This window comes from Odocoileus virginianus, chromosome 23 (assembly GCF_023699985.2).
Source record: "Odocoileus virginianus isolate 20LAN1187 ecotype Illinois chromosome 23, Ovbor_1.2, whole genome shotgun sequence".
NCBI classification, from domain to species: Eukaryota; Metazoa; Chordata; class Mammalia; order Artiodactyla; family Cervidae; genus Odocoileus; species Odocoileus virginianus.
In genome coordinates, this window is record NC_069696.1 from 47,439,721 (window position 1) to 47,583,899 (window position 144,179).

General features: G+C 41.2%; 1 protein-coding gene and 1 long non-coding RNA gene across 11 annotated transcripts; one reads left to right on the forward strand and one right to left on the reverse strand.

The window, feature by feature from the left end:
- Positions 1 to 23,082: 23,082 nt before the first annotated feature.
- On the forward strand, positions 23,083 to 101,515 carry IGF1 (insulin like growth factor 1). 9 transcript variants are annotated; one of them, XM_070454040.1, is made up of 5 exons: positions 23,088 to 23,250; positions 23,721 to 23,802; positions 28,277 to 28,436; positions 78,836 to 79,017; positions 80,473 to 81,056. In XM_070454040.1, exons 2-5 carry the CDS (start codon positions 23,740 to 23,742, stop codon positions 80,632 to 80,634), a joined length of 567 nt encoding a protein of 188 aa, XP_070310141.1. In that variant the 5' UTR covers positions 23,088 to 23,250; positions 23,721 to 23,739; the 3' UTR covers positions 80,635 to 81,056. The 9 variants fall into 9 exon arrangements, with proteins under 9 accessions (XP_070310144.1, XP_070310141.1, XP_020736531.1 ...); XM_070454043.1 differs by lacking the exon at positions 23,721 to 23,802 and having other exon boundaries at positions 23,083 to 23,250; XM_020880872.2 differs by lacking the exon at positions 23,088 to 23,250 and having other exon boundaries at positions 23,444 to 23,802; positions 28,280 to 28,436.
- Positions 91,390 to 111,494, reverse strand: LOC110129486 (uncharacterized). Of its 2 annotated transcripts, none has more exons than XR_002311511.2 (3): positions 111,128 to 111,494; positions 104,040 to 104,231; positions 91,390 to 92,190 (listed from the first exon to the last, which is right to left on the reverse strand). It is a non-coding gene; the product is annotated as an uncharacterized lncRNA (long non-coding RNA). The 2 variants fall into 2 exon arrangements; XR_002311510.2 differs by having other exon boundaries at positions 104,040 to 104,135; positions 111,128 to 111,333.
- Positions 111,495 to 144,179: the final 32,685 nt, after the last annotated feature.

Sequence of the window (144,179 nt, forward strand, 5' to 3'; positions counted from 1 at the left end):
GAAAGGGTAGGTGATGGTGGTGTAAAATTCACAGGGGCTGGACCATGGAAGACTGAGCATCCTGGTTAGTAGAATGTGCTTTACTTTATAGGAGTCATGAAAAGGTTTCAAGAAATGAAATGTGGGTTATATCCACATTCTAAAAAGATCACTATGACCACATCTTGGTAGATGATTTTAAAAGTAGCAAGACTGGAGACAGGGAGAGCATTTAGGATTTGTTGTTGCTATGATCTTGATGAGAAATTATGATCTTTTCTATTATTATTCAATGGCTCCAACTAAGAGAAATGGGAATTTTGTACCTCTTCCCCAACTCCCTGCCAAAGACTAAACCATTTCATCTGGGCAGTCTATTCTGAATGTGGCTGCCTGTCACTGATTAAATTGAGCAATTAGCTGATTAATCCTCTTTTCCACTGAGAGGCTGAGAAAACAGAAGAAACATCAGTGGTTCAGCAGTTTCATGAGGGCAAATTAGTTCCTCTATCCCCCCTCCCACCCCAGTTCCTCTATCCCTCCAACACACCACAGAAAAAGCACCAGTTTCTCAAAATGAAGACCTACGTTAATTAGATATTTCTGTGACATGGCACAGCCCAGCCAAATATTGAGACATTCGAGTGCCATTAAGGACTGACTTCCCTGCCCGAGAGTATCATGACCACTCAGAAGATTTTCCCAAAGATGATAACATTTCTGCTGGCAGTGTATTATCAAGAATATCTAGTCTGGTTTGTCCCAGAACTTATTTGTTGTTTGTGTTTGTCTTAAAAACATTCATCAACCACCATTTCTTTGGTTCCCAGGAATGCTGAGACCTGTGAAAAATGCAACAGAAAAATAACACCTGGCTAAGTCACTTTTATGACTGTCTTGAAGTGGAATCATACCAACATGAGGACATCTAAGAGCCCCACGAAATTACTGGAATCCTTTGAGATTCAATTCCCTTGAGATTAGAAGGTGGGAATGGAGGTAAGTGAAGAGGTTTCTATTTTCTTAACTACTATCTACACACACATACACACACAACTACAAGTTGCTTGAAAATTTAATTTCTTAAAATATGTTATAGATGAACATATTTAAAAATTAGACAGTGAGTGCATGGTACGTGCTAAGTCGCTTCAGTCATGTTTGACACTTTGCAACCCTATGGACTGTAGCCTTCCAGGCTCCTCTGTTCATGGCATTCTTCATGGAAGAATACTGGAGTGGATTGCCATGCCCTCCTCAAAGGGATCTTCCCAACCTAAGGATCAAACCCGAGTCTTTTATGTCTCCTGTATTTGCAGGTAGGTTCTTTACCACTAGTGCCACTTGGGAAGCCCAGACAATACAAAAGATTATAGTAAAAAGAAAAAAAATATATATATATACACACTTCCCTTTCACCTTGTCTGCCTTTTCTTTCATCCCAAATTTCCATGCCAGAGGACTCACTGTTCCAATTTCTTCTTCACCCTCACAGTGGTACTTTCTGCACACATAAGTATATATGTATTTCTTAGACCCACATCTCAAATCACTTGCCCTCAAATCTTTGTCTCAGGGTTGACATCTGAGGAAACTCCACTAAAAGGTACCCTTTATAAAGGTTGTGATAGTTTTCACTTCCACCAACAGTTTTGTTTCCCATCCTCACCTCAATTCCACCCCCACTCCAACTCACCACTACTTTTGTTGCTTATTTAATCATTGTTCATTCATTTAGTAGACATTTGTTGAGCATTTTCTGTGCCAGGCCCACCCATGGATACAATACAGAGCCCTGGAGCTCAGACATACCATCTCCATCACCTGTACCCCTCCTCTTTTAAAGTGACATTTAAACATCTTTTTTAAAAGGTAAGTCCAATATTCTTCCCCAACTGGATCAAAAGCATTGAATATGCATAATCTTGACTAAAACAATGCACAAAGTGAAGGCTTCCAACAATCTGTAAAGGGCAACAGCAGAGTGATGATCACATCCTTTCCAGGTTTGCTAGGGGATGGAGTTGAAGAGAATAGGAGATGTTAGACCCTTGAATTAGGTCAAGGGGACCTAGGACAGAAGATATTTTTCAGAGATTTCACATGTTGATCTAGACAAAGGTCTGGTCCAGGACAAAAAGAAGCTGTGTGCTGAGCAATTTTGTCATAAGGCTACAAATGTTCTGCCTTTGTGATTTATGGACATGTTTTTGTTTTTCAGACTGCCTGTTTTCATAGTAAAGAGCTTTATTCCCGGAGCACAAATTAATGGAGGTATTATTGTTTTTAAAAGAACAAGAAGGAAAGTCACCCCTATCCTGGATGAATGCCACTGTCTGCCTCGTCTGCTCCTAAACCAGGGCTGCCAAGCTCTGCTGGGAAGTCCCTCTATTCTATAATCATGGACTCCAACCACAGCTGGGCCCCTGATGCTCTGAATAAAACTTCTACTTGTCCACAGTCAACTTTTTCTCACTTTTCTCAACAGTTCTTTTAAATCTTCTCCTTCCTCTTTAAACCTCCCGTTCTACTTTTCTCCTTGCTCTAAGCACATTAACCTCTTTTCTATTTTAGAAGGAAAATGAGGCAATCCAAAGAGGAGATCTTACATCCACAAACCTCTCCACATCTGCTTCCATCCCCTTGCCTCAGTTACCAGCCTCTCCACCTGAGGACCCCAGCTGTTTCCTCTGGTTCTCTCCAATTCATTACTCTAGGGTTCACTCCTTGTATCTTCAGCTTGTCCAGGCTTTATTACAACCCTTTGTCCTCAGCAAATAAACACGCCTAAATCTCTCCTATCTTTAAATAAAGAGGCTTCCCCAGTCTCTCTCTCTAGCTGCTCCCTTCTCTCATTGCTTTAATAATGTAATGCCTTGAAAAAACCCATCTACTTCACTGCCTCCACGCCTTGCAATCCTAATTCCCCGCACCTTCTAGTGCCTGCCACAACACAGTCACAGACAGTGCTCTCCCTTCCTCTTATCAAATCTTGCCTGATTCAAAATCTCTATAGCAGTGTTATTCAAAGGTGGTCTCTAGACCAGCAAAAAAAAATTACCTGGGAACTTGTTAAAGACTTGAACTCTTGGGCCCCACCCAGACTTTACTGAATTAGAAACTCATGGGTGGTGTTCAGCAACCTGCGTTTGAGCAAGCCCTCTATGTGACTCTTGTGTATATGCTGAGCTTGAGCTCAATACTGCTAACCTCTTGTCTTCCTTAAAATTCTTTATTTGGTTTCTCTGAGCTTAATACTGCTCTGACATTTCTTTTTAGCCTCCTTCTTCTGTTCATCCATAAATAAGGTGTTTCCAGTGCTCTGTTCTCACACTATCTATTCTGTCCAGGTGATGTCATCTGTTTACAACACTTCAGTTACAACCTGTATTCACCAGGACTCTTGGTTATAAGTGGCAGAAAATGCAATTCAACTTAAGCAAATCTGAACAAAATTAAACAAAATATAGAATGTCTAGTCTCAGTGTAATGTGCTTGTCTTGATCCAGGATCTTAAGTAATGTCATCAGGATTTGGTCTCATTCTTTTTGTCTCTTAGCACTGCTTCCTTCTGAGTTGACTTTGTAGTCCAGGTTCTCCTGTGAAGCCCCTTGAAGCTCCAAAAGCAAATGCTTACAGTTCTGGGGCCATGGGGGTTTATGTGTCCATCCTAAAGTAATCGTTGTCACCAATGAAGTAGAATAAGACAATTTTTCTTAAGCTTTAGTTACATCACCACCCCTGAAGGTAGAAGTCAGGTCAACCTTGACCAAATTGGCACTGATTTATTTAACATACATGAAGCACCTACTACTTGCCAAGTGCTGCTCTTGGTTCTGGGAATGCAACAGTAAACAACAAAGTCCATAGGCTCATGGAGTTTATTTCCCATTGGAAGACATAAGCAATAAACAAATAAAACAAACAGAGATAAGTGTGGGAAGATAAAAGACATGGAGAATGATGAGGCTCCTGGGGTGGGAAAGGGGTAAATTTTCAGAGAAAAATCAGAATGCTGTTAACAGGTGGATTAATGAATTCTAGGTGGGCAAAAACAATAGATACAACACCTAGGTCTACATCTTTAATAATTATATCCAGTTGCCTATTAACTCTGTCACTTAATTGGGAAATTGAAATGTTCCAAACTGGAAGTAGCATATTCTCTAACTTTCTACTTAGTTTTATTTGAATTATTTTCTTTCTAAATAAATAATTTTTTAACTAATAGAGGTTAATATCATCTCCCCACCCCTCACATTGAAGACAGTAAATAATAAAGTGTAGTAGGGTAAAAGTGACAAAAATAGGAGTAGAGAGAAGCTACAAAGACCATTTTGGAGAAGTCTGAAGTAGGACGCTTATAGAAAGATGGTTAGGGAAGAAAGAAGTGAATGGCCATCTTAAGAAGTTCCCTTCAATCCCCCAGTGAAGCACTCTGAATAAAGTTCTTAAATTTAAAATGACTCCATTTGTGCATTGTTTCTAGTTTCTACCCAATGACTCATGATGTGAACAAAGTTGATTACCTAATTGCCCAAGTTCAGTTTCACTCACCAAATCATGCCAGTTCTACCTCCTAAATATTTCTGGAGAGTATGCTCTGACTCTCATCCCTGTGACCAACTCTTTAGCCCACAGTCCATCATCTCTTCTGAATCTCTCACCCAAATTCTACCCAGTTTTTTGCTTGAGGTCTTGTCCCTTCCCCCAATATTCTCCACATCATTTCTGGAAATGTCATGGATTTCCAGGAAGTTCAGTTCTGAAGGTTGATTTGATGTTTGAGGTCAAAAAATCTAAGTGAGGCTATTCACCTGATTATGTGTTTTCTTTGGCCACATTCAGCTGCCCAGGTGCAGGTATGGTGCAGGTGACAGAGGTTTGGAGTTAGTAGTTTGCCAGACAAGTACAATGGGAGGGGAGATGGACAAGGTATATGAACACAAGAGAATGGAGTCAAGTGATGTGTCATGGAATTTAAGTTGCGTAAAGAGGGAAGCAAGGGCACAAGGAGACAACTGAAAGGAAAACATGGTAGAATGAAAGGACTAGATATACTAAAGGGAGAAACGATGATTAGAGTAAGAGTACTAAAATAAGTGAGCTGGAAAGACAGAAGATGTCTCGTAGGGAGTGAGGTACTTGGAATGAAGATTTTGGAGACAAATCTTTTTTTCTTCCCTGAGACCATGTTTATCTAGTGTATTCCAAAAACCAGTGTAAAATTGAAGTGAACTTTGGTTTAAGGTAGAAGCAAGCACACTTCAGCATTGAGACTTTTCATGAGATAATATTTGGTAACCTAAGTAAGAGGCAAAACCACAACTGACTGCCAAACCAGGACTTGAACTCTGGGCCCTCAGATTGAAAGTCTGACATACTATGGACTGAGTTATCCAGGCTAGAAGAAATTCAGTTAACAATGACTAAGGTATGAACATGGAGGAACAGATGATTGGATGCAAGGAAGTCAAGGACTTCAGAGGCCAAGTTGTCAAATAGTCTGTGCATATGAATGCTGAAGTCCTCAAGAATGACGTCAGAACAATGGTGGAAAGGAACTCAACAATATAGAGAATAAATCTTCAGCAAATGAAAGGGAATGATCAGGAAGACAATGGATAACAGCAACAAGATGGGAGAGAAGGTGGCATAATCTGATAGCTTGTGGTCCAGAGGAACTGGAAGTGGACTAGCTTAGGGAAAAGAGCAAAAATGAAGTAGCTGTGTTGTGCTGTGCTAAGTCACTTCAGTCATGCCTGACTCTTTGAGATCCTATGGACTGTAGCCCTCCCAACTCCTCTGTCCCTGGGATTCTCCAGGTAATAATACTGGAGGGAGTTGCCATGCCCTCCTCCAGGGGATCTTCCCAACCCTGGGACTGAACCTGAGTCTCATGTCTCCTGCATGGGCAGGCAGGTTCTTCACCACTAGCGCCACCTGGGAAGCCCAAGGAACACGCAATCCATCATGTCTTGTCCCTGTTGTTCACGAAATACATGAAAAAAGAAAATGGTCCCAAGAGAAGACTAGGGAAAAAAACCACTGTCCTGGAGAGGCAGGTTGGAGTCTGTTAGAACAAAAAGGGGAAGCAGAAGATGATGAAGAAATAGGGGATTTTACTGATGACATGTCATGAGTTCCACAGGAAACAGCAGAAGAGACACAGAAGAGTAAGTCACATTAAGAGATGTATAGAGAAGTACAGAGACTCCCCATGGTGACACAAGACCTGGGATCAAAAGCATAAGGAAGTCAGTCCATGTGGTCTTTTAGAAGAAAGTTAGTAGCCTTCTTTCTGAAACCGGTCTCTGAAGCAGGTTTCAGTGATGACTTGGGAAGTGTTGAAAAGCAACACTTGTTCTTGCCAAAAAGTATGAGGACCTCCATTAGCCTTATTTGGAACACCAAAGCAATTCCTATTAAGCTCTGGGTAAATGGTAATCTTTCCAGCGTTGTTTGTGTTTTCAAGGGAAGTTGTTTTCCTCTAGCAGATGGAAAAAAGAGGTTTTGAGCCTCTGCACCTTGACTCCTCTGACCAACCTTTATGCATGCTCCCCACTTGACCTCAGCTAATTGTCTAGAGAGGTAATATGGCAGAACAAAGATTATAGCTGAAACTCTCCCATCATTAAATCACTAGAATCAGATAAATACTCATTTGATGTCATGTCTCTCTAAATCACAGCTGGTAGATATGACAGAAAGATCAATGTAATTACTTGTAGTTTGAATACAATTTCAGAATCAGAAATTCTTCTGGGCAGCTATTTAGGTTGAGTTTTTAGATTTGGTTTCCACTATGGCTTGATGGAAGAGCTGGTAAATTTCATAGTAGGTGATACTTCCTAAGAACTTTACATTATTCATGTTAGCTGGATTATTCCTCAAGTCTTAAATAAATTTGGGACTACCCAAAGCAGTTTGAAACAGGTCACCTTGACCTTGACCCAACTTTTCTTCCAAGGAGAGGTCATTAGACAAACTCTGTATGCAGATAGCACAAAATATTTTCCAAGTTGGAGAATTTTACAAGCCAATTGTTAATACTAAATATGTACAAACATCCTCCCACTGATAACATCTAGTCTATTGGCACTTTTTGTGTGCTCAATCTGGGCAGTAAGTATTCATATCCCAATTTTATAAGTAAATAGTATGCCAGAGAATGAATAATTTGCCTAAGGTCACACACACAATCAGTGATGCTTCTAGGATTCCCATCCCAGTCTGTCTCATCCTGGGATTGTTGAAAGGGAAGCTCAGGGAGAATGAATAACTTGCCAAGGCCATAGAATCATTCAGTGATATTCCTATGATTTAAACCCATGTCTTGTCTCAACTTTGGTAACACTTACTTTGGGGGATGTTTATTTACTCTTTCTCACATGATGCTTCTACTCCCCATCTAGACCATCTTTAAGCTTGGCCTATCCATCCAAAAATATGTTTCTAAACTTCCTTTCTTTTAGTGTTGCCTTTCTTTTCTGAGGCACACAAATCCAGAAGAAATGCTTTTTCCAGGCAGGTGCCCATCAATATGTGCAAGAAGCCGTTCTGTTCACCCTTTGACTTGTCTACAAAGAGCCATACTAGTGACCATGTTGTCGTTCAGTCATTCAGTCATGTCTGACTCTGTGACCCCATGGACTGCAGCACGCCAGGCTTCTGTGTTCATCTCCAACTTCTGGAGCTTGCTCAAACTCATGTCCATTGAGTCGGTGATGCCGTCCAACCATCTTGTCCTCTGTCATCCCCTTCTCCTCCTGCCTTCAATCTTTAGAAAAGACTGATGCCAGCACAAGGGTCTTTTCTAACGACTCAGCTCTTCACATCAGGTGGCCAACATATTTGAGCTTCAGCATCAGTTCTTCCAATGAATATTCAGGGTTGATCTCCTTTAGGATGGACTAGTTTGATCTTCTTGCAGTCCAGGGGATTCCCAACAGTCTTCTCCAACATCACAGTTGAAAAGCGTCAATTCTTCAGTGGTCAGCCTTCTTTATTGTTCAACTCTCACACCCATACATGACTACTGGTTTTCTAGTAGTCAGAGAATTGGACATACTAGTGAACATATGTAGCAAAAATACACATTTTTTTCATTCTTGTTCTCTTGCCCAGTTGGGATCACTGTACCTCATCATTCTGTACACTATCCCTCCTTAGATCTTCCTTCCATTTCAATCAGATATTAAATGAATAAGCAGTTGGACCTGAGATGGTCTCTAAGGTCCCTCCCAATTCTAAATTTCCATGAGTCTATCAATACTGTACTCCTGATTCTTGTCTTGAAACATGGAACATAAAGCTCTAATGTTCTTGTTGCTCCTCTCCTATCCCTCCCAGCAAAAATATGCAAAGTGATTATTTTAAATGTTGGATTTTCATTTCCGTAGTTTCTTCTATTATGTCAAGTAACAAGGTTTGATCTTGAAGGGAGAAGACGGTCATGGTTTTCTGTCGCTGGCCCTTCAAGTTCCAAGTACTCCAGTAAGATGAAAAGATGACATTCACTGCCTTTGTCTTTGAGGCTGATGATAGATATATATATTTATCAAATAGTTCATGTTCATTTAGATGTTTACAGATCAACTGTTTTAAAAATCGTCTTGACAGTTTACCAATTAACCTTTGTCTACTGTAGCCTCTGACTTTCCATGAGTTTTCTCGAATAGCTATCTACCTACATCTACCATAATTTTGGTTCAGTTCTACAGCATAAATTATTCCCTACCAAAAGACTAAAATTATTGTTATAAATTAGTTTTATAAGCACAGTACCTAATTCACCAATAATTTGTGTTCTCAATGTTCATCCACTCCAAGAAATCTGAGCTGAATGAAGAAATTGAAGCTTAGGGACACTAATCTATTTGCTAGACTATTGGCTATGATGTCTCATTGTGGTACACAAGTCATTGATTTTATCTCAATTTTCCTTTTACTGTACCTAATTTTAAGAGCTGTCTTCTTTTTCCCTAACGTTTTATTTCTATCCAGTTGGAACCAGACCTTTAAGAATCCTTAGTGCTAATAAACTGTGATTTCCCCTGCTCTCCATGACAATAATTTTTAAAAATTAAGTGGGAAAAAGTTCAATAAAATAATGCTTGTGGTAAAAAGAAGGAGAGAAATGAGGTGGCAACTGGATGGGGAAGTAGAATCAAGATGGGAGAAGGGCCAGAATATTTATGTGCTGATGAGAAGGATGCAGGAGAGAGAGAGCAGAAATACAGGAGGGGGCAGGGATTTCTAGAGTGAGGTCCTTGCATAGGCAAAAGGGGATGCAAGTGGTGGTTGGCCTCAACTAAAAGCATGGAACTTTATGTCTACTAACAGGCAAGAGAAGAGTATATGACCAAAAAAAAAAAAAAAAGAATAGGTATTACGGGATAGGCTTGCCAAAAGTCTCTTATAATTGCTCCTATGTCTTTGATGAAACATGAAGTAAGGTCTTCAACTAAGAGTGAGGAGGTTGTAGAGAATTAGGGTAAGGAGAGAAGATCTGAAACAGTGATCCACAAAAGGAGGTGAGAGAACAGACAGAGAAATGGAGTAAGCTCACCAGGGAAGGTCAAGGGTCCATTTTCTGCTCTCTGCACACCACAGGAGCACACATGTAGCAATAACCACATAATTTAGAAACTGATCATGTGTTTACCACTTCACGGCTATATCATGTTTGATTTGTGTGTGTGTCTGTGTGTGTGTTTACTGTCTCTAAAGTAAGATAGCAAGCTCCTCAAAGTCATGGATCATATCATGTGTTTGTGTCTTTATAGTGACTCCCAAGGGAGCTGGCACATAGCAGAGGTTTCGTGAATACTCACCACATTCAATTAGAACCACATCTGCTACCTACATAGGATCAGAAACTGACATGATGTGGTAAAACTTACAATTCTGATGCCAACACAGGAAGGGAATGTGTTTTAGGACGCTTGCTTTTGAGCTCCTTGAATTTTATAACATAAGAAATTTTGACTTGGGGTGATCATTAACTAGGAGGGCGTCAACTGGGACACAAATATCCACACTGGAGAGCCGTCTGCTCCATGTGGACTTCAGACCACAGAGGCCGCTTTGGAAGCCTTACTTGTGTTTATTATAATGTTGCCAGGCAAGCATATGAAACCTTATCTGGCTCAAGGCAAATATAGTAAAATCTTTATCTGTAGCATTTAGATGAGTTAGCTGAGGTTTATTCTTAATCCATTTGCTTGCTCATTTTTCAAGAACATTTGGATATTTGTTTCCTACCTCTGTGCTTTCAATTTACAGAAACTACAGTTTCAAATGAGCAGAACATTTGATTCAGCTTATAACACTAAGCTTATCCTGCCAGCTAAGAGATTTGAAGCAACTTGAGATGTTAGTTTTTATCATTGCTGCTTTAAACCATGATTGTTGTAACAGGTAATTTTTGCATACTCGTTTTTTTTTTTAAAGAACAGCCTCTAGATTCTTATATTTCTAGTCTTATTTCAACATTAAATTAACTACCATCTCTCAAGTCACCCTGCATTAAAAAAAATTATTTGGGGCTCATGTTCTTTAGTTAAAGCCCACAATTAGCGCCCACAATACACACACTCTTCGTGTTTCTAAAAGGCCTTTTTTCCAAAGTGGGTCAAGGTCACAATCCATTAATCCAGGTGCTGGGTAGAAGAATACATGTAGAAAAATATAGATTGTATTTCTAGTTCTTAGCCTGTTGCATATTATGCTCAGTAACCATTTCATGAATGAAGGAGTAAATATATGAATAAAAATCTTCATATGACATAAGTGCATATAAGAGAAAAAAAAACATATGGGACAAGAAGATATGGAAGTTGATGGGATGAATCATTACCTCTAGCTGGTGCAGGAGTGGAGATGCGGAGAGATGGCAGAAAGATTGAGAAAGATGAACGTGCTGAAATTTTCAACTTAAAGAGCTGGCATTGAGGTGAGGGTGAAGATACTTCATCAGGAACTAAAGGGTCAAATGGGGCAAAGCATGTGTAGTAAGTAGGTCCCAATTTGGCCAGAGGGGCAGACAAAGTTATGTGATGAGGTACATTTGTTCACGAAGATCAGTTCAAGCTGGATTGTAAAGGGCTTGGGAATTGTACTGACTCCATAATAACTTCAACCAAAAACTTAGCATGAGTCAATACACTACCCTCCAGGATAAAGCACACTGTGAGGCTGATAGCTCTGGTCTGAAAGTCTGAACGCTTTTTAAGAGGACTCAGTAGAGGTTGCTTAGAACTAATTCCTGGAGTCCACAGAGAGGGTGGGATGTTTCAAGAGAACAGCATTGAAACATGTATATTATCTAGGGTGAAACAGATCACCAGCCCAGGTTGGGTACATGAGACAAGTGCTCGGGCCTGGTGCACTGGGAAGACCCAGAGGGATCGGGTGGAGAGGGAGGTGGGAGGGGGGACCGGGATGGAGAATACATGTAAATCCATGGCTAATTCATTTCAATGTATGACAAAAACTACTGTAATGATGTAAAGTAATTAGCCTCCAACTAATAAAAATAAATGGAAAAAAAAAAAAAAACTAATTCCTTCTGGAGGAGATTTTGAAATGTAAGCAACTCAACAAATAAAAGCATCTTTTTCGGACCATGCAGGACATTGAACGGTCTGATTCTACAAAGGTCAGTTACTCAGTGACCCATTACGCTGATCTACATCTGCATTCACTCTCCGTACCCCTGGACCTTCCCAGCGAAGGCTGTTTGACAGTAGAAATGAGCATAGCCCTGTGAGGCTAAACGAGAAAAGACAGACCTCAGATGGAAAGGTCCTATAGAATTGCCCTGGCTTACTCTTTTTCGTTTTCTCTTTCTTCCCACTCTTTTTCACATGTTTGTTTGCACACATCCATCTACCCAACTGGAACTTGGGATTTAGCCTTATAATTCCAAATGTATCAGATTTCCAGTATGTCTCTGTCTCAATTACTAAAATCAGACTTCCTGAGCAAGGAGAAAGCCTCCACTTTGCTCCTAGCGAATGATTAGGACATAATGAACATCTGGAATTTATACTTGGATTCTTTACATGATTACTGATAGACCCAATCCTGTAGCATTCTTTCAGGACTATAAAAATGTGTTAACACAGTTACATCACACACTTCAGCTGGTTTGTATAAGGCAAGATTTTGCCACATGATATGTATTTAAGAAAGTAAATAATAGACCCATTTAAGGTCATGCGTTAGCTCAGGGCACCCATATTAGCCCAGCCCTGCATTTCCTGCCCATTTTCTGGACTTAACCAAATTGCTTGACACTGAGCTGTGTAAACTTCCTCCCCAGGCAGCTCTTTAGTAGTTCTAAGAGAACGATGCTTCCTCTAGTTGAGCGTGACCCCAGCTTTAGCATGGCTAGTTGGACTGCCCCAACTCATGAATTGTATCTTTCAGTCATGTGTTTCAGAAATGGTTTCCCTTCGCAAAGAAAATTCCCTCTTATGTAGGATCACCCAGCCCTGGGTTTGGCCTGTTTGGGACATGGTTGCTGCTAAAATTTTTCAAAGGACTCAATGAAGATCCTGTGGAATTGTTATTTATAAAGCATAAAAATGCAGATTTATCAGCACTGGTGCTAATTGCTGATGATTGCTATTGTCTGGTTATTCCTGACTGCATTTAGTGTCTGTTCTTGGTTCTTCTCTCCCACTGAACAGATTCCTTTCATTCCGCCAGGAGTTTGGGGATTTATGTTTTGTCTGTTTTGTGTCTGGGTCTTGAAAGTCACTTGGGTTTGGATCGCAAGAGTCCCCTGCCCCAACGAGGCTGTCCATAGGGGCAATACCTGGCAAACCTTTGTTTCATCTGCAAAATCCATAAAAGATAGTAAGTCAGAGAAGTCCAGATAGTGGAAGACTTGACCTCTCTAGCCCTTTGGGAACAACAGATATCCTCACTTAACAGTCCCAGTCTGTCTCCAAACTTTGCAGATGCTACAGTTGCCTCTGGATTATCTCTTGCTCTCCAAAGCAGTGGAGTGAGTTTAGCAAACTTGGCACCTTGCAGAGAAGCTAGCCAGTCCAGAATGTGGGATTGCTACCTTGATGGGAACCCAAGCTGAAAAGGAGCCTGCCAGTTGAGTTGGCAGTGCTCTAGCCCCAGCAAGGTCCAAATCTGAAGTCACCATTTTCCTTGCAAAGAATCTTGGATGTAAACCCAGAGAGCAGTTGATTAAAAGGAATTAGTTCAGCAAGCATCCAATAGCCAGGGAAAGAAGAGAGCAGTAAAACAAAACAAACGCAAAGGATGACTGAGAGCAAAAGGCTAAAATACTAGTCAGTGAGAATATAACCTGGTCAAAGCATCCTATCTTGAATTTGGAGCAGAGTCAGTAAGATTTTAGGAACCATCCCCAGTCTATCATGAGTTCCATTTGGGAATTGCCAGAGAGGCAAAGCAATAGCTTTTGAGGATCCCTGAGCTGTACCAGCTCTAAGGCAAATTGAGAGTGGATTAGCTATGTCATCTCTCCCACAACAACCTGTGGAGTCTTCCCTAACCTGAGGAAGTATGGACACCAAAGACTGAGCTTGCCCTAGCCTCTAGGGTTCTAAGAAGTAGAGCATATATTGTCACAGAGTGGGAAAGGTCAAAGTCTTTATGTCTCATCAGAACAAAGTTTATCTAAATCAGAGTGGGGTTCAGTTTGACTGATGTTTGAAAAGGGTGAATTGATTTTACTGCCGTTGCCCACATCGCAAACTCTAGGAACACTACACCCCAGAAAATCTGTCCTTTGTTCTTACTGTGATTGAAGAGGATAAGTGGCTTTCAGCTTATGAAACAGGCTCTGCCTGCTTCTGGCTTAGACTCTTGTATATCTTGTTTCTGGAGAGTAACTGTCTCTTTCTGAGCTTTGGTTGCTTACTTTGCCTTATTAAAAGCAGCAAGGTACAGAGAAAAGTCTGCAGGGGCTTGATTTCCTCTCTATGTATTCTGAGGCAGTAGTTAAGGCTAGAAGCGGTAGGAATGAGGACCAGTAGGTATAGTCTCTCATTGATAGTTTCCCTAAGATGCTTCTAACATAGCTGTGATCCTAAAATGCTCTAAACATGGCTGTAACCAGACTCCATTCTACGTGCTCATCTCTGAAATTTTCAGGTTGCCTGTTTTGAAAAGCTCATGTTTAGAATTAATCACCCTCTTAGTGAACACCGGTGAAAGTCCAACATCGTACTGTGGGGAATGTTGGAGGGAGTACAACAAAATATTGAAAGAGATTACCCATCTACCATGCAGTGCTGTGTGTTAGACCAAACTGAATTTGAATCCTGGCTTTGTAATTTACTAACCATCAGACATCAGGTAAATCATTTAACTTTTCCCAACTCAATTTTCTCTTCATTCACCCAACAAATATTTTTGAGAATCTGACATGCTTCCAAAACAGCAGCAGGCACTTTAAAACAAAAGTGGAAATTGAGGTATGTGAGAATTAAGTGAGATCATTAAATAATATAAAATAAAGAATTGAATATAATATATACTCAATAATTTGTTGCTGTTGTTCAGTTTCTCTGAGGGGTCTGACTTTTGGGACCCCATAGACTATGGAACCCCAGGCTTCCCTGTCCTTCACCATGTCCCAGAGTTTGTTCAAGCTCATGTCCATTAAGTCAGTGATGCCATCCAACCATCTCATCCTCTGTTGCCCCCTTCTCTTCCCACCCTCAATCTTTCCCAGGATCAGGGTCTTTTCAAATGAGTCGGCTTTTCGCATCAGGCGGCCAAAGTATTGGAGCTTCAGCATCAGTCCTTCCAATGAATATTCAGGACTGATTTCCTTTAGGATTGATTGGTTTGATCTTACTGTCCAAGGGACTCTCAAGTCTTCTCAAGGACCACAATTTGAAAGCAATTCTTCAGCACTCAGCCTTCTTTATGGTCCAACTTTTACATCCATACATGACCACTGGAAAAATCATAGCTTTAGCTAGATAGATCTTTGTCAGCAAAGTGATGTCTTTTCTTTTTAATATGCTGTCTAGGTTTGTCATAGCTTTTCTTCCAAGTAGCAAGTGTCTTTTAATTTCATGGCTGCAGTCAACGTCCGCAGTAATTCTGGAGCCCAAGAGAATACAGCCTGTCACTCTTTCCACTTATCATTATTAATTAACAAATATTTAGTAAGAACCAGTTAAAGACAAAACACTAGGCAGGGGCAAGGGATGTATAGCTGAAGAATAACAGGGTTGTGAAGAAGCCATGATGGGTATCAGCAAGAGCAGACTGCTGAGTGTTTTGAGTGGCAGGAGGGGACTTAGATGTGACCAAGGGACTCTCAGGAAGTGTAACATGAATGTGGTGTTTGAAGAAGATGATTCTAGCTAACTGAATTGGCTAGATTTCGTCAGTGACTCAGATGGTAAAGAATCTGCCTACATTTCAGGAGACCAGGGTTCAGTTCCTGGGTTGGGAAGATTCCCTGGAGAAGGGAATGGCAACCCACTCCAGTATTCTTGCCTGGAGAATCCCATGGACAGAGGAGTCTGTCCACGGGGTGGCAAAGAGCAGGACACGACTGAGAGACTATCACTTTCACCTTTTTTCTCTCGATGAGGGAAGGCTGGTTAGAAGCCCATGCACTAATCCAGGGATTCATCAATCCAATCTAGAACAACACTGGGCAAATTGAGAGGGAGAGCTGAACTTCAAAGACAAAGACATGACGAAGGAAAGAAGGGGAAATGAGGGTGAGGTTTGATGAGCAAGCGCATATGGATGTCACATAAACAAGCCAAGTCAGAGACATTAAGTGTAGAGGTTTAAGCTTTGAAGAATAAAGAGGTAAACTAAGTCACTAAACATACATCCACATAAACATACATGTATAAGCTACATTTTCAGTTAATATTAAGGACAGATAGCACTAATCAATGAAGTTTTTAACAACTTTTGACTATAAAAGTAATATCTGCTAAATAGAAATAATAACTAGAAAACACAGAAAAGTATGAAATAAAAAGTTAAAATCACTTGTCATCCTGCTAATCAAAGGGTCATGGTACACCCCATTAGACCAGGCACAGAGTGGGTCTCTCAGGAACAAAGCATATGGGAAAGAAACCTCTCCTTCCATTTGCCAGAAAACAGGACATCACCCTACCCCAAACACCACCTTATGCCTGAAACTTCTTTCCGTTGATCAAAACTGCAACTTTTCAAGTAAGGGAATGAACACACTTCTTATTGTCTAGAGAAGTCAAGCACAGAAGCTCACATGTGTGACTATGTGCATGTGTTTGAGTGGTCTGAGTGTGGGTGTGCTCAAGTGTCTGTGCACACTCGTTCCCTTAGCGGTAGGAAAAAACAAAACTCATCACCAATGAACAGAATCCTCATAAAATATTAATGATACAGTCAAGGCAAGTTTGCTGTGACTTCTTTTTGGCAACAACCAAGGAACAGTAAGCTCAAGATCTGAAATTTAATGTATGGGAGGAAAACTGAGGATTGGGAGATGTAATTAATTGAGTTTGCTTTCTGCACCTATCCTTATTGCTCAGTTTTTGTGAGGGAGGACCAGTGAGTGTACTGTGATGGTTATGTGATGGTTAACTATATGGGTCTATTTGGCCAGGCCACAGTACCCAGATGTGTGAGAAAACATTCTAGATGTTTCTGTGAAAGTGTTTTTTTAGATAAGATTAACATTTAAATCAGTAGACTTTGAGTAAAGCAAATTATCTTCCATAAAGAAGTTGGGCCTCATCAAGTTAGTCACTTTATTAATAGAAAAATACCAATCACCCTGAAAGAAGAGGGAATTCTGCCAGCAGACCACCTTAGGACTCAAACTGTCATTCTTTCCTGAGTCTCAAGTTTTCTGGCCTATCCTGAAGAGTTTGGACTTGCTAAACCTCTTCAATCACATGAGCCAGTTCCTTAAAATATATTGATCAAGAGAGGGATTAATAAATACACATATTATATATAAAACCGATAATCAACAAGGACCTACTCTATAGCACAGGAAACCCTATTCAGTATTCCATAACAACCTAAATGGGAAAATAATCTGAAAGAGAACGGACATATGTGTAACTGAGTCACTTTGCTGTACATGGGACCTAACACAACTTTGTAAATCAAATACGTGTTGTGCCGCGCCAAGTTGCTTCACTTGTGTCTCTTTGAGACCCTACGGACTGCAGCCTGCACCGGGCTCTTCTGTCCATGGGATTCTCCAGGTAAGAATACTGGAGTGGGTTGCCATACCCTTCTCCAGGGGATCTTCCCAACCCAGGGATCAAAACTGCATCTCTTATGTCTCTTGCATGGGCAGGCGGGTTCTTTACCATTAGCATCAATAAAAATTAAATTTAAAAAAAGAGAGAGGAGACAGATAGATAGAAATGTAGATAGATCCTATTTATTCTGTTGTTCTGGAGAACTCTGACTAATGTAACTGGATTTAAAGATGTATTCTGAGCTCTGGAAGAAGCTGAGGGCTTTACCAAGGTGTTATAAAGAGGAGCAAAGTGTGCGCTTCTACGGCACTGAACCCTCAATTGGGCAGAGGATGAGGTACAGTCTCCAAGGATATATGTTCCCCAAACGGGTCATTTCCAAGGGTTCCCCTGGATTCTCTGTCTCCTCCTCAATTGATTACTCACACTTCTGTTTACTGAGGGACACTCATAGGAAGCAATCTGAAACATTTCTCAGCAGCCACCTTCAAGTAAAGAATTGAGGCTAGAGGCGGTGTGGCCTGCTCTCAAAGGGGATTATAAAACTGCCTTAATTGACCCAGAGAAAGAGTGGGATGCTCTAATGAACCAGCTTTTCCAGGAAGTTCAGAGTTCACCAGAAATAAGATCTTTTTGCCTCAACCTTTATTGTGGAGAATCTTTATCAAGTGTAATCATTTCATTTTTTCCATTAAAATCTGCTTATCAAAGATAAACACCGCAGTTAAATCATTCAAAATGGAATCTCTGGCAAGACTACTGGGTGATCAATCTCCACCTTCGTTCCCCTTACCCAGCACTACTCAGATTGACCTGGGTTATAATGTAACCCGGGTCTGCTGGTGCCTATTTACTTTGAGGCACTGTGCCATTCCCAGAATTAATCACAGATCCAGTTACATACGAATCTTTGTTTACAAGGGAATCATGAGGGAATTAGACTGTTTTCTAGTCTTGCAGGTCTGTGAAGGCTACTGATGGGGAAAGGAGAGACCATAAAGGCCTCCACAATGCAGGAGTCTGACAGCATGCCCTCAGCCTTAGCTTCCACATCACAACACCAGGAGGGTTTCCCTCATGGTCCAGTGGCTAAGATTTTGCATTCCCAGTGCAGGGGGCCCAGGTTCAATCCCTGGTCAGGGAGCTAGAGCCCACTTACTGCAACTAAGAGTTTCATGCTGCAACCAAGACCCAGTGCAGTCAAATAGATAAATAAATATTTACAACAACACTGAGAATCTCCTCATTTCCATATAATGTGTTTCCTCTGCCTGAAAGAGACTTCACTGTGTTTATTACCTTGGACATGAACTCATACCTCAGGAAACATAATTAACACATTTATAGGGTGGCATGTTTTGTATACAGGGTCTTTGTTCCCTGCTTTTTTCATTGTGGCTATGTTTCTTTTTTTTTTTCCCTAACACACAGCATGTTACACAACAATGATGCCCAAACATCAGAATTCAAACACCAAGTAATACCACTTTTTGTCATAACTCTCTGCCATTTGTAACATAATTTACTTACTTTAAAAATATCTTTTCTTAGATTGATTTTTTAAGACTTAGAAACATATATTTTAAAACTAAGCTTTAAAATACCTACTTCAAAAACAGCATCACTAGTCCTAAATAGAAAGTATTATTAAAAAGGAATAACATAAACAAAACAGTATTATTAAATTCTGGATAAACCCACTGCATGCAAAGATTGGTGATTTAAGATTCATTTTTTTTTGGTTTTGTCTGTTTGTTCTTGTTTTGTCAAAAAAAAAAAAAAAAAGCGATTAGCAACTGTCAGGCACTGAACACAGATATGTACCAAACAGACTTTTCCCTCAGTAAATGCAGGCTAGAAAGAGAATTAAAAATGGAACCACTTCCACCCTTACATGATTCTTTAATGCCATGTCTTTGACCGTCAGTGTTAAACCTACATTTTGAACACTGCTGTGGAAGAAACAGTGGAGAACAGACCAAGGGGCTGGATTTGAGCTCAGCGTGCAATCTAAATTTGTTACATTAAAACAAGTCACTTTTCTATTCACCACTCCCCCACCCCTCATTCTTCTTATTTATAAAATGGAGAAATTGGTTATTTCGCTCTCAGAGAGTTTATTGCCTTTTTATGTGAAATAGTTTACCTTTATCATCATTATTTTCCAGACTTGGATTCAACCAACAAATCTTACTTGGAGCCCAAGAGGAAGGGCTGGGAGTAGCCAAGGAGAGCATCTGTGCTCTCATAAAGTTTATCATCTTTTCTTCTCCTCTTAGTACCCTTATCTTTTAAAAAACTAGAGTGAATTAAATACCTAGCTTATTTGTTTCAAAAGATTAGTGCAATTTAAAGTATATTTGAACCCAGAAGGTTTCCAAAACGCCCCACGCCTACCAAACTCCGCGCATCAACGGTTAAGATTGCGGTGGCAGTTTCCCCACAGCCCACTAGAGGGCGCGCACATTTTTCGATTCCAAAAGAAAGCGTTCTTTGGGCACTTGCCCCAGAAATTTGGAGCTGGTGTCTCCTTTCCTTACTGTCTTTTCAACTTGGGGCAGTTGTGGTGAGCCCTTGGTTCTCTCCCTCCACCAAGCCATCCTCGCCCCATGCAGTGACTCCTGTCTGCCATTACGGAGAATTCTTTTGCTCCCCAAACCACAGAAGTTTTGATTCTGACTGTTCTCAGCATTTGCCCTTTTGACATTTTAGAAGAAATAAGATCCAAGTTTGATGTTGAAAAGAAAGCATTGATTTCTCTAGTGGGAGAATTTCTTCTCCCTATTACTGTTTTCCCTAGCTGTGGGGAAAAATCGCCTCTAAGGATTTAAAGCAGTTCCTTTGAGCTGAAGATCTTTCTGCCGGCTCACAGAGCTGCTTCTGAGCAGTTCTGGTGCTGACATTAGTCCCCTTGTTCGGCAGCATGTTGTATTTTTGAGACTCAGCCTTTTCCTCGGAGTTTTACATTCTGAATTGACAAGATCTTGATCTCAGAAACTGGACCACACACTCCCAGACCAACCCACCACACAAACCGTGAGCCAAGAGATAGGTCCAGTAGTTTACCCCAAGTCTTCTGCCTGCTGGATGGCCCCAGAACCTTACACCTCACCCATTATTTGGTTCCAAGGTCCTCTTACCTCCAGATACTCATCCTGAGCTTTTCTCAGGAGTCAGCACAGACATTCATGAAATAAGCTGTGAGTCTTCCCCATCACACGTGGATAGGAGATTACTTTTTGGATGGGAAGCTCTGCAGTTGACACGGGGAAGACTGGAAATGTGGCTCAAGCAAAAAGCGTGGAAGGTCCAGCACCTCCCATTTCTGTGAATCTCAGGCAGCCTGTGCTTTAAGGAGATGAACAACTTTTTTTTTTTTTTTAAAGAAAGGTGTCAGAAGTCTTCTGAGATTGCAGCTTTATGCAAATACACTACTCAAGAAGAAGGCTTTAGGGGAGAGTTATTTATATCCCACAGGCATTACACATGCAAAAGGTGAAGCTGTGAATCTCCGCATTTCCAGGAGTGGATGTTCTCATGATAAGCACATCCTTGCTATTTTGGTGGCACACCATTCCTATATCTAACTGTCAGGTTGTTCCAGGCAGGAGGCGACATAATCATTCAGTAATTTTAGAACGACCCTGTATGTTTCTCTCCAGTAGGGCTTCTTGACCTGAACTCTTCCTGAGGCTTAGATTTACTACCACTTTGGACTCTCTGGTAATAGGTGCCTTCATCGCTTTTTCTCCTAAACAGGTGCAGGACTCAGTCATTAAAGAGTCATCACATGGCACATTTATTGCCCTTTGGCTTTCAGGCTAACTCCTGGAATTAGCCAAGAAAATGGGCATTTCCTTAGGAATGATTGCTCACCCTACCCAGAAATCTAGACCATTCTCTGCACTGAAGTGTACAATAATCACTTCAGGAAATTGCTTTCCCTATTGGAAACTGAGAGCTCACATCGGAATGTTTCCACAGTACAGCTGATGATAATTACGACTCACTGAAATTTCAGTTTTCTTTTGATTGTGACATAAAAACTAGGACATAAATTAAAACCCAATTATTCTTTAAGGGTAATTGGGGTTATAAAACCAAGAGACTGTGAGTCAGTGTGTCGGTAGCGCAGGAGCCCTGTGTCAGATGGAATGGTCTCCCGAAGCAGCCTTTCCCTCGAAATGGCTGGGGATAAGGTGATCCATGCACACGGCGCTCCAGGATAGCACATCAGACCAGGGGAAGCCTTGGAGAGGGCAGTGAGCTCCCAGGACACCTTGGAATGATTCAAACAAGTGAAAACTAAAATGGGAATGCTGTGGCCTTCTACCAGTGAAGATGCCCAGTGGTGGAGCGAGGCACTCATCACCAAGACTCTTCAGGCATGGAAATCGGAGATCTTTCAACCTGTGAGACAATCTGCACCTTCAGTGTCCATGAGAGGTAGCTGGGCTTTTTTCACGAAAGGTGTGATGTGCTGGAGCTGAAGGAAAAAAACCAAAAACCGAAACCCCAGATTTTTAGTGAACAATTCCTAAAGTTAAATGCATGAAGCGGGGCTCATTAAAGGAGGTCTTGGATTCTTCTCAAGGTACAGGACTTGCCCCCACACCTGAAGATGTCCCCCAGCCTACCTCTCGATGATGCGTATCTCTAGACTCTTCAGGTCAAACTTCCCAACTTTGCACTTCAAAGCCTCTCATGACACACCCCTCCTCCCCCATCCTGGTTTCTCAGTAGTTTCACTTCCCTGTCTTTCCAGAGAAAGTGTGCACTTCTTACATTTTTAAAAGAGCACATCCCACCGCATGACCGCACTGTTCTCCTGTCTCTGCTGCTCCGTTGAAAGCCCCTGTGACGTGTGTAACTGGGCGCACAGTGGGCACACACTCACTGAACTCTGAATGTAGTGCACTACTGAAATGGCATCACTCCGCATGTCTAACTTGTCTTTCTCGAAGGTAAACACTGCCCCAAGTTTAATCACAGAGAAGGCTTGAGCAAACTCAACCCCCTTTCAAAACCAATCAGGTTTTCCTTTGAGGGCACCCACCTCTGCACACAACTTCCTAGCCATGGCCGTAAAGACCCAGAAAAGAGTTTCAAGCAGACCTCTGTTTCTAGTCGAAGCATCAAAATCACTGTGTCCCCTGAGAATAAAGAGGGAGAAATGCAAAGTCCAGGCTATTCTGACCATTCCAGGAAACCATGCCCTGATAGACCCCAGGGAAAGTGGGATGTCTAACCTGGGCTTTTGCAATCTTATTTCATAATCCACTTTCTTATCTCCTCCTTCACAAAACTGATGAGAAATTGGTACAAATGCTATCGACAAAAGATCACAACTTGATCCTCAATGGCAAAGGCAAGTATACATTATAAATAGCAAAACAGCTGGCTTGGACCATGTTGCTGGCCACTCATCCAGCTGAGAGATTTGAATGACATCATAACCCTTGAGAGGGTATTGCTAGCCAGCTGGTGTTATTTAGAATACACAAAAATGGGGGAAAGAAAATGCACTCACGTGCACACACACACAAATACACACACACACACACACACACACACACACAGGTTCAAGTTATGCAGAAAAATATGAACAATGGGAAAATCATTTGCCCCTCAGATGCCCTTCCCCTGGGGTGGGGTGGGGGTCGGGGTGGGGGCCAAGCAACAGAGGAGAGGAAGGAAGAAAAAGATTCGATTTTATTTTTTCAGTTGGCTTTACAGCTCAGCAAAATCTTTGCCCTGTCGTGGGCAAAAAGCATGAGACAGTGTCCTGAGGGGAGCCAATTACAAAGCTGCTGCCCCTTTCCAGGTTCTAGGAAATGAGATCATTCCCCTTACTTGGCAACTAGGACGAGGGGTCATCCCAGCGCTGTCTTCCACTCTAGTTTACCCCAGTCGTTTGAGAGTTAAAATCGTAGAGTATGCTTGAGATGGTCTTTTTTTCATTTCTTGTTTTTTAAATTTTGTGTTGGCTCTGGAATATAAAATTGCTCGCCCATCCTCCACGAATATTCCTTTCATACTGGTAAGGTGTATTAGCAGATGTGTGTGTCTTCGTGCCCGGGAGAAAGTTAATCAGAGGACAACATCAGTATTTTAATGTCTGCTCCTCTTGTCACTAACACACATTCTTTTAAGGGAAAAAAATGCTTCTGTGCTCTAGTTTTAAAATGCAAAGGTATGATGTTATTTGTCACCATGCCCAAAAAAGTCCTTACTCGATAACTTTGCCAGAAGAGGGAGAGAGAGAGAAGGCAAGCGTTCCCCCAGCTGTTTCCTGTCTACAGTGTCTGTGTTTTGTAGATAAATGTGAGGATTTTCTCTAAATCCCTCTTCTGTTTGCTAAATCTCACTGTCACTGCTAAATTCAGAGCAGATAGAGCCTGCGCAATGGAATAAAGTCCTCAAAATTGAAATGTGACATTGCTCTCAACATCTCCCATCTCCCTGGATTTCTTTTTGCCTCATTATTCCTGCTAACCAATTCATTTCCAGACTTTGCACTTCAGAAGCAATGGGAAAAATCAGCAGTCTTCCAACCCAATTATTTAAGTGCTGCTTTTGTGATTTCTTGAAGGTAAATATTTCTTACTCTTTGAAGTCATTGGGGAATTTTCTTTAAATTGTGTACTGTTTGCTTCTGCTTAGAAATGTTCTTCACTTTAGAATTTTCATTGTTTCGGCACTGGGAGTTATTTATAAATTGCTGAATATGCAATTCTGTGGGATCTGAAAAAATAGCTCCGGGAGATAAATGCCTTTGCACAGATATCTGTATGAGTAAAAACTATTGCAAGGTACTTATGCTAAATCCTCCACTTCTTCAGGGCTTGAGTGGTGTCATTATAGAAGATTCCTTTAAATCCTGTCTACGGTTAAGGGCTATAGGGCATGGATATGAACTTTTGGATTTTTTTTGCAGGTGCAGATGTTTTATTTTTAAGACCATGTTCATGTGTATGTAGGACTGTGTGTGTGTGGTGTGTGGTGTGTGTGTGTGTGTTTTTGTGTGTGTGTGTGTGTGTAACTTGCCAGGACTTTTGATTACAAGGCATGCCACATACAAAGAGTTACATTTTAAATGATATTAAAGCTTTTAAATACGATCTTTGGCGCTAAGGTCCCGGAACTCTCTGCACTTATGCCCAGAGAGTCAGAGTTAGAGTGAAGTTTCATTTGCTCTTCTGAAAAAGAACTCCTGAAGAACTCCTGCTGACCTTGCATATTCGGATAATTTAAACAAATGCACACTGTATATGGAAAGCGGAAACTTTCTAGCAACTGCTATTCCAAGTTTTTTCTTTTGAAGAGGACTCTCAGGGGCGAAGTTTGGACTTGGGGTTTTGTGTTATAAAACTCGGATTTTGTGTTTGGGATTGTAAAGTCTCTTTAGGTAAATTTGGCTAGCGTTGTCAATGCACTGACTTCTCCTTTCCAATAACTGGCCCTAGTTCAAGTTTCCATTCTCAGCAAAATTATATCTTTCAAGACTTGTATTTTTCCAATTTGCAAGCACTTTTAAGCTGCTGTCACTGGCTCCCCGATGCAACTGCCTGTGGGCTCAATGCATGCTACGTCCCTACCGCTTAGTCCAGCTGCTTTCAAGTACTCCACCACTAGGACTTTTCTTAGTCAAGTCCGTGGCTTAGGAGTTAAGAATACATCCTTGTCGGGCACCTGATCCTGCTGCCCTTGAGATGCCAAGATGCCCACTGGCTACCTTGCTTTTAAAAGAAATGAAGTCAGTATACACATATGCTATGTGGTCTGACAGCTGGGGATTTTGTCTCCCTGCTTAGATGATCCTAAAAGGGACTGTGTAGTGTTATCTCTGCATTAATTACAAGTTTGGAAAACTCCAAATGAACTTTGCTGTGTATGCTGAACTTTTCAGAAGTAGAGCTAGCTAGCCATAAGTTGTTGCTTTTTCCTGAACTTGGAGCAGGAAGTGGTTTCAGGGAGCTACGTGGTTCTTTCAAATGTAATTCAATGAGGAAAGGTGTCTGCCAGGCAGAGCTCACAAGCTGATTCTACTGTGAGTCTCAAGATATTTCCAAGTGTTTGAGTCAGAGGGAAGAGGGCACAGGGGAGGACTGGAACGTGGGTCCCTGTCCAGGCTGGCTACCACAGGCACACGATGGAGATCGGTGGCTTGACTGGGAGGAAGAGATTGACTCAAATCCCAGCCGTGCAATTTGTTTATTGTCTGAATGGACAAAAGGCAGTTCACCCAGGCTCATAGCATACCTGCCTGGGTGTCCAAATGTAACTAGATGCTTTCACAAACCCCACCCACAAAGCAGCACATGTTTTTAAGTCCTCAGTTTTCTATTCACATCAGTCTCATAATACCCACCCTGACCTGCTGTAAAAGATCTGGAACAAACAAAAATGGTTACACCTACAGTGAGTATTTTCTTATGACTATTGCCCTCAAATTTTGCTGGGCATTTTTATTATAACCCAGACATCTGGAACCAATTGATATTCCATTTATTTAAGATAGAAAGAAAGGTCTTTAAAATTTTAGATTTGTGAATGATTTTTGAGAAAGAGTGCTCTGGAAATTTTTTTTTCTCTTCTTTTTCTAGTTCTTTTTTCATTTCTTTCTTTCAGATCTCTCCTTTCTCGCTCTTCATTTCTTTTGTGTTTGGAAAAATAAAAGGCCAAGGAAATGATGAACATATGGGGCCACTCATTTCAAACTTTTAACTCCTAAGCAAGTTCTTTATTGTTTTCTTTTGGGGGAACATAATGTGATAAATTCTCTGGTTCTCTGTGGGTGTGATGGACTGTTTCCTGAACTAAGAGAAAATGCACTAGAGGTTCTATCTTGTCCTAGAACTATAAGTGCTGATATTTATCTGAGAACATAACTCAGCAAAAAGGGGGGGAAAGGAAGAAAGAAAAGGGGGAAATCTGTAAAAAATAAATCTTAAGTTCTTAAATGCCAGAGACTGATAGGTATTGCTGAGTTTAAATGTGTTATACAAAAGAAATAGCTATTAAAAGTATAATGTTGACATCTAATGAAGTTCTCAATTCCCTAAGGCTTTAAGTTGAGTTCCTTTTTCCCTGGATTTCACAACAACCGAAGAACCTGAAGGCATCTACAGTTGCAGGTGCTTTGCCTTAAGCTTCACCATTAACTCAACAGAGACGGGAGTGATGGAGAAATAGGACTGGCAAAATAACATACGTTCTAGAACTGGCTGGTTGCCAGAGTGCGGGGTATGTTCTGTAAGATCAATTATGAGTGTTCTCTTTTGAAAAGGGCAAGGAAGTCCAGTTGGCTTGGACTTGTTGAGATTTCCACTGGAAATACTGAAAGGGAAAACTCCCACCAATTATTTTATAACTAAGAAAGATGAGGATTGGATGACTTGTTTCTAGCAGTCCCTGTGGCTTTGGCTATGTGGGGGTGGACGGTTTCCATGAACAGGTCCTATGGAGAAAATGGAAGAAATTCTCCATCAAGCTTTCACCTCCTCTTCTAGTTTATGTCTATTATTTATGATGATTTGCAAATAGGGGACGCTTTTCATCTTCAACTGTTTTACAAGCATTAACTAAATATTTACGTTGTGTTAACGAGAATCAGGGGTTTAGGGTTTTTTTCCCCAATTGCTGAACTGAAAGTCTGGCCACAAAAATGGAAATCTTAATTACAGTGATGGAGCAAACTTTGCCACTGATGTAGAGAGCCATTAAGAGTCCAGGGAGGGCAAGGAAGGTGGTCGGAAAATAAATGACTGAGACTGTTTCTTTGAAAGTGGTGGAGTTGAATGGACCTGCCACCACTGGGAGGTTCAGAAAAGCTTCTTTTCATAATGATAGTTTCCAGTTTAACTCTATGACCTTTTGTTAGGGTCCCTGGTTTAACATCCTGTCACTGACTCTGCTGATGCTGCTGAAAGTAAATGCATCCAAGAGGGATAAAGCTACTCACCTTGGGAGGCTTCCTAGAAGAAACCACATCTTTGTGCCACAAGTAGCAATGTGGAAAAACTTAATGATCACCTTTGCATTGTTTCACTGCTGAGAGCAAGGATGGAGACTTGAGCCACAGGAATCCTGCCTTTGGCAGGGCTGACAGTTGGCTGTCACTGGCTAAGTCAAGCCAACCAGGGGTCTCTGCTATAAAAAGGATACAGTGACACTCAAGTCCCTCCAACAGATGAAGTCAGAATTCCTGAGACTTGAAAAAATAAAAAAGCCTTTTGCAGATTTCGAGCCCAGTTCCCTGTTTGTGGAAGGCACTGTCTACACGTGTGTTGATCCGATATTGAGCTTGACACAAGGGGCTTTAGAATGCAAAAGGAGTCAGGTTTACTTACCATAAACCAGTTTCATTCTGAAATTCTCAGATGTTTCCTGTTCCTGGTTTTTAACTTTTACTTGTAGTTGTTAACTGCTGATGTTCAGTAGGTAAGAAATCTCTCAGTCTCTCTTTCTCTCCTTCTGTTTCTGACTCTGCCTCTCCTAAGTGGAAAAAAAAAGCTATAATGATATATAGTATTTTCACAAGTTCTTTTTCAGCTGCAGTAAATTCTCTTTAATCAGTAGCTGGGGAATGACATTCTGGTTGATTTAATATTCTGGTCAGTAATGAATGCACATGCCATCTGTGAATGGCCAATTTGAGAGAATTTAAATTAATAAAACATATCTGGTCCCAAGTCTGGACTGAGCACAAATTAACCTTTGATGATTCCAAAGGTTTACCAGGATCTCTGAGTGGTATGCAATAAGAGCATCTTTCACCTTCACACATTAAATGTTTCAGGACATTTATCTCATTGAATTGTAACAGGAAGCCATAAAGGGTTCAAGAAGGACTTCCCCAAGGTTTCACAGTAGCAAGAGGATTAAAGTCAGATAGCATGATGCCAAGACCTGCTCAGAAATCACTCACACACCTTGTTGCACTCCTGAGGGGATAGTTTTGATTATTAACAGGAATGCAGAGCTGGGGTGAAGGCACTTTTGCCTTGCCCCCACTGCCCTGGCACGGATGCAGGAGGAAGATGACCCTCCTTCTGCTTTTTCAGCAGGTGAAGATGCCCGTCACATCCTCCTCGCATCTCTTCTACCTGGCCCTGTGCTTGCTCGCCTTCACCAGCTCTGCCACGGCGGGACCCGAGACCCTCTGCGGGGCTGAGTTGGTGGACGCTCTCCAGTTCGTGTGCGGAGACAGGGGCTTTTATTTCAGTAAGTAGCCTCCCCCTCGCTGCTCTGTGGGTTTACAACCGTGGGGAGTGTGCAAAGAACTGAATGACTGCCTGTGGCTGGCAGCCGTCCTTGGCCTCCAAGATTCCTCACCTTAATGCGAGCCTAGTGTTTCGGCGGGGCCGTGGCACATTCTGCAGAGTTTGGATGGAATTTTCCTCCGTAGCTGTTTGTCTTTTAACTACTTCCCGCTAGGCTTTCCCGCAACTATTCTGCTCTGCCCTCACTATTCCATTCTTTCCAGGGAAAAGACAGGACAAAATGGCCCTGGGGGACTGAAGTTTTGGTTTTCCAGATCTGTGGGTGCACGTAATGACATATGTGAACATGTAGGGATGTTTTAAGTGCTAGGTCACTTGGAGGAAACTAGGAAGGTGGACTTGGCAAAGAGGCACATCCCAGATGTCCCCATGTGATATAAAATCACCCCGAACAAGCAGAAGGTGAACATTGCCGAAAGGCACATTTGCAAAGACACAGGCTCTCGCTCAATGCAAACTGAAACGCTGAGTTCATTTGCCCTCGGGTCACACTGACCTTGAGTCTTCGCTGTTGCCTTCTTTGATGTCGCCCTTCTCTGGGGCTCTCCAGTGATGCCTCCATCTGGAAAAGGGTTTCTGACAAGTGTAAGGTCACTTATTCCAGAAGTAGGTCTCAGGTGATTAAAAAGTCAACAGTCAATAAAAAGTAGACAGCCAAGTCCATGCTTGCAGATAAATAATAAACACAAACGGGAGTCCCTGCTGCCTTGAGGGAATGGATCACTTAGAGAACACACCTCAGAAGCATCTGGCTCGTCTGTGTTACAGGACACTGAGTGATGGAAAGCCATATGCTCGTTCTGTTTAATTCTTTGCAAATTTAGAGAGTTTCAGGAAACTGACACGCAGGTCTTCAGGACCGTGAATCATTCTTAGAGGTTCATGTGGCTTAAGTGTAGACAGCTTACCTCAGTTACCCACTAGGCTTTGAATAGCTCCTGTGATGACTCACACACTTCCAGTCTCTCCTCTTCCCAGGAAGGTGTGTGTGAGAGAGAGAGAGAGAGACTGGGAGGGTGGCCTGTGAGCGTAGCAGTCTGGGATGGGTAGGGAGAATGGGAAGGAAGAGGCTGATAGGCATGTTGATGGTCTGTACTCATTGTAGATTTGGTGACAAATAGCTTTTCAACAACTAGTGACAGAGAGTGAGAAGTGCTTTCTACTCTTTGAATGGGCAAATTCCCACCCTCTGTTTCCAGCCAATGCTTTGAGTGAGTTCATTTATTTTTCTGGCAATAGAGCAATTCTGTCCCATTCTCTGTTTCTGTGCAGACGAATGAGTTCATTTGGTGAGTGCTTTTCGAATAGCAGACCTGTTTTACCTTCAGAGTATCTGGCAGAAGGCAAATGTGTCACATTGACATCACCCGGCGATGGCTTGTCACTACTCTTTACTTTGCTACTACTGAGCCACATTGTAAAAAATGGATAAGTGGGTCTCAGCTATTATGCCCAAGAGGATTTTTTTTTTTGCTTTGGTAATCCATTTGTGCCATTTCTTTTTATCCAGTTCACTAGGTGATGGCCGAGTCCCCAAGTGTCTTGGGTTATGTGCCAGGTTGAATTGCCACGTTTGATGTGACATGCTCCAGGATTTCCATGCACAGTGCATGAAAACTGGATCTTTCTATGACTGTGATGCTTACAATTAAATGACAAAAAATGAGAAAGAAAAAAAATAATTTGATCCCAAGTTACCCTTTGATACTTATATATGTTCACACAAAGAATTAAGGGTATTGGACAACTATGATGGAAACTGATTACAACTCACTGGAAGGCATTCTATTATTCAAATGATCAAATTTTACAAATGTGTTTTAATTCTCTCTTAATTTGAAAGGGGAAGGTTCTACATGGCAACTCTTAATGTATAGAATATAACTTTGGATAGAAAGTGGTTTTATAAATTGTGTTTTATTATTAAGAGTCTAGGTTTCATAAGTTCTGGTTTATAGAACTCTATGGCAATGTAAATTATTTGTCTGACATAAACTTTCATGCACAAAAGTATTCTTGTTAATTTTCTAGTCAACTGGACTAGGCTTTTTGCCCAAGAGAAGTTAACCCCTTTAAGTTGTTTAATTCAGAACATTGATGGAACCTCTGCTACGTGTAAGAAAGTATACAAGGCATTAGTGAGATACCTGGAAATGAATGAGAGATTAACTTTGCTTTCAAGGAACTCACAGTCTAGTTAGGTGGTTAAAAAAATAAAAAAAGTATTATCAAGTATCATAGAGGAAAATAATCATGGAGGAAAAATGCAATCCTTTATGCTTTTCCTAAATACTTTTCCCATTTTTAAAATCAGCTGACCAAGATCTACCCTCTCAGTGGGCTCCTTGATACCAAAGACCAGATTGTTTACCACTGAACCCCAGTATCTAGCTCAATGCCTGGCTGATATAGCTGTGGCTCAAGTTTGATTGTTGAACTGGCAGGACTGAATTGATTGAATCCCATTGAATGTAATGGCATGACTTGCTTGAGATCTTAGTCTTTAGAATCATCAAGAATTAGGTTTGTCAGGTACTTTGGACAATTCTTCTTGCCTCATATTTACCCAGCTATTTGATAAAACTTTATCTTTTTTCAACTGAATACAATGTATACCAACAATGACTTAGAGGCGGCATTTAGATCCTCCCTAAGCTACACTGATGGTCCGTCTCACATCTGAGCCAATTATTCTTAAAGGCAGTAACTGTTGTCAACAAATTTTATTGAGTTTCCTTTTTGTCCTTTGAGATTTACTGTGTGTGAAGAAGTCAGCTCTAAGCATTACAGCCTTTGAAATATTTTTTAGAGGAAAGTAGTCTTCCCTACCTCTATCCCCTGTCAATTGACTCTTATTATAGTTTTTACCCTTTCCAAAGTTTTATTGTGGCTGCGTTCTTCATTTTAAGCTGCTTCAAATCCATTTTGAATGTATTTTTTTTTTTTAATTTTTTTTAAATTTTTATTAGTTGGAGGCTAATTACTTTACATCATTACAGTAGTTTTTGTTATACATTGATATGAATTAGCCATGGATTTACATGTATTCCCCATCCCAGTCCCCCCTCCCACCTCCCTCTCCACCCAGTCCCTCTGGGTCTTCCCAGTGCACCAGGCCCGAGCACTTATCTCCTGTACCCAACCTGGGCTGGTGATCTGTTTCACCCTAGATAATATACATGTTTCAATGCTGTTTTTAACTGTGGAAGGGGGCTTCTGATCTTAGTTTGAAATGCAAACATCTAAAAAAATGTTACCTCCATATCTATCTTTTTTATTGGGCCAGAATATTTAACAAGAGGAAATTTTGACCCTATTAAGAGACAAAACTATCCTGAATAACTTTTATTTTTTTGGTAACACTTAATTTTGTATTGACCAACCCAATGTTCTAAACGAGCTCCTATTTCTCTACAAGCCTCAGTTCCACTAGAGCACAGAGCATGCCACCTTCTCGATTATCTGTTTTGTGACCATCTTCCCAGCATAAGTGCAAAAGTTCCTCTATAATTAACACAGCTTCACCAGACATTGCATGCAATGAAAGTTGCAAAGAAGAACTTAGTACTGATTCTTCCCTATGTATCATAGTAAGAGATCATGTCAACCAGTCTTGTACTTTCATAGTCTTGGGAGAAAAATGGTGGCCCAATGGAGTTGGCATATTGGGAAGGAGCTAGCTATTATCTTTCCAGATTGATGGAGGAGCCTCATAGAGAGCAGTTTGTCACAACCTTGCTGTGGCGTGGAACAGAACAAGAGGAAAAGAGCTTCAAGTGAAATAGGAGAAGTTCAGCTTGCCATAGATACTATTTTTGACAGTCATGGTGTTTAACCATTTTAACATGTGCTTTAGAGGCTTGTGGAATTTCTCTCCTTGAAGATACTTTTAAAATTGACAGACAACCAACCACCTTGAATGGTTTCAATTAAGAGCAACCAAAAGAAAGCGAGTTTCTGGGGTCCTTTTTAGTTTTAAGAGTCTATAAACAGTCCCTTAAATAAACTGTATATGCTTTATCTCTGCGGTCTGGGAAAAAGGAGAAGTAAATCAATTAGAAAGGAAAGTTGGATACCCTTTTGGTTAGTCCAGATTTATAGCTTTTATAAAATATACTTCCAATGCATACTTATTAAGAACAGGTCTGAATAAATGAATGGCATTCTTCATGTGTTAAAACATACTGTTTTATAAAGAGTTTAAGTAAAACTTTGCAATGAATTTCATTGTTATTGATTGCAACAACCTTCCTAGATTGAGGTTATTATTATTAACTCAAGCTTCTTTCATTTGAAATATAGTGCTCAGAAAACTGCCCCCAGACCTGTCATTCATTAGCTGTATGACTTTGGCAGGCATTTAAACTTCCTGGGCCAAAATGTCCTTGTCTATAAAACAAGGGGATTTTGTTCAAGTAAATGACCTCTTCTAACTTTTAACAGACTCATAGTCTAGGTTGTAATTAACAAGGATTTGGTACTATTCAAGAAAGGAGAATCTTGGATTTAAATAGTGACTCAAAAATGTTTTAGACTCCTTTATCTTCTTCACATAGTTTCTGTTCATCCCCAGATAGGGGACCCCACCTACTTAAAGCAAGAGAAGCCAGTGCCTTTGTTTTAGTTTGTTTTAAGCTGAGTTCCAACCCCTCGGGGATGGAATAAAAGCTCAGACATGACCAAATACATGCAAGTTATCTGGCCAAAGGAGCACACACCTCATGGAAACAGATGGTCATTGTTCTTTGCTAGGAAGGGCTCACTGACAGTTCTCATCTTTACGTTTTTCCAGTCTCCTGAAAGTGAGGCCAGTTAAGTAGGTCAGTTTTTAGCTGCTCTTTATAAATTAGAGGGCAGATTGAATCTGTAGTCTTCTAAACCTTGACTGAAAGCCTTTTCCCAGGCTACGGGGACTGCCTATCCAATTAAAGAAGAGAGTACAGCACTGGGGACATCCAAAGACACACTCAGCCACCATGAGCATTGCTTTGAGTGGGGCCGGATTTGAGCTACACCGTTTGCATTCCTTGGCTTGGCAACCCTTAGACCTCCAGCTATGCATTTGTGTGACAGCTGGTCAAAGTTAGAGGTACAGTCACTGGCTGTTACTTTCTCTTTGAAGCTAATTGGAACATGTGGGATTTGACCTTGGCCCTGGCCTCATTAGCACCACTAAGCTAACAGGCCACAGAGATTCTTAAAGAGCAACAGTGAGTTTTTATATTGACCTTCACTAGTGGCTACTACTCTTTAAATATGCCCAAGAGGACTAGTCTGGGCAACCAAGGGACTTCTAAGAAACTGATGATTTCTGTGCAAATTTAGAAAATATTGCAATATTGCAAATGCAATAATTTACGTTTTTCTGATATGGTCAAGTGCCTCAAGACCATCTTCTCCCTGATGAACAGTTACAAGAAGCAAGAGAGGGAAGGAGTGAAGGCCAAGTGTGGTCTCTACTGCCAAGAATCCAGGATGTGAATTCTAGCTCTGTAACTTACTTGGTGGGTGGCATCGAGCAAGTCACTTAACCTCTTTGTTCTTTAATTTCCTCATCCCCAAACAAGGACTACCTCACAGAACTGGTTAATCTATTAGAACATATTAAATTAGAATACTGCCTGGCACGGTAAGCATCATAAACACATTAGAATTATACTTATTTATTCTCTTCTGGGATCAGTCACAGAGTCTACTGCAATGGTCTGGGCAGCCCAATTCATTACACACTCATTTCCCTCAATGTGTGCTAAGTTGCTTCAGTCATGTCCAACTCTGTGCAATCCTGTAGACTGTAGCCTGCCAGACTCCTCTGTCCGTGGGATTCTCCAGACAAGAATACTAGAGTGCATTGTCATTTCCTCCTCCAGGGGATCTTCCCAACCCAGGGATCAAACCTGGGTCTCCTGCATTGCAGGCAGATTCTTCACCATCTGAGCCACCAGGGAAACCTATTTCTCTCTATAGGAGCAGCTGATAAAACCTGTTGCTAATAGGAACACTTACAGTAGTATCAGTAGCACAAAGGATGTCTTATGCTTGACTAGCATTTTCATTTTTTCAAAATCCAATTGTAGCAACTCTCTCTTTACCCCAGTATTAGAAGGTAAAAATCATTGCTTTACTGGACAAGTGAGAAATGTGAGACCCAGAGAGTTTGTGATTTACCTTACTGGATGGATCCAGAAACAAAGTCAAGGTCTCTTGTGTCCAAGAAGCACGTCCATCTGCCCATTCACATCACTAAAAGGTCCAAAGTGTTGCAATGTAGAGATATGTTTCCAAAAGGCCTTGGCATCTTCTGGGAGAGCAGGAACAGAAACCCCTGGGGGCACAGTTGATTCTGAACTTCTTTGAAAGGAGACTCAAGGGAGACATCCATGGAATGACCAACCCTACAGTTTAGGAAATATTCATAGAATTTCTTCAGGCTGCACCAGAAAAGCTTCTTTGATTAGAGGCTGCTGCCATTTGAGTCCCTTGCTTTCACAGACTGGACTCCACTCAGACAGCACACTGCAGCTCCCTGCTGAGTATAAGGAGATCGCTTATGATCCAGGGGACTCCTTCCTCTGGCCAACTTCAACTTTTTTTCCTTGGCCACCACACGTCCAGTGCTTCTTTCCTAGTAGCTATGAGTTCTGTTGTTTTTTCTCAAAGACCTGCTGAAGAAGAACTGTTTGTTGGACCAGACATCTCCCTCTCTCTCTGGGTTTTATAAGAGAGATGGTAAAGGAGGCCTGGCCATAAGGCAGCATATGGAAGTGGGCCAGGCAGGAAGTGTCTTCCCCAGCTTGACCATGAAAGGAGCTGCGGAAGGTTTGGCTGGGAGGCTCCCACCAGGGCAGGTGCCTCTCAACCAGCTGCTTGAAGACCATCAGTATTGGAAGGTCTCAGATGTTCATGGCTGGGAGACTATAGCTCCATTTTGGATCCAGAAGAGTGTTGGTGTTTTCCAAACCACTGGGTCTCTGTATACTTAGTCCAGACATCATGGGCCACACCAGTATTTCTCAAGGCCTCTGTAAAGAGCCAACCTCAAGCCTCTAGCTGACTTTCTTCTGATTTCAGAGCCTACACCAAAGAATCAGACACTGTTAACAGGCCGGCAATTTCTCCCAAGGAGATTGCTCATTGTTCTTCATGATGGGCTATGAAGCCTTTGCCCTTTTATACAGCCAGAGTCTTTGACAACCATGGTGGCAAAAAATCATTCCTGTACTGAGCTGCTGCCCTGGCAGAGTTCCATCCTACACCTCTCCATGGAACATCAGCAAGCTCTTACATCACGAAGAATTACTTTTGGTTGCCTGGAAAGTTCAAGTCCCCAGGCCTTATTAGCTGTTAGACTAAGGAGATGACAACAGAACATTTCACTTGTCTTTATCTATATGTGAGATCATGTTTAAAACATAGCAAAGAGCTGTTATTTGACGTGTGATTCTTTAAGTGCAGTAAGTTGTATGCCTATTTAATGCATTGTTTAGTCTCACATTGGCTAAAGCCCCTTAAAGAAGCACTTGGCAAGCTCTGGCTTTTCATTCTTGGCATAGCTGCCCCTCTTACTTTTTCACTGAACCTTAAATACCAAGAAAAACCCTTCACTTACTTTACATCTGGCATATTACTTTATGCAATTGCCCAGAACTTTTGCACATGGCCCTCTGCATTTGTCCGAAGGTAATTAATGGCTTTGCAATATTTGATCAGCAGCAGTGTGGACACAAAAAGAAGTTGTGCAATCAGCAGAGACCACACAGTCTTTTAAATGAAAACCTTTTTTGCATTAAATGCTCAGGCGTTGTGCAGGGATAAGGGTTTCCATGCCAAAACAGAGAGAGAGAGAGAATGGGCATGCTGAAGTCCCTGGGAAGATACCCAAGAACCTGATTCTTGATTAAGTATATATCTCTGTAATAAAACTACCTAATTGTTCACAGAAAGTAAAATTGAAGGTTGCTATAAGCTTGGAAGCCCTTGAAAAATAATCTAGTCAAACATGAGAAGTTAAACTCAGAGAGAAGGGACAAGTCTAAGGTCATGCCCCTGCTAATTAGTGCAGAAGTAAGAAGGAGGAGATACTCTTGATTCTGTTTCCTGATTTCATGCTGTGTTCCACCTTTATCTGTGATGGACCATGCTTATGTCTAAGTCACCTGGTAAATTTCAAATGACCAGGAGATGCCTTCAATCAGTCTCATCCAAATGAACATAGATCTTGGTGATGCTCTCATTCCAATAAATTTCCTGAGATTGAAGTTAGAAAGTTCAGAGAGTAAGAGACTGTTACTCCCTTGCTGTAGAAATTTGTACAAACCAAAGGTATTCCCTGCCTTTTTCCTATACCATGCACTCAGCCTTTCAATGTGCCTGGGGAATTCCAAATCCGCTTCAGGTCATGATTTAGAGTTTTATTATATATTATATTATTCTGACTCTTTGGTCACTCTCTCCAATGTCAACTTGGGTAGAACTGCTTTGGAATGACTTAGCAAAGCTGTGCTCCTGGAAAATCTGAAACAGCCTGACGAGTCATTGGATCAGCTTCTTTTCTGGAGATTTCTCTGACGGCCCTAAGCCAAAAGAAATTTGCACCTGATTTTTTTGCACATTTCCAAGCAAATACTCTATGAAATCTCTTCAGATTTTTCTTCTTTCACCTGTGGTCTTTCTGAGGTACTAGAAAGGCTGTTGGAAGGGTCTTTTAAGCTTTCAGCATGGGTTAGTCATAGAGTCAATTCTGTGAGTGTTTCTGAGAAGATGGTCCTACCGCTGTGCCATTTACCCTGATGAAATGGGTCTTTCATCAGAGGCAAGTGATGAAGAAAGTCTGTGCTGAGCCAACCTACATGCAACCAACTCCTGATAATCTATGAAACTGGGGAAAGGAGCACCAAGGGTGGGAATTCTGGATTCAGCTGACTTGGGGACACTATATCATTCCAGCCTCCTCACTCCTCCTCTCTTCCTGCCTCCAGCCACAGCCCTTTTGTAAGACCAAGTGGCATGTCTTAAAATTCTACTTTATCCTCCCGCTCCCTACTCACCTCCCCCAGCAATGCCATCGGCACCGGGATTTCTCAACCTCAGCACTGTTGACATTTTAGGCCAGATAGTTTTTTGCTGGTGGAGAGGGACTGTCCTGTGCATTGTAAAGTGTTTAGCACCGTATTTGATTGACTTCTACCTTCTAGATGCCAGAAGTCCCATCCTCCAAGTTGTGACAATCAAAACTGTGTCCAGGTGTTGCCAAAATCCCCTGGGGAGGGGGGTGGTGCAAAATTATGTTGAGGACTATTGGACTAGAGCTGGCTCTGGAAAAAAGCAACCGGAGAGATGGGAAAGCCGTGAGTGCAAGAGACACACAAGCTAATTATCAGTCACTGGCTAATGGGGTCTATGGTTCGTTGCCCAGAGTAAAGAAATGAGAATTACTGGAGTTTTGAAAGCTTCTTTCTGAGAATAAAGCTCTCTTCCTATAGGCTACCAAAAAAAAAAAAAGAAAGGTATTTACAAGCCCTCCTTTTCGTCTGATAGCTAGGGAACTCATTTATTTTAGTAACAGCAGTATGGGAAGGCAGAAATGAGCAACATTGTGTGCTTAGAAGTTTGAGTGTGACCCCTTGGAGTAAATGAAATAAAAAAGTGGTTTTTCTTTGACTTCAGTATTTGTAGCTGCTCCCTTCTTGGTCAAAGGCTTTCAGTTCAGAGTGAAAGGCTGGCTCATTTTTCCTGCTTGTGTCTTTCCTATCTGAGTGTCATTTAGTCATTTTATTATCTATAAAGAGCCCTACCAGAAAGCAGAAACAGATCAATAAAGTATTACTTTGGAAATCAGAGGTTTCACACTTGAGGCTCACCCAGCCCCCTTACCTAACAGCTGTATGCTCTTGGAGAAGCCACTTAATTTCCTTGGGTCTTATATTCCTTGCTTTTAAAATAAGAGTAAAAATACTATACCACAGAGTTCTTTTAGGGCTCAACTGCAGAGGGGCTTTGGAAACTGAAAGAGAATCCAAATATGTCACATTAGTGGACTGAATCGAACAGTGGTTTGACAGCCTTTAGTGGCTTTGAACCATTAGTTCAATGGTTCTGCAATAATTACAGTCTAGAAAAGTTAATTTGGTGGTGTATCTTCTCAACCTAATTAATTAAAAATAAAAGCATGCTGGTATCTTCTATTCACCTATCACTTTGAATTTAGACCACCCAAAAGTCTATTAATGGATCTTCAGAATACTTACTCAGTATTACTGTTTATATCCTTACTGGAGAAAGTATTAAAAAAGTATAAAAAAAGGTGGGGGGCTATCACCTTATCACACTCCAGATAGTGGTTAGGCAGTCACCGAGGTACCACACGTAAGCAAAAAGATCTCCATTCTCCCAAGTCAGCTACTAGTGATTTTTGCTTACCCTCAAAAAAGCAACGCTCAGCAGAGGGAATATACTCAGTAATCAGAAAAGTATCTTTGTGCTCAGTATCTTTGTCCACCTCAACTACTTCCTTATCACACTCTGACTTAGAAGAATTGAATTTTTTGTTTGAGCATGGCTTTGGTGAAATAAAAATTCTGAGTCTGATCACCATATGGACCTGTGAACATGTGATTCTCCTAGCCCAGAGGCTTCATATACAACCACTCCTCGAGACACAACATTTGATGTAGAAAACCACGGTCAAATACTGGTTACTGCTGCCATGAATTCTCAGATCTCTCTTTTGAGTGCTTTCAAAAAAAAAAAAACAACAGAGACTAAGTTTTAAAAGTTTTTTCTGTCTTCTGCAGCATGCAGGGCACTTAATTAAACTCCTGGACTTGATGTTTAAAAAGGCATTCCAAAAGCTATTCCCTTCTACCGGCCCCCGGGGCTTTATACCCCATGACTTTGCATTTGCTCCTGCCGCCATTGTGAATCTGAGGTTGAAGGTGGAGAAGGAAAAAGCTACCTGAGGTGTCACCCTGTGGGACTCCTTAACTGTGGTCCCAGTGAAAACTTCTAGAACAACAGTAAGCTAATTCTAGTCAACAGGGAATTTTCAAGAGCTATCATAGGATTCCGCACAAATAGATTTCACCTATGAGAATGGTTTTGAGAACAGAACCTCCATTCAATTCCTCTTTCTTACCTCAACTGAGGCAGCATACTAAAAGGAGAAGTGGCAGGCAGGAAAGATATGTAACAAATGATATATTCCTGGCAAATAAATCCCAAGGTAGGTATAACAACAAGAGCACCAGCCTTCAGAGAGCACAAGTGCTTTCTCCTTACCAAAGTATAACTGGAGAACTGGAGAGCTGGAAAGAACCATATAGAGCAATCCGGTTCAGTGTTCTCGCTTCCCGGATGAGGGAAACAAAAATCCAGAAAAAACATGATGTGCATGAGGTCACAAGGCATGCTGATGGGAAAGCCAGGACTGTAATTCAGTCACCTCACCCTTCTGTTTAGGGCTCTTTGCATAGCTGGATGTTTTAAACTTACCCTTGATAAACCCATGTGAAGGTAGCACTAGTAACCACAGTTCATAAACTCAAAGTGAACAGCTATGTCATATTCTTCTGGTGTCATGCATTGGAATAGTCTTTGAAAAGTTAAGCCCTTAACCACTCATAAGAACTTTTCCCCAATTTCTATCACCCATTTGGATAATATTATCAAGTCTTTTTATCCCAAATCTGATCAATCTGACTGTAGGACTATGGATCTTCATAGACTCTAGTAGTTTGATGGTTTGGAGGCTTATAACAAACAAAAAGGGAAAGAACTAATTTCCATTTTAGAGGCCATTTTAAAGTCACATTAGCAAGTTGATTGGTTGATGCATTTTGTATTGCTTGTTAACCCAGAAGCTACCCAAAACAAAAGGTATTCTTGATGCATTATTTCTGTCTTTAAACATTCCTGACTTGCTAGTCTTCCATGAAGGCCTTCCATGAAGAAGCTTAAATTTTCCTACGTATTTTGAGTTTTATGTTTCTTTCCATTAAAGTTTCCAGCCGTTCATAGACATATTTAGTTTGGCAGAAGGTAGTGGTGACTCATGGAATGAAGAAATTTGAAAGCAAAGCTACTGAAATGGATCTAATTTCTTTTTTGGGGTAATTTGGGAGCGAGCAATTGATAATTTGTCTAATTTTTCCTGGTTTCATCAGCTGCCATACTGCCAAATATTTGTTCCATATGGATGCTTTGTTATTCCTGAAACATGTAACAAATTTCAGCTGCAACTATATCTAATATGGTCAAAGGGTAAGACTATTGTTGGCTCATTTTCTCATTGTTTTTGGCTGGACACCCTCAATCAATGGCTATTGAGTGAAAAAGCAGGATCATATTGAAACCATTTTCAGCATGTTCCTTCCTATGGATCCAACCATTTCACTCTGAGTTTGTCAAGCACAGCAAATGTTCTCTATTAAAGGGATGGTTATGTTTTAGGCATAGATGCCACTGCCAGCTAATTTCATTCACCTTGTAATTCCACTCTTTCCATTTGGTATAGAAACGTTTTTGGCTCTCCAGTGTCCTTCTCTGATTCTTGCCTCTCACTATAGAACAGATATTTGGGGATAGATTTTGAGAAGATCTATGACCTACTCCCACTGTAGGCATTATTTCAGGGTTACTTTAAGAGAGACATCCTGAGGGCCCTGAAACATATGAATCATAAGACTTGTAAAAGTATTAGTGCCACAAATCTGGCTGACATTTCGTAGCTTACCAGTACTTTGCATGCAATTATGGAGATCTCCCTTACCAGAGAAATCAGACAAAGATTCAGTAACATTGCTCTCAACCACCATCAAATGTAGGCTAAAGATACATAAGGGCTTATTTCTGGCTGGTTCTGAAGTAGGCACTGGTCACTTAGTGTCTTAAAGTCATTCCATGGGTAATTGGTTTCAATCAATAAAAATGATTTCAATGCTCCCCTGAAAAAATAGCTAAAATAATGAACAAAACAGTCAAGACAAGAAATAATCTCTTATTAGTGATGGGAAAATTGGGTTTAATTAACAAATGTTACAGTGGCACATAGTAAAACTACAGGTTAGTGTAGATGGATCTAGAGCCGTGCTGCTCAGAGCCAACTGAGAGCTTGTTAGAAATTCAGAACCAGGGGCCCTATTCTCACCTAATTAAAAGAAAACCTGCATTTTAGCAGATACCCAGGAGATTTTATGCATATGAGGGTTTGAGGAGCCCTGGTCTACCGAATCACAGGAAATAGCAGATACCTGCTGACTGATATCTCTCTCTCTCTCACATCTAAGAGAGAGAACACAAAATATTCAGATCTGGACTTTCACTAAGGAGTTGAAAAATGGTGTTGGGGCCAAACTTGCTTGTGATGGTTAACAATGTATATGCTGATTCGACAGTATCAAGTCCTAATCCTCTGAAGTTGGTGGAGCCTTTCCTCAGAGGAAATATAGAACTGCTCCACGCATAACCCCATGGCCTGACCTTCTGTGAACTGGAAATTGGAACTCCTAATTGCTGTGGCTGCAGTTTCCAAACCCATCACTGGGGCCAGGAACTCAGATCCAGGCCTTAAGATCTTGCCAGTTTCTTTTTCAATAGTTACATTTTTAAGAACAGCCAAGCAAGAGTCCTTTAAAAAAATATTTCTAATTGCATTGAGGGGAGAAATGTGTTTTACTCATATCATATTCCTGCCTTTGTCATCCTCAGCCAGGTTCTAGTATTATTTCTTCTAACTCCAAGTTGATTAGTTCCATTAGGACTCCCATTGGGATGTAAGAGAAATAGTTTTAAACTAAGAAAAAATGGGTTTCTGTCACTTACTGAGAGGTGAGGGGTAAACTTTACATCTGCTTTTCAAAGGGACAGCTGGTTCCCCAGTTGATAGCCTGCACTAGACCCATTCTGGACTAGGCTGTTTCCCCAGGAGGAGCCCATAAGTGAAGGTCTGGTTATCTGAAAGACATGGCTTCCTCAGAAAGACATGATGCCTCAGCGGGGTAGGTAGAAGTGAGAGAAGGCCAGTTTGTAACTTCTCTTCCTTGAATGACACTAAAAGAAAGGGAGGATTTGCACTGAGGAGTCAGGGAATCTTGGATTTACTCAGAGCTCTTCCATGAAATAGCTTGATAAATTTGGTGATTAGTCCCATGGGTCTTCATGTTTCCACTGGAACAATGGTATTAGGATGAACCAAGACAGTCTGCTTCTGAAATGGGATTATTGGGGTCTCTTTTCACAATTTTCCAGGGGTGGGGGAGGGGAATAAGCCATGGATAGAATGCTCATATTTTTTCACAAACATTTTTCCTAAAATGTAAGTACCTGCCATGTCTTCACTGTATTCAATGCTAGGATAAGGTGGTATTGGACTTAGCTCACACATATATATTGAATTCATTTAGACTTAAACCCACAGCATTTTAACACAACAATATCCCTTACTCTTTGGCACTCTACCCATTGAAAGAATGCTGACAAGATAATTTCTAAGACCTTTCCAGAACTGACATTTATTGTTATTTCGTGGAAATCTGTAAAAATTTTTAAGGGATCTAACTGGATGTGGATCATGTATGCTGCTTTATTAGCATTCTTCTTTCATTGCTATTGTTCAGTACTTTAGTAAAATGTATCTATATAAAATTATGGCACTAACTAATCAATTTTATTATACCATTATTGGCTAGTCATGTGCGCTGTCCTAAGCAATACCCAAGGGATGATGTAGCCATGCCTTCAAAGAGGTTTCATAATAGCAAATAAGGACTCATTATATATATCAAGTAAAAAATATGTACTGGCCTCCATTTATAATCACATCCCTCAATGTGGTTCTCCAAAGACTTGCACGATAATAGTTTTGCTATCATATTCATGTGCTATCAAATTGGCATCACAATGGATTTTTTCTGGACTTGGACCTTTATGCATTTTCTCATTCTAATCTCTCATTATTATGGCATCATAACTGGGTCCCTGCAGAATTTCATTGAACTTATTATGAGATACTTAATATCATGTGAACTCCAGATTACATTGCACAGGAAATCAGCATTGTAAAAGGATCTTAAATAAAGTCCTAGTAAGCAATTTAAAAAATTATATCAATCAGACAACCCCAAGCTTGACTCAGACAGGAATAATTCTCCCCTATTTTATTCCAGTTCACATGACTCATTGAGTGCCTTCTAGTTAGCAAAACATGAAATGATGAAAGGAATGAGTAAGCATTGCTCCTACCCTCATAGAGTTAGTACTCTAGAACAGATGTCACCAAATGGTCCCAGACCCTACTCCCACCCAACCTGAACCTAGTCAACAAACACATTCTCTTTGATCTACTTGATAAGTTTTTCAAATTTTGAAATTCTGAAAATCAAGAGATTTTAAATAGAGACGAAGATTAACAGCTTCCCTTGAAAAACTGGGTGATCTGACTTTGCTGGCTGGCGTTCCTGAGCGGCAGCTATAGGCTAGAGCCTTCTAAGTGCAGTATGTGCCCCTCCAGCTGATCCCAGTACCTTAGGACAGGGATCCCCAGCCTCTGAGATCTAATGCCTGATGATACAGGGTGGAGCTGATATAATAATGATAGAAATAAAGTGCACAATAAAAGTGATACACTTGAATCATCTTGAAACCATCCCCACCCCCTGGTCCATGGAAAAATGGTCTTCCAGGAAACCAGTCTCTGGTGCCAAAAAGGTTGGGGACCACTGCCTTAGAGGCATGATTTATTCATCTGTGTGCCCTTATGGCCTCAGCATACATCAATCCATGACCCTCATGTTCCAGATATGCAAGACTTCTTTGGATACCATTCATATATCTTTTTTTTTTACTCAATTCAACACTCAATTCTTGCCTGTGTACTGTCACCCAGGCACTAGGATAGCCACTGCCAATGCATATGAATATGATACACATTTTCTTTTTAACAAAGTCTGCAGCTCTCCTCAAACATAGCAAGAGTACAGTTCAGGTAGCATTGAAAAGACAAGAAAATCCCGCTGGTGAAGAAAGAAACCTAAATCTGAAAAACTGGACATTCAATAATTTAGAGATCATCAAAGAGATACTTCTTCAAGAGCAAGTGGAGTTTTTGGCCAGTGACCTTGTAAAGCAGGAAAGGCCAGGTTCCCAGCCAGAGCGATGGACAAGTTGCACAATCACTCAGAGTGTTTAGGACAGTGGAGACCATCAAACCCAACTCTTCAGACAAAGAGAGTTGTAGCATTGTAGTTTGTTTTGCACCAAGATCCAGAACAGCTGTTACCAATTCGCTGGAAGATTACACATGTGTGCCTCCTTCCATTCCCATCACTGTTGAGGTCCCCCTCATCACTCACTGAAACTATTGCAACAACTTCCTCAGTGATGGCTCTGTGTCCAACAGTGCTTGACACCAGCCATCCCACCCATGAGATTAATCTTCCTAAAGCACAGTCCTAATCACTTTATCCCTCTTCTAAACAATTTCCAGTGACCATTCGTGGCTAAGTAAATTGAATCCAAACTCCCCAGCTTGATGGTAACGCATTTGATACAAGGCCTCTATCTAACTTCCCAAATGTATTTTTGTTTGTAGTGTTTTGTTTCTAATGTCTAACTAGTGTTTCCCTACAGCAGTGTTCACAAACTGGCAGTCTGTAAGTGATATCCAGTCTTCAAAAGTATTTTGTTTGGCAAATACGGTGTTTTCATGAAACTGAATTATCTGTCAATGTTTACTAGATGACTCTTTCCTCTAGATTGGCACATATTTTCTGCTTTACCAAAATCCTCACCATTCTCTATTACCTTATTCTGGTCCACTTCACTCCTTTATGTGACTTGATGGCTCTGATAGACATCTGAGTTTACATATGCCCCCTAGATATTCCAATATCCGACCTAGATGACTTACTACCACAAGTTTTATTTTCCTGAGTTTTCCTTCTGTTCCTCTCTTAAACGTCACCTTCTCTGTAAAATTTTCTACCAGATGTTAACTCTATTTCCTCTGAATAGCAATAATATTCCTCTAACAACACATAATCTATCCTATATTGTGTGTGTTTTTTTAAAATTGGGTATCCATGCTTTATGCCATCTAGTTAACTAAAAGCGCCTCAAAGGTGAAGGCTATTGAGTCCCAACTACTCCCTTGTACACAGACAGTACAGACTGTGTTTGCATGGAATTAATTAAGTTATCCATTTTCCTTTGGCCTTTCAAGCCTGTAGTAGTTGTGTGTATCCATAAGAAGGCAGTAACTCAGTTGAGAGGCAGGCATGGCTGCGTTGGAAGACTCCTGTGGACTTTTAGGCATTTTCAAGTAGGCAGTGAGAAACGCTGTATCTGAAGGACACTACTGAGGGAATGTAGGTAAACAGAACATGATCCTTTTTGTTGGAAGCTGCTATGATCTTCAAATTAAATCAAGGAACTTCAGCAAATCCTTTGTATGCTCATCCTGTGTCAGAATTACAGGAGTCCATCCATTCCTGGGGGCCCGGCTGAAAGAGTGAATTGAGCCAGCGCCAGGTAGAGCACAAATGCCCCAGAAAAAAAAAAAAAAACCACAGGAAATAGAAAGAGCTCTGCACACTACACACAGAAATGTCTATTTCTAAAGTTACTGCTTGCCCATAAAGGTGCTCTCAGTCCTTCTTGCCCCAGCAGAAGAGCTGTCAACAAGTTAGAAGATTATGACGTCAAAACTCAGCGACTTCAGACATGGATCCAACCATTTTGATCAAAATGATCAGTTGTAAACTGTGGACTCAAAAATAAGAAAGCCACTCTTCTAAAGTGTAATTTAATTCAGCAGTGTCTTATGGACAACTGTGTGCCCAGGATAGTGCTAGAAATCAAGAAAACTGAAACAGGGAAGCCAGTAGAGACAATTAACATTAATGGGCACCTATGAAATTCTCAAAGTATGACATCAAACTAGCCTTAAGGTTGTCTTCAACCTGCGTAAGAATGTAGCACTTACCCATGTGTAGGAGTCATCATCAAACTAATCTGACAGCAATAAAATAAATAATAAACACAAACATGGCATTTTCCCCCCTATTCCTCCAGAACATGGCCAATGTCAAATCATGTCTACAAATGAAGACCAACGATTTTCATTTTCCTCTCCCTATCTACTATCTCATGAGGTTTTCCACTGATGTTTAAAAGTAAGGTGGAATTTTTCACTTTTATGTACCTTCTTTCTGCCTGGGTTCTTGACTAGGTAGAGGTATGGTTAAGTTATATTGCCAGAGACAGGCCAGAAATAAGGGCAAACGAAGTGCTTTGACTTTGAGTTGATGGAAAGCTCATGAAAGAACCCTTCCTTTTGTGGGGTTGCTGAACCAGTCTTTCCAACTGATGTCCAGGGACAACTCAAGGACTGTTCCCTTACAAGGTCAATGCAAATTCTACCCGGAGTCAGGCGTTTCCCCCTCCCACCTGGTCCTCTGTACCCCTCAGTCCAGATAGGATCTGACACAAAGAACATGGGCATCACTGGTTCCTTTTCTTTCAGCACAAGAAATCCTCAAAACGGAGATTTTTCTGAATTAAACAGAAATCCAACTATGAATGCCTGGGTATACTTGAATAATATTTCTTCTGTTACTGAAAAGATATTAGATATCAGAAGAAGCTCTGAATTTGAGGTGAAGAGAACCTGCAGAGACTTGGCTTTGTTGATGATAACCCGGGTACATTTGGGCAGCTCTCTTGCTTGTAAAATGGGTACAGTCAGCCCTTCCCTGCCTCCCAAAAGGGTTTTTTGTGAGTATCAGTTTAGATAAAACCCATGGATTCATCACAAAATGCTCAGGGAATCAAGGCCGGCTACAAGCTTCCAGAGATAATTTGAAGAAGTGTTGCTTGAATGACTTTCCTGGTGGCCTGCAATGTGGAAAACCTAGGTTCGATCCCTGGGTCAGGAAGATCCCCTGGAGAAGGAATGGCAACCCACTCCAGTATTCTTGTCTGGAAAATTCCATGGACAGAGAAGCCTGGCAGGCTACAGTCCATAGGGTCGCAAAGAGCTGGACACAGCTGAGCGAAATACCTGCCTGATCTAGACTGGAGTACATGCTGAGGTTGCAAGTGAGTTAGCCAGGATGGCATTCAATTCCCGCATCCTCCTCGAGGGCTTCCTCTGCAGCCGTTCCTTTTTGGGGCATGTGTGCTTTCTGTGGACTGGAATTACAAGGGCAGAAGCAGGAATAGCTGTATTGTTGGTCAGTGCTTCTCATAATCCACCATCCCATGAGTAATGATAAGAGGTTAATTAAATATATCTCTCGGGCAACAGAAATGATCAAGGCTGTCCCTGGAACACAGTTGCTTCAGAAAGTAGGCTTTTGTTTCAGAGAAAATCTCCCACAGAGAAACATAGAACGCCAAAGAGAACTATAAATAGGACTATCATTTATGTCAATTATAAATAGATTTGCTCCCTTTTGATTAGAAGATTAATGCTAGCTGAAAGTCGGTAGTTGAACAGAAATGAGGGAAAAACTCCTGACAAAATATTATGACATGCTAACAGTTAGATTTGATACCTTTTCCTCCCTGTGGTATTTTCTCTGATTTTCCCTAAATGAAGACACTCTTCTCACTTGAGTTTAGAATTTAGTTGTTAGTCTTTGAAGTACATTTGTTCGTACTTTATCAGCTCCTCAGGATCTCTCCTTACCATCCCGATTAGAACACACGCGCACACACACACACACCTTTTTTAAAAAATGGAAAAATTGACTATCAAAGTTAGGAATTCAAAAAGGGCAAAACTCTCCCCTCAGACACCTCTCAAGAAGGTCACCACGATCTATTACCAAAGTTCTCCTTTTCACAAAGGAGACTCTTTACCAAGTTACTGCGTACATGTGGATCCTCAGCTATTAACGTATTAGTGAGCATAATGACTAAAGGGATGAAGTGAAAGATCATTCTGTGAAGGGTCCCAAACCACAGGTTGCAGTTACTGAGCACATGGTCAGATATGCGATCATTTTCTCTCGTTCTGGAGGGAAGATTATGCAGAGGGATCCCAGCTCTGCAGGCCTACTTAGCCAGCTCCTTGTCCTCTGCTTATGTCTATGACTCATCTCTTCCCAGGGCCAGGGAGAGGAATGGCAGCTTCCCATCCAAGCTGTCTGCGAGGTTCATCCTGGGACGAGGGTTTGTGGATGGAGCAGCAGGGTACCTCGGTTCTCTACCAGGCGCAATGGAATGCAATAGACTGCGTGTCTCCCGCCCGCTAGGGTGAGGCAGTGGAAAGAGTCTTACCTGAGTCCACCCACCTTGCCTCATGCAAGGTCGTAATGCCAGCTACTCCAGACTCAGCATTAACAAAGAGGCTGTAGGGAACTCTACTCAATGCTGTGTGGTGACTTAAATGGGGAGGAAATCCAAGAAACAGGGGATTATGAATAAGCCTGGCTGATTCACTTTGCTGTACGGTAAAAACTAGCACAACATTGTAAAGCAGTTATACCCTGATAAAAAGAGAGAAAGAGACAGGCTATAGGTAGAGATAACTGGCAGGAAGGGGCAGATGCAATAAGCAGGGACCAGTCTGGGAGATTCCTCCTCTACTTCAAATGCCCAATTCTGGTTTCATTGTGGGATATTTTAAAGAGAACTTAGCTTGTCAACTGGAAATTCTTTGCCTGACCCAAGATTCAGGGGGAGATTTCTGGAAAAACACTAATCAGGGATTTTGAAAGCCTGGCTTCCAACACATAAAGACATCTATTGAATATTTTTAAAGATATAAAATTCTTAGAACCGTTGGACAGGTTTCTGTGTGTGACCACTCTCTTCCAAGTGGCATTGCTCAACAGCCCAGATCCCATCAGAAGGCTGACATCATGCAGTTGTGCAACTCCCAGGCATCACAATGTCACTTTGCTCACGGCACTTGCTGTGCATTCACCACGGAGAAGCCAAGCGGCTTTAGGTTTTAAGTCAGAAGTTCTGAGTGGGATCATTCCCGTGAAACCTGAGCCCTCGGTTCTTCTAAAAAGTCAAAATACATTTGGATCTTGCAACTCAAGAGTGTCAGAGCCAATCATTTCTTCTTTCATCAAAACCCAGGAATCGCACGGTGGGTGGCTGGGGCCATGTCCTCCCGTCCTCTGGTTCCCTTCCCCCACCCCTTCAGGCCAGATTCTCCAGGCTGGAGAGAACGGGATAGAGAAGCAGCTCTCAGTCCTCAACCTCTGCTGAGCACTGCATTGCGCTGGGCTCTCTGACACAGTGGGCTGCGGAAACTTGAGACTGAACATCAATTTGTTCCCAGACTGCTAGGTAAACAGAAAATAGTAAGGGCTTCTTCCCACGTATCCTGGCATCCCCCATCGAATATTTGGGGTTCTGTCCAACAGCCCAACTCAGTGGCTAATGTTGACCTCTGACTTGGTTGACCCCTTGATGGGAAATGTTTTAACCAGTTGGGTGATTTCTCAGATTCAACTATGGAACAAACTTCAAAGTTGAGAAGGCAAGACTCTTTCCCATTCTAAAACAGACTGGCCTAGAATGTTCTCAGGAGCTTCATGAAGAGCTCTAAGTCTTGGCTTATTTACAGAGGTGGCAGTGGCCTTCAGACTGGGTTAGGTGAAACGTTGGCACGTGCAGCTGGCCAACTCAAATTGTTCTTCTCTGGGGCTGTCACCCTTCAGGGAGATCTAGGACCAGCAGAAGAACAAACGGGCCCTTCCCCGAGTACACGCACCCTCTAGGGAGACAGGGGGAAAACCTTGACATTCCCCAGACCTCGGGAATCACTCAAGAGGGTCAGTAGTAGCATTGGTTAATGGCAAGTTTCAGAAAGGGAGCTTCCAAAAATTGGCCACAGTGCCTGTTAAGTGTAATGAGTTTACTCCCTTTTGTCTGGAAATCATATCTGGTATTTCACGTAGACCTTGAATAGATAGGGTTTTGATAGCTGGGGAAACATTGGGTAGAGAAACCAAGTCAGTGGAAAAGCACATAAACAGAATGTCAAGGACTCTTGCAGGAGCAGACACTATCCAGGCAGTTGTTGGGGTCACATGCTAGCGGACAGTCGCTCAGGATAAGCCCCAGAAGATAGCTTAGAGCAAGGCTTGTGCTAAAGAACAGTAATAGCACTTTCTGAGCTCTTACTGTGTGCACCATCCTATTCTAAGCACTGATACGCATCAACTCTTATCATCCTCACAGAAACCTGTGAAGTGAATTCTCTCATTTTCCTCACTTTACAAGTGAGGCCACTGAGGCACCCAGAAGTACATAACGTACTTAAGGGCACATAGCTTTTTTTAAAGATTTTTTTTTTTAATGTGGACCATTTTTAAAGTCTTTATTGAATTTGTTACAATATTGCTTCTGTTTTATGCTTTGTTTTTTGGTTTTTTGTTTTTTGGGTTTTTTTTTTTTTTTTTGCTGCAAGGTATGTGAGATCCTAATCCCTTACCAGGGATCGAACCCCCAGCCCCTGAATTAGAAGGTGAAGTCTTAACCACTGGCCCACCAGGGAAGTTCCCACATAGCTTTTGCGTAAGACAAAACTGAAGTTTTCTCAGGCAGCTAATTCCAGCACCCATGGTCCATGGCTGCCTTTTCAGCTGCCTACCTACAGCATGCCTTTATTCTTTGCTTTTTTCCCTTCAATCCTTCTTCCCTAGCTGTGGAGATACTGGCTAACCTCTCAGGCCAAGTTCATATATTCCTTCCTTAGTGAGACCTCTTCTCACTTTGTCAGCAAGAATTTATCTTTCCCTATTCCTGGCTTCTCTCTTTTACCTACAGTGATTTTTTTCCAATCTTTTCTACATTAGAGTTCAGGATGTGCTCATTTGTGAACTTCTTCAGGCCAGATTTGACATCTTATTCCCCTTAGAATCCTCAGAACCTGAGACAGTGCTTTGCATGTGTCAAGTGCTCAATTCACATTGCCTGAATTGAACTGAGTATCAGAGTCCACTGGCCGAGGCCCCAAATGTCCCCTAATCCCACCACATCTCCTTAAGATCATCTTTCCAAATTCAAAACAATTTTTTAAAAAAATCCTAAGAAATCTTAGGCCTCACAGGGAACTCTCTCACGCCTGAAAACCTACAACTCATTAAAAAACCATTTGGAAAAGCATGATGTGGACTATCTCAGGCCACAGACCAAGAATACAATTCCAGGTTCAGTCCTGCTTGGCTGCAAAAGAAGGCTAATGGTAACAGAGCTTCTAAAGACAAAAACGCAGCCACCCATGGATGAAGTCTCACCAAGGGCTGTGGGGTTCCAGGGTTTCTGAGAAGGCTCCCTCTATTCTAATAAAGTTCTCAGCTTCTCAACCCCCCAATCCCAGCTCCCTGCAGGAGACTCAAAAACATCCAATTTAATTAAAACCTCTTTTTTTTCACATTGAAGTCACAAGTTTTCACAGGGTACAACGTGTTGCTAACCTAGCAATTTCCAGACTAGACTGTTCAGCAAGGCAGGTGCTGTTTTCTTTTTTAGGGCCCATGTCCTTAAATTGCTTTGCTGCTTAGATATACCTGAGGGCCAAACTGCTCTGGCAGATTCCAGCCCATGCTCTTCCTCCTTCACCCAACTCTTTTCTGGCCTACAGGATGTTGTTCTCCCATAGCAAATAGGAAGAGAAGGTCTTATCGTCTTTTAAAATTATACTTTTAATGTGTGTCCTTAATTACCTTGAAACGCAGATAGTCAATGACAACAGAGGCTGAAAGACAGGGAAGCCTGGCATGCTGCAGTCCATGGGGTCATAGAGTCGGACACGACCGAGTGACTGAACAACAAGCACAGCACTCTGCCTTCTGGAAGGATGTCAAACAAACGAGCATGTAGAATGGTCTACAATTCTCTATTTGGCAAGAGCATTATGCATATTGAGCATTATACTTCTGCAGAGTTGAGTGCTAAAATGAAATGTGCTCCGTGCAGAGGTATTTCCTGAGCAACTATTGCACTCCAGACTCTGTAGCAGGTTCTAGGAATATAGTATTGAACCAGACTGACAGGGCTTCTGCCTTAGGTGCTTAGAGTTTTGCCAGAAAGATACAGGATGCTAGTGCTAAGGAGGAATGAGGCTTGGTGAGATCCTTGTGCCCTGGATTTGTCTGGAGGAGACTCTACAGTACCAAGTTTTCTTTCCTTACCAACTGTAGGACTGTCTTTCTACTCAAGCTTCCATCTTCTCCTTTCCCCTCTTTCTTCTTATTTTCTTCTTCTTTCTCTTGACAGCATGCATTGCGACTGATACAGTTCCTGGTTTTAGATTTCTTCTGTGAAGAAAGTCTCACTGTTAGGTTCAGTTTGAGCTCTTAATCTTTCCTCTTAACCCAGCCAACCAAGGGAGGCAACTTGAAAAATTGTGTGACATGTTGGTTTCCATCTGGAGTCAGACTCATTGGTCCTCTCTGTTTTCCTACAAGTATTGAGAAATTCCAGGTACACTGAAGCCTCTTGTCCTGGGAAGTTATTAAGGAAAGGACACCATAAAATCTCCATTGAACTATAACTTGGTCTCTTGCTCTCAAACTTCTGGAAGCACTAGCTTCCTAGAAATTTATTACCAACTCTACAAACAAACAAAATAGAAAATGTTTTCTTTTTTAAAGGCAGTATTCCAGTTATTTGCTTGAGAAATATACAATTGATCATGTAGAAGGGAAAACAATGGTCTCTCTGGTCCTTGAAGCGAGCTCGAGTCTGTAAGTAGTTGGTTTTGATCAAACTTTGTTCATGAACCCAGTCCGCTATCTAGGAGCCAACTGGTCTCCCTAAAAGAGTTCTCAGAATATAGAAGCTAGACTATGTGTGGGGAACCACTGATCAAATTCCAGATATGAAACTGTGACTTGATATGGCATTAGGATGTATATTTTGACATTAGCTTATTTTCTTGCCAGTAACATTTCTCATTTTTGAAAATCCTTTTCTTCGCTCTCCTCTAGCACAAGTAATGAGCACTAGTAGACTAACTTTGTACCACAAGATGATAGGAAGCTTCTTTTAAGGCTAACCCTCTGCAATTTTGTATCCCTAGATCCCAAAGCCTGCAATAAATAGGAGTTTAGGAGAAGTGACCCAAGACCCTTCTTCTGAAAGTCTACCCAATTTATTATTACAGCCTTACTCAAATTGGAAATAATGAGTCAAAATTAGAGCCACAGATAGAATCACATAATACTGACCAGCAGCATGTAGATACTGAGAAAATGAAGTTTAAAATATCCATAGAATTTAAGGGATCAAAATGAGTTTAAGAGAGAGAAAATGTGTCCTTTATCTGTATTTGCCAACATATGGTAATAATCACAGTCTCCAAATTAGACGGTACATTCCCTTGACCTTCAAATGAGGGGTGAAAATAGATTGAGGAATCAAAAAAAAAAAAAAAAAAAAAGACAGTATTTTATCAGATCTAATTTAGTCCTAGAGCTATCAGGAGTCCATTTGTCTCCAAGTGGAGCATTGCCTGGTGGCTGTGTTTCCGCTCATGGTGAAAAGCTGCTGGGGCTATCAGAGCAAGAGAAACTTCACAAAGAAAGCCAGAAAGCGGGGCCAAAAGGCAAATAAGGTTCCTGTCACAACCAAAATGTTTCACTTAGCTCTTTGTGCTATTCCTTTACTGTTTGTAATGGAGCAATTTCTATGAGATTTGTGTAAAAATAAGGAGATTTTTAAGCTTTGAGCCATAAATGAGTGAAACGGGCAAGAAAAGCATGAAATTTAGTGAGGGAAAGAAACAGTGATAGGAGAATAATGTAACGGCCCTGGGAAAAAGTGCCTCCTCTTTAAAGAATCGACTGTAAAAACTCACACACACCTGTAACACAGAGATACTCTGGATGGATTCTCTTAGTTCTGAAGAATCCATCACTTTACCAAAATGCTTAAGTCTTCATCTCACAACCCCTGTTCAGTGCTGTTGAACATTGTCTTTGGGGCACCTCTATCTATTCTACTGGAAGAGATGAAAAAGAGAATTCATGAGGTAGCATCTCTTGGAGGTCTCTGTACTACCCATGTTCATATTTTCCTTCTGCCAAATACATATCATATGACAAAACCTAGAAACTCTAGGTAGTCCAGATGGTAAGAGTTTCTGTTAAGAATGGAGATAGAAGAACCACAGAATTATAGGGTTGGAAAAGACCTTTCAATTCCTAAAATCTCTCTTCTGAGAAAGCAATCCCATCGTCAGTGTACTGACAGAAAGCCTCTGCTGAAATCCCACAATGGTGCGGACGTCAGCGGTAGAACAACCCCACTGCCTCCCCTATTCTGCAAGCAGAAAACCAGAGCAATGGAGTACTAAAGGAATCCACGAGATAGTCGTCTCTCTCAGGAGTGGAGATTCAGCAGTGTTTTTTTCTCTGACCTTCATTGTATCTGTACCTGCTCTGTCACTTAACCTCATTCTGCTTTATATGAAAGGCTATCTCATCCCCCTGCAGAATCAGAAACTCTGTGAAGGCCAGGACTTTGCCTTACCCAGCCATTGTCATATACTCCACAACACTTAGGATGGTGCCTTAAATATGGTAGGTTATTAACAGTTTTGTTTGCTTTTTAAAGTGATTTGTATTTAAACTGGATTTTAACTTTGCAGAAGACTATTTAGATTAGAAATCATTTTGTCACCATAGATTTTAATTTCCTTAACATTTTCTAATATTTAATCCATCAAAAGTAGGCCTACCAAATAGTATTCAGTAAATACATTTGTTGCATGAATTTCTGAGTGAATACACCCATGAATAACTGCTTACAGAGGTTGCTCTCTTTTTTCCCTGTGAAACTGAGGCAGTGCTGGGAGAATGCTTTACTTGTATGACCATAACTCTCCTGTTTCAGTCTAGTATCGCTGATACAAAGGTGTCATCGTCACCACTTATCCAATTCTCGTATAGCCTGAACTTTTGCTCTGTGTAATCACAGAATTGGGTGAATTTCCTAAAAGAGACCAGCCCCTGAACTAAACTGTTAAGTAGACAAAATATAAATGAGGCCTCTTCCGTATTGTCAAGAGTGAGGAAGACCCTAACTCTACTCTGTCCCTTCCATCTTGGCCCCTCACACACACCACTACAGCAGCACCTCCCAAGGCCCACCACAAAATCATAAACGTCTTAAGCTTGCCTATTTTATGCCTCCTCATGCTCCATCCATGCACCCTGTGTGGTGTGTTACCTTCCTTCCCAGAAGCCCAGTATAATTATACCCCAAGGAAATGGCAACCCACTCCAGTATCCTTGCCTGGAGAATCCCATGGACGGAGGAGCCTGGTGGGCTGCAGTCCACAGGGTCACAAAGAGTAGGACACGACTGAGCAACTTCACTCACTCACAGTCCAAATGAACGAAGCTGTAATAGGGACATTCGAGGCAGCAGGAGTCATTCGGTGACCAGCGAGTTTTGTTCATTCAAGAAGTGGTTATCAAGATACTCTGCAAGTAACAGAGTTCTAGGATTATACTGGCTTAAACAACATGGACATTTATTTCTCTCTCATGCAGACACCCCAAGATACATAGATCAGGGCTGTTGAACATCAGCTCTGTTTCACAAAGTCCTAAGGGATCCAGGTTCCTTCTATTAATAGCTTTCTATGTCATCATCCTTACATTTTGGCCTCATCTGTATGGCCCACACTAGCTCTTGGAGCATCTAGGAACAGCATTGCAGTCAGCAAGATTTTCAAAAAGCAAAAAAAAAAAAAAAAAAAAAAATTGGTTGTCTTTTAAGGAAGGATTCTAGAAGCTGTCACATAACACTTTCACTTATGTGCCGTTGTCTAGAATTTCAGCAAATGGCTATACATAGCTGCAAGGGAGTCTGAAAAACACAGTTAGCTAAAAATTAAGATTTCTGTTATTATGAAAAGAGGGAAAATGGGTATTGAGCAATGAGTAAGAATCCCTGCCAGAAGTACCACCCCAAAATACAAGTCATACCACTTAGGTGCTCATCTATGCACCACAGAATCAAAGGTTGATCTAGTATCAGCCAGATCCAGATGCCAGTCCTGGCAGCATTACTTGATGAGCTCTGTGATCTCTGGACTATTTTCCATGCTATCAAGCACAGGTATCGGGACACTCTCTTTGTTCCTATGAGATGATATGAGGTGACCAGTGGTGCTTAGACTAGCACCTGGCACATAGTAGATGCTCAGGTAACATTTATTATTATTTTTATCATTCTGCTTGCATAGGAGGCTGGCTTCACTCCAGATTTTAAACTATTTAATATTGGGTATAGAAAATATTATAAAACTCCTGGTGGCCATGTTTCTTGAGCAATTTCATGCCCTGTCCATTAACCAATTGTATTAGAGCAAATGAATGACTACCCAAGAGAATGACTTTATCCTCAGTTGTCCTTTCCTTTCTGCCTTTGTTAGATGATGTTGAACAAGACAAAAGCAATTAACAAGCTTCTCAGCACCTTAGGGATGACAATTAGGATCAGCAGAACTTAAAAAGGAGCCTAAAATGATGGAGGGAGGGTGTATATTTTTCATAATGCAAAGATCATTTGTTTTCACATAACTTTATTTATTAGGCCAAGCAAAATAATGTGACAAGTCACTCTGGAAAAGGGTAAATAAAAATATATCTCTTTTGGTACTATCCACACTGCTGTATCAAGTAAATGGATTAAGAGATATACTAGGCTTTATTTTCTAGTGTTTCATATTCAGTTCCTCTTTGAGAATGCTCTAAGATGCTCTAGTCAGGATTACTATGGTAGAATAATTTAGGGCTTGGGCAGACCTGAGTTTGAATTCTGGCTTGGCCACTTAATAGGTAAATTGTCTTAAGACAAATCAATAAACTTTTCTAACGCTTGGTATTTTCACTGGTAAGATGGGAAAATAGAATTATTACAGAATTACTATCTTATAGAATTGTTTCAAGAATTAAATGATAAATCAGATGTCCCCAAGTTTGTAGTCTACTTAAGTTACAGTTTTATATAATATCTATGCTAAATGTCTTGTGACCTCCTTTCCACATTCTGTGGGACATCCACACACTACCCAACCTCTGAAGATTTGTGGTACCAAGCTTCCCCCAACTTAGTTCATGCCATAGTCTGTTGTTTTCCAGCTATTTCCCACTCCCAGTTATCGCTCTTGACTTCTGAAACTGCAATCCTCTGTCACCTGCCTCATTTGCTCTAGCTCATCTGAAAGATAAACAAGGGCAGAAAAAAAGCTGGAGCCAGAACAGTCATGAGTGCCTGGAATTTTCCAGGAATAGTGGGAATGGGCAGAAATTGGGAAATCTGTCAGCTATGATAAAGGAAGACTTGATACAATATGTTGCCTCCCTGGACAAAAGGAAAAAGGGGGATAAAATAGTCAAGGATGATTGTAGGATTTTGGGTCTGGATAAGCAAGAGGATGCAGACATGGGCAAGCCCAGAGGAATATTTGACTTTGGTTGACTTCTGTTAATGACAAGCGCTTTCACTTTGGTTCTAGAGATACTGAATAATAATGGGGCATTCAGAAGATAATCCCCAGGCTCATGAGTGGTGGTGGTCCAAAGCTCAGAGAGGACAGTCCCGAGGAACAGGTTTGGAAATGTCTTTGCACAGGTGGCAGCTGAAGCTTGACCATCCCCCACCCCAATATAAAAATTTTGTTATTTTTTAAATAAAAAGAAAGAAAACTGCCATTTTGGAGTCTCAAATAAACTGAGCAGCTATCTGATTACATCACAAATAATCTCCACCCCACCCAAACTCATTCCTTTAGCCCAGCAACTGAGTTTCTGTTCACTATTATTTTGTAATAAAAATTTAAAATGACAGAATCATAACATATTGCAATGGAATAAGCCTTAAAATATTCCTGGTCCACTGACCTGACTGACAGGAGACGGTGACCTACTAGAGAGCAAGGGTCAGCTGTGTGTACTCATTCCAGTTGGATGATGCTCCCAGGTATCTGGAACCTGCCAGAGGAGTTTCTGCTCTTCCTTTCCTATCTTTACACCTACAGTTAAGCTACTGCAGATATGATTTTAGACATTCTATCTGCATTTAAAATATTCCTTCCAACTAAAGTACAAACAATTAGAGAGGAGCCACTGTGGAATAAGGAAAAACAAGGTGTATATTTTAGTCCCAAGCAGAGAGAACTGACTGAATGACCTGAAGACATTCATTGCAGCTTTTGAGGTCTCCTCATTTGAGCAGCAGGTGATTGGACTGGATTAGCTCTGAAACGTCTGGCGGCTCTGGTGTTCCTTGATTCTTGGAGGTATCAACTGTCTCCAACTGGATGCACATCTTCCAGTCCCACACAAGATGGAGAGCAGACCCGTCCCAGTATTTGGGGAGGCCCATCAGGACCAGAGCTGGCCTCGCTCTGTGGGGGCTGGAGGAGGGAAGCAGCTGAAGCAACACTATCAGCTTCCTTCCTGTTCACGAGAGAACAATTGAGCTCCTCCCGGGGGGAAGCCGTTCGGATTTTGACAGTGTGGGGTCTGTCTTATGACGGGAATGGAGGATTAGTGTAGAATGGGGTGCTTAGTGGCTGGGATTCTGAACACAGAATCAAAGATGGAAGGAAAGCCAAGAGGTCTTTAGGTCCAGTCCCCTGCTTCTATCTAAGCCTTCCAAGGCAGATGGTTGTCATCCTACATTTAAAGATCTCCAGGGCAGCTTCCCACAGCACACTGGGTCGGCATGTTTCCCCCTTACAATCAAGAAATTCTTCCTGATGCTGAAGTGGAAAACACTTTCAAAGCAGCACAAGTCTGTTTACCCTTGTCTAGTCCTCAGTGGACATGAGAAGGAATACTCCGTGTAATAATAACCCTTATTATACCTGGCGGTGAAGATTAAGTCACCTCTTAGTCTTTCCTTTTTTGGGCTGAATTTTCATTCTCTTTTCCACCTAGTTAATCATTTTTTTTACTCCTATCTGGATCCTTTCCAGATTCTCCAAATGAGTCTTAAAATAGGAGAATGAAATCTGAGTTCCCACTCTAATTAAAACCTCAGCAATGCCAAGTTTTGTAGAAAGATTACTCTCTAGGCTTTCATTTCATAATTCTCGACATACATCCGCATTATATTACAGTTTTGTTGCTGAACTTTCTCACTCACTCAGAGTCCACAGCTATCTTGCTCTAGTACTTGTCTCTGCCAATCAGAGTCCATTTTTGTTCCCTTTAAACATCTTCCTGTTTTTAATGACCACCCCCTTCTACACTATTAAAGGTCACTTTAAATTGTAATCCTACCTCCTAATGCTTGAGAGTCTTTTTCCTGCCTTCGTGCAATCTGAAAAACCTTCTAAGTATATTATTTCAGTCACTGAGGAAGGAATCTCAATTTATATCAATCCTATATGAATCTGAATAGCACTCACTTCTCCCAATACCCACAAGCATGGTTTGAGCATGATAAGCAATGCAAACCACTTCTCTCCATCCATTTGATTTAACATCTTTTTGAGCCTTAATGAAAGGCACTGGGAATACAGCAGTGAACAAGTCACAATTTCTCTGTTCATTCAGTAGCATGGCCACACAGTGTATGCCACCAAAGTGCATTCATTAAGCTTGTACAGTTTGCAGGTCTGCAGTGGGTGTTGAGGCTACAGCAGTGAACAGAATCTTATGGATCTTGCATTCCAGCGGGGGTGGGGAGGAAGGAGACTAGGTACAAGCCAAGCAATAAACAAACAGAACCCAATCAAATCTTGATCAATGTTTTGAAAGAAACAATGGAATGATAGATGTCCAGATGGTGGCTATCTTCAATGTGGTCGATGCCCCAAGGAGAAAGCTTCCCAAGAGGTGGGGGTAGCTCTGAACATCTTACAATTTAGCATTTGTCTGCTATTCTGAACCAATTCCCCTTAGCAAACCAACGCTGTTTATAGGCTATTCTCCTAGACCTAGACTTCGCTTCTGCTGGGATGTCGATGGCTGATAATGCATTGAAGTGAAGTGAAAGTCACTCAGTCATGTCCAACTCTTTGCGACCCCATGGGTATAGTCCATGGAATTCTCTAAGCTGGAATACTGGAGTGGGTAGCCTTTCCCTTCTCCAGGGGATCTTCTCAACTCAGGGATCGAACCCAGGTCTCCCGCATTGCAGGCAGATTCTTTACCAACTGAGCCACAAAGGAAGCCTGATAATACCTTATTCCTTGGTAAATTATTGACATTTCCAAAGGACTCTTTCATGTGCTTTAATCAAAAGAAGTGATAAATGGAAGGAATTTCAGGATACGGTTGCCTTAGTTCCCTAGGAATTTGATAGACATTTCTGGAAAATAGGAGTCCAATGGTCCATTAAATATAGGGAGAGTGGACTTCAGTACCAGCAGATAGATTTCTTCACTATAGAATCTCTCACAAACTTGAACAGGCTGGTGAACTTTCAGACTCTCTAACGGGATGACATGTACAACTGTTTCCTGAGCTTTTTGTGTGGCTCTTTGGTGAACACAGGGCTGAAGCGGGGTCTTAGATCCTCTGGTGTCTTTTGACATTGACTGCAGCACTTGGTATATGCCGTGCAGGCCAGCTGGATGTTTGTGAAAGGTAAAACAGGCACACGACTGGCTTGTCTGCAAGCCTGGGCCTGTATTTCCCTACTTTCCTCAGATCATGGACCTTTTGAGTGTCTGAATTTCCACTCTCCAGGAAAACCCATAAACACACATAATTACACGCCATGCAGAGGACTCACAGGCCTCTTACCAAAACTCATCTCTGGACTAGAGGCTTTCTAAGGACCTGTTCGGTGCTAGAGTTCTACTAAGTTTCTGCGCTCATGTTGACCTGTTGGTTCATGTTTCTTATTAACTTCTGAGTTTCTTGGGGCTAGACCAAGTATTCTACCTCTTCCCAAGCTCCTTCAGCCTTGATGCAGTGCTCAGTACACAAAGGATGCTAATAAGTAACAGCCAGGGAGGGTGGGGAGACCCCTCAACAGAGAAGTACCAGCCAACCCTGGGGATACCCAACTGGCTTCCCAATTAGTGAATGAGGTCATTTTCCTTCTGATGTTTTCCAGAAATAGATCTGTGAAGAAGGCGTGCACTGAAATGACCTCGCAAGGCAACGGGAAGGAAGTGACTAGAAAGGGAATCATTAAAAACCCAACTTCTTCTTTAAAGGGAAATGGAAACAGGGACCTGGAGGAAGGTTATAATTGCCAAGCCAGCAGTGGCCCCTGCTTTCCTCCCCCTGCTCCCGATATGGATTTCCTGCCTGCGGGGCACCATTTGATTTAAAGCTATGGGAGCCTCACAGACGCTCTCATGAGAAGGGCTCGGCAAAGAAATAGAGCAGCGTTTGTCCTCTTCCTGCCACTTCTGCATGGAAGCAGTTGGATTAATTAACCCTGTTTCCTCAGCAGGGTTGATCCTGACACTTGCTCAAGAAATGCTGATGCGTATGTGTAGCCTGACTGACAAATAACAAATTATGATTTTTTATTTTTTGCAAAATGAGGTGCCCTCTGGTAGATTTAACCACCTGGTTCTGTATTTCCTTTTCACACTCCTTTGCCATGAGTTTTGAATGACCCGTGAAAAGAGGTTTTGATGATGTGGTCCTGAGAGTGTGCCAAAAACCCACCCCACGCCTGTTTGGCTTCTCTGCATTAGCCTGGGAGGTTATAAAGGGTGAGGACATAGAAACGATAGATGTGGATCCTTGGGAAGTCTGTCGTCTAGAAATAAGTTTTACAGTTGAGCAGACTGGCTTGAACATCCACCTGACAATTTGGAAGCATAAAAATAAATTGAACCTGATCCTTAGAAAAGGCAGCTTTCCATATCAGAGGACGTCCCTGTGTTTCCTGCTTTCCACGTGGCCAGGGAATTTGTTAAGGCTCTAATTTCCCTCCCTGCAAGCTGGCTTGCTGTCTTCAGGTGCTAGCTGCAGTCAGAATGACACAGACTGTGCAGATAAAAAAGGCAGGGAAGGGAAAAAGGTCAACATGCATTTTGTGTTTCAGTATAGTTTCTTACTTTGGAGGGTTATGATTTTTTTTTTCCTTCTTGCAGTAAAACTAGATCTGCTACTAGACTAACATATGGTTACCTTTATTAACCAGTTATCAAAAGAGATAGGAAGTCTTTATGGAGTCTTGAAAGGGTAAGGGGTCCTTCTCTGGATGTCGGTCCTCACTGGCCCTTTCCTCCTAACCAGAGCTCCACCACTTAGTCATATATTACATCCTGATGTTAGATGCCTGTATCCCATGGAGACCAGAAACACAAGGGCATCATCTGAAGACTTGGAAATGCAGGTTTTCAGGCACCAGCTCACAATTCCTGATACACAAACTGAAGGTGGACCCCAACAGTGTTGTTTTAACCAGAATTCTGGATGATACTGATAGATGCACAACCTGAGAAGCACTGATACATATCACTGTGTAATCACCCACTGCATGACATCTGAGTCACCTTGGGCCCTGGCGGCCTCAAGAGTCCCCACAGGCATATGAACCTGAAGTTGGTCTTTTCATGGGATTTAGGAGGCAGTTATGTGGGTGGAGACTGTTTACCATTTGAAATAAAACAGAAAATAAAGATTAATGTATAGATTAAGTGCTAGTTTGTGATGCACAAAACAATCATTTTGCACTTTCAAAGAGGTTCAGTTAAGTTCAGTTCAGTCGCTCAGTCGTGTCTGACTCTTTGTGACCCCATGAATCACAACACGCCAGGCCTCCCTGTCCATCACCAACTCCCAGAGTTTACTCAAACTCTTGTCCATGGAGTCGGTGATGCCATCCAGCCATCTCATCCTCTGTCATCCCCTTCTCCTCCTGCCCCCAATCCCTCCCAGCATCAGGGTCTTTTCCAATGAGTCAACTCTTCGAATGAGGTGGTCAAAGTATTGGAGTTTCAGTTTCAGCATCAGTCCTTCCAGTGAACACCCAGGACTGATCTCCTTCAGGATGGACTGGTTGGATCTCCTTGCAGTCCAAGGGACTCTCAAGAGTCTTCTCCAACACAGTTTGAACTCCAACACAGTTCAAAAGCATCAATTCTATGGTGCTCAGCCTTCTTCACAGTCCAACTCTCACATCCATACATGACCACTGGAAAAACCATAGCAAAGAGGTTAGCGGGAATGAAACCCTCAGACAAGAGTTCTCTCAGGGACTGGAAGGAAACTCCCTTGCTAGACTCAGACTCCAGCCACTCTGGGCAGTGGTCTTTGAACTGTTGAAGTCAGCATCTCTGCACTATAGCTTCCTTTCAGGTTGTCATAGGAACCGGGGTCATGGAGGGCATGGTGACCTGTGATCCCATTTTCATCTGTTTTGTTCATGTCTTACCCTCAGGACTGAGAGCAGTGTCTAGAATATAGTAGATGTTCAATGAACATTTGTGATGGAATGATTATAAGCAAGAGAGGAATAATGTAGTAAAAGGAGGACAGATGTGGTCAAATCTGGAGTCAGATGGGCTGTCAGGGGTATTACTCCCTGAAAGCAGGTTGAGAGACTCCAGGCTGGAAAGAACAAGGCATTCCAGAGAGGACCTGAGTTCAGAAGGCTCATGAGAGCAGAGCCTTTGCTATTTAGACCACAAACTCCTCTGCTCCCTGCGGGGGTGTAATGCTGTCAGCGGCTATGCTCCTGGGGACCCCCTCCCCCCACCCCAGAGAAGAAAACTCATATAGGTATTTGGTGATTTTGAAAACTGAGAATCAGGGTCTCTTGTCATCAATTTCATTTTTCCCGATATTTCTTCTACTTGGCAAACTTTTGGACGCACTAGGAAGCTGCAATTCAATTATTGCACTAGTAATTGAAAACAGAAATTGGTTCTTTTATTCTAATTCATGGGATGCAGGTAAGATTCCTGTTTATGCTCCACCTTGACGCTCTCTTTTCTAATCCTGGGGGGATATATGGATATAATTCTCTGTTTTGGTCCTTATGAGAAACTGTGGGCTTTCATCAAATTAGGATTGTCTGATAATATTATTTGGGAATTTATTCTTACAGATGATCTAGAAGTAGAAAGTTATGTGCACAAAGACACTTATTGTTGCATTAGTTAAAATAGTGATAAAGCTGGACATAGCCTAAATGTCTAACTACAGGAAAATGGTTTAAAAAATAAATGGTGGCAAATCTACTCAAGAAAATATTCTTTGGCTTTAAAATTATAATTATAAAGATTATATAACAGTATGAAAAATGCCTACAATATAATGTTAAGTGAAAAAACACAAAAATACTACCTTGAATTTAAGCTGTGACTGTACCTGTGTCAAACTGATGCATGCATCAGGGTGAGAACTAAAAAAAATTTTTTAATTATGATATTTGATTTGTTGGGATAGCAAGAGTCTGGTTAACATTTCTCTTTTCAATTTCTGCTAAAGTTGTTATGACTTTGTGCAATTCAAGGGGATTGGAAACAAGATGGTCTGGCTGCATGACAGAGCTGACTACCCCTTTTGAAAGTGGAAAGAATCGCAGTGTACTGGGTGAGATGTGAACACCCAGCCATGCCTTAAACCACAGGGCTGCCCAGACTTTTTTCTCGAGGGCAAAAGCCATGCATGACATTCCTTCTGGCACTCTCTGGAATGCCTAGGCTAAACCTCTGTCTGCCGCATGAGCTCTAACGCTGGAGTTAGTGGGCTAATTTAGATAGCCTTCCCCACATCCATCATGGATTTTAGCATTATGTGCCTTTGAGGATCCCGGCAATGGTATCAGCTTCAGAAATTTTCCTTACCTGAGAAATCTCCCACTTTCAAGGTATCCCAAGTTGAGGTGAACTGGCTCGGTAACTTACTAGCTATGTAATTTTGGTCAAGTTACTCAACCTTGCTAAACCTCAGTTTCCTCCTCTGTAAAATAGATATAGTAATAATGCCTACTCCATGCAGAGGTTGTAAATGAAATAAGACAAGAAAAGCAATATTTACTATACAATGTTAATAGAAAGCATTCAACAAAGGGAAACTGTTGGTAATATATTATTGCAAAGGCATCCATCTGTTCTAAATGTGAAAGAAATAAGTTTAAACGTAAAATGGACAGAAGAATGAAATGCCCCTTTCAATCTCCAGAGAAACTTGCATTTAATGGAAAAGGTTCAAACCTCATTTTATTATACCTTTAGGTCTTGGTATAGCTTCTTCTTTCTCACTAGCTAATCAATAGCCTCTAAGTTTTAGTGTTCTCAAGTGTTCTTGCACATGAAGATGTTGTCTGCACCACTATGTTTAAACCAAGGAAAGGAAGCTTAATTAAGCATCAAACCAGGTAGTATGGTCTGTGTAGTAACTCTGACACTTGAAGAAGTGCATCATTTCAGGCCAGATAGAAGGCTAGGAGAAAGAACCACAGGTGGTGATGCCACAGATGACTAACCCAGATGGGGGAGATGAGAAGGCTGGAAAGCCAAGAGCCACAGCCAAGGACAAGAGAGGAATTTAGTTTGAAAGGGGAGTGTTAAGACATCAACAGCCTGGAAGAAGAAGTCCAGGGTGATTTGTGGCCTGTTGAGTACCAGGAAAAAAGATGTGGCAAAAGAAGGCACAGATGTTCCGAAGAATGCAAGGAATTTATGATGGTTCATAGTCTGACCGCGGGAAATGCCTGTAGAAGGCAGATCTCAGTGGGCCGCAGGAGCACTGGTTCATTGATAAGATACAGGAAGACTAGGACTTCACAAGTACCTTTCTCAGAGTATCATCCTGAACTAGGAGCAGAGGAGGAGGAAGAGGAAGACAAGAAGTTGCTTGAGAAGAAAAATTAATAAATTTAGCAAGTCTTCAGAAGTAGATTAAAGTATTTCTAAAGCAACAGCCCTCTTTTTCCTGTCACTTTTTCTTGTGAAAATCATTGTCAAAGACTTGAACTGACATCTCAACAATGAGGATGTAGCTGTCTCTACATTCTCTTATCAGAATCCCTGCTACTCGAATCAAAACGCTTCACTTCTCCTCCCATCCCTATTACACAGAAGGTGCTGCAAGACCTTGACAATCATTTCTTCTCATCAACCTAAAGGTTTATACATGCAGTTTAACAAATATTATACAAATAGGTATTTAATTGACATTGTGGTGATTATGGAGACCATACCCATTAAGAGGTCACTGGATTTTATATTCTCCTCTCTCAGACATGTGAGAGGCTAGTTGTAGGGTTATAAGGAAGCAGGTACTTGTTTGCAGGCTGGAAAGAGAGAGCAGAGGCTACCTTGTTCGACAGCTATGCATTTTGCCCCTGAACTTGGGTCCTGACTTTCTAACAGAGTTAGGTCAGAGCTAATCATGGTGGCTCAGTCGTAAAGAATCTTCCTGCCGATGCAGGAGACACAGGTTCGATCCTTGGGTTGAGAAGATCCCCTGGAGAAGGAAATGGCACCCCCACTCTAGTATTCTTTCCTGGGAGATCCCATGGCCAGAGGAGCCTGGCAGACTACAGTCTATGGGGCTGCAAAAAAGTTGGACATGACTTAGCAACTAAACAACAACAACCATGCCAAATATTAGCATCAGCAGTGCCTTCATGCAGGCTTCCCAAACCCAGACCTGAGCCAAAGCGAGCAGACAGGAGGCAAGTGTTGAGGGAAATAAAATATCCCACAAGCAGCTATCCTGGCCCAGTGTCCCTGCACACAGGAGCCGCTGCAGTTGTAGGAAACATCAGGCCTCACGTTGCTTGCTTCTAGTGAGGCCAACTAATTCTGCAGCCACGGACAGGTTCTGTGACAAATTGGAAAGTGACTTCTGGGGCAATTGTCTCCAATTCTCAGAAAGAAAATTCACAGAAGTGAGTGACTGGCTCAAAGGCCAAGAGGCCGTTGGCTCTGAGTGTGGTCCCAGAGCAGAGTGAGGGGGTCATTCACAAGCGTGTTTGAGTATGTGAGAAAAAATAAAAATGAAAAAGTTTGGTTTCTCCAGCCAAAATTACAAGCTGAAAATGTTTTCCGTTAGTAACACAAATAAGAGAAGCAGAGATGTTTCTTGATTGATAATAATATTTGCTAAAAGCACCAAATGAGGTTTGGAAATAACAGACATGATATTGATCCCAGAAGAAGTAAAGATCAAAACGGGATTTAGCTTGGAGATGAGTCGCAACCTAGCCACACCTCTCTCTTTTTTCATACTTCACTTGCTCAATTCAGAAAAATAATATTTGGGGGTAGGGAAGGAGATTGGGAGAAGTGGAGTGGCTAAAACTGAGTTCTGTGATTGTCAGATGACTAAGATACTTCTTAGTTGACCTTGAAGTCAACGTTAAGGACAGCTGTCATATCCAAAGATACATGAACTTCTAAAATACAATAATTTGAGGAAAACTGTTGAAGTCTTAGTCATGTTTAAGCAAGTAAACATTGAGGAGGAGGGAAGAAAATTATAATAGCAAAATTCTATAGAAAAAAAAAAAAAAGAATGGTAGGATGAGTCCAGATTTTAGCTGAAAGTTTCTGAGATAATATAGAAAGAAAGAAAGAAATTGAAAGTGAAAATTACTCAGTCGTGTCTGACTCTTTGTGAACCCATGAACGGTACAATCCATGGAGTTCTCCAGGACAGAATACTGGAGTGGGTAGCCTATCCCTTCTCCAGGGGATCTTCCTAACTCAGGGATCTAACTCAGGTCTCCCTCATTACACATGGATTCATTACCAGCTGAGTCAGCAGGGAAGCCCAAGAATACTGGAGTGGGTGGCCTATCCCTTCTCTATTGGATCTTCCTGACCCAAGTCTCCTGCATTGCAAGCAGATTCTTTACCAGCTGAGCTACTAGGGAAGCCCCTAGATAATATAATCACTCTCCAACGGAAACAGTCAGCCTCAGTCTGCATACTTGCTTGATATTCAGATGAATCATATTAATATTATCACTTGCTTGAGAACCCCCTGTACAGATTTCAAAATTTTAACAACCTCAACATTAGTTTATCAAAAAAAAAAAAAAAAGTGTAGCATTTGTAAAACCATGTTTATAATGGTCCACTTGGTATTTTGTCCTCTGGGCAGATGTTGGATACCAATGACAGAGATGATGACCTATCTGGATGCCCATTCATGATATCAGATAAAATACCATGCAATTGTAGATGGAATTTTCTGGGGACTCTGCACCTGTCCCCCCAGGAAGAAATTGAATATCACACAGAGGATTCATATACCATAGACAGACATTCAGGAAACCAGTGAAATAAAGTGTTACCCATACTGAATACTAGGAAGTTCAGTGCTCTGGTCAACAATATTAACAACCCTTCTAGGACTTGTCACTTACCGTTAGAAGATACAGCTTTGTGAAATGTTAAAAGACCATGTCCCGTGATTTCTAGAAAGACTTTTCTCATACTCATTCTGATTTCCAAGTGCCCACACGAACGAGGCCACTTCCTCATGCCTCAAAACCTTTAGGATCTCAGTTTTTGAGATGGAAACTGTTTCTGTTTCAACAGCCCCAGCAGATGACTCTCTTACCTTTCTTAGCCTCCTAATTCCCCCCTGTATCGTGCCTTGATCTGGCTTCTGCAGTCCCTACAGGGCCTTGTTCCCTTTCCTTACCCAAACCCGCCTCTATATTGAGCATTTCCTCTGTTTTCCCCCATCATACTCAATGCCGATCCCTACTTCTCTTAAATTAATCTGAAACATCAATCTTGTTTTTGTATAAAATTAAACCTGACCAAGAGAAAAGTCCTAGTTCTTTCATCAAACTTTCCTTCAGTAGATTCTTCTCTATTATTAAGGAAAAGCAGGCTTCCCTCATAGCTCAGTTGGTAAAGAATCTGCCTGCAATACAGGTGACCCGGTTCGATTCCCTGGGTTGGGAAGATCACTGGAAAAGGGATAGGCTGCCCACTCCAGTATTCTGGCCTGGAGAATTCCATGGACTGTATAATCCAGGGGGTCACAAAGAGTTGGACATGACTGAGTGATTTTCACTTTCACTTTCAGGGAAAAACACTTATGTGCCATATATGCATTGTTGATTAAAAAGTGGGCCCCAGGGCCGTCTAGATAATCCTTAGAGTCACGTTGTTAGGAGGACTGCTTGATGTTACCCAGTACTTTGTCTGCATGAGAAAACTGAATCTCAGAGAATCTGTGTGACTTGTGAGCTTGCACAAAAAATCCGCGGCTGGAAGCCAATGTTGTCTTCAGTATACCATATTGCCTGCTTTCTTATTTCCTCTCTGCATATGGCACAGTGCTAGGTGCTATAGAAACACTCCCCAGGCCTTTTCAGTTCAGGACCAACGCTGCTGACACACCAGCATGAAAGGGACATCACATACAACCCAACTGGCACTGAAGTGCACACACCGCAGTTATTTATATCCTGTAACGCTCTAACCACCTCTCCTTCCCTCTCTCCCTCCCGGCTTCTCTCCTGTGTTCAACCTGTCGCTGACTCTGGCTGTTGCTTCTCTGCAGTGATGCCAAGGGCTGTCTCTGCTGCTGGGGAGGCCGTTTTCCAACAGCTCACTCCCTGATGCAGGCCCGGATGCCTCTCCCTCCAGCGCCTCCACCTCCCGACACTCTCCCTTCAGACACGCCAGGCCGCCCTGGCAGCCGCCACCCCTTCACCTGCCATGCTGGGCATGTCACACCCTCCCCTGGGAAGACCTCCAGGTGTACCCTGGGCAAACACAGAGGCCTGGGCGAGGAGAAGGACGGGGAGTAGGGCCCCTGAGAACACGGGGCAGGTGCCAAGTTGAAAAGAAAAGAGCAATGATAGACTTTAGAGTGAAACTAAAAATAAAGAGAATGTGTTTTAATACCCCTTTGGCTGATTCATCTTCCTGTGGCACCAGAAAGAGGGGCGTTGCCCTCTATTCATGAATGCCTTATGTTTTGCCTACGAAGCCTCTCTTCCCACGTCTGAAAGGGTAAATTGACAATAACAGTGTAAGTATAGGAGATAATGCTGGTGGTGGCATGGCTACAATCTCCACACTGGAGCCGGATTCATCTTACAATTTCCGTCACAGTCTTTCTCAAACAAGTGAGATAACTCAGGTCCATATATGTGATTCCTCAACATCCCTTCTTATTCTTTCTTTTGTTTTGTCTGTTTTCATCTCATTCAGGCACGGGTCCAAGGTGGAGTAGTGATTAAGTGGGACTGATGACATTGTATACCTGGTGGCTGCTTATTTCCAAAATATGGTTGGCAGGAAAGGGAGCCTTCGATTTCAGCCATTTCAGAGAGGGAACTAAACTCTTAATTCTTACCCTACTATGAACCCTGCATAATATGAGCTTTGGCCCTAAAATGCACCAGTGAGAAAAAGAATGCTAGTGATTGTCGATAGCAGAAGATGAGAAGATACAGAGGAAGAAGAGAAAAGAAAGAAGGGAGGAATACATACATTGGTTGAAAGTGATTGGGGGGACTTCCCTGGTGGTCCAGTAGCTAAGACTCCCCAATGCAGGGAAGCCTGGATTCAATCTCTGGTCAAGGAATTAGATCCCACATGCCACAACTAAGACCAGTCCAGCCAAATAAGTAAATTTGTAAAGGTTAAAAAAAAAAAAAGAAAGTGATTGGGGAACTACTTTGACCATGTATTTTGTCCACACCCATCCCATGCCTTGCAGCATTGTTTTGAAATAAGTAAATAGTTACTAATGCTGAAAAACCAATTATTTTAGTGAGTGGATTGTTTGGGAGAAATCAAAGGTAACAAGAGTTCAAGATAAGCCCATATAACTTGTTTGACTCAGTTGGAGGATCTGTTCTTGTAAAGTACCTATTCCAGATTAAAACTATTCACTTTAATGGAGAACAGTCCTGTTTTATCTAGAAAAGCCATCTCTTAACAAAACTTTGGAAAGACACATTTTTAAGAGGAAGAAAGGAGGCGCATACCTGTCCAGCTAGCCCTATTGACCAACTCAATTCCATAACAATAGTAATTATAACAGCTAACATTTATGAGAATTCCCTGGTGGTCCAGTGGTTAAGATTCTGCACTTCGAGTGCAGAGAGTGAAAGTTCAATCCCTGATTTCACATGCTGTGTCATGTGGCCATAAATAAATAAACACAAATTAAAAAAAAAACAATTTCTCTGGCTCAGGTCCTCATTTAAAAAAAAAAAAAGGAACTAATGGAGTTTATTACATACCAGACATTGTACAAAACACTTTACATACATTCTCATTTAACCTTCACAACAGTCTTTTTTACATAAGAGGATCTGAGTCTTAGAAGATTTGGTGCCTTGCCCAAGGTGAATGATGAATAAGTGGCAGATTCCAGATCTGTCTGACTCCAAAACCTGTGCTTTTAGCCACATGTTGCCTCCTTCACTGGTATGACAGATGTCACGGGCAGATCATACTCAAATCCTGCAGTATGTCCTAAATAATGAGAACTATGTAACTGGAAAATGGTAGCTAACTTATATAGCAGGCCCAACTGAAATAATTCAAACATAAAAATGACCTCCTGGCATTTGATTATCTTTTACCTTAGACATTGATAAACCAAACCATTCCCTTAGGACAACATTTCTGTCCAGCAAAGCATTTCTCTTGCCAAAGTATAATTTTGTTGGCTACATCTGTCTCCTCCAAGCCCTGGAATCAAACCTAAACTAGTAAATTCTGCTGACCTGGCAAGACGCTCGCCCTCCAGGGCATTGTCTCAGGCTAAAGTAATACATCAAGTTGCTTCCCACTCTGTCGGCCCATTTCTCCAAAGAGCCCTAAAACAGTAATGTTTCTTCTTTGAGTCTCTAGTTTTCTTGCCCGCAGGCCTTACGCTTTAGCTCCCTGGCCTTTGGGACACAGGCAGACTGAACAGCCCTGGTTTCACACCTGCCCTTGAGTTGGGGCTTCCAAAAGAAAAGCAGATTTGGAGAGAGGAGCAGCCTCACCGAGCTCTGCTTCATTCCTTTTCTGCCCAGAGATACACAAACATTGACTTGATTGGGTAATGGGAAGACTTTGGTCTTTGGGGTTATGGGGATTTAGTAGCTGGGAATGAGTTGCTTAGTTGTGGGGGTGGTGGCAGGTCGAATAGGACCACAATTCCTAGAAAAGACGACCTCGTCCAATTGAGAAGTAGTGGGACCAGCAAACACTGGCAATTAAAAATTAACACAGGCCAAAGAGAAATCAGTGATGAAATTTGATAGGTTTTCAAGAAAAGTTTATGACATGCTGTTCATAGAAAAGAGGACATTTTCTCAGTGTTCGCTTTTATAAATGCCAAAGGCCGGTCCTACTTGGAAAGACCTGCAGAAAAGGCAGAAATGTGCAGAGTCCACAAGCAACATACGAGGCAGGCAATAGGTATATATTTTTGAAAAATTTCTTCAAAAACGATCCTAATTTTAAAATATTTTGACAATAGTCTTGATACTGACAGGTACTTAATTCCCCAATATGTGTTTGAGTACATGTGTGTATAGACCCTTGCTATTCTAAATGCATTATGATGTGGATAGTCTTAACAGCAGTGAAGGCATCTTTCCATATCTTTACTAAGTACGTGACCACATATATCTCAATATTTGTTTCAATTCAAGTGTAATTTCTGTAGAATTTTTAAAGGCAAATATTGACTCATCAAAAGGCTTTAATTTAAATGCAAATCCTATGAACTCAGGAAATACTGACTATAGAATTTATTTCAATTGGGATCTAGGTAATGGCCCTATCACAATCTTCCTTATATTAGGAATTCATGAAAGGAGTTGTTTTCCCACATAAAGCCATAAAACAGGAAAGACTGAGAAGCGAATCTCACGTTTCCACACATGCAAATAGCAGTTAAAATGCTAACATGGAGATAAATTTAAGATTACTCACATTTTACCCAACTTTCCTACTAGCATCCCACGCAGAATTATGTCAACTGGATGAATTTTTATTAGATAAGGTGGTTCCATGGAGCATTGTTGCCTAAGAAGCTAATCATTCTGTGTTATTCTAAATTGTGTAAATTTAGAATTTTCTAAGTTTTAAAAACATCTAGAGGTTTTGGATAGATAGTTGGTATAGGAAACTTAACTGTCTGACTTCTACACATATTAACTGCAGTGTTTGATTGTGTGATCAAAGTTAAATGCAAATTTTTTTTATTAGTTAATAATCCATGTGTGTTTTCTAGCAGACACATAAAGGTGAATTTTCTAGAAATAGCCCTGAAGACACAATTTGAACCGTCTTACTTCTTTCTATACAATGGTGTGTTAGTTTCTGCCGTAGAGCCAAGTGAACCAACTACACATTACACAGAAATCCCGCTTCTTTGGATCTCCTTCCCCTTTAGGTCACCACAGGGCACTGAGTGGCATTCTCTGTGCTATCCAGTAGGTTCTCATTATCTGCTTTATACATAGTACCGATCATGTATATATCTTAACTCCAATCCCCTAATTCATCCCACCCCCACTTTCTCCCTTGGTATACATAGGTTTGTCCTCTATGTCTATGTCTCTATTTCTGCCTTGTAAATAAGATCATCTATGCCAATTTTTTTTCAAATTCCACATATATGCATTAATATACAATATTTGATTTTCTGATTTGCTTAACTCTGTATGTGAACTGTCTTACTTTTTTCCTGTTTTCAAAACACAATCAACTTTTCAACTTCCCTCTTTTAGCAATTTCTAGCAAACAGTCTTAGCCCTTGGAACTCAAAGAGTAACAAGTGTATGTCTTCAGAATTGAATATTTCCCTATTTGGAGAATGTTTGCTTTTTTCATTATTTAAATACTGATTCTTCAAATCAATGTCTCTTCTTTCTAATGACATAGTTAAAATAATTAAAGGAAAGCTGTCCCAATAACCAAGAGGCGAAGTTTTAAAGGAAATTAAAGTTGAGTACAATGTCCCAACTACATTCTCAGAAAGCTATAAGAAACACCAGTTTATGTAGCACCTATAAAGGCAGTACTGGTTTTTTCTTTTACCAGTGATGAATGACCAGAGTTCTTTGTTCTAGAAGTGATGACCCCAGTTTAATCTCAGTATTACCCCTTCTCCTTTGGAGATGGAGGGAAGCATCTTGCATCCATGACAAAATGTGACACTTAGCTAATTGGGATGGTTTTGATGATGCCACAATTCTGCCCCAAAGCCTTATAACTAGCAAGTTTGCCCTGAAGATTATTGAATTACTCCACTAACCATGCATTATTTAAAAGGAAGTGCTATAATTATAGAAGCCAGCTGTTTAATTTAATCTGTCTGTTGGCCAACTTTCAGGATAGAGGAGAGCACTGTGATGGTACTTTGTGTCAGCTTATAAAAGACTCAGGCCTAGTCAGGTGGTAGCCAACTTGTCTGCTAAGCAGCCTTTGGTCTGCATGCTCTGGAGCAAATCTACTGAAAAATAAATACATAGATTTCCAAAGTCAGTACTTTATCAGCAAGGAAAATTCTGTGAAATTCTTTACATACTTGTTCACTCTAACAGTTGAGGAAATATATGGATCCTTCATAAAAATGTTGACATAACAGGACTCTGGGAGTATACTTAGTTGTAGAAAATATTTATTATCCCAGTCACCTGTTTTTTGTTATAGTATTGAGTACAGAAAAATGGTTTGAGCATCTTCAGGAACTCAAGTGACAAATAGAAAACAAATTTTAACCTTCTAACTTAGAAAATATTTGGACCTCCTTCTTGAAGACAATGTAAGTGGCTTCCAATCATACTGAATGTTTAATTGGCCTCGATGAGTTTTCTCCATTTCTTTATATATTGCAGAATGTTTGGAATAGGACCATAGCAGTCAGACACTGTTCAATATAGGAATATGCTCCTAGGATCTCTAACAGGTATTCATACGGCCTTTACATCACTGATTCCAACAATGGGACATTCATTACCTTTAAAAGAAGTCAGTCCCATTTTTTAACACTTTTGAGTTCAAATTGTTAAACATTTTTTTCTTATATTAATACAACATTTGTTTCCTGTTCACCTAACAATTTTGCCCACTGGAGCACAATTATTGATAACAAGTGCTTATGAGGAGTTTTTAAAGATAAGAATTCCTTTAAAACAGTTCATTCCATCTCATTTAAAAATTGCCCATACTGACAATAGGTGCAATTCTGAGATCATTAAAAATCTCTACTTTTCTCAAAACTGATATTGTTGCAAATAATTTTACTGCTTTCCTGGAAAACCACATTGCATCAGGCTTCTAGTTCTAGCCCATAGCAACAAGTATCTTTACTTTGGTTCTGGACAAATAAGAAATATGAGGCATTTGAAGATAAAGAGAAAAACTTTGATCCTCTAACTCTGGCCTCTCAATTGGTGAGAAATTTTTTGTTGTTGTTATTAAATATCTTGATGTAGAACAAGAAATCAAGTCTATAAGATACTTCAAAGGATAAATTAAACTTTAAAAGGCAAGGTAAACACTTGTTATATTCATATATTTTCAATGAAGTACAATTAGTCCATTGTAGACATTATGAATAGACAAAGCATCTTTCTAGGACTGCAGTGGTTAGAGATAACTGGTAGTTACATTTATGGCAAAATCCAAGTCTGTAATATTTCAACAATATTAAAAAACAGATATAGACATAAGGTAAACTTTCTTTTTAGAGCATTACAGAAGAGTCCTAAATTTCTCTGTTCCTAAATTCACTGATCTATGGACTAAAAAGCACAGCTATTTTATAGACTGGGCCATGTCAAACTCTGAGCTCATCTAAGAGGTGACAAACCAGATGCCTGGTGTGTGCTATTACTTTTTGCTGTGCTGATGATTACCTTCTGTCTCACAAGAGGAAATAGACCTGTGGTGAGTTTCATGCCTGTCGACAGTCACAAAGAAGGGAATATGCACTATACACAACGTTTAATGTTATTCTCAGATGAAGGTTAGAGTCTTCCTCCAGTGGCACGCAAGGAGCTCCAGAACCTATGAAGAGTCAGGAGGAAACAGAAGGGATACTTAAAACAGAGGTGCTAAGTAGGTCCTAGGATCACAGAGATTATCCTTCCCCATCTTCAACCCATAAGGATGAATTTTGAAATTAGTCATTTATAAATTAGCCAAGTTTGAAGGTTTCTGAAACCACTCCTGCCACTTTACCTCTAAACCTCAAATTACCCTTCCAAACTCAACAAGTGAACCTCAGTTACATCCCATTAAGAAATGTATTGTTTCAGCAGAAAGCAATTATTACCTGTGGTGGATGATGGGGACAGTTATCTCAAAGTAGACTGAGTCACCTTCCCCTCTCTCCCTCCCCAAGAGAAAACCAATGTGTATCAGCTACTTTCCACTGGCCGACTGCTTCAGCCTCTTGAAATGGCCACTGAGCTAAAAGTATATAGAAGGCCTTTGGGGATCACAAAGAACCATGTAAGCACATTTTTGTCCTTAATTTATAGTTACAGGAAAACGTTATATAAACAAACAAACAAAAGAACAACAGCAAAAAAGCATTGTTTACATTGCTCAAGGGACCAGATCAGTCCTGGCTTGCCCCGGCTGGTGAGCAGAGGCAGAGAGTCTTCTGCGCTGGGCGAGCCTCTGATGGCAAGTGAAAGCACCAGTGAGGTTCCAGCTGGGCACAGCTGCCGGTCCCTTCCAAATCCCTCAGCCATGAGGGGCCCACGGGGTTTGCCTTGAGCAAAAGCAGCACACCCCACCCAGAGAGACCACAATGGAACCCTCGCTGAGTTTCTATCCCCAGCTGCCCTAAGAATGACAATAAACCTGCCTTAAAGGGAGGAGGGATCCTCGTGATCTAGTGCCAAGCATCAGGAACACATTTGGGTTCTCAGAAGATTCCACGAATGGCTGGCCCCTCGGGCTGCAAGGCGGCCAAACTAGTTTGGTAGCAGGCCATGACCGTGGGTCTGATCGCCTTCAACTAGGGAGTTCAAAATATATATGGGGATTTTGACTCTCAAAACTCCATCCTGAAGTACAGCATCATTACACGAATGTAAGAATTTTGTTTAAAATATAACGCTGTCTTCTGTGTCAGGAATTGAGATTGGACATACATCACATTTGGATCCTTCTGGGTCAATGGTTCACAGATTTTCTTCCATGAAGCCTGGACATCAGTGAAGAAGACTGAGGCCCTCCACCTCCCAAGGGAGGAAAATGAGGCAGAGAAAGTCAAGATCCATAGCTTTCTTGCATAAGCCATGGCAGGTTCACTTTTGTCTCTTTTCTATACTGATGTATAAATAAGATTTGGTGTAACAAAATTCCTACTATGACAAAAAGTTTACAAAGAATTCAAGTACGTTTTTAATTTAGTTTCATATAAACTTGTTTTGCCCTCTTTTTAATTCTAGAGCCAGGGAAAGTGTGTCCAAGTCAAAACAAAACAAAATAGAATGAAACTAAAACCTACTTGCCAAGTAAAGAGGCCTAATTGATTTGCAAATATCAAAAGAAATTTGATTCATGGTGTTCCCTCTGGGCAATCAAAATCAAATGAGAGGTGGACATTTAGTTCATTCTTAGTCTAGTGATCATTCTACAAGAAAACAGAGCTGATGGTTCTGGTCCCTCTAAGGTGATAGGAGAAGTCCTATCACACTGGTATTGTTAAAGCTTCTGGATGCAGTCAGTAGCAATGCTGTCTCTTCACAGACCCTATATGATCCTAGAAAGTGATGCTCAAAGCAAGCTAACGTATATTTAGGATCCACTAGGTGTCAAGTGATGCACTTAGTACTTTTCATACAGTATGCCATGTAATCCTCAAGCGAAGATTAGAAAGGACATATTAACTCTCCTTTATAAACGGGTAAACTGGGGCCCAGGAAACTTGAATGACTTGTCATTTGAGTATGTCATTCCCAACCCTGAGTCTAGGTTTCCACATCAGTTAAGTGATGAGACCTTCCCAGACTTAAAACCTCTTTGATTTTCAGTGGAATGTTATAATGGAAACAGATAAGACAAAGAACAAACATTGGAGCCATCCTGTGCACGAAAACCACGCAGATTTGCTAAAAAGATTAAAAAAATGGAAAACATGATCTTTTAATTAATATTCTCAGCAGCCTCCCAATTAAGCCAATATATAAGGAGAGGTGAGGCTTGGGCATAGACGAGATCCTTGACTACAGGTGGCTAAGAATTTGAGGACAATTAATACAAATAAATGAATGACGAATGAGCTGTTTCCAATGAGCGTGGCACTGACTGCTGGAGACATACTGGAATCTGGAACAATCTGGGAGGGTCAGGAGTTGTTGGAGGAGCTTCAAAAGAAGACTAACCTAAACAGGTGTGGGAGAGGAGTGTTCGGAGGCTGGGTGTCGCGGTGAGCGCGGCGCGTCACCCGGCTCTAAGGCTACGCCCTCTGTGTTTGATCTGAACAGACAAGCCCACGGGATACGGGTCGAGCAGTCGGCGGGCGCCCCAGACAGGAATCGTGGATGAGTGCTGCTTCCGGAGCTGTGATCTGAGGAGGCTGGAGATGTACTGCGCGCCTCTCAAGCCCGCCAAGGCGGCCCGCTCCGTCCGTGCCCAGCGCCACACCGACATGCCCAAGGCTCAGAAGGTAAGCCCGCCGGGGGTGGCGGGGAGGGTCGGCCAGCTTCGCCAGAGCGGAGTGATGCGGCTGAGCCTGTAGCAGCCGAATAGTAATTCACACCCTCATAGACTTCTGGCTCATAGGGTCAAAAGAGCTCCATTGGAAATTCCATCACTCCCCACGGTAAATTCTCCCTTCCACTGCTGTGGCCCATCTGATCACCAGAAGATGGTGGAGAAGAGTGACTAAACCTGGGCTTTGGCATCAGACAAAACTGACATCCTAGCTTTGCCAATCACCAGCTGAGAACCGGTGGCCAAATAATGTAGCCTCCCAAGCCTTTGCTGATGAAACCATCAGTAAAGATGGGATAGCAGTACCAGTTACCTCATCAGGTCATTAATGTACATGCAATGCTTTCCACACTCCTGCACGAAGTAAGTGTCAGACAAGTTTTAAGTTCTGTCATAATTGTATGAACAATTATGACCTTTCAAGTCATAATGTGACCTTTCAAGTCCTGGTATTCTGTAAGCATGCAAAGAAAAATAACACTCTAAAAGTGGAACTAATAGAAATTCACATTTAGTGGCAAACACAAAGAAAAAAAATAGAAATTTCAGTTTGGCTCTAAGAACAGCAAGAAAATTCTAATGATCAAAATCTGCAGGTGTCTGTTACTAAGAGCAAGACTTTAAACAAGCCTTAGAGGTACTTTCTATGCCATCAAAAATATGTAAATCATCTGATGCACATTGATCACTTGATAAACCTTTGTTGAGTGAGTGAATGAATGGGTGAACAAATGTATGTAAGTGCTTACATTTTCATCACGAAGTAGAAAAAAATGAGAACTAAAGAGGTGAAGAAAATGAGGAAGAATGAGTAAGGAAAGTTAAATGCTCTCAGATTTCCCTGGGGACTCTTTTGAAAAAAACAAACTAGTGGTTTTAATCTTTGGAGTCAAAACTAGCATCATGCAGAGGGCAGGTGATAAGAGATCAAGAAGTTCATAATGGCACCCTTGCGGCTTCCTGGTCCTCATTTGCAGCTGAGGCTGGAACAGGGGCCTCAGCAGAGATGTGACCCCAGGGAGCCACCCTGAGTGATGGAAGGGACTGGGCACAGTCTGATTCAGAGAGAACACAGGAGCCCGTCGATGTGTCAGGGAGCAAGCCCCACATACCTTTCAGGTGAATGTGACTGGGAAGTGTGCTCAAGGTGAGCAGAGGCAGGTTAAATCTTTCTCATTCCAGGTGACCCCATGCCTTTCAATTTCTACTTTGGGAGGGGGTGGGTGGTGTCAGAGATGAGTCCCTAAGTTCTGGAATGGCAGGTTTAATAGTGACTGAGGTCCAGACACCTCTCCAGCACCAGTGCTGTCTTCTGCATCTATGGAGCCAAGGCATTCAAAGGCTTTGTCTTCTGGGACACCACGGGGACCACCTGTTCTCAATGCAATTATTTTTGTGATGTTTACAGTATCAGCCCCCATCTACCAACAAGAAAATGAAGTCTCAGAGGAGAAGGAAAGGTGGGCCAAAGAAACACCCAGGAGGGGAACAGAAGGAGGGGACGAAAGCAAGTCAGCAGATGAAAGGGAAGATGAAAGAGCAGAGGAGAGAGACTGGAGCTAGGAACTGAACACAGGCAAGAAAGGAACATGGAGGAAAGAAAGACTAGGACAGAGATGAGGAGCATGAGAAAGAAGCAGACGGCAAGAGAGAAAAGTGGGCGATGCTGTAAAGGAAATGAAGAAAAGTAGGCCAGCTGGAGCTAGAGAACGCATGGGACAGAAGGAAGAGAAGACACCTGTTGTAGGAAGTGGCTGATAAACATGGAGAAATGGAAAAGTAACATATAATGCCTGCGAAAATCCAAACAAAGACAGTGGCAAGAATGAAAACATGAACAAAAATTACAAAAGAGGGAAATAAAGCAATATTCCCTTCCCCACAGAAAAACAAGCATTAAAATAAAAATCAAGGTTTTTATATACATTTTAATTTTTTGTGTGAATTTTACAGGAATTTCCACGTCAATAAATGTCCAGAGTTAAATGTTAACCCCAATTTTCAGCAAAATTGAATTGTGTCATAAACATCCCCAGATTTCCTTCCCTACAGTGTGACTGGAGGCCACATTTCTTAGTCAAGCTCGGGCCAAAGGGCACCCAGTATTTGCCTAAAGGCCTGTGAGGCCTGAGAGCTTACCTATGAAAGGAGGTCACTGAACTTTTTGTGTGTGCACTTTGGAATCAGATATGAAAGATGCATTAATGTTCTGGGGCTGCCAGAATAAGGTACCACACCACAGACTAGGTGGCTTACACAACAGAAATTCGTTTTCACACATTCCTGGAGGCTGGAAGTACAAAGTCAGAGCATTGGCAGGATCAGTTCCTTCTGGGAGCTGCGAGTGAAGGATCTGTTTCAGGTCTCTTTCTTCCCCTTGGAACTGGCCTTCTTTTCCCTGTGTTTTCACATCATCTTCCCTCTGTACAAATCTCTGTGCCCAGATTTCCTCTTCTTATAAGGACACTAGTTACATCGGATTAAAATGATCATCATGATCTTATTTTCACTTAAGTTATCTGTGTAAAGACCCCATCTCCAAATACAGTAACATTCTGAAGTACTAGGGGTTAGGACTTCAACTTGTGAATTTGGGGCGGGGGTAGGTGGGGACACAAGTCAGCCCCAAACCAAAGACTCCTGATGTCTCACTACTGCCCTATGATTCTATCACCTATAATGTCTCTCTCTTATGCACCCCCTCCCCCTCACACACCCCCCCACTAGATATTTAGACCTGAAATCCTATGAGTTTATGTTCCATGAAATACCAGGACCGTGTTATGTTAGGGCTGCAAAAGGACTCTAATTATTTGCTTCAATCCCTTCATTTTAAAGATAAGGATACTGAGATCTATAAATGGCTGAAGGATGGCTGAGATGGCTGAAAATGGCTTGGTTTCTAAGCCACACCCTCTTTCTGGCCAGGAGAAAGCAGCACAAAATCAACATGGACTAAGAAAGAATTCCAAAAGGAAAAGATGGGAGCGAATGAGAACAAAAGCACTCAGTTTTCTTGAGGGTAAAGAAACGCCAGGTAGAATCACAGAATTTGAGTCTTAGAGACTTTTCTCCTTCAGTTTCCTTGATTTAAGCAGTAGGGTTAGTATCTTCATAGATAATAAAGCAAAAAGTCTCAAGATCATTCAAATTGCGAATTATACGAGCTAAGGGAGGGTGCAAGAGAGAAGTGCTCAGCCAAGCAAATGACGACACAGGGTAAGAAGATGATAAGCCAAGAAGTGAAGCATTTCATCCAAACAGCCCTCTTGGAAGATGTCAAGGTATAAAGGAACATCCTTTCTACCTGTCCTTCTTGCCCCAGCCATGCTTTCTACTTCAGGATCATCCTTTGTCCATGGTTCACTGAAAACGCAGGATATATGATATATAGATATGTCCAAGTCTCAAGCCAGGAGGAAAAAGTTTGATCACAAGCTTGTCAGAGTATCATATGGGAGCCAAGACACTTCTGTTGTGGTTGCAAGGTGGGTTCTGGCTTATCAGAACAGATAAGAGCCAGGCTGGAGCCTGAGCCCATCTGGCCAGCTACCTTCTTCAGGAGACTCCCAGTTCTCCTGCTGTTACATCTATGGTTTGGAACCAGCCTCAGATATAAGCCTCAAGCATAAGCCAACACCTACTGTTTCTGCCACCTGAGATGGCTTTTCAAGGGACCACAGTTTGGCAGAAAAGTAACAGTTGATGTCCTGTGGGATTTCTTAGAGGATTATCCCTTCCCTTTTTCATTGATGGTTGGATCAATGCCATTATAACACAGGGATAAATGACAATTATACCCAATAATGAACTTCATTCAAGAAAAAAGGCAAAGACTTTAAAAGGAAAAGAAAGCAATAGAACTTTCCAGTTAAAGAATGCTTCACCATCAGACTATTAGTTAAAACCCTGCTTCCTGGTAGCTCAGATGGTAAAACATCTGCCTGCATTGCGGGAGACTGGGTTCAATCCCTGGGTCAGGAAGATCCCCTGGACAAGGAAATGGCAACCTACTCCGGTACTCTTGCCTGGAAAATTCCATGGACGGAGGAGTCTGGTGGGCTACAGTCCATGGGGCTGCAAAGAGTCAGACACAACTGAGCGACTTCACTTTCTTTCTTTTTGCAATGGGTTATATTAACTCTAAAGCAGTCATCTTGAATGCCTACATGTGATTTCTAAATAACATAAATTAAGTAAACAGAAAGAATCTATTGCTGTCTTTCATCTCCTCCTTTCTACTGTTAAAACAAGCACTAGTGATACATGGGATATAACAATGAATGAAAGGATGGATGGACAAATGAGTGAGATAGGGAGGGGAAGAGTGGTAGGGAAATAGACCATAAAAGTTAAGTAGCCTGTATATGTGTTAGATGTTCAGTCATGTCTGACTCTTAGCAAACCCGTGGACTGTAGCCCACCAGGCTCCTCTGTCCATGGAATTCTCCAGGCAAGAATACCGGAGTGGGTAGCCATTCCCTTCTCCAGGGGATCTTCCCACCCCAGGGATGAAACCTAGGGTTCTTGCGTTGCAGGTGGATTCTTTATCGCCTGAGCCAGCAGGGAAGCACTGCTGAGATGAAATAATTCCTCTTGTCCTTGCCTAAGACAGTGATGCTAGTGCAGAGTAAGAGAGGGAAGGCAGAGGAGCTGTGCTTGCACACGTTTTGCATGTTTGGAATTTGCTGTACTCAAGCCAAAATTGAATTCATTCAAGGACTTATTGCTAAAGGTGGAAACCAGCTGAGTACTTTATAGTGAATGTTATGTTCCCTATTCATCCCCTCAATGCTTTCTTGAAGTAAGCAGAGTATTCATAATAATTTAAAAGCCCTCTGTTCCAACTGCTTCTTTTAGAGCAAATTGATGATTGTGTGTAAAGCTAACAGGAATATGTAAGGACTCATGATCCTTAAATTGTTGAAAAATATTGTTACTGAGTACCCACGATATGGAAACCTCTGTACAAGGCATGAAGGAGAATGATAAAGATAGGTGAGGCAATAAAACATAGTGGTTAAGAGTACAGAATCTAGAATCAGACTGCCTGGTTTCAGACCCTGGCTATCTCACTTAATAGCTGTATGTCCTTGGGAAAATAATGTAATTTACCTGTATCTCAGATTCCTCATCTGCCAAATGGGAGTAATAATTGAATCTACCTCATAAGAGTTGTCAGGATTTATTGAGATTGTGTGTGTGTGTGTGTGTGTACAAGTATAAATTATAGTGTTTAAAATGGTACCTGGCACATAGTAAGCACTATTAAAGTTTTAGTTGATATTTTTTTTCTTAGTTCTTAAAATTAGAGCCATCTGAAAAAGAAATAGGTCTCATCAAGTGGAAGTAAGTCCCCTATCACCAAAATCTTCAAGCTTAAGCTTACCAACACTTTCCAGTGATGTGGTAGTGTCTTTCAAGCACATGATAAGAGAAAGAGAATTCAGTGACCTAAGACCCCTTCCAACCTGGAGAACCACAGTTCTATGAATTATTCCAACTTCAGTGTAAGTTCGACTGTCCTGTATGAGGAACTGTTAACTTTTATTTTGAGGTTGTAGAAAAGAACTTTCAGAAAACCACCATTTTTCTCAACCAGTTAAAATCAAATGTAATATGTGTTTTCATTTCACAGTGCCTGAGGAAAATTTAATTGTAGCATGAACTCCAGCCCTTACTAGTTTAAAGTAAAATTGCCAAAATAAATAAAAATGTGGGATATTTCCGGGCTCACACAGCTTCCGGGACATTTCGGTTTCTAGGGCTGCCGATTCAGTGCCTCTCACAAGCATTTGATCTTCTTTCAAACATCTCTTGAAAACAAACAAAACCTCATACAGCTTCTCATGTGCGTGCTGTTAGGATGTAAGGGTGGAAAAGGAGGCAGAGAAAGAAGCTCCGGGAGAACCCCTCCTCCCTCTCCCCTCCAGCTCCTGACCCTCTCCCTCCCACCCTCACCAACAGGAAACGATGTTTTCCTAACTAATAAGGCTTGCCATTTCTCAAGTCCACTTACACACCATGGAGGAAGATGAGGTCTGTTCTCTTTGCTTGCTTGTATGAAGGGAATAGGGCTTTGAGCAATGTTTATTAGACAACAGAGAGCTGATTTTTAATCCAGGACAAAACTGATAGTCTAGAGTTAAGGTGGAAGCCTTTTGCTGACAATGAAAAGATAAATCACTTACAGTGATCTGTGGTGACCTAAATGGGACGGAAATCTAAAGGAGAGGGGATATATGCATACACATAGCTGATTCACTTGGCTCTACAGTGGAAACTAACACAACATTATAAAGCAAATATACTCCAATAGAAAATAATTATAAAAAATAAAAATAAAGATAAATTGTTTTAGAAGAAACAGAGTGCCTTTATGAGTTTCTAAGTATCCACTATAGAATTCTCCAGTGATTAAAAGCCCAGCACCTGAATCCTTTGAAAATCAGTGACAATATATATATTGGCCTAGGCAAGATAAGTCCATTTTTAAAGAAGGACCAGGCAAGGTTAGGAAAAGTTTTTCAGTGGTCATTAAATTTCCAGATCTGCAAGGTCAAAGTCAGTTTTTTCATCCTCAGCGCTCTAACTGAAATCTGAGTACCGCTCCCTGATACTCATCTATTTAGGACTCCTTCTTTAATGGGACTGCTTTAATTCCCTTAAGAGGGGCTTCTCTGGTGGTTCATATGGTGCAGAATCGGCCTGCAATACGGGAGACCTGGGTTCAATCCCTGGGTCAGGAAGATCCCCTGGAGGAGGGCATGACAACCCACTCCAGTATCCTTGCCTGGAGAATTCCATGGACAGACGAGCTGGTGGGCTACAGACCATGGGGTCACAAACAGTAGGACACAATTGAGCGACTAACACTTTAATACCCTTAGGGCTACCTTGTTTTTATCTTGCAACCAAAAGAGATGGCTTAGAAATATAGACTTACATTTAAACTCAAGGAGAGAGAAATGGAAACTGAGAACAGCAAGGAAATTATGAGAGATGTGGGACAATGGGCATATGAGCTCATGTCTGGTACTAATAGAGAGCAGCAAAGAAACTTCTCACCACATGAGGAACTCAATCATAGCTCAGTGGGCTACTACCCCATCAGTAATAAGAGCTAGAAAACATTTCCAAAGATTCCCATCTATTTTATTCACTGATGAGATTATAGTTTTCAGATCCATTTGGTCAGAAAACTAAGTCTTTTGAAAAAGTGGAGGTTTGATAGAAATAAGAATGCTGAAGGTCCATCCAACTTTAATTCCAAATATCCTTGGTGGTAACTTACAATCTGTAGTTAACTACAGCAAATAGTTTTGGGAGAAAGAAGATTATTTTCTCTTTACTTTGTGTGTGTGTGTGTGTGTGCGTGCACGCACACACACACACACAGTGGGATTCACATGCCAGAATTTCTTACAAAATTCTCTGTAAAATATATAAACATTCACATGGAGCTTTCTGTCTGGTCAGCTCCAAGAGGTCATGTAATCAAAGACCAGCCAGCTCTGCCATCCATGAAAATATGATGTGCTATTTTCACAGCTGTAGATGACAATTATGGCAAGACAAAAATTCTAAATGATTAGGAGTAAGACCATGGCAGGTTGAGGGTTGGATAAGGAATCCTATTGTAGACTTGAGAATATGTGATATTTATGTCACAGTCTGAGTGTGGCAAACTTGAATCATTCATGAGGCATTGGAGAGCTAGAAAAAAATGAAAATGTAAAAGGAATCGATAAATACATAGCATTATTTTGTCAGTATTGATTGACCAAGGCCTCTATTGGATGCTCTGGTTTGTCTCTGTCAATAATGATACTTGTTTCCTTATTCAAAGAACACTAGGATGGAAGTAAAAGTACTTTGGGCACAATTCTGATTTTCTTTTAAACTGTATATACACATGAATTGTTCTTGTGCCATTTTCTGTCTTGGAAAAGCACTGGCTGGCACCATGCATATTTACTTTATATGCTGAAGACTCACGTCAACCTCAAACAGACGCAAATCACTTTAACTTGTAATAGTGTTATTTTGTTCATCCTAAAAGTTCAGAAGAGCCTTCCAAACTTGAAAAATTTCTCTCAATTCAGAGGAGGAAAATTCAGAACACAGTATTTGAATGTTCTGCCCAGATTTGTCACACACACAAAGCATGAGTGAAAGAGGGTAACGCCCTTCCCTACTAATCTCTGAACTCATCACTATTACATTGAAATGATACCAAAAGGTAACAACCTTGAGCCCCACATCTCCCCAGAATATTAGAATATAAATTACTGCATACATGAGTTTAAGGACTCCAACATATGTTTTATGTCAGATGAAACAATGCTATTTTGGAGGCTAAAGAGAAAAAAATAATCAAATCCAGTTTTTAGGTAAAAATATGCTGAATCTTTAGCACATATCAGTAAAATTGCTAGAATCTGGTGTTTCACTTTTTTAAATACCACAACAGTTGAACCTTTCAGCAATTCTAAAATCAACTCCCTCTGGGAAAGATAGTGTGCTTAAAGTGTTGTGTGTCTTTTTTTTTTTAATTTAAAAATGTAACGCAAACAGCTAACAAAACAGGCTGCCCATAAAATCAACAGCCTAAGCAGCCCTGGAGTATTTTACAACATCCTTCAAGACTATTCAAGGCAACATAAATAACTCTTGCCAGCAAGGGAAAATACCCTTCAGCTTTTTTTTTTCCCTTTCCTTTTTCTTTTTTCAGGCTTTTAAACCATTTTGGTAGTGATTTGTTACATCACAGACAAAAATACTTCAAACAGAGTCAGGTGGTATCCTTTGAAAAGTAAAGAATTGCCAAGATAGGATAATCTGTGAATAATTATAGGATAAACACATTCCCTAGACTGGGGGATTCCTAGGGGTGTACCTGTCACTAGAAACAAGAGCTACGCATCTGCTAGCGCAGCGGTCAAGGGCGCCCTGGGCCCCCAACAAGTAACTGTTACCCCCCAATCAGAGATAGGGCAGTCCTCGAGCATGGGGTGGCCTCCCCAACAGGAACTATTTCTAAAAAGGCAATAATAATAGCTGTTATTTATTAGGCACATGCCCTGAGGTAAAGGCTCTCGCAAATCACCTCCTTAATCTTCACCATTAGCCTAAAGGCTAAATGTTATAATTATGCCCCCTCCCGCATTGTACCATTAGAAAACCTAGACTAAGGGGGCTAACTGTCTCGCCAAGGTCTTGCCCTGACCAGTGGTCAGACCAGAATCCAGATTCAAGGTGGACTACAGCATGCTAACCATGCACTGTGCTCTCTCTTCTGCATCTCTTCACTGATATTTACTGCACCGCAGCCTGCCAGCTCTAAGTTCCAAGACAGGACGGGCTCCGTGCGCAGCAGGAAGTAGGAAGCCATGTAAGGCTGCCGTTAACCTGAACTCTATGCCACCACTTCTGCGGAAATGCAAGTCACTGTCACAAGCATTTCCTGGTTCGCCACTTTGCTGACACATCCGAGGAGGAGATAGAGGCGAAGGGCCCATGCTACCTGCCCTCAAGGAGATTACTTTTTAGTGGGAAAGCAAACACTTAGATAATTTGTTCCACAACACGTCAGTGATCTAACAAAGGCAGACCCAGAGTGGATTCTGACAGCACAGAAGCCGGAACAGACAGCTGTTGCCATCAAGTTCACAAATGAGAGCTAAACCAAGGGTCCTTGAAACAGCTGGCTCTCTTGCACACCACTACGGTAGTAAATGTGTAAGGGTGATCACACGGAATCATAGCAACATCATGAGGTGGGTGCTCTCACTCCACCCTTTCATTTTACAGAACAGGAAACTGAGAAGGAGAGGACAATGTAGCGACTGTCAGAGGTCACACAATTCTGTGTTGGGAGCTGGGATCCAAGCTAGGTATATAAATCCAGGTTCTCTGAGAAATATGTATGAGACTGGGTTACAGGAGCAAGGGTTTGGTGAAGGGAAATACCCATGTGAAAAGCAGCAGGAGAAGATCAGGAAAGGCTGAGTAAGTCAGCAGAATGCAAGTGCGAGGCTGACCTCAGTGAAGCCGAGGAGAAGAGATGACTGGGGAGAAGCATCCTGGATGGCTGTACCATCTAAAGAAAAGTCAGCAAAGCCTCTGAGGAGTCCTTGAGCCAAATATGGCCAATAAAGAAGTCTTGGGTTTCCCAGAAATTGCTCTCTTGAGCTATGAGAGGGGGCTGTGGGGCCCATCTACCTTGCATGGTCAGAGGAGACGATCATATTGGAAAAAATGTCCTTTCCCACTCTAACCACATAAAAAATAGGGTGAGGTCATTTCCAGAAAAACATAAATGGAAAGGGGGCTGGGCAGACCAGCACTGTGCCCTGACTGTTACACCTAGCTCTTTGCTGAAGAAGCAGTTGCTCTACCAGGAGCATACATCTCTTGAAAAGTGCACCTTGTCCTTTGGTTTTAAAAGTCACATCCCAGAGCACTGAGTTGATCTCATAACACTCGCTCTACTTGGCTCCCAGAGATGAAAGACTGACCTCACTCTCCTGGAATTTGGACTTGCAATCCCCCCAAATAATGATATCAAAGTTGATAGTAAGACATCTAAATCATCATCCAATATTTCACATGTCTCCAGGCTAAGCCAGCAAAATAGCCAGGGCACATCCTTTTCAACAGGTTGACATCTGGGCCATCTCTTCAATCATCCATTGCCTTTTTTTAATTTTTTTCTATTTTGCCATTTTTAGGAGAAAGTCAATGCTGAGTTAGAACTTTAGGCTGTACAATAGGCTATTAACATCCATGATGGGCAGTATTTTCCCAGCATTTTTTATAGGGTGCCAGGCTTTTCTTAGAGTTTATGTCATACAATACTTAACTTGTTTGTAGTGGGTGGAGATGGAAACAGTCTATTGAAAACATCACTGCTTCCTCCCTAAAATTTAAAGGGGCTATTATCATCCTTTTAGATTCTGCCTCTCAGGCAATGTCTCACAAAGATAGGCTGGGAGAAAGTAAGGGCTTATCATATTCACAGGGTTAGCTTTTGCTAAGTGAATATTGTGCTACTAGATCTCCATTAATAGCATACAAATGGGACTCCGCTCACACTGGGATAAGGGAGGGTACCCACTTCCCTAGTTTAGTGTCTTGCCTTACCCTCTAAATCAGCATCTGCCACCATCTGGGATCATGGGCAACTCATGACATTATCAATTACTGTTGCGTTTTGCAACACCAGATATTGGTCTACCTCTTTGGGAAGCATCATGGTCATGTATCTATCTGGTGAGCTCCAGGATCAGAAGCGACTGATACAAATCCCAAACATGGTCACATCTTCACTGTAAGAAACCAGGCACATTGTTTTTTATTCACATTTCATGAAGGTAAAATGGGTAAGACACTAGTACCCATCTCTGAGAGAACTATGAGAATTAAATAATAAAATGTCTGCAATTAGCACTTATAAGACAGTGACCAGCACATACACATGTTCAACTGGTGGAACTGTTATTCTTTTATGAAACTAATAGGTGGTTTTACTATTAGTTCTAGGTCTATCAATTTGTTCCTATGTGACCTCAAGCAAGTCACTAAATCTTCAGGAGCCTCAGATTGTGAATGATACCAATGCAAACAACGTCATCTCCTGAGGTTGTTGGGAGGATTCACGGAGATTACTGTGTAAACTGTAAAATGCGTGCAAATTTTAATCAAGATAACTATTACTGCCATTGTCGTTAGCTCTCAGGGAACTTAAACAGTTTGTGGACAGTTTTCCACTGGAGAACTAAGAGCTACGATCATCAAGAGATAATGGGGGAATGCGAATGATCCCTTCATGGCATTTTCCAACTTCCTATATATCTGTGTATGGCGTACACTGTGTAATAATGTATATCACAAGTTAACCTCTATCAAACCTATCGCTCATGAGTCAGTTAACCCTTCCTTCAGAGGGTATGTTTCCTTAGCCAACCCCACTGAGCTTGAGGACCAACTTTTTTTTTTTTTTGTAAATAATCTTACCTTCTTTGGTGTCAATAGGAAACAGTATTTACTCACTACTGTTTTCCTTTCAAAAAATCTGTCTAGTTGCATACTAGAAACGGTTTTAGCTGGTTTGTTTGTCTTGGACAGGCTGTTGAAGTGAAAAGTTTTTGCTTGGCTGAATGTGGGACAGTTTCATAACCCCTTCAAGAAGCGCACTGTAGGAGGGAGGATGCCAGCTCCGACGGCTGCTCCTCGCAGGCCTCCACTCGCCACCCATTGTCAAGGGGAGCCCGCGTCATTAAACTAAAACAATGAGCAAAGCAACAGATGCAATGAGACTAAATCCTGAGTGCTTTTGTTTTGTCACTGTCATTGTCTGCAACAAAGAAGTCACATGTGAGAGCCTGGGAAGAGAGCCAAATGCAAACCAGACGACATCCCAGCTGGTTCTGAATGGCCTCCATCATACGCCTGTGTGCATGGGAACCATGCTACTTGGAGCAGTGTCAGCTTTATCGAGTTTCTGCCCAGGACTTGGCTGTGATGCCGAGACAGACCCAGAAGAAAGAGCCCAGAAGATCCCTCCACTCAGACTTTACACCTTACACTTCTGCTTTAAGAGAAAAGAAAGAGTTTCTGAATTGGGGAAAGGGATAAGATCTATATGGTTGGCCAAACTAACCTCAATCGTTTTTGCTACAGCGATCATGAACGTGAAGAGAGAGGTACGGAAGATACCTGAACTTTTTCTTCTGGAAGCTTGTGATTAATTTGGCTTGAGAAGAAGACTGGAGATTAAATACCTCACGTGCTTTCTTTTTACTTGTAACCATTTCATTCTGGAGTGTTTCCTTGGAATGGGCTTTATTCAGATTCTTTAAAATCCTTTTTCTAAGCTGTCATGCCTTGTAAACAGAAAAAGAGGCTAAAACCCAAATTAGGGTATTTTTAGTCCTGTTAATTAATTTGGTTACTAGTTTGATAGAGCAATAGTATCCGTAAAAATAGTGATTATGGGGGTTTGATGAGCCATATACCGTCAGCAGTGTCTACTGAGAACTGAACAGAGATGTTTCAAGGAGTTTGGGACAATAGTATGTCCACTCTGTCGCTGCATGTCTTTCTTCCATTTTCCAGAGAACTCCTGTAAGGAAGCAGAATAAGGTGTAAGGTTAGAAATAAAAACTTTACTGGTAGCTTAACAGCAGATGCTTTGCGGAGCAACAAATGCATGTCAAGTGAACCTGGTAAAATTTGTATGATATTAGAGGGGAAAGTGCCAGGATTGTAGACAGATAGCATCTCAAGCTCTTCTACACGAATGCCCATCTTCTTCCCACAAAGATTTTTTTTCAGTGGCCACTGAGCTAGATAATTTAATAAACATTTTTACACAATGGTGTTTTCCTCCTTCTATTCAGGAGGTATAAGATATTTTCTTTTTTTTTTCTTTTCATTTATTTTTATTAGTTGGAGGCTAATTACTTTACAATATTGTAGTGGTTTTTGCCATACATTGACATGAATCAGCCATGGATTTACATGTGTTCCCCATCCCAATCCCCCCTCCCACCTCCCTCTCCATCCCATCCCTCTGGGTCTTCCCAGTGCACCAGCCCTGAGCACTTGTCTCAGGCATCCAACCTGGGCTGGTGATCTGTTTCACCCTTGATAGTATACTTGTTTCAGTGCTATTCTCTCAGAACATCCCACCCTCGTCTGCTCCCACAGAGTCCAAAAGTCTGTTCTGTACATCTGTGTCTCTTTTTCTGTTTTGCATATTGGGTTATCATTATCATCTTTTTAAATTCCATATATATGCGTTAGTATTCTGTATTGGTCTTTTATCTTTCTGGCTTACTTCACTCTGTATAATGGGCTCCAGTTTCATCCATTTCATTAGAACTGATTCAAATGAAATCTTTTTAATGACTGAGTAATATTCCATGGTGTATATGTACCACAGCTTCCTTATCCATTCGTCTGCTGATGGGCATCTAGGTTGCTTCCATGTCCTGGCTATTATAAACAGTGCTGCGATGAACATTGGGGTGCACGGGTCTCTTTCAGATCTGGTTTCCTCGGTGTGTTTGCCCAGGGGTGGGATTGCTGGGTCATATGGCAGTTCTATTTCCAGTTTTTTAAGGAATCTCCACACTGTTCTCCATAGCGGCTGTACTAGTTTGCATTCCCACCAACAGTGTAAGAGGGTTCCCTTTTCTCCACACCCTCTCCCGCATTTATTGCTTGTAGACTTTTGGATAGCAGCCATCCTGACTGGCATGTAATGGTACTATTTACACCATCAACGTACAAAGTACTAACTTGCTTTTATAAAGGACTTGGTGATAACTCTAATGTTCCAGGTAGAGCTGAAAATATGTGTAAGAAAAATGATCAAATCCCTATGGGTCTGAGTCAACAGGTATCATTTCCAGTGATTAGTGGTTGACTCTGCCTCAGCTTCTCACCCTCTCCAATTCTCAGGTCTGAATGATCTCCAAGGTCCCTCACAGTGATCTTTAAACGTCTAACAATGATAGGGAGAGTGATCATTTCCTTAGCCAGAAGGAAAGATTTGGAGATTCCAGTGCCTGTGATGAGAACCTTGGTTTTGGTCTGGATGGAACATGTTCCTGGGAAAAAGGAATCCTTAAAACTCATTCTGTACCAATAGTTATCCATTACGTCCTTCTCTCAGGCCTTCCTGACTAGAAGGAAAATCAAGAGAAGCCGCACCTGATGTTTATGCAACTAAATGTCATTTCCTTCTGGATTTCATTTTGCAGCTTATTTGTCTAAATAAATGTTGCTATTTAAGTATGTTCAAGGATAAAATAATAATTACAAAAGAAGTATAATGACTTGATCCTGCACATTATCAGAGGGTTCATTATATTCATCCAATAGGTATTTATTGAGTACCTGAAATATTTTGGGCACTGGTGTAGACATGGAGCTGTAACAATGAGCAGAGACATGTCCCTATTATCGTAGGGCTTCTATTCTAAGCAAAACTCAGTATTCCTTGGATAACAGAATGGTTGTTGATAGGTGAATGGTAGCACCAAAACAAGGAACCCAGAATGTTTAATCCAAGAATAGTTCCTTTCCAATAAATATTGAAGAATAATAATAATAGTAAATAACAATTAGTAATACTTATGTAGTTTTCACGTGTTCAAGGCCTATTATAAGTGATTTTATGTTCTAATTTTTTAATCCTTAATTCTAAAAGGTAGAAACTATTATTATCGCAGTTTATGGATGAAATTGAGACACGGGAGATTGTCACTTACACAAGTTCACATAGCTAGAAAATAGAGGAACCAGGATTTGAGCACAGCTCAGAATGTCTGTGATTTTGTAGTTTCCAAATCAGGTACAAAACTTCCCAATATTCTACTTCAAAACCTCTGCCTCTCTCCAGAGGAGAAAAAGAAAAAAAATGAAAAATTATCTCCTTTTTACAGAAACTAAAACAGAACAGAAAGCAATAAAACAATGGAGGATGATCCCAGCATATGATTTTTTTTTCTCACTTGGAAAAGATGTTCCAAGCCAGAAGACTGGATTTTAAAGGATCCCCTTCCTGCCAAAGAACTTGTGATAGTGGCAGATGCATAAACACATATTTTTGTGTGATTACAAAGCAATTTGTGGTCCCCATGCCATCAAGGGTAAATTGAAGTAGCTTTAGTGAGGTCTGTCTAAATGAAAAACCCAAGGCCATCCACTTGTTTATGTCTTTCTCAGAAAACCCTGGCCCAAGGTGTCTATTAACCTGACTGGTGAGACATAAGGTATGAAGGTTGAGACCCAATGTTAGAAATAGATGGGTTGGGTACATAAAAATTCATCAAAATGATGTCACTTTTTCTCTGGTGTTTTTAGGAAGTACATTTGAAGAACACAAGCAGAGGCAGTGCGGGAAGCAAGAACTACAGGATGTAGGAGGACCTCCCCGAAGAGTGAAGAATGACGCGCCACCGGCAGGACCCTTCGCTCTGCACAAGTCACCTGTCAAACACCAGAAGACCTACCAAAAACAAGTTTGATAACATTTCAGAAGATGGGCATTCCCCCCAGTGAAACGAGTAAACATTCCAACATTGTCTTTAGGAGTGATTGTTCAAAGCTTTGCACCTTGCAAAAATGACCCTGGAGTTGGTAGATTGCTGTTGATCCTTTATCAATAATGTTCTATAGAGAAAATATATATATAGATCTTAGTCCCTGCCTCTCAAGAGCCACAAATGCATGGGTGTTGTATAGATCCAGTTGCACTAAATTTATCTCTGAATCTTGGCTGCTAGAGACATTCATTCAGCAGGCTTGTCTAAGTGGTTTATTAATTTTTTTTATTTGCACTTCTTTCTACGCAACACAGGCTGTTTGTTTTACAGTGTCTGAAAATCTTGTTCCTCTATCCCTCTCCATTCTCCATCACCTTTATATTTGCTGAATTTGGCCTCCGAAGCAGCAGCAGCAAGCAGTTAAGTAGCACACCAGTGTTTAACCCACAAGATCCCATCTGTGGCATTTGTACCAAATATAAGTTGGATGCATTTATTTTAGACACAAAGCTTTATTTTTTCCACATCTTGCTAAAAGATGCAAGTAGTTACAACTTTGAGGCCAATCATTTTAGGCGTATGTTTTAAGCATAGAAAGTCTCAAACTCTGAATGGTTCCTTCAAGAGATGAGTTAGTGTGTGACCTGATCAGTACTTCTCTCTTTTTATTTCTTCCATATAGAGCACTATGTAAATTTAGCATATCAATAATACAGGATATATCAAACAGTATGTAAAACTCTGTTTTTTAGTACAATGGTGCTATTTTGTAGTTTGTTAAATGAAAGAGTCTGGCCAAAACGGTAAAAGGTGAAAGCAAAACTAAAGAGGAAGCCTGGAGCCAAAGGTTACACAGAGGGGAAGGGTACTCAGAACTCAAACATTTGGGAAAGAGAAGCTCCCCAATTGTGGCTTCCAAGAAAAATAAGACACAAAGTCCACTGATACAAATTTGATTGGCGAGTCCAGAGAGGAATAGAAAAAGCAGAAGGCTAGGAGTTTAATAATCCTGGTTTCTTATTCTCGCTGAAGAAACAAACATCTGATGACTCTGCCACGGACTCACCACTGTGTGACCTTGGGCAAGTCACTTCACCTCTCTGTGCCTCAGTTTCCTCATCTGCAAAATGGGGGCAATATGTAATCTACCTACCTCACAGGGGTGGTATGAGGATTAAAAAGATAAAGCTCCAGATTTTTATCCTGAGTTGCTATGAGGGCATCAAGATCAGAGCCCTTAAGTTGCTAGGATGCAAAGAATTCTATAAACAACCCATTCAGAGCATAGCTAGAAAATTGATAAGCTGAAGGCTCTTGACATGCCAGTTCTTGTCAGTGAGGCTATCCAACTAACTATCTGTTAAAAGCTAACAGTTCAATCCCTTTTAAAATACTTTTCAAAATAGAAATATTTGCATCTACAATTTGATTTTGATCTGCATTTGGATTTATAAATATAAAGTGAAAATGGAGAAAGGAAAAGAAAGAAGGAGAAAAACAGATTTCTACAAGTGAAAGAATGGTTACTCCTTTTGTTAGCACATACTGACTCTTCCAGGCATTTACTAATAATCGAATAATTTGTTGTTGTTTAGTCGCTCAGTCATGTCCTACTCTTTGTGACCCCGTGGACCATAGCCCACCAGGCTTCTCTGTCCATGGGATTTCCCAGGCAAGAATACTGGAGTGGGTTGCCATTTCCTCCTCCAGGGGATCTTCCCAACCCAGGGATCGAACCCACATCTTCTGCTTGGCAGGCAGATTCTTTACCACGGAGCCACCTGGGAAACCCAATCTAATAATACTTATTTTAATATCATAAATGAGACTATTCATTTTGAAAGCCACAGTTATTTCCTCTTTTTAAGCCCAAGATTTCAAATACTGAAATAATAACTAGTAAAAAGTCACAAATTTACTTTCCTGAATGTATTTTGTTCTTATCCTTGGAAGTATATATATAAACATATATTTTAAATTTTTTTTTCACAAAAACATGCTTAACAAGAGTTGCAAGTTGAGAGACAAAAGTTTCTTTCACAGCTAGAAATTTTCTAGCTCATAACTCTTGTCTGCTTAGAAGAGTGGCTTCTAGTCCTCTGTGGATGTATCTTATCCATTCAATTGAAAATTGGTATCAAGAAAACCCAGTGATAGAACAAGTGCATGCTGACCTAGAAAAATATTTCCTGTCTATATATCAAGGTTTTCTTACTAAAACAACAAATCATTCATCATTCATATCTTTTTATCTGCCTTAGAATTTTTTGGTAAAAAGCAACCAGACTTGATTATTTCATGTAAATTATATCCCTTTTATTCTTGGAGAGTGTACATGCAAAGCAAAAATAGCATCTTTAGTTTTCATTCCACTGGTTCACCTCAAGGTTCAGAGGCCAGAAAAAAAGAGATTTCTTGTATCTCCAAACTTATGCAAAAAGAGGCCTCTTTAATGGATGTCCCTTTCAGCCAACTGGTATTTTAACCTCAGTCCACAGTGTTATTTGAATTCAGCACCTCCAGCATGCTGAATTATGTTCTGATCACCATGGACAATGTAAAAGAAACCATAGGTGGTTTTGCTCTTCATCTATTTTCTGGACATATGGGTTCTGTGGATCCACTGGGAAAATGGATCCATTTTCCCAAAATGGCACTTCTGATTTTTATTTCTTATTCCTAGTGTATACCTTTTTAAATTACTGACTACCAATAACATGTTACATGCAACCTTCAACAGACTTATGTTTCCAGACATAGGTGAATATGTTAATTCTAAGAGTGTCTATGACTTATTTGATTCACTAATAATTCTATTCATAACCAAAAATACCCCAGTGAGAAAAGCTTAAATATGGAAAGCCATATTACTTTTCTTAATTTTTCTAACACATAGTCCTATTCAACTGTATCATAAATCAGCTAGTTAAAAATTAGCTAATTATGCTAACCCACTGTCTTATTTTCAAATGATTTAAAACTAGAAGTCAAATTGCTGTCAATTCCAAAACCCGGCTGATCACTATATAGTACAGCAGAATGACCCAGTATTGACAGAAGGAAGCACATAAAATCTTACAGCTCAATTTGTAAGCTTTACTTTAGAATTTTAAGATGAGGCAATATCAAGATATTTGCAAAAGAACTATAAGTACATGTAAGAGTGAACTTTCAATTTATGGGTTGATTTCCAGTTTAATTGACAACACAATACCTATGTCAAATGTCCATTCCCAGTTCCCCAAATAGTATAATTGTATTATTAGAACATTTTAAAATGAAGAAGACCCACTAAAAAAGTGAAAGCACCTTTCCATTAGAATCCACTCTTCTAGAGATAAGGGAAAACTCTCCCAATACTCACCCTACACACACACACACACACTCATCCTAAGAGTCCAATGGAATATTGAGAAGAAATCGCTTCTTTGAAAAATCTTTAAAAAAAAAAAAAAAGCCTGGTGTCCCGGAAGATTCCTTCCCCTCCTTGTAATGTCAATGTTTGTGTAGATGAAACCATCTCATGCACTGTGGCTTCAGGGTTTCTGTTACTAGTTTATGCACTTGGGAGAATGCTTTAAAATGGAAGATGTAGCACATTTTGCTTTCCCATTTATTGTTTGGCCAGCTATGCCAATGTGGTGCTAATGTTTCTTTAAGAAAGTACTTGACTAAAAAAAAAAAAGAAAAAAAGAAAAAAAAGAAAGCATAGACATATTTTTTTAAAGTATGAAAACAACAATTCTATAGCTAGATGGCATAAGAAAATAGCATTATGTCTAGTCACCACCACCTTTCAACTTTTTATCACTTGCAAGTAGTGTACTCTTCACCAAATTGTGAGTTTGGGGGTGCAAGGGCTGAAGATAAAAATTGTTTTAAGTTAGAAGTCTCCATTGTTTTGTTGGCTCTCAAACTCAACAAAATTAGCAATATATTATCCAATCTGAACATGTTGTTTGATTCAGGAGCATGGAGTATAGAAGGGAAAGAAAAAAGAAAAAAAAAAAAGACCTTATAGGCAAATGGCAGAATTGAAAAGATGATTGAGTTATTCATTGATTTGTGTGTGTGTGTGTGTGTGTGTGTGTGTGTGTACTCTCTGCTCTAAAACATACTCAGCAAGTGGAGAAAATAAAAACAAAGAGAAAAATGCATAGATTCACCTGCTAAAAATAGCTTCTGCCACATCCCCCTTGAGTAGTTCTTTGGCGTCGACTGGTTTAATAGAAGATATTCTCCCTTCACCTAAACATCTCAAAGAGCAGTAGCTCTCATAAAAGCAATCACTGATCTCATTGGGAAGTGTTGGAAAGTATTTCCTTCTGAGATGGGGGTTATCTACTGATAAGGACAGAGAAGAATTTATGAGAAATCGTTGAAAGAGATGGCTAACAATCTGTGAAGATTTTTTTGTTTTTGTTTTTACTTTATACAGTCTTTATGAATATCTTAATGTTCAAAAATGACTTGTTGTTTTCTTCTTTTTTTATATTGGAATAAGGGATGATAAGTTAAACCCATATAGACTGATTCTTTAAAACTATAGGCTAGATAGAAATGTATGTTTGACTTGTTGAAGCTATAATCAGACTATTTAAAAATGTGTTTGCTATTTTTAATCTTAAAAGATTGTACTAATTTATTAGAGACAGATCCTATTTGGTTCTCTTCATAAGAAAGAGCATTTCCCTTCAAATCACCTGGGCTTTCCCATCAATGTTTTTGAAAGAATAATCTGATTTATGCATCATTATGGCATCATTTATTTTTAAATTTTAAAATAAAATAAGTGTGATTCTTCATGCCCCTCTCCTGCAATGCTCGTAAAATCCAAAGTCTGAAAGGGACAGAAAACAAAAGAAAATTTTGTTGGTTCTTTGTTTTGGGTTTGTTTGTTTTTGATGCTAGTTTAATCCTATAGTACATATTTGCTTATTGCTATGTTAATATTTTAAAAGACTTTTCTGTTAGGTATTAGAAACTGATACATAGATATCTTTTTTGTGTGATTTCTATTTAAAAAAAAAGGAGATGAGATGACTGTCTGAGCTTTAAGTGCGTGTGGTACAGGATAAAGACACAAATTTAAACAATCAAATCCAATCTGGAGCAATACTTTTTGTAGAGAACCTCTCATAGATGAGACGGAGGCCCAGGGAAGTTTTCAAACTCTTTTTTTCCTCTTAGTCCTTATTCATTTAGTATCTGTCTCAAAATTTTGTAGAGGACTGACCAAACTGAAACCCTGAAATGAAAGGGACCTCTTTTAAAACATACATTTCACCTGTTTTCTTAATTTATGAAGCCACATTGATCTTAAACATGGTCTCCATTTCTCCTCATTCTTCAGCTGTCATTGATAAGGTCTTTCAAGAAAAAAAATCACTTAAAAAGAGAACACAAACCCAATTGAAATGTAAATTAAGATATAGTTTCTCCTATTTAACCCCTACTGAATCTCACCTGTCACCTTCAAATGGCCTTCATTCTCCTTAGGATATGCCTTTTTTTAATTGTCCAGGCCTAAATGCACTGATGTAAAAGTAGGAAAAATGAAAGAAGAGCTCAAAAATCCCTTCCAAACCACCCACTGGCCCCACTCACCTACCCATAGCAAAATCACTACTGTTAATCCCTTAATCTGATTTTTTTTTTTTTTTTGGTATTTATCTTGTACCTGCTGCTAAACACACTGCAGGAGGGACTCTGAAACCTCAAGCCACCTACTCACATCTCTTATCTGTGTCTGTGTATTATTAAAATGTCTATTCAAATATAAAAAACTTTCAAACATCATGCAGCTTGTATTCAGTTTATACAAAGGCCCCAAGTACTATGTCAGATCTCTTTTCGCTGAAAGAGCTAATGAAGTTGAAACCTGGGATTACATCATGTGTTTTGCTTCATTTGTTTATATCACATTTATAGGCCAAGTGTGATAAGTAAATTACAGACACTGAATTAATCTTCCCTGCTACTCTGAAACCAGAAAATAATGATTGGTCATTCATTATATCTGTCTTAGTTCAAAACATATTTTTTATTAAATTAACTCTGTATTTGAAATTATTATTCAATTCATTTATGGCAGAGGAATATCGATCCTAATGACTTCTAAAAATGTAACTAACTGAATCATTATCTGACATTTACTGTTTAATAAGCATATTTTGAAAATGTATGGCTAGAGCGTCATAATAAAATGATATATCTTTCTTTAGTAGTTACATTAAAATTAATCATGTTTGATTAATTAGTTCTTTTGGACAATGTTGGTGTAATGTGTCATTCCTTAAGAATTCTATTGTAATGTAGCATTTTTATTAAGATCATTGCAGCAAATAAAACATGAAAACTTACCCAGAAAATAAAACTAATCATACACCAGAATGGAGATATCTTACAAAATTTACAGGTTATATTTAAAAATAAATGTTACAAAGAACTTGTATAAACTATGTAAGAGATGTATGAATGGTACAATAGACGCATTAACAATAAAGCAGTTTTAAGTAAGCCATCCCACTCACTGTAATCCAACAGTGAGTTATAACCCATGACACAAAGCATTGGGGAAAAACTTTTCTATCACGCAGGGTACATAATATACAAGCAGCGTTTAATACACTCCCATGTGGAGAGATGTTATAAGAATGTGATCTCTTAACACTGAATTTTTGTTCCCATAAATCTAATTCTTTACTGAATAGACACTGTGAATATCACAGTAGCATTTGTGGAAGCACCAGGTGGAAATTAGTATTGACAATTTCCCTCTTGTTGTTTGAAAGCATCTCATTCTGTTTCCCTTTACTTAAACCCTCCGTGAATTATTGGGAAATTTACCTAAATGTAAAAAGGCTCACAAGTTTTGCACTTGATTTTAAGGAACTAATAATATTACTAAAGTTCCCTGTATCATTTTCCCACATGGGGCTCACCTTTACGCCCAATTTCACTCATTCAGAGTCCCCATGGTTCTGCCTAGGACCAACGGAAGGACTAAACCTCCTCCTTCTGCTTGTGCTCAGCATCACGCCTCCTGTGACCATAAGCTTCTAAGTGTACTGTGTACAGATGTGACATGTGTGTGGCTCATCTGGGCAGCCTTTTCATTAGAAGTTTTGTGGATGGTGAAATCAGAGGGCAGAAAGACGTCAAACATAACTGTCATGTTAGTAAGTTCCCTTCCTCTCTTCTATAAACTCTCCCAGAAACTACTTCCTATCCAACCCTTCATCTTCTCCTCTTGAAAGAACGTGCAAGAAAATTCTACTACAGTTCTCCACCACAGCTTTGCCCATAGTGGGAAGGGGGGCAGGCCAGCTCGCCTTTTATCATTGCATATGCCCCAAACTTGTTTCTTTCCTAAACAAAAGAATTGCCTTCTTTCAAGATCATCAAAATCAAATTATAGTCTCTTTTTAAAAACTATATTTTTCCTTCCTATAAGATCTGTGTGAGTGACAAATTATCACCACCCCAACAATGGTTAATATTTGCTGAGCACTAACTATGGATCAGTCATTACACTAAGTGGTTCACCTATATTTTATCATTAGTCTTTATAAAAACCCTATGAGTTTGGCACTATTATGAACCCTATTATACACATGAGGAAATGGAGGTTCAAAGACATTATTTAACTTGCTGAAGGTCAGAGACAGGCAGAGCAGCCTTGAAGCTGGGTTTGAAGACATCAAAACATGTGCTTTCACTACTTCATCATTCATGCCCCAATCCAGACATGAAGACAGTTCCATACACTGATACATTCTTGTTCATATTTGATTGTACGAGGCAGAAATAGAGCTAATTGGACGTTTGAGTGATAAACTATTTTTGAATATGAACTTAAGGTAAATCAGCATTTCTGCTCAATAATCAATATGTCTAACCGGGCTTTTAACCTTACCTACAGCCATTCCTCCACAGTCCACATCCCAGTGTCATTCTGTGATAGCCCTTCCCATCATGCAGGTAATACCCAAGGGTAAATCAGTCTCAGCCAGGAAGGGTATTCTTGAGTCCTTACACAGCAGAAATAAACTATCTCTAAAAAACTAAAACTAGAAACTGATCACAAAGAATCTTACCAAGAGCTCTGGCAACAATACACCTCCTGTTCTCGTGATATTTTGTCAAAGTCAGTAAGGTCTCAAGAAACATGGTTGAAGCAAGGCTTCCACAGACAAAAATGTGGACTCCCAGAGTCCATGTTCCTAGTTTCTATATCCCTGTCTTTCAAAAAGGCCTTAATTATCCCACTCTAGGGATTCCCAGTGGGTATAGTTCTAGTCCTAGATGGCATTTTAGAAATGTGCAGGGACATTTGGGGTTGTCAGTCACAATGATTAGGGGGTATTATGGATATTTATTGGGCAGAGGTTAGAGTTCCAGACACTTCATGCAAATGATAAAACCTATTTATAATTACCTAAGCATGATTTTAACATAAACTGAATTTTCCAGGAATGCTACCATTGTAAACTAAGTGGAAGGTGGTAACGTATTTCATTTGGAACTTTATCAAACATTGCCCACTGTTCCAGAAAAAGCATCACTGATGGCAATGCTAACTGTGCTATTTGAATCTCTTCATTCTCTGCCTGTATCAGTCGTCTTGCAGCTGTCATGTTCATAATTTTCCACATGGGGTGAATATCTGACCACTATGTTTTCTAATAGAATTGAGCCTTAGCATTTCTATCTTGCAATGCATGTTATTTTGCTACAAACTATTTTCATTCTACTTTATATTACATTTCAGGCATCACTTTTATTTTTGCTGAACTTGTGTACATATTATCTATGAATTTCACTTTGGGATATTAAAGAGTATATCATAAAATGTTTGCTATAAAAAGGAGAGCTCTGGGTATGATAGGGCTGAATACAACAATTATGATCCTACCGGAGTCATGATGATAGACGGATGGCAGAGCCTTTGCCCTCTTCCCAGTGAGGCATTTAAGTGTAGAGCTGAGCTGAAAGCTTGTATCTTCCTCACCTGTTTATGGATAAAGATAAACCTCTTTGGGATCCAATAAAGGATAATGGTTATTGTTGATACAACATCTGTTTTCTAAATGTTCTTTCCTTCACCCTGTGATGGGATGAGATGATTTGGAAAAGAATAAAGCAATCACTGAAAACAGAAACAGATGTAAATTGGATTTGAGACAATAGCAGCAATACATCAGAAGTAAAATTTGACCTTGGACTTCAAACAAGGTCGGAAATGTGGCCTAGAAGGGAGGTTTCTCTTTATAATGGTTACTACCAGGCAAGTTAAGAGTAACTGTCCTATGACTTTCCAACTCTACTGCATTTATTGAAGTCATTGGCTCCCACTAGTCCCCAAACTCCTCCACTAGAGGGAACACTGGGGAGAGGCTCTCCAAATGGAAATTTGGGGGATTCATAGTCTGTATTCACAGCAACTTCTCTACATGAGTGCTGTGGCTGAATCCTCCATTCCATCCTACAAACACAGACCTCTCCTTCCCAAACCCAAGTGTCCAAAAGATGTGATCCAAACAGAGATGGGGAAAGTGTCCTCCTAGAGAGGGAAGGAGACAGCAGTAAGAGAGGCAGAAATCATCCTCAGGATTGTACTCCCACCCCTTATTTGGCCCAGATCTTCTAATTCAGCCACTCTTCTAGAATCTAAAATATTCGGATAGGGTTACTCCAGGACCAATATTCTCTCCCTACTTTTTTGTCTTTTTCTGTCTCTCTCTCTCCTTTAAAGATCTTTTGGAAATGGAAACATTTCCATTCCTTTCCTGAAGTGAAAGTGTAGTTGCTGAGTCAGGTCTGACTCTTTGCGACCCCTTGGACAGTAGCCTGCCAGGCCCCTCTGTCCGTGGAATTCTCCAAGTAAGAATACTGAAGTGGGTAACCATTTCCTTCTCCAGAGGATCTTGCCGACCCAGAGACTGAACTTGGGTCTCTTGCATTGCAGGCAGATTCTTTACCATCTGAGCCATTCTCTTAGTTAATATTGAAAAGTCTCTTCTGGTATCTCTAGTCTTCACTGCAGTAATAAAAGAGACAGTGAAATAATTTAATATATATGTATGCCAGAATGCTTTCATATCCATTTCCCAACATTCTATTTATCTGCTCTGTTTCACATTTTCTAGCTCCTGTTGCTCTGATTTCCAGGTAGGTTTGGCTAACAGGAGGCACCAACAGCAATAGAGATCAGGAAGAAGGGAGAAGCCAGGTGTCTCCTCCCTTTTTTCTCTGCTTCAGGTAGCATCTTCAGCAGTAATTGCAGCCTTGGCCTCCCACCTGGAGCAGCACACTATCCCCCCGGTGGACCTAGATCCATCCACATGGTTTTTCTCAGATGGGAACATGACTTCCTCTCTGTGTCTCCCTAGCTCTAGAGAGGGTAGTGACTTCCTGATTTTGTTACTCTCTAGATTGACTCCCTTCTCTTATTTGACTACTTATTGCTCCCATCGCCTGTACTAAATATCCTCTGATTAAAATACCTAGAATCATTTCTGCTCCCCTCTCTGGACCTTAACTAATACCCACAGGAATCACACAGAGGTAAGAAGCATGCGTGCTAAAATCAGGCAGATGTGGGTGTGTATTGTGGCTCTGACCCTTCTAGCTGGGTTCTCTAGACAAACAACTTCTGTGAGGCTCAGTTCCCTCTTTTCTAAAATGGTATTAACAACAACAACAACAGTATCTACCTCTTACTGCTATTTGAGGATTAAACACTATCATGTAACAGTTCCTAAATTTCTAGGGTTCTCAAAATTGTAAAATTTCCAAAAATAAGAGTAAAATTTTCAAGAAACTGAAATAGGATGGCAAAGTCTTTATCTGGTTAAAGTAAGGACATTTTAAAAAACCAATCACTACCACCGTGTGATTCAAAGGGAATCATCTGAAAACATGACATGAATATAATCTCAGACTTAAGAGCAGTTTCTTAAATTTAATAAATTAATCTTTATGGAAAACATCACATCATCTCCATTCATTCCTTTCATCTTTTTGGTTTTTCTACGGTTGAAAACTCTGGCACAGTCCAGCACTAGTCTGCTCCTCAGTTCTTGCTGATAATTCTGCTGTCACTACTTCTATTATTATTATTAGGAATGACAGTACTTATTAAGGATATAAGATACTTAAGGCACAATTCTCCCCATTGGCTTTGTCACACCCTTTTCCATACACATTCTGACTCATGGTCCCAACTATTCTGAACAAGTGACCACCTCCTCCCCTAATTTTACTCTGACGTAACATTTCAGGGGGAAAATAATGTTTGAGCCAAAAAAAAAAAAAAAAAAATCCTTATACTACAAAAGCAAATGTAAACGTTCAAGTCTAGCATTTTCTTGCTGTGTCACTTTAATCCCTTCTCTTTCCTCTCCCTAGCCCAGCCCATCCCAGTCAGCACAGCTACAGATTTTCCATATAATGATTTTTAACTATTTATATGCTATTTTCAGGCCCTTCCTAAATAATACCAAAACATTTAATCTAAGTAATTCAAAGAAACAATGCAAATAAGCCAGTTATTTGTCATCATGCAAAATCTCCATTGGCTTTGTATTTTTCAATAATTTCTCAACCAGTTTTACTGGCTTTTTCAGCACACAACTTCAATCATTCTGCCTTTTACTTTTAGTCATATTTGTTACAATCCATATTCTTCTAAGTCATTACGATTATTCTTAGCAATTGCTGTTAAATGATATTAGATGGTCTGGTCTCTTAATTCTCAGTTTTTTCCATTTTCCCTAATATCAAATAATAGAAATATTCCTCACGAGGCAAACACATCCCTGAAAGAGAAGAGAATATATTTTCAAGTCCTTCTTAAGCTGTGAGAATTTATTTTTTATCTTTCGTTGTATGTGTAACATTATTCCGAATCCTCTTTGGGGTTGCTCCTGCAGGACCCAGGGGGTGTATCAGTCACTGGAAAAGCAACTTGAGAATCTCTGGGATTGATTTTTGAAAATGCAGTATCCACAGAAACAGACCTCAGATGCTATCCCAGCAAATGCTGGCAACTCTACACTTCTGTGGAAGATGCCTTCTGTGGGTTTGCCCAGCGGCTGTCTGTGGAGACCATCACTCTTTTAAACACAGCACATTCTATGCTGTTTCCTTGTATGATCATTGCAAGAATTCTGACTGTAGAGTTGTATTTCCCAGAAAGAATACATAGCAAGCTAAAAGCAGCTGGATAAGATAAGGAAAATCAGGCAGTGAAAGGTTTGCTTAGAGGCTCTGGGGCATGTTCAAGCCCTCCAGGGTTTATTTGTATAGTATTAATAAGCCATTTCTAAAAGTCAAACAGATAAAACTCCAAAACTCATAAGTAAACTCTTGCACTGAAGTACCACATATTCCTGGATCGGTACACTGCCTTTTACCTAAGAAGTAAATGAATGTGGGAAACAGATGTGGGTGGCCATCAACAGGACAGTTCCATGTGCATTTGGTCGGGCTATTGCCTCTGAAAATCTGATCTCTGTCCCACGAGCTGAGGGAGGAAGGAAGACTAAGCTTTTTGAAGGAGCACCCCAGATAAATCCACGTGGAGCCATTCTTCCAGTAGTTTTAATGATTTGCAAACAACCACTCACACTTTCTCACTGGGCCCCCTGGGGACCCATGCTGCATAGTTTAGAGACAGGCAGACAGGATTAAGGGTAAGGTCTGTGAACCATGGAACACAACTCTCCTCTCCATGAAATGAACTGGCCCTTCTGGGGATCAAACCTATGACCTTGTGCTCATTAGCACTCTACTCCAACCATGCCCAAAACAAATACAAGTTTGAAGCCAGAGGAGCTTCAAACCACACTTAAGAATGTAATCAACAGAGCCACAGGGAAACACATAAAGTAAACACTTTGTATATAGGCAAAAAGAACAGACGTTTTGGAAAGTGCCTACATTTTCTGAATCCCTTAGTCATTTGAAGGCTTACTGGAAATTTCCACTTGGATACCTTCCATCATTTTGACTTCAACCATTTTCCTCCCTCAGCCCCCACCCCTGAAAGGAATTTACCATTTGGAACTTTCAGTTTATGGCACCATCACTCAGTCAACCAAGTTCAGACACTTGGCGCTGTCCTTAGCAACACATTTGACCATCCAATGCATATTTAGTCCAAAACAAAATTCATTAAGGCCTTTATTCAAACATCTCTCATATCTCTTCTCCTGCCTATCGCCAGAAGCATCACCACAATCCAAACCTCATCACCTTCTGGATATTATAATAACTGCCTACCAGCTTTTGCTTCTCTGATCCATTTTATAGACCATTTGTAAAATTCTGCTTTGTACACCTTCTCAGAAACTTCAGTGGCTAGTTACAACTTGATATCTTACATTTTCCCAAAATCTATTACAGCTAAACTATTTCTATTCATCCCCATCTTTGCATATGCCCCTCTTTTCTAAATATCCAAAGGCTAGATACCATTAAAGACACAGTGCATATTTCATTTCTGTCTTTCTAGGCTACTTGAAACCCTACAGATCTATCTCTTTTGAACTCTTGAACCTCACGTTAGCAGCACTATTCATTAGGACTTTAATTCTCTAATAATCTATCATGATGTTAATTTTTCTTCTATGGAACACTTGTCTGTCAATCATATTGTAAATCTCTGAAGGCAGAGATTTGGATTTTAACCCCCAGGTATTTACTGAGCCCTAATGTATGAGCAATACTATCCTGGGAATATAATAATGAACAAAAAAGACTTACATTATAATAAGAGGAAGGTGAACAGTAGACAAATATATGAAGAAGATACTTTCAAATAGTAGAGAAAACAAGAGGGCAATTCAAGAAAACGGATTGAATCAGTATTACTAATTCATCTCTTTTCTGGGGCCAAGCAATCCAATGGAGAAGTCAAATTCTTACAAAACGAATTACTATCCCATTTTGCCTTGGGTTCACTTTTCCTCTAGCATTCTCTCCCTTAACAGAGCCCGCCCTGTCATCTGGCTTTCTCTGCCATGAAGACAATGTTAGACTGATCTCCTTTCTGGAATTCAGTCATTATAACCCACTGCCTGACAATCACCTCCACCTAGAACTGTCCAGTACAGCAGCCCCTGGAGAACAGGTCGAAATGGGGATATGCTGTAGGTATAAAACATGTACTAGATTTCAAAGACTAAGCATGAAAATATATTAGTGTTTTTGGTATTTTTATATTGACTAAGTGTTGTCACAATAATATTTTGGCATTAAGTAAAATATATTATCAAAATTAGTTTCATCTGTTTCTCTTTACTTTTTTTTTCATTTATTTTTATTAGTTGGAGGCTAATTACTTCACAACATTTCAGTGGGTTTTGTCATACATTAACATGAATCAGCCATGGAGTTACATGTATTCCCCATCCCGATCCCCCCTCCCACCTCCCTGTGACTGCTAGAAAATTTTTTAATGACACATGGCTTACATTTGTGTCTCTCATTGTATTTCTATCAGACAGTGCTTACCCAGAAGATCTACGAAACATTCAATAGATATTGAGCACTTACTGTATACTAGGTATGATTTTACTTGATACCTAACTTCTAGTATTGCTAGTACTTCAATTCAAACTGAAGGTGTCTTTCCCTTTCCCCAAGGCTACTCTGTATTTTGGCTTTCCTGTGTATTACACGTGTTTTGTATTGCAGCCCCATGGACTGTAGCCTGCCAAGCTCCTTTGCTCATGGAAATTTCCAGGCAAGAATACTGGAGTGGGTTGCCATTTCCTTCTCCAGGGGGTCTTGCCTACCCAGAGATCGAACCCTCATTTCTTGCATCTCCTGCAGTGGCAGGTGGATTCTTTACCGCTAGTGCCACCTGGGAAGCTGATATGTTGGCCTTCCTACCTTTGTTAATGATTCTGTTCTAACTTTTCCAAGTTAGTCCCTTTTTTTCACAGCTCACCATTTGCCAAGTCTTGTCATGTTTCCTCTGTAGCATGGTCTCTATTCCCTCCCTCCCTTCTGTTCTCATCCCACTGTTGATGTCTCTCGAAGAATAATTTAGTGATTTCTGCTCCTGTTGGGCTTCCCTTGTGGCTCAGCAGTAAAGAATCTGCCTGCAATTCAGGAGATGCAGGAGACATGGTTTTGATCCCCTGGAGGAGGGCATGGCAACCCACTCCAGTATTTTTCCTGGAAAACCCTATGGACAGAGGAGCCTGGTGGGCTACAGTCCATAGGGTCACAAAGAGTCAGACACGACTGAAGCAACTTAGCTTGCATGCTGCTCATGTTACTGAAACACAAGTTCATGTGCCCGATGAACAATGAGGCCAAGCGATGCCAAAACTTCCGACTTTGGGGCAGAGAAAGATTTATAACAAGGCCCTGCAAGGAGGTTTTCAGCTCATGCCTTAAAAACCCCTGAACTCCCTACAAGCTTTCAGCAAAGCCCTTTTCTAGGAAAGGTGAGGGAGGCACATGGGTTGTAAACTTCTTCCTGTCAGATCCTTTATTCTTGAGGTCAGGTCATAATCAGGTAATGATGTTCCTGTAAACCTCCACTGAACAAATGTTATTCTGTTCTAACAAGAAAGGGCAAGGTTCCGAGGCACAGCCTTCACCCCACGATGGCCCAGTCCTAACTAAGAGGAGGCAGATCTCAGTTGGCAGCTTCCTCCGGGCCAGGTCCCCAGACCCTGCCCAACTGTAGCAGTGCCCAAGACCCAACTGGTCCTCAGACTCCACAGGCCACCCCACGGGGAGGGGAGGTGGGGGATGGCCAGGTCCCACAGACTGCGACCCAGGTAGACTTCTGCTGCCCTTAGGCACAGAGACAGGGATGGAAGAGAGGTTCACCGCTCCCTCAAGACCTGGGCCAAGGCCAGCGGGCCGCCTGCTGCTGGAACATGCAGTCCCAGCCTGCTCCCTGAAACACCAGTTCCCCTGCTGGCCCAGGGCCCGATGAGCTGGGGGCCCCAGGGGAGAAAGTCGGGATCTGCCTCTTACCTCACTCTCTGCTTGAGGACCACTATCCCACCAACAGATGGGACCACTAATGGTCGCTCAAGGACAGAGCGTTGCTTGTGGGAGGGGCCCACTGTGGCCCTGACCAGTGACTGAGGAGGACCACTCGCGGTTGCTCATTGAAGCTGGTTGCTTTGGGGAGGGGCCTCCTGACAGGCACGGACCAATGGCGGAGCAGGACTATCAATGGTACTGGGTAACCGTTGCCGGGTAACGGGGGTGGGGTCAGTAATGGTGCACGGCCACAGCCGTGTGCTAAGGGCCGTGGCTGCAGTACACTTCCGTATCTCCCCATTTCTGACTCATTGGAAGCGGCCTGATGCTGGGACAGATTGACGGCAAAAGGAGAAGGGGATGGCGGATGATAAGATGGTTTCATAGCATCACAGACTCAATGGACATACATCTGAGCAAACTCTAGGAGATACTGGAGGACAGAGGAGCCTGGTGTGCTGCAGTCCATGGGGTCACAAAGAGTAGGACACACTTAACAAATACACAACAACAAATCTCCCCATTCCCATCTAACCTGTACGTTAATGCTATATCAGTTTTCCAAATCTAACACACTAACAGAATCAAAGAATGTTATAACTGAAGGAACATTGGGCATCCTTGTGGGATCCTCTCAAAATAATGGATAGAAGAGTGTTATAGAGGGAGTACTGCCTATTTGCCATGAACGCTTAAGTACCTCACATGTATTAGTCAGTTCAGTTCAGTCGCTCAGTGGTGTCCAACTCTTTGCAAACCCAGTGACTGCAGACCGCCAGGCTTCCCTGTTCATCACCAATACCTGGAGCTTGCTCAAACTCATGTCCATCTATAGTCACATTTAATCATTCCAACAACCTTATGTGGGAGATACTATTAATACACCCATTTTGCAGATAGGGATCCCAAGGTCCAGAGAGATGAAGTAAATGCCCTAAAACACAACACCAGTTGTGAGCCCAGGCCTATCTGACCCCAAAGGCCTTGCTCTTAATTTCTATGCTGTATTATCAGAGTAAATGGGGAAAGTCTTCATAATCCTGTTCCCCTAAACTTGCTATTCTCTCCACATCAGGAAATGATACCACTACTCATCCAGGGACTCAGGTAAAAAAAGTTAAGCCCTTTTTGATATCTTTCTCCCATGCTGCAATCAACTTCATCAGCAAACCCCATTACCTCCCATTACAAATACATCCGAAGTTCGCTTTCTCACCATCTGCATATATATCCTCACGTTGTAGTTGTGGTTGTTGTTTAGTCACCAAGTCGTGTCCAGCTCTTGCAACCCCATGGGCTTCTCTCGTAGCTCAGATGGTAACAGATCTGTCCGCAATGCAGGATATGTGGGCTCAATTCCTGGGTCAGGAAGATTCCCTAGATAAGAAAATAACAACCAATTCCAGTATTCTTGCTGGAAAGTCCCATGGACAGAGGAGCCTGGCAGGCTACAGTCCATGGGGTCACAAAGAGTCAGACATGACTGAGTGTGTGTATACACACATATACACACCTGGACTGTAGCTGGCCAGGCTCCTCTGTCCACAGGATTTCACAGGAAAAATACTAGAGCAGGTTGCCATTTTCTTCTCCAGGGAATCTTCTCAACCCAGGGATCGAACCCATGTCTTCTGCATTGGCAGGTAGATTCTCTACCACTGAGCCACCAGGGAAGCCCCATATCTCTTTATATATGTTATAAAGATAGATATGTTATATATGTTATAGATATATATCTATATATGTTAAAGATATATATGTTATATCTTTATATATGTTCCAAAATATAAAACAGCTTGTGCAGCTCAATATCAAAAAAACAAACAATCCAATTGAAAAATGGACAGAAAACCTAAAGAGGCAATTCTCCAAAGAAGCCATACAGATGGCCAACAAATACATGAAAAGATGCTCAATATCATTAATTATTAGAGAAATGCAAATCAAAACTACGAAGAAGTATCATCTCACACCAGTCAGAATGGCCATCATCTAAAAATCTACAAATAATAAACACTGGAGAGGTGTGGAGAAAAGGGAACCCTCCTACACTGTAGCTTGGAATGTAAATTGGTACCGTTATGGAGAACAGTATGGAGGTTCCTTAAAAACTAAAAGTAGAGCCATCATATGGCCCAGTAATTCCACTCCTGGGCATATATCTGGAGAAAACCAGAATTCAAAAGGATGCATGCACCCCAATCATTGCAGCACTATTTACAATAGCCAGGACATGGAAGCAACCTAAATGTCCATCAACAAAGGAATGGATAACAAAGATGTGATACATATATACAGTGGAATATTACTCAGCTATAAAAAAAGAATTAAATCATGCCATTTGCAGAGATGTTGGTGAACTTAGAGATCATCATATATAATAAGTTATAGGAAAAAAACAAATATTGAATAATATTACTTATATATGGAATCTAGAAAAATGGTGCAGATGAATATATTCACAAAGCAGAAATAGAGTCACAGATGCAGAGAGCAAGCTTATGGTTAGCAAGGGAGGAAGAAGGGGGTGGGATGAATGGGGAGACTAGGACGAGCATATTAATACACACACCACTATGTAAAAACCTACTGTATAGCACAGGGAACCCCACTCAGCACTCTGAGGTGAAGGAAATGGGAAGGAGATCCAAAAAGGAATGTATTTTTATATGTGTATCTGGTTTACTTTGCTGCACAACGGAAACTGACACAACATTGTAGAGCAACAAAACTCCAATAAAAATTAATTTAAAAATGAGTAAATAAAATATGAAATGTAAAAAAGTAGAAGTATCCAGTGTCTATATAAAATTCCTGTTAAGTCAGTATAAAAATACAAATAACCTAGTAGAAAAATGGGCAAAAGATATGAACATAGAACTCATGGAAATAAATACACAAATGGCTGTCTTTTGTATGTTGAAAAAAAATGTTTGAAAAACAAGGTGCTCAATTTCATTTATAAGCAGAAAAATAAAAAAGCAATGAGATAGAATTTTTGTTCATATTGACAAAAGTTTTAAGTTTGGTAATACCAAGTATTGACTAGAGTATGGGAAAACAGATATTCTCATGTGTGTCCTGCTTATGGATGGTATAAGCTGGTTCATTAAAGGGCAAGTGGGCAATAATAATTAATATTTTAAATGCCCATATCCTCTGGTCCATCAATTTTACTTCTGCCCTAGAGAAGTCCTTTTACACATATGTCCACAAAGGAAAGAACAAGGATATTCACTGAAGTGTTGTCTGTTAGAGCGAAAATCCATAAATAATATCAATGTCCACAGTATGAGGAACAATTACATAACAGTGAATGTATCCATAGTAATGAACACTATGAAACAGTTAAAATAATAAGGTAGATCTCTATGAAATATATGATCAGATTTTCAAGACATAATGCTAAATAAAAAAAGCGAGATTTATAAAGATATGTGTAATAACATATAATGTATACAACAGCAAAAAAAAAAAACCATTTTCTATGGAAATGATTGACAGATGTTAGATGTTAAAGTTGGTACAAACATAATTGCAGTTTCAGACCATGAATTTTAAATCATTATAACTAGGCTCAAACACATCTTTATTAATCAAAATAGCAACCATTATAATCAACACATTTTTACCAATGAGATATAAATTTGTTTATCCCTATAGCATAAAAATCCATGCCTCGGGATTCAGTGAACTCCTGGAAAGCACTTTCTGCATCCTGTTGGTTGTGGAAATGTTTTCCCTACAAAAAGTTGTTGAGATGCTTGAAGACGTGGTAGTCGGTTGACGAGAGGTCAAGTGAACATGGCAGATGAAGGCAAACTTTGTAGCCCAATTTGTCCAACTTTTGAAGCATTGGTTGTGCGATGTGCAGTCGGGCGTTGTCATGGAAAAGAATCAGGCCCTTTCTATTGACCAATGCTTGCTGCAGGCGTTGCAGTTTTAAGTGCATCTCACTGATTTGCTGAGCATACTTCTCGGGTATAATGATCTCACTGGGATTCAGAAAGCTGTAATGGATCAGACACCACCAAATAGTGACTATGACCTTTTTTTGGTGCAAGTTCTGCTTTGGGAAGTTCTTGGAGCTTCCTGTAAGTCCAGTCACTGAGCTGGTCATCGCTGGTTGTCGTATACAATCCAGTTTTCATCACGCGTCTCAATCTGATAGAGAAATGGTTCGTTGTTGTTGAATAGCATAAGAGAAGTCACTTCAGAAAGACGATGTTTTTGATTTTTGGTCCGCTCATGAGGCACACGCTTATCAAGCTTTTTCACCTTTCCAATTTGCTTCAAACGCCAAATGACCAAAGAATGGTCAGCGTTGAGTTCTTCAGCAACTTCTCATGTAGTTGCAAGAGCGTCAGCTTCGACGGCTGCTCTCAGTTGGTCATCATCAGGTTCTGATGGCTGCCACTGCACGCTTCATTTTCAGGGCTCTCCTCTCCTTTGCAAAGCTTCCCGAACCCCACTGCACTGCACGCTTATTAGCAGTTCCAAATACGTTGTATGTTGGTGAGTTGTCTCCACTGCTTCACGACCCATTTTGAACTCGAATAAAAAAATCACTCAAATTTGCTTTTTGTCTAACATCATTTCCGTAGTCTAAATTATGTATAGAACAAACAGCAAGTAATAAGTCATCAGCAAAAAACATAAAGCAAGAAATGTGCATTAAATTGATGTATAACATAACCACATTTATTAAAGAATATATTCCAATATCAAACAGTGAAGTTCAGCAATGCAAAACTGCAATTACTTTTGCACCAGCCTGATAGATAGATAGATAGACAGATAGACGACAAATATCTGAGTTCATTTAAGCTGCTACAAGAAAATGCCATAGACTGAGTGGCTTTCAAAGAACAGAAATTTGTTTCTGACAGTCTTGGAAGTTGGAAGTCTGAGATAAGAGTGCGAGCGTGGTCAAGTGAGGAATCTCTTCCAGACTGCACATTTCTCATTGTGTCCTCACATGGCGTAAGAGAGTAGGGAGCCTTGTGGAGTCTCTTTGATAAAAGCACTAATGCCATCCATGAGGGCTTCATGACCTAAGCCCTTCCCAAAGGCCCCAATTCCTAATACCATCATATTGGGCATTAAGATTTCATCATATAAATTTAAGGCATATAGAAATGACCCAGTAAAAAAGGTAGAAGTTTAAAATGAAAAAGAGACAAAGGGAAAACATGAAGATGAGATCCAGACCCCGACAGATTTAAAAAAAAAAAAAAAAAGGTCTTTGACTGGAGAAAGGATGCATTCTCAGTGATAACAATGCAGGGAAACAATGCAGGGAAAAAGAAAAAAAAAATGTGTAGCTGCAGGTAGGTTTATAAATTTGTAGAAAAAAAAAAAAAAAAGGTGTGCCTATCTGATGATGTTTACATTCTCCATGAAGTAGGATTCAAGATCATCATTTAAAGAGGAGAGGGGGCAGGGGAGGTGGAAGTCTGAGGTGGGAATAAAAGGTAAAAAATATATTCATTGTGGTGGGTAATTAGGGGATATCTGTTGCAGAGGGTAGAAGGTCATAGAGGAGAGAACCGCATTAGCAGACAGTGTCTATTTGAAGGTGAGAATTGCAAATACACAGTGATACCAGTGTGACCACTGGTCTATGGCTATTAGTTGCATATACTAGAGGAAAAGGTCAAAGTCTTTGTTAAACACAGCATTAAATTTTACTTTCTTCAACCTCCAGTAAACTCCTTAAAGTCAGTCAAAAAGTGTGCATTCTATCCTTCAGTTAAAAATAAATTCTTCTTAAATAGTGTGCATTCTAACTGGTATTTTGTTTTTGAGGTCAAAGAATTACATAGGGAATACTCCTTGGTACGGTTTTATTAAAACTGTTCTGGAAGCTTCTCCATCCCTTAAATGAGAAGCATTCTTTTGTTTTTATAAATGAACTGAGGACAATATGTATAAAGGCTCTTCTCTCTTCTTCACTCCCTTCACCACCTGTAACAGTCAAGCCTTCCCATTCTACCTTCTAGGTCCATCCTTTCGCAATGTGTCCTCTTGTTCCATAACCACTTCTATTGCTCTAGCCCTACATAGTACAGGAGCCAAAGTCAGCTATACATGAGAATTCTCAGAGCTCTACCTAAACTGCTTCAGAACTTCCGAAAATTAGGCTCCTAAAATTCCCATTTTGAACAAGGTCCTCACGTGGCACTTTTTCAGTCAACATCAGCCCACACGTGGAACACACACTACCACATGCAAGGTATATTGTGGTGGATCCTGACTTTTGAAAGAAACACTCCACCACCGCCGCATGACACAAAAATAAATCTGAGGAAGTGAAATGAGGTTTCCATTTCTGAACCAATACCTGATCCTCAGAGGTGATTGCTTGAGTCTAAAGAACACAAAGCCATGTTGTGTGTAAGAATTAATGTTTATGGAAAAAATAAATGAATGGATAACAACTGAACCCAAGGAAGGGCTGAGGAGATGCTGCCTTGAGTAGCTGTCTACAGGACTGGACTGGAACTTTGCACATTCTGTGTTAAAGAGCTTCCAGGGAGAAGAAATGCCAGGCAAAGGAAAAGTTGTGTAAGGGGAAAACTTAAAGAGGAGTATGGAAGCTTGGAAGGAATCGCATATGAAATAAAATGTCATTTATTCTTTTCTAATCACAACTCAGTTTAATGAGGAGATTTGGCAGCGAGGGGACCCTCACTGGAATAAAGATGCTCTATTAACCGAAGAAGCCAGTGGAGGCCACATAGCCAAATAAATTATACCGGCCTTCCTTAATTTACCAGCTGTTTCCTTTCTGTTGAGTGGAAATAGAAAAATTAAACCTTCTAAACTCAATATGAAAATAATTCCTTCAGACTCTAGAGAGCATGATCAGGTTCTTACAAGAGAAACTATTTAGCGGTGACTTAATAATACATCTCCAGAATACAAATTCAAGGGACCAGACATGGAATGTTCATCAGCCTTTCTAATGACATTCACAGAGTTATTTTTATGCTTAATCAAATGAGTCTCAGACAGCTTTTGAATATGGAAAGGATGATACACAAATGTTTGTGCCAATTTCTGGTTATGCACTTTGCTTGAAAATTGACTTGGACTAGCTGAAATTTTGGCTGAAGGCTTTTCTTGGTGAGAACACAGTAAAATATGTGGGCATTTCATCTGAGTTGAGGAGGGTGTCACATCACCGTGGGTCTCAGCATTGTAAAAGGTCAGTTAGGTGACAAAGTGACAAATTCTCTTTATACTACTTAATGAGATTTTATAGATTACACCTGGAAGTAGGCAATTTCCATTACCATTTCCTGGAGGGGGACTACATTGAAACCTTCTATTAAAAGGGTAATAAATGACTTGAAACATAAAAATTAAAGCATGTTCTCTTCATTCACTTTTGCCTTAGAAACACAAATTCATGATATAAGATAATTTGGAACTAAAAGAGACATATGAGAGCATCTAACTCAAAACATTTGTTTCACAAGCTGAGAGAGGCTGTCAGATCTAGTTCACAATCCGAGCACCTAAGACTTGGCTGGGTCTGTGACAGCACTGCCAGCTTAGAGCTTAGTCCAGCCGAGAATCCTGCTTCAACCTTCCTATCTGCAGATGCACTGGAAATACAACCAGGATTCCTGTGAATGGATGGTGGTCCTTTCCCTCTAAGTCCTGTCTGCATATTTCCCACAGTGAGCTGGTTTCTAGGAAATATCTGGTGGAATAAAGCAAAAAGGGGAAGGGAGACCCCAGCAAAATCTTACCAAAACGACTAATTCATGAGAGGAGAAAAAAAAATCATTTTTTCCTTGGCTAAAGTAATTTGGTTTGGCTTTCCACATGACCCAAATTCACCAGATAATTACCAGTTCTCTGTTTCTCTTCGTGCCGTTTTGGTCTGGCCTTTGAATCCTGAGTGTACCCACAGTCCAAGGGATTAACTGAAAATTTCCCTTGACATTATTAAACCCATATACCATGCATTTTATGGCCTGTTGCAGGACCCCAGATTGCCAGCACTGGGGAATGCGCTCAAGAAACTCGCCCTGGCCCCCAGATCAGATGAAGGGAAAAGGGTTACTGAGAGAGAATAGTTGGGGTTACAAGTTACAGGAGGACAAGTATACATGCAGAATACATCATTTTAACCTTAGCAACTTCATGGTGCCTGACGGCATATAGAAAGGGCTCAATAAATATTGGGTTAGATTAAAAAGTTCCTTTGAGTTTTTCCATACCATCTTACAGAAAAACCCAAATGAACTTTTTGGCCAACCCAATGTTTCTTGAAAGCATATACAATGAATGCACAGAAAATCAAGTGAACAACCCCATAAAGTCAAGAGAGTTAAAATGTAACTTCTCTCTTGATTATTATAAAATGCTGTCAGAGTTTGTCAGCTCTTTAACACACACACACACACACACACACACACACACACACACACTTGCCCTGGTGTGGCTAAACACAGACAGTAAGAACAACTGTCAGTGACAATTATTGAACCCTACTATGTATCAGGCATTGTTCTAACCAAGTCTTCGGTGTGTGTTAATTCATTTGATCATTGCAGACCTATGTAGCAGACATTGGGATTATGTCCTCTAGCAGATGAGGAAGCCAAGAGTTACATAAATTTCTTCAAAATTTCCCAACTAATCAGGGAACTGAACCAGGATATAAAGCAATCATCCTGACTCCAGAGAACACAATCCTAATAACTGAGGCTTCCCTGGTGGCTCAGATGGTGAAGGATATATGTGCAATGCAGGAGATCCAGGTTTGATCCCTAGGTTGGGAAAATCCCCTAGAGAAGGGAGTGGCTACTCAATCTAGTATTCTTGCCTGGAGAATTCCATGGACAGAAATTAAATCTAACAAAGATGGCTGGGGATGAGTGTTTGGGGTTTCCTCACCACATCTCCATCCACCTTCTGGGGACTATGCCTGTGTTTCACAGCCTTTTATTAGTATCCTTGGTCTTTAAAAAGAGTCATGTCCAAATAGGTAGCTCATATGAAGTTTAGCAGAATCTTGGGAGATTGTGGGGTATCACTTCTGATGACAATACATGAGTGCTATGCAGGAAGCTGTTTACGGAAGGTCCTCAACAGAAAAGACTTAAAGAAACAGCCAGTACGGCCCTCCCTTAAATGGCCATGCACAGTCTGGAGGACACGCCACCCATGTGCCCAGCAGCTCCCTTCTCCCTGGTCCCCTCAGGTATGGCTGGCTCATCCCCACCCTCAGCCCACCACATCACCTCTCCCTTTCCTAATCAGCTAACCAGACCACCACCTGCCAGCCCAGAGAGGGGGCTCAGGGCTCAGTAACCTGGTTCTTCCCCTATTCTCTGTGTCACCAAATTTTATGTCATAGCTTCTATAGCCTGATTCCTTAAGAACCTTTATCTCAGATTGTCAGTGACTGTTTCCTCTCTCAAAACCTGGTTCTTCAAAATCAGAAGTTCTGGCACTGAAATCCACGCTTCTGTTGTAAGCTGTGCAGCCTACTAGAAACCTACCAGTTTCTTCCTTTTTGCTTTCCTTATCTAACAATCCTAGTTCTCCTCAAAGTAATACAGATTACTGGCTGTATTAGGGAAAAAACACTGAAACTTAAAGAGAGATTAGTACTTCAAAGACAAAACCAAAAACTTCTCTTTCAAGACAGTCAACTATAGGCCACTAAGTTTGAGAAATCACCAAAGCTTATTAACTCACCTCATTGAAGTGTATTTCATTCCATTTTGTTATGGTTTGTCTCCTCCCCAAACCCCAGAAGCAATTCTTGGACATGGCTCCCTTTGCTCTGGAGTGGAAAAGAGCCTTAGCTTTTGTCCTGCGCCTGCCAGTAATTTACTGCAAAATGGGCTGGCCATTTCTGTGTCCTGGGTGACAGTCTCAGAAGCAACATTTACAGAAAACTCATCTCATTCACTGTTTATGAGACAATTACTATGGACCAGACCTCTCTGGGAAGCTGTATATGCATTGCATCCTTTGACGTCACAAGAATCCTGGAAACAAGGGAAGTATTTTTATCCCCATTTCACAGATAAGGCAGCTGAGGCCTATCATTGGGTATAATAATAAGTTCAGGATCCAAACCAAGGTTTTCTAGACTCTGAGACCCTTTACACTCTACAACTTTGTCTGACTCTTTGCGACCCCATGGGCCATAACCCATCAGGCTCCTCTGTCCATGGAATTCTCCAGGCAAGAATACTGGAGTGGGTAGCCATTCCCTTCTCCAAGGGATCTTCCCAATCCAGGGTTCGAACCCAGGTCTCCTGCCTTGCAATCGGATTCTTTGCCATCTGATCCACCAGGAAAGTCCCCCACAACTATAGTGTTTTTTAACTTTTTATTTTGTATTAAGTATAGCCAATTAACAATGTTGTGATAGTTTCAGGTGGATAGCAAAGGGACTCAGCCATACCTATACATGGATCCATTTTCCTTCAAACTCCCCTTCCATCCAAGCTGCCACATAACATTGAGCAGAGTTCCCTTTTGATACAGTAAGACCTTGTTGGTTATCCATTTTAAGTTTAGCAGTATGTATGACTACAGTATTTAGATTGGGGTGTGTGTGTGTGTGTGTATTACTACAGAGCTGCTAAATCTATCATAGGGGAAATGTTCATGGGCAAATACAAAGTCTGAAACACATCTGTGCATAATACTAGAAAGAGAATACCAACAGTTAGACAGCCCAGTTGAGGGGCAGAGCTCCGGGACCACCTGGTCCCAGAAGATACAGGCAGCACATGTGAACAAATCACTGCATTCCCTTTGGTTGACCAATCTGGGCTGATTACGTTGTTGGGATGATTTCCCACCCTGCTAAGGCAAAACCAGAATTGCAAAATATTTTTCAAAAGGGCAAGGCTGAGACCACAAGCATTCTGGCAAAATTCTGGTTTGCTATCGCCTCTCACGCCGACTTATTTCTGCTGAAAAGATAAGGATCCCAGGTAGGCTCTCTGGGCAGGAAACTCCAGTAGTCAGGGAGGGAACCTAATCGAGAAATGGTCAGTGAACCATATGCAGACTCCCGATCCCTGACACAGCAAAACACTGCCTTTGCTCTGAATGGCAAAGTTGTTTCCCACTGTGCGCGTGGGAGAGAGATGACGCATTCTGTGACAGTAACTGTGAACAGGTGGGGGGAAAACAAGGGTCGCTTCCAAGAGGTCTGTTAAAACTTTCCCTTTCCAAAGTCTGAGGAAATAATAATGTGGCTGCCCAAGTGAAAATCTATCTGTTGCTATGCGTTCCATGTGCACCTTGCTTATCCTCTCAGAAGTCTCCATTAAAATCACAGCTGTTACTTCTGTGTTGGGTTCAGACATTCTCCCATGGCCGTGGCAAAGGAACAAAGGAAAATACTTGTGTTGCTCATTACACCTGCAATGTGTAATGGCGGATGGGGATGTGTACTGGGATGAATGGCGGTTGATATCAGCTGCATTCATATCGTATCTGGGAATAATAATAATGCCTTTCATTCGCAGAAAGCTTTACAGTTTATGAAGCCTTTTATGTGCATTTCATGCATTAATATTAAACATGGTGTCTCCCTTACAGAAAACAATACAAAAGGATTTTTTTTTTTAAATAAAATCAGCCTCTGCAGCATGTAGATAACAAATGTTTCTGAGTGTCTAAACAATTTTTACATCGTCATAGCACCTCAAGATTTCCCATTCAACAAATTTCTCCTCCATGTAACAACAGTAACACACACAACGTATTTCCTGTTCTTGGTTGAGTTGTATATATTTTTTGCTTACTGATTTATAGGAGTCCCTTTTATGTCCTTTTAATTTATTTATTTTTAATTGAAGGATAATTACAATATTGTGTTGGTTTCTGTCACACGTCAACACGGATCAGCCATAGATACACATATATCCCTTGCCTGTCTCTTTCCTCCCACCCTATCCTTATACATCACTGTTATGACTTCCCTGACTGGTATACGAATGTTACTCCCTTCCAATTGCTTATTGAGTGTGTGATTAGTACATTACTTGTTGAACTTCAGGTTGGAAAAATGGCTTTAGTTCAACTTCTTCATCCACAAATGACGACAACTGGTCCAGAAAGTTCACTTAGCTCCTTAGTGCTACCTTGATTAGAACTCTAGTCTTCTGACTTTTCCTTCTCAGTTCAGTTCATTCACTCAGTCATGTCCAACTCTTTGCGACCCCATGGACTGCAGCACGCCAGGCCTCCCTGTCCATCACCAACTCCCAGAGTTTACCCAAACTCATGTCCATGGAGTTGGTGATGCCATCCAACCATCTCATCCTCCTGCCTTTGATCTTTCCCAGCATCAGCGTCTTTTCCAAAGAGTCAGTTCTTTGCATCAGGTGGCCAAAGTATTGGAGTTTCAGCTTCAACATCAGTCCTTCCAATGAACACTCAGGACTGATCTCCTTTAGGATGGACTGGTTGGATCTCCTTGCAGTCCAAGGGACTCTCAAAAGTCTTCTCCAACACCACAGTTCAAAAGCATCAATTCTTCGGCGCTCAGCTTTCTTTATAGTCCAACTCTCACATCTATATATGACTACTGGAAAAACCATAGCCTTGACTAGATGGACCTTTGTTGGCAAAGTAATGTCTCTGCTTTTTAACATGCTATCTAGGTTGGTCATAACTTTCCTTAAAAGGAGTAAGCGTCTTAATTTCATGGCTGCAGTCACCATCTGCAGTAACTTTGGAACCCAAAAAATAAAGTCTGACACTGTTTCCACTGTTTCCCCATCTATTTGCCATGAAGTGATTGAGCTGGATGCCATGATCTTAGTTTTCTGAATGTTGAACTTTAAGTCAACTTTTTCACTCTCTTCTTTCACTTTCATCATGAGACTCTTTAGTTCTTTTTCACTTTCTGCCATAAGGGTGGTGTCATCTGCATATCTGAGGTTATTGATATTTCTCCCGGCTTTTTCTCCTACGATATAGCTAACATTCTGCACTGGTGAATTCTCAGTTGTCATAGTTATACAGTGTGATGTGCTGTGCTGTGCTTAGTCACTCAGTCGTGTCTGACTCTTTGTGACCCCATGGACTGTAGCCCACCAGGCTCCTCTGTCCATGGGATTCTCCAGGCAAGAATACTGGAGTGGGTTGCCATGCCCTCCTCCAGGGGATCTTCCCAACCCAGGGATCAAACCCAGGTCTCATGTCTCCCACATTGCTGGTGGATTCTTTACCATCTGAGCCACCAGGGAAGCCCAAGAATACTGGAGTGGGAAGCCTATCCCTTCTCCAGGGGAACTTTCCTGACCCAGGAATCGAACTGGGGCGTCCTGCATTGCAGGCAGATTCTTACCAGCTGAGCTACTAGGGAAGCCCATATAGTGTGATACACACATACAATTCACATCTAGAAATTAAAAATAAAAAGCATCTGCTGACATATGAAACAACATGGATAAATCTCAGACAAAATGTTAAGTGAAACAGTCAGACATAATAAGCTATAAATTATGGGATTCTGTTCATACAAAGTTCAAAACTAGGCAAAACCAAACTATGGTGGTAGAAACTAGATCTTTATTCCTTAGGAGAGGGTATGACTGAAAGGGGGTATGAGGAAGTTTCTCTGGGTGTTGAAATGTTCTATGTCTTGATGAGGGAGGTAGTTGCATGGATGGATACCTAAGTAAAAGATTCATTAAGCTATACTTTTAAGATCTGTGCTTTTTGCTGGAAGTTATACAGTAATAAAAAATAAAGAAGAAAACCAAAGCAGAGACTTAACTATTTCTCATTAACTTGATGGATATTGAGCAAAAGAGAATAATTCTGGCCCTCAAATGATTTTTAATCTGAATTATTCTTCCTGGCTGACTTTCACTATTACACAAACCACAGAGTTGCCAAATCTCTACTTCTTTGAATAGTCTGGCTCTGCCTTGAACAACTGTGGGTTGAGCTAATTGACCTTCAAAGTCTCTCCTAGGTCCAAATTTCTGGGATTTTTTGAAAAAGGGATGCCAAAACATATCTCTGAGCGGGAAGGAACATCAGAGGTTGTCTGGTTCTTGTCTGTTATTTTATAGGAGAAAAGAATGAGCTTAGAGGATGGAAATGACTTGCCTAAGGTTGCCCTGATAGTAATTCAGTGCAGCTCCTCTGACTTCATCTCAACTCAGGTCAACAAATATCCCTTGAGTGCCTGCTATGTGCCAGGTACTGAGTCAGACACCACATTGGGCTCCCTGGTTCTATAAAGCCAAAGGTGTCATTGTGTTGCTTGGTGAGGAAAGTAGTGAGCTCATTTCCCACAACCTAGTGTGACAGCACCAGCAGACAAAGTCAGAAGACTCAAAAAGGAAGCAAGACAAAGTTCAAAGTGCCAAAGTAACAAAACCACTTAATGTTCTTTCCCGCACTTGACCACAGAACTATCAAAGTCTCTCCTCATCCCAGGGTGGGGTTTCTGAGACTCTAAATCATGATAATGGTAAGCTGTAATTCTGGAATCTACTGTACAAAAATTCTGATCATATGCCTTAACAGCATGTGAACCTGAAATTCCCTATTTTAAAAACTTCTACTTCCTGTCTGAGAAAACTTGTATCTTTAAGCGAAGTTCTATTCTCCTTCAGCTGATTCAGCAAACATGAGGAACTAATTGCTATAGACTTCTTACAAAGTGGCTGTAGGAACTGAGCATGATGAATGTGAAATTCACCACTCAAAGCACGCAGAACACAAGAATTCACCACTGTGACAACAGCTTAGTCAAGTAGACACAGGCTCAGAGAGTAAGCCAGGGACACGAGTCTGTCATAATTCTACCATTGACTAGCTATGTGATCTCCGTCTCTCTGGGCAGTCACTTCGCCTCTCCAAGCCTCTGTTTCTTCATTTACAAATTGAAAGGGTTGGACCAAAGAACTGCCCACATTTTTCTCGGCTCACTCTGGGATTCAACAAAGACTGTGACTCACAGGCTCGTGAAAAAAAACTTTGGAGTGTTGGGAATTTTGGTGGTTGTCCCCAGGAGTACTGTTGGTAATACTGAAGATGCAGAGGGTTAAAGAAGAGTGGAAAGAGAGGAAGAAGATAAAAGAGAAGAAAATTGAGATTATAAGGAGAGACTTTCATTGAGTGTCTGCATGACCGCTTGCTAGGTAGGACCCTCAGGTGGTTCCTGACTGGACTTCTGACCTCCTTTCCTTTTTCTTCACACCTTTACTCACAAAATATCTGATTCTATCTTGATTAAATTGGTCCACTAAGGTTCCTGGACCTCAGCCTGGGGTGGTGACTGGCTGTTTTCCTAGACTTTCTCTCTCACCTGGGACCTCTCCCTCTTCTATGCCATTGCGACCCATTGCAAGCTTCTCTCTACACGCTAAAGGCAGCATAACCACACAACATACTTCTTTCCATTCATGAAACTCAGGGACTTGGTTGAGGTTGTTACCTCTAACTTCTGAGCCTAACCGAGACTATGTGGATGTGTAATCCCTACTACCCATCTGCCTATAGTCTTGCCTCCTTGAACTTGTCATGGCTCAGAATTTGCCTGGGGTACAGATGGGGATTTTTCAACCACAGGCACAGGATAGGTGTCTAATGCGTCTCTGAAGAAAGTAACAGGAATACTCAGTGCCCAGATATCAGGAAAGAACAGTTTTCCCGAGGGTTCAGCTGAGACACTTTACGCAGACAAGCTCCCTGGAAAACAGCTCTTCCCGAACACAAAGGAAGTAAAAGCAGATTGGGTCTTGTTTCCGAAAACTACCATTTCGTAAGAGCTAAATAGAATATGAGCTTGTAGGCGCCACCACACCCATTCTCTCTCCATCTCCTACAAAATCAAAACCAAACTCCTCAGCCTGGCATGAGAAGCCCTTCATAAACTTTTTTCATCTTCATCATGATTTGTAGCTGTTCATGTGCCTGCTTGACCGTCTGATGCTCTAGTTCTATGGTTCTCAAGCTGGGTAGAGGAGTTCTCCAATTTGAATCACCAGGGAACTTTAAAAATTCAGATGCCCAGGCCACATCCCAAGCCCATTATATGAGACTCTCTGAGGGTGATACGCAGGCATCAGGAGTTTTTTAAGCTTCCCCTCCCTGCCCCGTGATTAGAGTGTACCAAACTAAAGAAGCACTGCTTTCATTGTTTTAAGAATCATCTTTTGGGGACTTCCCTAGTGGTCTAATGGTTAAGTATCTGCCTTCCAATGTCAGGGAACGTGGGTTCAATCCCTGATCAGGGAACTAAGATCCCACATGCAACTAAGGTGGCATACCACAACTAGTGAGCCCACGCACCACAAGAAGAAGCCCCCACACCACAACTAGAGGAAACCCCCCACCCCCCCATACACACACAATGAAGATCCAGCGGATCTTAAAAAAAAAACACACACACACAATGTGCAATAGCATCTTTTCACCTATTTGATTGGCAAGCACCAAAATTTTAAAAATAAAATCATCTAGTGGGGCTGTTAAGAATAAATATTGCTTGGGCCCCCACCCTTAAGACTCTGAATCACTAACTGTGAGGTGGGGTCCCTGAAATGTGCATTTTCAATAGGCTTGTAAGGGAATTACAGTGCACATGGCCTGAGAACCACACTTGGAAAAAACACTGCTCTTGGTCCATGAAACCACTTCATCCAAGCTGCCCGAGTACAGCGAGCAGTCTCCCTCTCCTTGGCTTCGATTTGGCTTTGCTCTCTGCCTGGAATGCCCTCCCCTCTCCCTGACCTCTGAGAGAACTTTCGGTCACCTTCCAAATGTAAACTCTTCCCTGTGACTTTTCCTGACCCTTCGCAGGAGGAATTAATTACTCCCCCGTCTGAGTTTCCATAGCACTTGGTACATACTTCTGCTGAAGCATTTATCACACGATATTATGGCTGTTTCTTTATGTGTCTGTCACACCCTTTAAACTATGAGTATTTTCCTTTTTTTATCTTGCCAGGATCTAGCACAGTGCCTGGGACATAACTCAAGTCAGTAAATGTTTATTGAGTTAAATGAAGCTGTTTGTAGAGTTGGTCATCATATTAGATATCCATCCATCTATGTGTGGCAAGACTACAGACACTGGGATAGGGCACAGGAAGGATCCTAGTGCCAGAGAGGAGAGCCGGCCATAACAATGCCAGGTAGAAGAAATGCCAGCCCTGGGACCAGGGTGAAGGCATGACTCCTCCAGCACAGAGGGCATACAGACAGGTTCAGGTTCATTTCCCTACATTAGCAGGGACAGGAAAATGCTTTTGATGGTCCTTGAAAGTTAAAAGCAGATATGAAGCAGAAGTCCAAGCTCATGGATAAGGTTGGTGATCATAAAGAATAACTAGATACTTATCATTTATATTGGGCTACCCTAGTAGCTCAGCTGGTAAAGAATCTGCCTGCAATTCAGGAGACCTGGATTTGATCCCTGAGTTGGGAAGATCTGCAGGAGGAGGGCATGGCAACCCACTCTAGTATTCTTGCCTGGAAAATCCCTTGGACAGAGGAGCCTGGAGGTATGTTAAAAGAACACAGAGTCTGAGTCAAAGTTCAGACCTACAATTGAAATCTCCATGAGATACACAGAGAACCTGAACCTTTAACAAGAATCTTAGGATCACTTAGATTTATGAAACACCTGGCTAAGCAACTTTAGGAAGTGCTAAAAATGGGCAGAAAAAGTTTTTAATGCAAAAGAAAGCCAGTGTCCCCAGACACAGAATGACCTGCTGTGGTAGCACAAAGTCCAAATCTGATGTGGAGAAGGGCAAGTCTGAAGTTTGCAAAGCAGTGGCCAAGGGTCTTCCCTGGGTTCCAGGAGGCCAGAGACCTTTAGAGTACCTTAATGTGGGCTGCGCCAGCTGAGAAGTGGCTCTTCCTCTCTAGCCCACCTTTCCTCCTGAAGCCCTGGAGCTGGGTAAGATTGAGTACATGGTGAGGGACATTATGAAGAGAGAAACTAAAAGCTTAAAAAGGCAGTAGAAATGAAGCCAGCAGAGTAGGCAGAAAAAGAAATCAGAACACAAGCAAGGGTCAGCTCTGTCTCTCCTAAACTACGATAACACAAAATTATGATTCCAATCATGTTTCAAGCTCTTGAAAGAGGAGGAATGAGGGGTGTCATTACCGGAGTCAGCCAAACTGCAGTCTCAAAGCACAGTCTCCCCAGCCGCCCTTACTTCTCATGCTAGCTGCTGGTTTGCGGCATTCCCCAAACCACCCCAGGTTTAACCATTCACCGGGAAAATTCACAGAACTCACTGAAAGCTATTACACATATGGTCATGATTTACTATAGGGAAGGGTTAGAAGCAAGAAAAGGAAAATTTACAAAAGGCAGTGTTTAGGAGGATTCCAAATGCTAAGTTTCTGTTGTCCTGAGGATGCAGGAACGCCCCCTCCCCCGGCATTAGTGTGACAATACAGAATATTGCCAACTTGGGGAACTCAGCCTCGGAGTCCAGAGTTTTTATTAGAGCGTCATTACATAGATGTAGTTGGTTGATTGATTGCCCACATTATTGAACTGTCTCTAGTGGCACCTCCCCTTCCACAGAGGTTGGGCTAGAAGAGGCCTGAAGAGGACAGAGGGTCTGCTCTTTGCCTTCTTTGAAATGGAGTTGAAGTTGCAGAATCAAAAGTGGATTTTCCATGAAGCTGTAAGACACTCATCCACACTGCAGAGTCGTGGGATCAATCAAAGAAAAGATTAGAACTAGTGTAGCTTTACTAAAAGTTTGAAATAGAGGTAAAGATATTCAAATACATACACATACTGACTCACCTATATTTCAGTAAAAGCCTCAATTAGGCATCAATCAAAAATCTGTCAATCAATTGCTTTTTGTTTTTTAAAACTGTACTTGCTATGTGCCCAACACTGAGATATTAAGCTACAATTTGGGGAATACTATAAACATGAGATAAAATCAAGGATCCCAGACATTACAAGCTTTGGAGGTTTCCTTTATGTTCTTGCAAGTGTAGATACTTCCTGCTTTTTTCATGTCCATTCTCAAACCATGACTTGAAGGCCACAGTGAAGGTTGATTATTTCCACTCTCCACTACTCATCCTATGTTTGCTTTAATTTCTCTTCGGATGGCCTGTGTTCCAACCACGGAGTGACCCAAAACTTTATTCCAGAGGGATCTGAGTTTTCAGGGGTCCCTGGTTATAAAGAATTTCTATAGACCTCCCCCCCCACACCTTAATTTATGCCTGGACGGGGCAGACCTAGGAGTTTCCTCTGAATTTTATTCACATTCCCCTCTGACTATGCTATGTATCAGAACCTTTGATAACCAGGATGGACCATAGCCTATATTTTCCCCGAAAGTGAAAGCATTAGTCGCTCAGTCACGTCCAACTCTTTGCAGCACTGTGGATTGTAGCCCACCAGACTTCTCTGTCCATGGAATTCTCCAGGCAAGAATACTGGAGTGGATAGCTGTTTCCTTCTCCAGGGGATCTAGCCCAGGTCTCCTGTGTTGCAGGTAGATTCTTTACTGTCTGAACCACCAAGAAAGCCCAACCTGGTGTTAAAAAGAACCTGGAGTGGCAGGGTAGCAGTCTCTGTTGTTTCCTTTCTTCTCCAAGTATTAAAGCCCATATATGAGCACTACCCAAAGTCAAAGGTATGATATAAAATGTAACTGTGAGAAGTGACATTCCCATTTCTCACCTCGGTCTCTGGATCCACATTTTCTGCAAGAGCCTGCACTATCTATCAAACACAAGTAGATATCAGTGTCAGCTCTAAGATAGCACTCCAATCCTTCAAGACATTGAGTTTCAGTTGGCACCATGACTGATTCCTACTTCAGTCATCCCATTGTTTTATAAAGCCAGCTGCTTCCAAAACAGAGTTTAAGATAAGACCATGAATTTCCATGGACATCAGCACATTGTCTTCCTCTCCTAACAGGTGAGGCTCTTATTGAGAAGCAACATTGAATGAGATACTGTGACAGTTAAAAAGGCATTCGGAATACCTACAGATTATGGTTTTGGCAGAAACATTAAGGGAAGAGAAGTAAATCCAAATCTTGTCTATTTTAGTAAGGACATATTGCTTCTCTCTCCACAAAGGAAGGAATCAAATGCTATGAACCTACCATCATGTGAATGACTAGCCTCCTCGGAGTGTTATCATTGGGGAAGTCATGGTTGGTCACTAGAGCTGGCGAGCTGGTGATACTGGGAGAGCCTTGGTGAAGAAGTTCACATAATTGAGCTAGTATGTCAACTCCTGCCACCATGGCCATTCAACTACTGAGCCCACTGAGCTCAGCTGAGGATAAAGAGCTACTAGCTTTCATAGCGGATCTTATTGATCATCTAAGTACTCCAGGACTTTTTGTGAATATTTACATGAAACTCAGAACTTGTGGACCTATTTTGAGAGCATATCAGATTAGAGTGCACCTGAACACAGCTAAATGCATGATTTTGTGAATCAGAAAACATTGTGCATGGTTCCAATTTCTATACCTATTACTTAGTTATACGCATCAGAAACAAATTTTTAAGGATTTAAAGGGGAAAATTATATTGGGTAGCTTACAAAATCTCTAGGAAAGTCAGAGAACCAAGTTCAGAAGCTACCCATTCAGGGACCATGTTCAAATTATGCCGCAAAGCCTGAGTGGTAAAGAGATCATGCCACCAGCAATCATAGCAGACCCACACTCCCATCACTAGACACTGCTGAGAGCCCTGGACCATTGCTGTCCCTAGGAACTTGATACAGCTGTCAATCACTTTAATGGATGGATCTACAGGGTCCTCAATACTTGTTAGCTTGGTTTTGTGTTTGTTTCATTAAAGGCTTGTCTCCCAACAGCAAAGTCTAGGAGGATGACATAGAGTTTATATCATAAGCCAAAGAAAGGGGTAGAAGAGATGGTGAATTTACAGCCATTTTTGGACTCTAAAAGAAATTAGTTTAACCAAGGAGTGGGAGGCCAAAGACAATTTGAAGAAATCTGACTGGTGTTTATATCAAATAGGTCATCAAGAAATGAAACATACTCTGTCTCCTTCATAGGTTCGAAAGCCCACGGAAGTAAGTGAAATCCAGGATATGTTCAGGGAAACCTGAGAGCTGAAGAAACCATTGCCCAGTTTCCCAGTGGATGGCCTACGAGAGGAGAGACCTTACACTGAGAGGATTAGGTTCAACATGAAGGTAGAATAGAGCTGACTGAAGGAGGTGGAGCAATGAGAAACTCATCAGGAAAACGGACTCCACAGGTGGCATTTTAAATAGAATCAACTTAACATAGGCAATTGGTAACATAGGTAATGAAAGAGCTAAAAGGCCAAAGGGAGGATGGTGAAGCAATTCAGATATTAGCAAGAGCAGCGAGCTGCCACCATCCCTAGGGCTGAAGGGACCCAGGGAGGATGTGTACTATCAGGGCCAGAACCTGAAGCTGTTGGGTGAGAGTTAGCACTGTGGCAGGAACTGTTCTGCAGGGGCTGGGAACCCAGAGGATGGGCTTGAAACCACATAAACAAGCAAGCAAACACAAGCAGCCAGAGCTGGAAGCCTCTTTGGAAGCAAAAACGAGGATAAATACTCTGGCTTGTCCTGCCCTCCAGTCTTCTACCAGTACCACTCATTGGTCAAATCTACTTGAAAGCCAGTTGTCAAGGGAACCTGGGAAATGTAGTTGCCTGCAATGCAGATGGCATAAGCTCTTCAGGGATCCCACGAAAAGGTACAGGAGTCCACACAATGCAAACCCCTGAGCTCCAGGTTCTGGCAGTACTAACACTGCAGGCCTGGGAAGGTCACAGCCAGGCAGGAGGTGTTCAGTCTCTCCTAGGCTTTATGGCTGGAATGTGAGGCATTATTATAGATGCACTCATGTGACTCCTAATGATTATTTTATAGCCATGGCTAAAACAGCAACGCAATGCTACTGCAGCCATGAAGTGACCATACTGAGTTCTGAGTTGATGTATTTGAGGGTCAGGAAGGTAGGTAAAAGTGTCTTTCGTTAGGATATGTGGGTTTCTGAGAAGCCATACCAGGCAAATACTCCTGTCTGATACCATCCTTAGGCTTGCTGAGACCTGTTGCCTGCAAGTTGACCTTCAATAAAGTAGAACTCACATAACATGTATGCATGAAATGAAAAGTGAAACTGTTAGTCACTCAGTCGAGTCCAACTCTTTGTGACCCTATGGACTGTATGTAGCCCTCCAGGCTCTATCCATGGGATTCTCCAGACAAGAATACTGGAGTGGGTTGCCATTCTCTTCCCCAGGGGATCTTCCCGACCCAGGGATCAAACCCAGTTTCTTGCCCTGCAGGCAGATTCTTTACTGCTTGAGCTACATGTACATGTACTGATGCTCATTTTTACCAGTTCTCAAACCTGCCCTCTGATGGACTTAAGGAGGGGTTGGTGGCTCCACCCTTCAGGCAGCCAGTATTCCAAGAACAGGTCTACAGCTGGGGGATGAAAGTAACAGTGGATTGTCTGTTGCTCAAGCCCATTTGGCTAAGAGAAAACTCATCTTCTTGAAGCAGTCTTTAAGATTCTCACACAAATTTGCCTTGCTTTTTTCTGGGGCAAGATCCTCCAAGACTACTTGGGTAAAGATGATGTACTAGATGCCTGGCATTTTGAGAGGAAAAAAAGGAAAACGTCTATTGGAGAACTTCTGTACACCACATCCAGCCTTGGTGGTGGTTTAGTCACTAAGTTGGGTCCAACTCTTGAGACCCCGTGGATGTAGCCCACCAGACTCCTCTGTCCATGGGATTTTCCAGGCAAGAATACTGGAGTGGGTTGCCATTTCCCTTCTCCAGGGGATCTTCCTGACCCAGGAATCGAACCCAGGTCTCCTGCATTGCAGACAGATTCTTTACCATCTGAGCTACAATAAAAGCCCACATTCAGCCTTGGAACCTTTCCAATGTACCATGTCATCAGTTTATATAACCCCCCATGTGGTAGTGATGGAGAAGGAAATGGCAACCCACCCCAGTATTCTTGCCTAGAGAATCCCACGAACAGAGGAGCCTGGTGGGCTGCTGTCCATAGGGTCGCACAGAGTTGGACACGACTGAAGCAATTTAGCATGCATGCATGCATGCATTGGAGAAAGAACTGGAAACCCACTCCAGTGTTCTTGCCTGGAGAATCCCAGGGACAGAGGAGCCAGGTGGGCTGCCGTCTATGGGGCACACAGAGTCAGACACGACTGAAGCGACCTAGCAGCAGCAGCAGCATGTGGTAGTGGTGATTCTCCAATTCATAGATGAGGAAACTGAAGCTCAGGTGAGCAAGGCAGATTCCTAAAGACATAAAACTAACAAGTGGAGAGCCACGGCCATCCTCCCAGAAGACATTTGAGAAGCCCCCTCAGGAGGAACGAGGAGAGGCAAGGGACACTCGGGGTCTAGTTGCCCAAAGTGGGGGCACCAAATTCCCTAAGACTAACTCACGTGTGATTTGCTTGGGATTCATGGAGATTGCAAGGGAAAAGTAGGTTGGGATTCATGACACTGAATTGACAGAGGATCCTGGACCCTTGTCTAGCATTGGTTGTTTTCAAAATGCTTCCTGTATCTGCTTTGGATTATCAGTGACCCCCCAGTGTAGACTAAACAATTTAAATGTTTCAGTGAATTACACAACACAACTTACTTAGTGTGATGCATTTACCAGGGTTCCACATTACTCACCTGATCTGAGAGAGGCAGGAAAGCCAAAGAGGGAACCCCCTCGTTTGCACTCACTTTCCAGCCAGGATACCATACCCCTTCTGCCCCTTCTCTGTGGCCCAGCTCACAGCTGACCCAGCTTCAGTGTCGTCTCCCTCAGTGTCCAATGGGCTCCAAATCCAGACAAGGCATCTTACCGCCTAGGAGGGCATTTCAGGATCTCAGCTTTTAAGAGTTGAAGTTGAATGCCATGCGGCTGGTTAGCCCAGCTCAAATTCACCACTTCCCACTCCACACATTCATTTATTTGATAAAAGAATGCTTTGCCAAGGGGGATGAATGTGGGAAAACGTTAGTTAGGGAGTTTGGGATGGACATGTACACACTGCTATGTTTAAAATAGATAACCTTCCCTGGTGGCTAAGTCAGTAAAGAATCTGCCTGCAATGCGGAAGACCTGGGTTTGATTTCTGGGTTGCAAAAACTCCCTGGAGGAGAGCATGGCAACCCACTCCAGCATTCTCGCCTGGAGAATCTCCATGGACAGAGGAGCCTGGTGGGCTCTAGTCCCAGTCCGAGTCGGACACAACTGAGCGACTAAGCACCAAGACCTATCGTATAGTACATGGAACTCTGCTCAATGTTAAGTGGCAGCCTGGATGGGAGGGGAGCATGGGAGAGACAGGATACATGTGAATGTATGGCTGAGTCCCTTCACTGTCTGCCTGAAACTACCACCACATTGTTAATCAGATACACGTCAACACAAAATAAAAAGTTTAAACAGCACTGTTAATTCTAATAGTATATAAACATTTACAGACACTGGCATATATTATCTAACCAAATAAACTTTTTTTTAAAAAAGCCACTAAAGAGCTTCCTCTCTTTTTCTTTCTTTCTCCCTCTCCTTCTCTCCTTCCTTTTTCCCCTCCTTTCCTCCTTCTTCCTCCCCCACCACGAAATAAATAAATAAGTGAAATGGCTAACCAACAAGGACCTGTTGGTAGCATAAGGAATTCTGCTCAACGTTCTGTGGCAGCCTGGATGGGAGGGGAGTTCAGGAGAGAATGGATATATATGGCTGAATCCCTTTTCTGTCCACTTGAAACTATCACAACATTGTTAATCAGCTACACTCCAATACAAAATTAAAAGTTAAAAAAAAAAAAAAAAAGCATGATACAGCCTGTCACTGAGGGATGCATCAGTATGCTGGACTTCCTGACGGGCCTTCTCTGGCAGTCTCCTGCCTCGAGGACTTGGTTCTATCTCCTTTCAGATAGTTTGCCCCGTTTGTCTCAAGTCAAGCTGTTATATTATCCTATGAGAAAGGTTGGGCTTCCAACCTGACTCAGATGATAATGAATCTGCCTGTAATGTAGGAGACCCCGGTTCAATCCCTGAGTCAGGAAGATCCCCTGGAGAAGAAAATAGCTACCTTCTCCAGTATTCTTGCCTGGAGAATCCCATGGACAGAGGAACCTGGCAGGCTACAGTCCAGGGGTTGCAAAGAGTCAGACATGACTGAATAACACACACACACACACACACACACACACACACACCACGAGAAGGGTTTGGGCAGGGATGAAGGGATGGGTGGGGGATCACGGTGGGGAAGGAGGGACAGGCCTTGCTCTTTGGGTCCCTAGAGAAGCCTGGTTCTTTCCTGTTATCTATCTCGTCCATCCAGTCCCATAACCTAGGTCCTCTGAGAGGATGTCCTTTTTCCTGTCTCTTCACTAAACAAACTGGGATTCTCTCTGGCATTTGCTCCTGAGGGCTTTGTCTGCTGCCCTGCCTTTATTATGCATCCTCTCTGATCTCGTCCCTCTTCCTGCCTCGGATTTTCCCCCTCCTCCATCCCCAGGCTCACTTTTCCTGCCTCTACTCTTTCCAGCCCCTGACTTCTCAGGCTATTGTCCCAGGAATTCAGGCACCCTCCCACCATCATCTTCTCTACAAATAATCTTGGCATTACCTGCAACTACATGTGACACTGGTCTAGGCTTTTCCCTCACCTAGACAATGCCATTTTCCTTGCACATTCCTGGCTTCACCACCCACATCTGCATTTCAAAGCAATAGTCATTGATTCCAACCACGCTAATAAAATATTTAAGATTGTACTTTTATATTTGACAAAGCAGTTTTAGCTAATGATGACTAGTTTTTCAGGGAACAATCTATTTTTCCCTAGAGAGAACACTGGTAAATAAACACAATAAATCAGAAATACTATTGCAAATATGTGTATATAAAATGTTTTGACATATTTTACGTGTGTAAGTGTCTAACAAGTTTTTCCTCACCATCAAAAACCAGCCTGATCTCTTGAGGAAACTTCCCTGACACAGTCCTTATCTTATTTACTATATACATGGGCAAACCAATTAAAAGAAAAATTTATGTTGTCCAGAGTCAAAAGCCAAAAGGAAAAATATACTTCAGAATGAGAAAGAAGCAGAAAACTACAAAGTCAAACAGAATTCTGGGACAACCTTAAGAGTGATGGAACAGAAGAAGGAAGAGAAAGCTGCATCATAATAAATTGATTTTTTGTAGAGTTCTCACTAAGCCAGAGGAACTCTGCTACAATCAGTTCATTTAGGCACCACAAAACTCAAACCACAACTAAAGCTACTCTAAGGAAAGGTAGGGACCATAAAGCATGTTTTAGAGCTGGAAGGGGCTTTCACAATTAGTTATCCAGACAATTAGACCGAAAAAGATAAGACTCCATAAAGTCATTGTCAAGTGTACTGGATAATAATAGAATGCTACCTAACGTTTATTCTTTAATTATTATTGTAGAAAGAATACTTAGCATGAGATCTACCCTTTTAATAAATGTATCTGTGTACATTGTATTATCAGGTGCAATATTGTACAGCGGATCAGTCATCTGGTCGACTGAAAGTTTATGCCTGTCAATTAGGAACTCTCCACACCCACCTCTTTTCAAAACCTGACAAAGCATGATTCCCCACGCTAAGTGTTTTTCATGTGTGTGCGTGTGTGTGTGTGCACGTGTGTGTGAGTGTGTATGTGTGTGTGCTCTGTTGCGTCTGACTCTTTGCGACCCCATGAATTGTAGCCTGCTGGGCTCTTCTGTCCATGGAATTTTCTAGGCAAAAATACTGAAGGGAGTTGCCATTTCCTGCACCAGGGGATCTTCCTGACCCAGGCTTCGAAACCAAGTCTCCACCTCTCCTACATTGGCAGGCAGATTCTTTACCACTGAGCCACCTGAAAAGCAAAGTGTTTTCTATACATTATTTTATTTCATCTCACCATAATTCTGTAAGGTAGGTATTACTATCAGCCACAATTTCCAAGCAATGAAATTGACACTCTAAGAGATTAAGTAACTTGTTTAAATCTTTCCAGGGAGAAAGCAGTAGGGCCAGTATTTAAACAGAAGCACAGACCTGACTGCACAGACCTCTTAATGTCGATGCCATTTAATCATTCCAAGGGTCTGGTCAATTCAAACCTCTGGTTAAACTACACAGATAATGAAAAAAGGTACATTTAGGAAGGACTTTTTGGGTGTCTACCTTCTGGATGAATGATGCCTACATTAGTTCAAATAGGTTGTGCTACTGTACCAAACAATCCCCAAGTCTCTTTGAAGTCAGGAATGAATTTGGTGGGGCTTTCCTGGTTGCTCAGATGATAAAAGAATCTGCCCACAATGCGGGAGACCCAGGTTTGATCCCTGGGTCAGGAAGATCCCCTGGAGAAGGGAATGACTACCCACTCTAGTATTCTTGCATGGAGAATTTCAAGGACACAGGAGCCTGGCAGGCTACAGTCCATGGGATCTCAAAGAATTGGACATGACTGAGCGTCTAACACACACACACACACACACACACACAATGAATTTGGTATCACATGATCTTCACACAGGACTCAGACTGGCAGACCCTCACCATCTGAAATAGTGTTGGTCATTATGGCTGGAGAATAGGGAGATGGCGACTTATGCACTGGCCTTACAAGCTTTTACCTGAAGATGATGGCTCAGTGGTAAAGAATCTGCCTGCCAAAGCAGGAGATGCAGGAGACATGGATTCAATTCCTGGGTGGGGAAGATCCCCTGGAAGAGGAAATGGCAACCCAACTCCAATATTCTTACCTGGATAATCCCATGGACAGAAGAACCTGGTGAGTTACAGACCATGGGATCGCAGAGACACAACTGAGCAACTGAGCACCCACACACAATGTTTATCAATTCTGCTCAGATTTCTTTGGCTGAAGCAAGTTCAGTTCAATTCAGTTCAGTCGCTTAGTTGTGTCCGACTCTTTGTGACCCCATGAATCGCAGCACGCCAGGCCTCCCTATCTATCACCATCTCCCGGAGTCTGCCCAAACCCATGCCCATCGAGTCAGTGATGCCATCCAGCCATCTCATCCTCTGTCGACCCCTTCTCCTCCTGCCCCCAATCCCTCCCAGCATCCCAGACCAGCATCAGGGTCTTTTCCAATGAGTCAACTCTTCACATGAGGTGGCCAAAGTACTGGAGTTTCAGCTTCAGCATCAGTCCTTCCAGTGAACACCCAGGACTGATCTCCTTTAGGATGGACTGGTTGGATCTCCTTGCAGTCCAAGGGACTCTCAAAAGTCTTCTCCAACACCACAGTTCAAAAGCATCAATTTTTTGGTGCTCAGCTTTCCTCACAATCCAACTCTCACATCTGTACATGACCACTGGAAAAACCATAGCCTTGACTAGACGGACCTTCGTTGGCAAAGTAATGTGTCTGCTTTTTAATATGCTATCTAGGTTGGTCATCACTTTCCTTCCAAGGAGTAAGCGTCTTTTAATTTCATGGCTGCAGTCACCATCTGCAGTGATCTTGGAGCCCCAAAAAATAAAGTCTGACACTGTTTCCACTGTCTCCCCATCTATTTCCCATGAGTTGATGGGACCAGATGCCATGATCTTAGCTTTCTGAATGTTAAGCTTTAAGCCAACTTTTTGACTCTCATCTTTCACTTTCATCAAGAGGCTTTTTAGTTCCTCTTCACTTTCTGCCATAAGGGTGGTGTCATCTGCATATCTGAGGTTATTGATATTTCTCCCGACAATCTTGATACCAGCTTGCGCTTCATCCAGCCTAGTGTTTCTCATGATGTACCCTGCATATAAGTTAAATAAGCAGGGTGACAATATACAGCCTTGACGTGGCCACATATAATTTAAAGATGTGGATTAATGCAGTCTAACTATAAGGACTGATTGCTCTTATATGGCACAAGAGCACTGCCTGGAAATACTGAGGCATATTCCTAATGACTACCATAGTACCAAATTCATGAAACTGCCCTGTGAACTTACTTCACTCTTATTGTGTTAACCAGTCTTGATTTTGTAATTTAAATTTGTTGGTATACTTTGAATTTATTTGTGTATGTCATGAACAAGTTTAATTCCAAATTATTTACAACCACCACTGCTCTTCTAAAACACTAACCATATTTTCCCTCAAGCACAAAACTGCATAGGTAACATTTCATACCAGAGTAATAAAAATAAGATTTGAATAAAACCAAATAAAATCTATATTCCATTTATAATCATCCTCCATATCTATAGGTTCCACATCCATGGATTAACTCAACTGCAGATCAAAAACATTCCCCCCAAATTTCCAGAAATTTCCAAAAAGCAAACTTGAATTTGCCACACATAGGCAACTATTTACATAGCAATTTAAATTGAATTTATAACTATTTATATAGGATTTATATTTTATTAGGTATTATAAGTAATCTAAAGATGATTTAAAGTGTATGAGGATTATATGTAGATTGTATGCAAATACTATGCCATTTTATACAAGGGACTTGAGCATCTGTAGATTTTAGTGGGGAAAATAGGGGTCCTGAAACCACCCCCCACAGACACCAAAGGATGACTAGAATAAACAGAAAATTTGAGAATTTATGACATGAGATGATATGTTTAAAAATTCTAAACATACTGCCTGGCACAAAATAAGCACTCGATAATTGTTAGCTTCCTTAAACATATCAGACTTCAATTAATTTTTCTTCAGGAGATACATCTACTTCAGTATCCATCAAAGACTCCTGAAGGCTCAGTGCTTCTGGCTCTAATGTTGATTACAAGACGCCAGTGCCATCCTCAGTCACTCAGTCATGTCTGACTCTGCAACCCCATGAACTATAGCCCTCTAAGCTCCTCTGTCCATGGGATTTCCAGGCAAGAATACTGAAATGGGTTGCCATTTCCTACTCCAGGCTAGACACTGGGCATACTAATAAATTAAAAGATAAAAATGAATGATCTTGAGCAATGTTGTCCCAAAGGGAGACACTCCCTTATTCTCAAAGGGAGAAAATGTTGAAGAGGAGCTAGATCTCTGGGCCACATTATTTTCACTTGAGCTCGATCTCCTAAACCATAGCTCTTTCTACTTATCCAGAACAGTTTTCAAGTGTTTCTGACATATGCTGGTCATCATCACCACCCTCTTTGACACGCGATTACATTTAGTGCAGATGGCTGGAGGTAAAAGCAGGTGGAGAACAATAGAGGTTATTTTCACAGGAAAGAAGAGCAAAGCCATACTCGGCACAATGGAATTTTCCTATTAACTGCTGGAAAGAGAAATATGGGTGTTCACAGGCAAAACAGAAAACTCTGCATAAAACTGAACCATGGAAATCAGAAACGTAGATCTTGAGGGAAACCCATGGTATGAGAGCAATTCTCTCTGAGAATTTGGAAAACAAACAAGGGCAGTGCCAATCGCATAATTCTGCTCATCCTTTTTCTGATTAAACCCGGGGTCAAAGGAATGCCAGTCTACTAGAAGAAAAAGAGTGGATTTTTTTTACTGCTCTCACCCATGAAGAAGATACTGTGGTGATGGAAGAGCTCCCCAACTTCCCTCTACCTTACTTGACCCCAAATATGAATACCTCCAACTGAAACCTTGCTTCTTCATTTTGCAATATGAAGAAGTGCTTGCTGGGGGAACTTTCTAGCCGGATACCCTTGAATGCACTTCCTGATGAAGTGGGAGATGTGCCAGCTGCCACTACAGATGCTGAAAGCCCTGGGAACAAGTAAAGCTGATTGTAATAATATGTTGCATGAGGCTGAAGGCGCTATGGTGGTGGAGAGCCCCAGTTCAGGGGTAGGCACCTTCCAGCTAAACAAAGGCCAAGGCAAAATTTGGCCCTTTACTCTAGCAAAACTATCATGATATCTTGCTAGTATATTACATGGCACATGAGGGCTGCAGAATATCCCTCAAAAAGAAAAAAAAAAAAAAAAAGGTAGTAGCATCAGGGGAAACTGAAAGTTTCTTTTTCCTAGAGATGCTGATTGGCAATATAAACTATATAGCTGTGATTTCAGAAACATGGAGAAGTCTCTCAACCAAGAAATATATTACTTTATTACTTGCAAATTCTTTAATTTCCATTTTTACAGATGCATTTCTTCAATCTGTTTTGTTCTTTTGTTTAAAAAAATTCAGGCTGTAGTAAATTAGCATCAAATCATTTATACCTCTTATGAATTAATTCATGTATTAGAATCTTATCCCAGAGATTCATCAACATCTTCTAGTAACAAAATGGGAGGAGAAAGAAAAGTAAAAGGATGTTCTGTGTCTGAGGGGAAATTTATAGCATAAGGAACAGATCACTCTAGACTTAAAAAAAAAAAAAACCTCTCAGAGGTTGAGAGGCAGGTTTCTGAAAATAAGACAGGAAGAAGAAAACAGATGAGGAAGGCAAAAGCAAGCACATTAAATTTTATTCCTTCACTTGAATGTTTTTGTTTCAATAAATTGATTAATTGAGCCATTTGTAAAAATGGGATTTTTGATGGTTAAGGTATCCTTCAGTTCAAAGATGAAGTTCTAAAAGCTAGCATTGTTTTACGCCTTTCATTGTTTGTAACTGCCTTTTCACTGCTTAAAAAACCACCAGGAATATGGCAGATGATAAACTTTTTCATGAATGAAAAAGTGAATGAATGGATAAAGCTAAAACTTCAAATCTAAATAAATAGTATTTCCTTCAAACTTCTCACCTGGAAGACTGTGTACTTATTCCGATCATCTCCTTATTGACCCAGACATATTTAGACACCATTCTGAGAATTGCCAAAGCAAATGACAAAGTCATTTTAAAATCATCAGTGGAATCAAGGCATCTCCCTGTGGTGAAATATTCAGTTTTGTTTTGTTTTTTAACTTTGTTATAAGCACAACAGCAGATGAGTTTCCAAGTTGGTTCTATTTTTCAATCAAAAATGAGACATAATTCTATGAAAAAGTTAGGCTGACTTTCTTGTGAGGCAAAAGCAAATCTAAAAGGGAGCCCCAATCACTCCAAGAGAGTCCTAAGCAATGGTGGCTTTGTTGGCCCAATTGGCTAGCCCTCCAACATGGCTCCTTTGAAAGATAAGACTTATTTAAGACCTAAATTTGGATCTAGTTGCTATTAAACAAGCAAATGAGAAAATAAAAATTGTATTCAAGTCACACTCTGTTAACTTCTGTTATTCATTGTGCACATCAGAAAAAAAGATAGTATTTTAAAAATCTCTTTCAGGGTAGGGCTTCTCCAATGGCCATCAGTAAAGAATCCACCTGCAATGCAGGAGACACAGATTCGATCCTTGGGTGGGGAACATCATCTGGAAAAGGAAATGGCAACCACTCCAGTATTCTTGCCTGAAAAATCCCTTGGACAGAGGAGCCTGGTGGGCTACAGTCCAATGGGTCACAAAGAGGTGGACATGACTGAGCAGCTAAGCCCAGCATAATGATTATATGTACACAGTGAGGACTCCCACATAGACATCTCCAACTCTGCCCTATCTCCTAAGCACTAAGATTTATGTTTTCAACCATCTATTAGACCCCACGTGTGTGCTATGTCGCTTCAGTTTTGTCTGACTCTTTGTGACCCCATGGACTGTGACCTGCCAGGCTCCTCTGTCCATGGGATTCTCCAGGCAAGAATACTGGAGTGGGTTGCCATTTCCTTCTCCAATTAGACCCCACACTTGCATGTATAATACCTATGTCAAACTCAACACGTCTTAAAAAAAAAAAGGCTTGCATTCCTTAGTATTTCCTTTCTGTTTTTGCCTATTAGTCTAATCTCCTCATCTAGTATGACCTTTCAAAAATGTGAATCAGCCCATGTGAACCCTCCATGACCTGCCATCACCTTAAAATTTAAATCTTGTTGCCATGGGGTACAGTCCCCTGACCTAGCCTCTGTGTCATCTCAGCTCCAATAAGTCTACACTTTACTCACTCTCCTCCAGCCCCTCTGCCCCACC

Coding starts and splice junctions, on each gene's coding strand:
- IGF1 (XM_070454040.1), top strand. CDS start 23,740: ATGGGAAAAATCAGCAGTCTTCCAACCCAATTATTTAAGTGCTGCTTT. Junction 23,803..28,276: donor GCTTTTGTGATTTCTTGAAG/GTAAATATTTCT, acceptor CTGCTTTTTCAG/CAGGTGAAGATGCCCGTCAC. Junction 79,018..80,472: donor ACATGCCCAAGGCTCAGAAG/GTAAGCCCGCCG, acceptor TGATGTTTACAG/TATCAGCCCCCATCTACCAA.